Raw genomic sequence first — 144,179 nt, forward strand, 5'->3', positions numbered from 1 at the left:
ATGAAAATGCCGCTACATGCTTTCTATAGATGTATGCAGACGAGATAAAAAACATAGCTATATTACTAACTCATTACTAAGACCTAGCCAAATAAATGTTTTAGGGGCGAAGCTCTTTGTAGCGGCACACGTTCGTCCCTCGTAGTCGTTGTAGTGTGTAACAGGTATAACATTTTGACCTCCAAAGGGGTGCCGGTGAGAAATTTCCTCTGTGCGTTGTTGAACAATAAAAGATAGTGCTCGATGTACATGCCAATGGCCGCTAATGGGGAACGAGAGACAGGAGCATCCGGCTTTTAGTTAACGCGCACGCTGCGATCCCCATTAGCAGTCATTGGCATGTACATTGAGCACCATCTGACAAGAAAGGGTTGCTACGTTATACTCGCTGGGTGTAACATCCTTAGTTTTAAGAAAGGTTTAGTGAGCGTTGAGCCGCAGTGCCACGAATACAATGAACTAGTATATACCATGAACTCAAGGTGGTTAAATGTGGGAAGTAGATACGAAGCGCAAGCCGTAAGAAAGTAAAAGCCGAATTCTCCTGTCTCTCATTTCCCATTAGCAGTCATTGGCATGTACATTGAGCACTGTCTGACAGGAAAAGGTTGCTACGTTATACTCGCTGGGTGTAACCACCTTGGTTTTAGAAAGGTTTAGCGAGCGTTGGGCCGCAGTGCCATGAATACAGTGAACTAGTATATACCATGAACTCGCGAGGTGGTTAAAGGTGGGAAGTAGAGCCGAAGCGCAAGCCGTAAGAAAGTGTGCGTGTGCCACCTCTCCTTCAGTCCTTGGAATGTCCGCTGGATGGCGGCGCTTCTATATGATGAAAAGATGCGAGATGGTGGTACTCGGAGTGTTGAATAGATGGGCGAACGGACACACAGACAGATGCATGGATGGACGCATGAACGGACGCAGGGGCGGATGCATGAACGAATGCAGGGACGGACGCACGAACAGACGCACGCACGGACGGGCGGATGGACGCATGGACGTTAACACAGACGGACGCATGGACGGACGGAAGCAAGAACGAATGGACGGACGAATGCTTCGCCCCACTCTCTATCATTCACCCCGTGGATATGCTGCGATTTATTTTTTCATAGGTGGCGCAATTTCAACATTTTGAAGATTTTGTTGCTGTAATCGTCACAATATTTGTTTCATTTTCATGTTATTTTGGCTTTGAACTATGTGTCATTGACCGTATTTCTCTTTTTGTTAAAGATGTGCCATCACGTTCAACATTTATCGCTGTTAAGAACGACACCATGTCATTAGCGGTGTCGTAATACCGGCCTATATGTATTCCCATTTTCTTCGAATGCAATCAGTTCCTAATAGGCGTTCGTCTATATTTTTTCTTGTGTCCGTCTCGTTCGCACCTTATATCTTCGTAAAACATGCACCAACTAGCCCAACGAAAAGTAGTGTGTAGTTCAGAAAAAGTGGTTAACAATTTAAACTACTTGGTACTCTACTACAGGAGAGCATAAAGCCGTCTCGTGCACCTCCTACTCGATGAGGTTCTGTCGACATAAGTTATTAAGGACCATTGGGCTTATAGCTACGTAGCCATTGGCTAAGAGAAAAACGTATATCAGGCCTCCAAATAAGGCGTTCAACTCGCACATAACGAAAGCCTGTGCTTAGAGTTGCGTTTAGAAAACAAATTGGCAGCTCCCACGTACAGTGGGAATAGATGATATACGAAGCATGAATGAGCAATGTTGATATGTCACTTTAAGATCAGCACAACGTAAAGAGCTGGAGGTAAATGATGCCGTACAATACTTCCGTGTTATGATTATAATGTTTGGATGTGTCGTTTACCCTCGTCATCTATTCACGTCACGTGATACCCAATTTAGTATATGTGGAGATAGCGAAACGGCCGCAAGCACGCTATGAGCGTGTTATGTTGTCGTGTTACTACATAACATGCGTGTCAGGATTATCATGTTTGCACCAGTCATACATTTCGACATCCATTGACGTCACGTGTCACGTAACACCAAATTTGGTATAAGTGGAGCTAGCAAAACAGCTGCGAGTGCATCATGAAGGGCCATATACTCCAATGTATCTTTGACGCGTGCGCACACTGGGCACAGCGACGCTACGTTACCAAAACGCGAGCACTCTATTGTCTGAGGCCAGGCACGACAGACGAGACCAGCGTCCGTCGGCGCGGCCCGACGGCAACTGGCGCGGAATTCGCGCTGATGCGTTACCCAGACAACACAGCGTCTCCCTCATTTCCTGACGGAGGGACGCCAGACGCGCTGAACCACACATGCGTCAAAGGAACGCAGCGAGGTTCGTGCCTGCAAGTTTATGGCAGGACCGGTGCCTGGCGTGGCAACGCCAGCGTGACGCGACGAATTGAACGCTGGCAAGCACGCACAATGCGTCATGTCGAAATGTATTGACGCCTTGACCGTGGCATGTAGTCATCTTCTCACATGACACGCATCTCATGATCATTATTTTTGCACCAGTCACATACCTTCGCATCCATTGGCGTCACGTAATACCAAATTTGGCATATGTGAAGCTAGCGAAACGACTTCGAACGCATCATGCGTGTGGCATGTAGTCATGTTGTTACATCACACGCATGCCATGATTATCATGTTTGGATGTGTCATTTAGCTATGTTGTCCGTTCGCGTCACGTTGTACCGAGTGTGGTACATGTGAAGCTAGCGAAACGGCCGTGAGCACATCCTGAGCGTAGAATGTAGTCACATTGCTAAATGACACGCATCTCATGTTTATCATGTTTACACCAGTAGCATACCTTCGTTATCCATTCACGTACCGCAATACCAAATTTGGTATATGTGACGCTAGCGAAACGGCCGTGAGCGCATCATGAACGTGGCGTGTAATCATGTTGTTACATGGCACGCATGTCATGATTTTCATGTTAGCGTCTGTCGCTTGTGTTCGCCATGCAATCATGCCATACCATACCAGTCTTGAAACATGCCATGTGAACAAAACCGCCGCAAGAGCTGCAGGACCATGAAATGAAAATCATGACATTCATGGCATTCATGTCATGATTTTTATGTTACGACTAATGAAATATGTTCTTCATACAGTCATGTTTTATCATACCAAGTTTCGTATTGATACCATTATCGAAACGGCCAGAAGAGCTAAAAGTCGTAGGTGACGAGATAGATAGATAGATAGATAGATAGATAGATAGATAGATAGATAGATAGATAGATAGATAGATAGATAGATAGATAGATAGATAGATAGATAGATAGATAGATAGATAGATAGATAGACACGCTCAAGGTCGCCGAAGTTTGCTAATAAATGCTTCGCATTTAAAAGCATCTGAAATAGCTCGTCTGGCTCTGATGCATTATTTTAGTACATACGATGTATATGCTGCATAGAAATACGTGATACAGCAGCACAGAGCTCAAGAACAAAAACTAACGGACAGGCAGGAGTTGGAAAGGTGGCCTCTCACGCTTTCGACTTGAGTTTGGGGCTACAAGACCATGTCCTTCAGTGATAACCAACTCGCTCAATAAAAAGGCATTGTGGAGTAAAAGCGCGATAACAAAGCAAGTCAGTCACAAATGAACCAGACTGAAGGAGGCCCCATTTGTTGCTTTGGTCACAACTTCTGACGCAGCACCGGTTCGAAGGATCAGCTCAGTTTGATTCGAACACGTGCGGGATTTCATTCATACTTATTCAAAACTGTTTGTTTAGGTCCTCAGGACGGTTCTCAGCTCTCCCATAGTAGAGTACTAAGTACTCTAAATCGTTAACCACTTTTTCTAAACAGTAAGTGTTGGGTGCCGCGTGAGAGCTCCATTTTATTTAGGGCAAGTAATAGCCAAATTAGCGACGGCTCACAGCTCTCCCATAACTGAGTACCAAGTACTCGAAATCGTTAACCAATGTTTCTTTGCGCAGTGTTGGGTGGGTGTTGCGCAGGCGGCAAACATACCAATAGTAGTATCCGGATAGACACTCATCAAGTGAGAGGCCTACGGGACGGCTTTGTCCTCTCCCATAGTAGAGTACCAAATACTCTAAATCGTTAAACCCTTAAATGCGAAGAATTTTTTAGCGAACTTCGGCGACTCTGAGCGTATCTATCTATCTATCTATCTATCTATCTATCTATCTATCTATCTATCTATCTATCTATCTATCTATCTATCTATCTATCTATTTATCTATATATCTATCTATCTATCTATATATTTATCTATCTATCTATCTATCTATCTATCTATCTATCTATGTATCTATCTATCTATCTATCTATCTATCTATCTATCTATCTATCTATCTATGTCGCCACCTATGACATTTAGCTCTTCTGGCCGTTTCAATGATGAAATCGATACCAAACTTGGTATGGCATAACATGAATGTATGAAGAACATATTTGACTAGTCATAACATGAAAATCATGACATGTATGCCATGAACGTCATGATTTCCATTTCATGGTGCTACAGCTCCTGCGGTGGTTTCGTTCACATGACATGTTGCAAAACTGGAATGGTATGACATGATTACATGGCGAACACAAGCCACAGACCCTAACATGAAAATCATGACATGCATGTGATGTAACAACATGACTACATGACACACTCATGATGCACTCGCGGCCGTTTTGCTAGCGTCACATGTACTAAATTTGGTATTACAGTACGTGAATGGATGACGAAGACTGGTGCAAACAAGATAATCATGGCATGCTTGTTATGTAATAACATGACTACATGCCACGCTCATGATGCGCGCTGGCGGCTGTTTAGCTTCACTTATACCAAATTTGGTATTACGAGGCGTGAATGGATGACGAAGGTATGATACTGGTGAAACATGGTAAACATGACATGCGTGTCATGTGACATGACTACATGCTACGCTCATGATGCGCTCGTGGTCGTTTCGCCAGCTTCACATGTACCAAACTCGGTATTACTTGACGCCAATGACTGACGAAGGTATGTGACTGGTGCAAACATGATAATCATGAAATGCGTGTCATGTGAGAACATGACTACATGCCACAGTCAAGGCATCAATACATTTCAACGTGACGCGGTGCACGGTGCGTGCTCGATGGCATTCATTTCGTCGCGTCACGCCGGCGTTGCCACGCCAGGCGCCGATCCTGCCATGTACTCGCAGGCGCGCGCCGCGCTGCGTTGCTTTGACTCATGCGCGTTTCAGCGCACCCGGCGTCCCTCCGTCACGAAAAGAGGGAGACTCAAGGTTGCCTGGATAAAGCCCAAACTCCATAAGCGCGAAAATGCACGCGACAGCGACGAGCGACGCTATGAGCGACGAAACATGGCGTTCGCGCGACGTGTCGCGGGGTAGTTTTCGCGCGATCGCTCGGTTCTCCAGATTTGGAAACCGTCGCTCATCGCCCGGAAGTGCTCGGCTCAAGCAGCCAATAGCGAAAAACCGGAAAAGACGAAGACTACATAGGTGCACGTGACCCTGCCCGAGTCACGTATGCGCAACAAGAAATAACGCAATGTTTATTACGCATGCGCATATAAAAAAGTGCTGCAAGGCAACAATAAACACTTTCCGTTCCATTACACAACAATATATCTTATTTTTAAATTGGAAACCGCTCGCTACGCGGTTTTCTTGGTGCGAGTTGACGGCCTCATGCCAGCAACAGTGGAATTCGCTCGCCGAAGCCGTCGCGTGAATGAGGTTTGCCTGCGCTAGCGACTGATCGCGCGACGCCGGTCTACGTCGCGTCGCTCGTCGCTGTCGCGTGCATTTTCGCGCTTATGGAGTTTGGGCTTAACGCATCAACTCGAAATGCAGCATGTCACATTTCGCACCGCTTGCTGTCGGGCCACGCCGACTGACGCTGGTCGCGCCTGGCGTCAGATATATAGAGTGTTCGCGTTTTGCTAACGTAGCGTCGCTGTGCCCAGCGTGCGTGCGCGTCAGCGCTACATTGGAGTATATTGAGCCCTTCATGATGCGCTCGGGGCATATACTAAATATACCAAATTTGGTGTTACGTGATGTCAATGGAGGACAAAATATATAACCGGTGCAAACGTTATAATCCTGACACGAGTGTCATGTAAAAACATGACAACATACCCCGCTCATAGCGTGCTCGCGGCCTTTTCGCTAGCTCCACATATACTAAATTTTGTATCACGTGACGCGAATAGATGATGAAGGTAAATGACACATCCAAACATGGTAATCGTGACACGGAAGTCATATACGGCATCATTTACCTCCACCTCGTAACGTTTTGCTGATTTTAACGTGACATATCAACATTGGTTATGTTTGTTTCGCATATCATCAATTCTTACTGTACGTGTGATCTGCCAATTTTTCTCGACGTTCTCTCTGTCAGTAATTACTCAAAGTAAAATTAGACCACCTCATTTGATCTTGCTCTGATTATTTGCGAGATAAATCAAAGATGCAACATCTGCCACGTGACGACATCAGTGCCTTAGGAAATGCGCTACAATCTAACGACAATTTTATTGAGGAATAACAGACAATAACACCAGAGAGAGTGTAGGGGATGTTATGAGAAGTAATTGTAATTCGGACCTGCAATCCGAACCAGCGACCTTCGAACAACGCGTTCGATGCGACCAACTCAGCCCCCACGGCAGCTGTCCCCCAGTCCATCTTCACGGGTATATAAGTCTCTTAAACGTGGGAGCGTCAGTCAGCGCCGCCTGTTGTGATAGTGGCGAGTGTGGAACACTCTTTTTGCCTGTTTGACGCGACGTAGTGCGTGACGTTATTACGTTGTTGCAGCTGACCAATAATTCCTCGGCATGCGGTGTGAGCGAGCACCATAGGCCGGTAGAGATGAGCCAGTGCTCAGTCACGTCGATTGCCTCTTGTAAAGCGTTCTCGATCTCACCCTCACATTCACTGTGGCCCCACGTGGTAATGTCGTCGGCATAGATTGTGTGGTTAAGGTTCGGTCTTTTGTCCAAGGCCCACGACAGGTTGATCATCCAAATATTGAAGAGCGTCGGAGAGATCACCACGCCAGGTTTCCCTTATGACCCAATAGTAGTTACGTGTTAAAAAAACCTATCAATATTGAGTCTGTCAATGGTGAAGAAAAGAGCGCACAAAATTGTACGGCCGTTTCTCGACGTGAAACTCAGCCAAGCTTTTCAGCATAAAGGAGTGCGATACGTTGTCAAAAGCTCTTTCCAAATCCAAGCTGAGAATTGCCTTAATGTCGGTGGGGCTGGAGTCAATAACCTGGAGCTTGATCAGCCTCATGACGTCCTGAGTCGAGAGCCCAAACCGAAAGCCAATCATAATGTGCGAGTATAATTCTTCATACTTGAGGTGTTCAGTGAGGTGGTTGAGCATGACGTGCTCAGCCACCCTCCCGAGGCACGACGTCATTGAGATTGGCCTGAGGTTCTCGATGCATGGTGCCTTACCGGGCTTGGGCATCACTACTATGCAGGTCACCTTCCAGCTCTTGGGAATGAGACCACTGCGCCAGGTTTCGTTGATTTTGTCGGTCCGAATTCGACAAGTCATCGTCGAGCTGCTTGGGCGTTTTGTTTATTATCCATCGGGTCCAGGAGCAGATCTCCCATTAAAGGACGCGAGAACCTGTTTGACCTCAGCCAAGGTGAAGTCCTCCTCCATCGACGGCACGTCGCACCCATCATAGTCTGGAAACTGCGAGGGAACCGGATCGTCTGTGGTGGTGAGATTTTATAAGCTGTTCCGTGATTGTCTCATCTGGGGTCGAGTCAGTGGCTATAAAGGAACAGCTTTCACCAGTTCTCTATGCCTATTAGATTTAATGTTGCCATCATGAAGTAGGCGTTTGAAGAGTTTCCAGCTTTCACCGGTTTCGAGCTGACCCTCCATAGTGTCACAGAGCTAATCCAAGTGCTGCCTGCATAGGACCTAGCAATAAGCCTCTACTGTTTTATTGATTTTTGATATGTTCTTGCGTTGTTTATTTTTATGCTGCTGGATATATTGCAAGAAATGACTGCTTAGCTTCCGAAATATGCGCAATCTCACTGTCCGCTATATCCAACTCCAGATCGGCTGTGACTTCTTAGGTAGAGCTATTCACATCTTTTAACCCGTCACACCAAGAGCCTAGTTCCACGTCTGAGGTGAGGGCGCGCTCAGAGCAGTTGGCTCGGAACAAGTCCCAGTGGACGAACTCAAAGGTTTTCTTCTTGTTACGGGCAACATCAATGACCCCTTCGATGATGCAATGATCACTACCGAGTATATATATATATAGCTATGTCTGTCCATTTGCCATTTTCCAGACTCTTCACAAAGGTGAGATCCGGGCTAGTATCTCGACACACCGAGTTACCAGGAAGTCTTTATTGGATATCAGGGTAAGATCATCTTCCGTAACCGTATGACATAAGTCCCTAGCCTTCTTCGTATTTATGAGGTAGCCCTGCGCCTGATGCTGGTCATTGAAGTGCCCCATGACGACGAGAAGTTGACAGCACGGCCTTTTTGGGAATACCCCCCCCCCCCCTGACTCTGTACACGCTAGGTCTGCAGTAAATATTTAATATGAACATACTGTTCCTTCGTAAGCATGGATTAGGAAGGTCGGCAAACAATTCCGTCATGACGTACTTGAAAGGCGATGAATTGGGGTTTCTGCTTTATACTTTGTAGGTATATTGTCGCACGGTAGCTCGTTTACTGACGAACCCTGCGCAATTTCACTTTCAAGAACAAGAAAACGCTACCGACAGTCGGGAAGGGTGTGCCTTTTGACGGAAGGAACCACTGGCTCTTGAAGTCTAGTCACCGTCATGCTACAAAGGACAGCATGGACTGTAGCACAAGATGTGTCAATTTTGTGGTAAAATATTGCCTCACCGTTCATCCGCTGCCATTTAGACTACTTTTTCCGTAGCTGATTAAAGCCAAAACAAAATGTTAAATGCGTAAAAGCCAAGTCGACGTTTTACGTCTGAGTACCTACCGACGACAGTAAGCTACATAGATTTTAGTCGCAATTCAGGTTTGTTGGTTACCGAAGCCCAAAGAAGTTCGTTTTTTTTACAGTCTCACTGTTTCAAAAAAAAAATAACGCATGTATCATATAGACACTTCTACAACTAATAATAATCGATGTGTTGATTGCATCGTCCAAAAAATGGTAATGCGCCTTTTTTGCTATCTAGTTTTTTTTACTGCCGGAGAACGTCGATTATCTAAGAGCGTCGGTTTCCTGTTATGTTGACAATTTGCCTCAGTACACGGTGTATTTGTCGGGAAACAAGACCGACGATAACGTCGACAAGATGTGCGATAAGGAGACGTCCTTTAAGCGTCAACCTGCTGCGATAATACTGTTTTCCTTTCACTTGTTTGTGCAGTCTTGACAAACAAGTAACCTCTATCTCATATTTCCCTCTATCACGCTTACAGTAAACATCCTCGGAAAAATACCGAGCTTTCGAGTATCAGGCTCACAGTGATCAGCCATGATTGTAGCCAGACAAGGTTGACGCGAGTGATCGACTCGAATTAGGTACCGTAAAAATATTTTTGACGATGTTTCAATTGTTATAAATTTTCTGTTGTTATCCTTGTAACTTTATATACAATTACCAAAGCAGCTATGGATCAATGTTGAGTGTTCCAGTATTTCTCAAGCATAGGAAATTTCACACAATAAAGTTTGATGTGGTGCAGTATGCTGTATTTTTGTTTATTTTTCCCACACATTAGTTTCCTTAGCGAATAGTCAGACTGGTGATACATTTTTTCCGGGAAAAGTTGTACACAGTCGTATTTCACCCCTTTCCACTACGCCAAACTCTGATCATCGACAGCGAAAAAGCAATTACTAGCAGTCATTCCATGAGATTGCGAGCTGATAGTACAGTGCAATACTTATCCCGTATGCATATGTCTTTGATCCGTCGCCAAATTAAACGTCGCGTGCAAGTGCCGTTGCACATGAGGCGTTGTGCCAGACCTCGCCGTCTTGCACGTGCAATCGCCGAAGAACAATTGCGGCCGGATATCCAGGAGCATTGACATGCTAAAAGAATTCACCAAATGGGACTTTGTTGAAATACGACTACCTTAGAGTTTTCAGTTTGACGTTGCCCGCTCACTGCAGTCTCCTAAAACCTCGTCATCTTAATCTCAGTTAATTGCGTAACTGACAACTACAAATATTATATCACACTGTGTACTCCCGGAAATTTAACTTATCTGCGGATATGACGTTCATTCAATTCACATAGCTAAATTTTAGGAAAACCACAATTTCAATCTCATGGTATGCCAGCACTTAAGATAAGAAGCTTGTGCGGGTGTGTTTCCAAAGCATTAAGCTTGGAAACGCACCACACGCACGCACGCACACACGCACACACGCGCACCTACGCTCCCGCAGACACGCAAACACACGCAAAACAAGGAAACAAGAAAAAGAAGAGAGGTTAACCAGATGCATGTCCGGTTCGCTACTCTGTACTGGAGGAGAGAGAGAAAAGGAGGAAAAGGGAGATAGAATAAGAGATAGAAGGAAGGCACACATGATCACGAGCACAATTGGGGCTCGCTAAACCTTTCTAAGCTCAAGGAGGTTACGCCCAGCGAGTGTAACGTAGCAACCCTTTCTTGTGAGATAGTGCTCAATGTACAGGCCAATGGCTGCTAAGGCGGAATGAGAGACAGGAGAATTCGGCTTTTAGTTAACGCGCACGCTGCGAATTGTTTAGAAAAAAAAAATATTGCCACAAACGTCAATAACACTCAACAGAAAATGTCCTTCTTAGACATACTCTAACGATGATGACAAAACAGACGTCATTTACATGAACATGGATATGAGATGACGTTGAAAGAACATGTAAATTCGATGGTTTAGGGGCGAAACTGCTTATAGCGGCACTTGTTCGTCCTTCCTAGCCGTTGTGGTATGTAACAAGTATAACATTTTGACCTCCAAGGTGGTGCCGGTGAGAGACTTCTTCTGTGCGTTGTTGAACAATAAAAAATAGTGCTCAATGTACATGCCAATGACTGCTAAAGAGGAATGAGGTACAGGAGAATTCGGCTGTTAGTTAACGCGCACGCTGCGAATTTTTTATTGTTCCAAAACGCACAGAAGACAAGAAAGGGTTGCTACGTTATACTCACTGGGCGTAACCTCCTTAGATTTAGAAAGGTTTAGCGAGCGTTGAGCCGCAGTGCCATCAATACAATGAACTAGTATATACCATGAACTCGAGGTGGTTAAAGGTGGGAAGTAGACACGAAGCGCAAGCCGTAAGAAAGTGTGCGTGTGCCTCCTCTCGTTCATTCCTCGGAATCTCCGCTGGATAGCGGTGCTTCTATATGAGGAATATATGATGAAAAGATGCGAGATGGTGGTACTTGGAGTGTTGAATAGGTGGACGAACGGACGCACAGACAGATGCATGGACGGACGCACGGATGTCTGCATGGACGAAAGCAGGGACGGACGCACGAACAGACGCACGCACGGACGGGCGGATGGACGCACGGCCGGCCACACAGATGCACGCATGGATGGACGGAAGCAAGAACGAGTGGACAGACGGATGAAAATGGCAGCATATTCACTCCGTGCATGGATATGCTGCCATTTTTTTAGACCTGCAGACTATAAGTAGGTAAGCTTCGGAAGATTACCTTCTTGTAGGAGTTCAAAAGTAAATGCTATTTCTCACCCACTATGTTAGTCTTCAAGCACACACTTTGGCGCATGTTCATACTGGGTTGGGCACTTCTTAAAAGGGATTAAAACATCGTCAACATAGCTAAACTATTTAGGGACATTGTCTTTGTTAGTACAACTATGGTGATGTACAGCGCGATCAAAGGAAGATTAAAAGATATGGCACAACACAGGTGTGATACAAGAACCAATGCAGGTACCTTTGTTTCGAAGATAAATCTGGTCCTCAAGCTTAATGAAAGTGGACTGAGGATAACATTCCAAAGCGCTAGAAGCTTCTCAACTGACATCCCTGCAGAACTTTGAAAAGCTATCACTCCACTGTTTACCTGTAGCAAACAATTCACGATGAGGCGCCGCGTAAAAGAGCTCTTCCACATCTATCGCAGTAAGTGCGGGGGCTTGCTCGATTTTTAACCCATGCTCTAGTGCTGCTTGGCATTGGCCGGTGTGGCTTCTCACGGTGAATCGTGATGGCAGCGAATGCTGCACAGTGATGCGCTGGCGGACCAACTCAGGGCTGTCTGGAGGACCCGTGCGGCGGCAGAGGGGTTTGTCCTCTCAGTCCCGACGTGGGAGCAGCCAGCATCAGTCCTAGATTGATCCTCAGCACCTTAATGAAGTTCTTCGTACCATATCATACCATACCATACCATACCATACCATACCATACTATACCATATCATACGTCTATAAAAAAAAACTATGCCACTGCTGTCTTCAAGGAAACTGATATCAACAGAACACAGCCTGAGAAAAAGTCCTTAGGTGGGCTGAGTTGGTCGTGGAGGCCTATCGCCAGTAGGATTCCTGGCCTTCTGGCAACCCCTTTCCTTAAAATGAGGTACGGTTTCCCTCTCTCTATCTCTCTTTCTCTTCTTGGTGAATCGAAAGAATATGTGTGGCTTTTCATTCATTCATTCATTCATTCATTCATTCATTGCTACCATTTCTTGTTTACCTAGATCCTGCCCCTTGTTTTGGTAAAAATTCGTCGCATACACTAACACGGCGATATTCCAAGTAGTTTCATAAGCTTGTTAACACGTGTTTAAAGGATAAGAGGGAAACATTATTTCTCTCACCAGTACAAATTATTACGCAGAATATAAATAAAACTACATTGAATATGCAGCTTAATCTTAAAGTATAGCCAGACCTAGCACGGAGGCTTTTTGTGATGACTTACGTTAGGTGTCTATATTTTCGGGTTTGACTAGTAGTGTATCTCCATTAAAGCAAGGTTTCTTTTTGGCCCCGTTTTGGCCCAAATGGGACGGCTTTATTCTATCCCATAGTAGAGTATCTAGTACTCTGAATCGTTAACCACTTTTTCAAAACACGCATACATTTAACTTTTCCTTTGACTTGTAACATATGGATACCCAGTGATCAATTAGATTTTGGTGCTCATTTGTAAGATGTATACACTGACTTTACTTGTTTTTGATGTTACGTTTGTGTACTTACAAGTTAAGTGTACAATAAACTTCCCTTGCTCTCCTATAGTAGAGTACCCATTACTCCAATTAGTTAAACAGTTTTTTTATGTGGAGAGCTTAACGCTCTCAAAATTGTTAGAACTCATCAAACACTCTATCGTTTAGCATTTCACAGTCAGAATGCATCGTACACTTAGGCCCGTATTCATAAGTTAACCTTGGCCTGACGTTAAACCCCACATATTGGACTTACCTCATGTCCTGCTCAACTTTCTGAACTCTATACATGCGTTATAAGGGATCGGAAACGGCAACAGGGTAAAAGTTAACAAGAATCGTTCATGAATACTGACCTACTTTTGTTCCAAAAAGCAATAAAGGTTTAAAGGGCCACTCACCAGGCTCCGTAACCAATTTTAGTTAGACCGTGGCAGTTTTGTGTCCGATGACGAGCATTATGCCAAAAAATGTTTTTGAATCGGTTCATTACGAGCTGAGAAAACTGGCATTTTGAAGCTATGCAAAAGGATGATGCGATGAGGTGAACCAACGCCACCTAAATAAACTGGCGTTGCTCTGAGGCGCGCGTGCCTACGTACAGCGGCGTCGCCATTGCCGTCGGTCACGTAATCGATAGGTAGGGAAAAGTGACGGACAGACATGAAAAGAAATTCGGCAGATCCCACGCCTGGTGGGAATCGGTTGCATGCGAAGCAACCGGTGAGTGACTGTCTATGCTGCCTTTTAGGGGCGAAGCTCCGTATGCCGTGAGTCGTGCGTGCGCGATGTATGTAGTAGTAGTAGTAGTAGTAGTAGTAGTAGTAGTAGTAGTAGTAGTAGTAGTAGTAGTAGTAGTAGGTAGCCACCTCTCGTTTAGTCCTTGGAATGGCCGCTGGATGGTGAAACTTCTATATAATGAATATATGAAAAATGCGAGATGGCGATGATTGGAGTGTTCACTAGATGGACGGATGCATGGACGCACGCACAGACAGACAGACAGACAGACAGACAGACAGACAGACAACAAGACGAACGGGTGGACAGACGCCGCAAGAACGGACGGACAGACAGACAGATGCATGGACGGACGGACGGATGCGTGGACGGACGCACCGACGGACGCATGGACGGACGGAAGCAAGAACGAAAGGGCGGACAGAAGCGCGGCCTGACTGACGGACGCTTCGCCCTACTCATCATCATTCAGTCCGTTAAATATGCTGTCACTTTTTAAGGGCGAAGCTCCTTAAGCCATGGGTCGTGTGTCCCTAATGTATGTAGTAGTAGTAGTAGTAGTAGTAGTAGTAGTAGTAGTAGTAGTAGTAGTAGTAGTAGTAGTAGTAGTAGTAGTAGTAGTAGTAGTAGTAGTAGGTAGCCACCTCTCGTTTAGTCCTTGGAATGGCCGCTGGATGGTGAAACTTCTATATAATGAATATATGAAAAATGCGAGATGGCGATGATTGGAGTGTTCACTAGATGGACGGACGTACAGGCGGACAGACAAGCAGACGAAGGGACGCACGGACGGATGGAAGCAAGAACGAGTGGAAGCATGGACGGACTGGTTGACGCTCACCCCACTAATCGTCATGCACTCCGTGGATATGCTGTGATTTTTTTTTCTTGCTTTCAGGAAAGTGGCACACGAGGTCGATCAAAGTTGAGTGCAGTAGATGTGTGCGCTTCGGGGGCTTACCAGGAACGTCCTGCACACCGATGTCTACAGGTGACTACTGGGTAACTTATGGTCTCACATAACGTCAGCATGTACGTTAGAGCACAATGAGCACATACGTCTGTAAGTGCGCATTATGGTGTGACGATGTGAATATCACACGTAATTTAAGTAATCGTATGTCCCAGGGGTCGAGCAACGCTTGAATATAACTTACTTCATTATAGGAGCACAAACATTCATTACATTGTTATAACAATGGAGCTGACATTGGAACCACAGTTGACCTTATCAGACATGACGACTGTGTCGTAGGTTTACATATGTAATGTTCATTACTTCGTTGTACAATTAGTCAGTACTGCAACCACACTTGAAGTAGGACCAGCCTCACGCCTGCAAAGTGTCTTTTTCCAAAGCAGTTTCGAGACCTGGCGTTGCTTTGTAGTTGTGGAATACCTAATTACCACGCAGAACGCTTGGGTTCGATTCATGTTGAGATCCATATTTTTCATATTTCTAGCATCCATTGGGTACACGCTGTCGATGTGAGTTTTACTTGAAGCTCTCACATTTAAGCTACTAATGCCTGTCTTCGCCATTCCAGATCAGATATAATGTTATAAGCTTTTCCACACGTGTATGGAGGAATAGGTTTGACGACGTGCGCGAAAGGATTCTCCCGTTATCGATATCACCAACGGACAGTCAGATACGTCAGTCTCTTTTGCCCTACCACACCAATTTTGGTCTATACCCCACATTAAGGAGGAGATGATGAGAGCACTTGTTCGCATGCGGATAGATAGATAGATAGATAGATAGATAGATAGATAGATAGATAGATAGATAGATAGATAGATAGATAGATAGATAGATAGATAGATAGATAGATAGATAGATAGATAGATAGATAGATAGATAGATAGATAGATAGATAGATAGATAGAAATGCTGAAGTACCTGCAGTCCAAGGCTGAAGTAACTGCAGCCGTCATGTCGGGCGAATAATCTCGTTAACCTATGTAATGCAGTGTGGCAGGAGAGTAAAATAACAACCAGTTATCACACAATGATAATTGCGCAACGAGTGCGTGGTTTATGCTTCCCACTAATCTGCTGAGAAGGCAAGCGGGTTAGGGGGAGACAGAAGCTTAGGTGGGCAGATGAGGTTAAGAAGTTTGCGGGTATAAATTGGCAGCAGCAAGCACAGGACCAGGTTAACTGGCGGAACATGGGAGAGGCCTTTGTCCTGCAGTGGACGTGGTCAGGCTGATGATGATGATGATGATGATGATGATGATGATGATGATGATGATGATGATGATGATGACGACGACGACGACGACGACTCTGCTTAGGGCTCAGCTACAATTATTGATCGTCATTAGCCACATTCAGCATCAACAAAATGCACATAGTATTTTACAGATGTGTAGTGGGTACCTGACTTATCCGCAGAAAGGCTAATAATGACGTAGTGGGTGCTTCCCTACATCACAAAAGTTATTACTTATGACGTAGTCGGTGCCTTGCGGAAAGCCAAAATTTGAAACCCGGTTGACCTTGCCACGCGTCATGAAGCTGTCCTCACAATTCACATTAGGTAATACCATAAGCATCGATGAATCTTTTTAAAGGCACCCTTTTCTTGCCCATATAAGAAAAAATTGGGGGACCTTAGAGCTTGGCCTTTAAGGGTTGAACGCGATAGCCTTGTCCTGTTGCTAGTGCTTACTTGAAACACTTAGAACCTTTTAGTGTGTGCGCCTTTTGTAGTTGGCGACCGGCCAAGAAGTCATTATGATAATTACATGTTCTGACGCCCGCTGGCAATGTATGCGCTTGTACCACGCATTATTACTGCAATATGTCATGCTGTGTTATGAAGCATGCATACATGACGCATGTGTTTGTAAAGCATGAAAGTTGCTTGCACAGCATTTACAAGCAGACGAAGTTTTTTTCACTGTTTTCACGAGCAGAGGCGTGGCCATGTGGTAGAACATCCGCTTGCACGCAAAAGAATCCGGGTTAGGCCGCCCCTCGGACCCACACTACTCGAGTTCATTTCCCGTTCTGCCCCACAATTTTTTTGTCATTTTATTTTGTTTGCATTGTTCTCGATTTTTCGGTCACGCATAAGACGATTTTTCGCTCATATGCAACGACGCCGACACCGACGCTGAAATTTCTGAGAAACGAGCTCTTTACCGCTCTCGCGTTAAAAATCATAAGTCGATTTGATTCTGCATACGCGAACTACCGGCGGCATCACAAGCGTTCGCCGCATGATAGAGTACACAGGGAATAGTTCCCAATATAGTGCACCATTTCATGACCGAACATGTTAGAATAACCTCATCAACGCCAGATGTTGAGACAAAGTTCAAGAGCGCAATTTCATGACCTGACACTGATGGAACTGTCCTGATCTTATATATATATGCCGCTCCCACGTTTAAATTCACATATATACCCAATAAAATGGGTGGGAGGATAGCCGCCATTGGTAGCTCAGTGGTAGATCATCGAACGCGAACGTCCGCAGGGTTGGTTCCTGCCCCCACTTTTAATGTGAAGCATTTCTTAGCGAACTTCGGCGACTTTGAGCGTATCTATCTATCCATCTATCTATCTATCTATCTATCTATCTATCTATCTATCTATCTATCTATCTATCTATCTATCTATCTATCTATCTATCTATCTATCTATCTATCTATCTATCTATCTGTCTGCCTGTCTGTCTGTCTGTCTGTCTGTCTGTCTATCTATCTATCTAGCCGCCTGCCCCGCCGCGGTGGTCTAGTGGCTAAGGTACTTGACTGCAGACCCGCAGGTCGTGGGATCGAATCTCGGCTGTGGCGGCTGCATTTCCGATGGAGGCGGAAATGTTGTAGGCCCGTGTGCTCAGATTTGAGTGCACGTTAAAGAACCCCAGGAGGTCTAAATTTCCGGAGCCTTCCACTACGGCGTATCTCATAATCATGTGGTGGTTTTGGGACGTTAAACCCCAAATATCAATCAAATCAAATCAATAATCTAGCCGCCTGTGACTTTTAGCTCTCCTGGCCGTTTCGATAATGGTATCGATACCAAACATGGTATGACATAACATGACTGTATGAAGAAAATAGTTGACTAGTAATAACATGAAAATAATGATATGTATGTCACGAATGTCATTATTTACAATTCATGGTCCTGCTGCTCTTGCGGTGGTTTCGTTAACATAACATGTTGCAAATCTGGTATGGTATGGCATGATTGCATGGAGAACACAAGCGACAGACCCTAACATAAAGAAAAAAAATTAGCAGATCCCAAGTAAAATGGGAATCGATGATATACGAAGCCCGAATGAGAAATGCTGATGCCACTTTAAAATCAGAACAACGTTACGAAGTGGAGGTAAACGATGCCGTACATGACCTCCATGACACGATTATCATGCTCGGACGTGTCATTTACCTTCGTCATCTATTCACGTCACCTGACACCAAATTTGGTATATGGGGAGCTAGCGAAACGGCCACGAGCACACTATACGCATGGTATGCTGTCATGTTCTTACACCACACGAGTCTCAGGACTATTATGTTTGCACCAGTCATATATTTCATCATCTATTTACGTCACGTAACACGAAATTAGGTTTACGTGGAGCTAGCAAAACGGCCGCGAGAGCATCATGAAGGGCCCAATATACACCCATGTAGCGTTGACGCACGCACACTCTGGGCACAGTGACGCAACGTTAACAAAATGCGAGCACTGTATAGACTGACTCCAGGCGCGACCAGTGCGACCAGCGTCCGTCGGCGCAGCCTGACGACAACCGGTGTGAAATGCGACATGCTGCATTTCGCGCCGATGCGTTACCCAGACAACACTGCGTCTCCCTCTTTATGTGATGGAGGAACGCCGGACGCGCTGAAACGCGCATGCGTCAAAGCAACGCAGCACGGCGCACACCTGCGGTTATATGGTAGGACCGGCGCATGGCGTGGCAACGCCGGCGTGACGCTACGCAATGAACGCCGGAGAGCACGCGCAGCGCTTCACGTTGAAATCTATTGACGCCTTGACTGTGGCATGTAGTGTGTGTGGCACGTGAGATTACGTGGTACATGTAGCATGGAAATGAAATTATGCAAAACACAATTATTTATAAAGCACTTATTAACCATGGATATCAATTTGACGTAATGCTTCACATATATTCTTATATGTGTCGGTTGTATACATTAATTACCTCACCTACAAGGGGAGGGGGAGGTGCCCTTTGTCGAAGGCATAACCTATTTGTTTGTCTAGTTAGTTAGTTAGTTAGTTAGTTAGTTAGTTAGTTAGTTAGTTAGTTAGTTTGTTTGTTTGTTTGTTTGTTTGTTGAACATAATGTACAAGACCGTACACAGTTATAATTTCCTTTTATCGCAATGAATAATGTGCACGCCGCCGTGTGACAGTTGGGTTGGTGTGGTCAGATACATTGAATGCTTTGAGAGACCCTCGTTTGGTTGACGCAATCTCACGCTGCTTTGGCCGTTTCCCTCGTCGTAACAGCTCCAAGTCGGCCGTACCACAACGACATCTGCTCTTTAAAGGACCCTTCAGTGGGTATAGGACATTGCAAACACAGACAAGAGTGGTGCATAGGTCACGTTGCGGCGGCTATCATGCCTGTAGTGCAGCAGGCAGCGTCTCGGAGCGTAAACAGCAGACATTTCAAACAAAAGCACGTGTACGTTCCTTATCCCGCGACTGGGGCCCCAGCTTTCACACACAAGTGATTCTTACATGAAAAGAAGAAAAAAGTGAGCCCTGTAACTGTCTCTCACGGTGAGGACACCTGAACAGTATCTCACGAGGGGTGGGGGTAAGGAGGGATTAAAATGATAGGATTAATAGGTATAGAGATAAAGGGAGCAAAAGAAGAGAGCGAGGTACAGGGATGTCACATACGGAAGTAAGAAGCAGATAGGAAAGATGAACACGGTCGTAGAAGTCCGAGGACGGGGCACCACTCGGCGAGAGTTCCTGTCGGCGTCAGGAGATGGCGTAGGTGAGTCAGTCGGCCAGAGCTGCGCTGTTGTCGGAGATCGCAGGGGCCCAACCGGTCGGCATGAAATCCAGCGAGCGAATCCGCTTTCAACCCAAGAGTCAAGGTCATAATTTAATTAGGTCACAATTTAATCCACGTTTTTTTTTTTTTTCGAAACGCAGCGCTCGTTGTGTAGTGCGGTTTCTGAGCTGCTGTACAGAGGATGACCGGGAGAGAAGCTTGCGGTCGCTATTCGAAGTGAAAAGATACGTTCATGACGCGGTCAGTGAATTTTCCACCTCGTGGCAGTGTGCAAATGCATCGTTATGTATCTTTATTGTCTCTGGCGTACGTTACAATCTGTTAGTATAACTGCTCGCTCTTTCAGTCATCATCATCATCATCATCATCATCACCACCTGTCTGTCTGTCTGTCTGTCTGTCTGTCTGTCTGTCTGTCTGTCATGTCCAGTGCAGAACGAAGTCCTCTCCCCATGACGTCGAGTTCACCCTGTCCTTATTTATTTATTTATTTAGTGATTTATTTTTATTTTGTTTATTTATTTATTTATTTACTTATTTATTTATTTATTTATCGATGCCCTACAGGCAAAAAGGATTTACAGAGGGGAGTGGTCAATAATAATAAATACAGAAAAAAATGAAATCCGTAATACAAGCATTATGTTCCTGGGTTATACAATTATATATAAGGCTATATTATTATATATATAAACCACCAATTGATTATGAGAAATGCCGTGGTGGAGGGCTCCGGAAATTTTGACCTCCTGGGGTTCTTTAACGTGCACCCAAATCTGAGCACACGGGCCTACAACATTTTCGCCTCCATCGTAAATGCAGCCGCCACAGCCGGAATTCAATCGCGCGACCTGCGGATCAGCAGCCGAGCCCCTTAGCCACTAGACCACCGTGGTGGGGCCTGGTGCCCGTTTTTCCGTGAGGAAAGATGGGAACTGAATATAGGCTTTCGGCCGTCTTTATCATAAAAACCTACGTACTCATAACTATGATCTTTGAATAATGACAGGATAGCTCGTATACGGAGAAAAAATCTGAAACAAGCCCCCCCCCCCCCCCCCTAACCTTACCCCGAACCTTGTGCACATGCCCATGCGCCTCACTCTTGACCGTTGATTTCCCAACCCGTGGTATCCATTCCGATGTTCTCACTTACCCCACCTGTTATCTGTCCTTATGTTGTGGCTCTTTCAATATGTACGCTTATTAGGCATGTTACTTTGCTTAAGGTTTCCTGTTATCTTGATTTAATATATATTGGTCACTACACCTCGCCCCCCCCCCTTCCAAGTTATTAGCCAACCCACGTTCGTGTGTACATGCCTTAAAAAATTTATTATCATCAATGCCAAAATATCACCCTTAAGTGACGTGGAGACAATTGTGCCAGTGAATAGCATAAATGACCTATATTTTTTTACATGTGATAAAGAAAAGAAAACAGCGTTTAACGCGAGAGCATTGAAGAGCCCGTGTTACAGAAACAAGATCCATAGGTGGCGTCAAAGCAGGCCAGTAGCCAGCAGGGGGTGCCTTGTGCTCCCCACCTCCAGAATTTTGATCGAGGAAGGGGTTTTGTTTAAATTAAGTAATGAAAATACGTGTTCTTTTAGAACAGCGTAGCTCTTCAGCAAATGGACCCCCTCCGAAAAAAGTTACTGGCTTTGGGCCTGCGTCACAGCATGTCAATTCCGCAAAGGGGAGGGAAGGAGGTGGTTTGAAGTTTCCCGCCTATTATAGGAGATCATTTAGAATTCATAATTATCAACGTTAGCTGAACGAACAAAGCGAACGAGGTTTCAATTCTCGGCCCCCAAGGCCGAATTTCGGGAGGGGGCGAAATGCAAAAAAAAAAACACTTCATTTCGGTGCATGGTATATAACTTCTAAATGTTAATATTTTTTTGCTGTTTCACGTCCCAAAACCGTGATATGAATATGGTGGTGGGCTACGGAAATTTCGGCCACTTGGGGTTCGTTAACGTGCGCCTACACGGGTTCAGACAGCGCCTCCACTCTGGTTCAGAGCTCCACCGAAAGTGCAGCCGCCGCATCCGGGACTCGATCCCGCGATTTCATAAGCACTTGCCCACAAGGGTGGATAAAAAAAACACTGATGGTTGTGCTACGGCCTGCCTCATTGCCATACGGTGGTTCTGGCACGTAAAATCCCGGCAGTTCTTATTCAGGAGAAAACCTTAGATGCCGCCTCAGCAAACGCCGAAATTGACCGCAGACGTGAACGAAGGACGAGAAACCATAATTGCCGCGTGACGTCATGTGGTGATATCACTGTGACGTCACATAAGGTGGCGTGCATAATGACGTCCTCACGTAACCTCATCGTTTGGTCGAAGCTACAGGTGATCCGGTCACGGAGACAATGCAAAACCAGGTGAGATGCACATAAGCTTGCAATGCCCCCGATCTTGGAGGCAGTACAAAAACACTTGAGTTGCAGAAGCCGCAGGAAGGTCAATACATTCACTATGAAGAAAAAAAAAGATGACTTACGCCTTTTAGGCGCATCAGGCGAATTCATGAGGGACCCTGCGAGCTTTTATTATTATCGCTTGAAGAATCCTTGCAGCTACATATGCGTATAAATGCACGCATTCCTTTACATACGCAATAAGGTACATCGCTACCTCGTCAAATGGTGAATCATGGAGTGGCTTATATGTTTCCGCATACCCTGTAAGCTAATTCGGTTATTTCTGATAAAGTCATTTCATTGAACGCATTGTTAAAAAGTTCTGGTAGAATCCACCAGGGGGCACGAGTCTGTACGTGCAAAGTACATCAACAGGCCCAAATGGCATTCCAATTATGCTGATAAAGACATTAGGTCCGAAGTCTAAGCAGGCTTTGAGAGCGGCAGTAAGCAAAATAATAATCGATGTTGAAGTCCCCGATGGATGGAAACACATAAGGATGAGCATGATCTATAAGAGAAAGGGGGACAAAGCTCACATAAACAACTACCATTCCATAACAGTGGCATCAGTGGTCTACAGGCTGGTGATACAGATTATAACGGAAAGACTGCAGGCATAGATAGAGAATGAGGGGCTGCTGGGGGAACTGCATAATGGGTTTCGGAAACACAAAAGGTTGGAAGACAATCTGTTCTCACTGACGCAGTGCATCGAAATAGCAGAAAAGGAACACAGGCCCCTGTGGCTAGCATTTTTGTATATCAAGAGAGCATACGATAGCATGGTTCAAGAGGACTTGTGCGGAATTCCGGACACACTAGGTGTGGAATATGGAGTGACGAATCTTTTAGAGGATATCTATAAAGGTAACAAGACAGTTATATAGTGGGAAAAACTGGTATCCAGGCCTGCAGAGGTAAAACTGGGGCTTAGGCAGGGGTGTCCTCTGTCACCCTTGTAATTCATGATGTACCTACGAGGATTAGAGGCCAAATTAGAGGGAAGTGGACTGGCCTTCAACCTCTCTTTCCTCAAACAAGGAAAACTCATTGAACAGACACTACCAGCATTGATGTACACGGATGATATAGTGCTAATGGCCGATAACAAGGAAGATTTGCAGAGATTGATGGACATCTGAAGTAATGAACAGATAGGTTAGATTTCAGATTCAGTAAGAAAAAAATCAGCAGTCATGATTTTTACTGATAATGAAGGTAGTGAGCTTAGAATGCAGAAGGTCACGCTAGAGATAACAGATAAATACAAATATCTGGGCGTATGGATAAGCAATGGGGCCGAGTACCTAAGGGAACACGAAATATACATGACGACTAAAGGTAACAGGAATGCAGCGGTGATGAAGAACAGGGCGCTGTAGAATTACAGTAGCTATGATGTTGTGAGAGGAATATGGAAAGGGGTCATGGTTCCTGGTCTGACGTTCGGCAGTGCGGTCTTGTGCATGAGATCAGAACTTCAAGCAAGCTTAGAAATTAAGCAACGTGGAATAGGTAGGCTTGTCTTAGGAGCTCACGGGAATACACCAAATCAGTGAGTACAAGGTGACATGGGATGGACGTCATTTGAGGGCAGGGAATTCAGCTAGCAGCAAGATAAAATTTGAGAAGCGATTGAGAGAAATGTGGGAGGAGCGTTGGGCTAGGAAGGTATTCAACTTATACATGAAGAGTGTCGATACGGAATGGAGGAAGCGAACAAGAAAATTGACTGGTAAATACTTAGAAAACAGCAGGGGGCCAAACCAAAAAGAATTATCGGTTAAGAAGAAGGTGAAAAAAGCTGAGACCAATATGTGGAGAATAGGCATGACTGAGAAGTCCGCACTAGAGATTTATTGAACTTTTAAGCAGGAAATTGCTAAGGAGAGGATCTATGATAATACTCGGGGTAGTTCTCTACTGTTTGAAGCCAGGACGGGAGTATTGCGAACCAAGACATATCGGGCCAAATACGAAGGGGTAGACATGGTATGCGGTGCGTGTGGAGAGGAAGAAAAAACTGCCGAACACTTGATAATGTTCTCTAACGGATTCACCCTATAGTTCAGGATGATGGCGCAGAGTTTTTCAAAGCACCAGGGTTTAGGGACAGGGGGCGCAAACTAGACTTTGATTGATGTGTGGGGTTTAACGTCCCAAAACCACCATATGCTTGAGGCGCCGTAGTGGAGGACTCCGGAAATTTTGACCACCTGGGGTTCTTTAACGTCCACCCAAATCTGAGCACACGGGCCTACAACATTTCCACCTCTATCGCAAATGCAGCCGCTGCAGCCGGGATTCGAACCCGTGACCTGCGGGTCAGCAGCCGAGTACCTTAGTCGCTAGACCACCACGGCGGGGCGGGCGAACTTTAAATGGGTGGAATTAACTAGAAGGAGGTTATCTGATTGGTGGCTAAAGTCAAGGCACGAGTGAAAATTAAACGCTTCACTGCAAAGTATGAGTCCTCAACCTCACTAATTAAAGGGGAAAAAAATCTAGTTTTTGGTTCACTAAGTACTACTTGGTGGCGTTAGCCACCGCCCGATCTACAGCCATATCAATCCATCCATACATCCAACCTAGAGTTACTGTATATGCTACCTTTAGGTTCTAAAGGTAGCATATACAGTAATTCTACGTGCACCCGTGTACCGTGCACTTTGCCGCCTTCTAAATTCATGCGGGTGAATGCAACCATGCCTAGTACTTTAAAGGCAGCGCGACTTCAGCGTCGTAATGGGCGACATGCCGACCGGATGGAAGAACAATTTGATGTGAGTTCCACGGCTGTTGAACTTCGACTGACATAAATTATCCCCGGAGACGAGAAAAATATGCTGATCGAAACTGCAATCTGCTGGTGGAAGGTTACGTCAGCGTACGAAAGCTAAAACCCAGATGCAAAAAAGTTCTACAAGCTTAATTATTGAACCTTTCCAGCTGGAAAATTTGCAGTTCAGTCACTCAGTTATATGAAACTATAATTCCAATCCAAATGAATGGATATCCAGCTTGAATATGATCGACTTCCAGCCGGTAACTTTCCAAGTTCCACCTAGATTTTCAAGCTGAATTATGAAATGGTAAATCATTAAACATGGAAATATTGCAGGTTCAACAATTTAGCTGGAAAAGTTCTAAAAGAGCACACAGCAAGACTAGAAGGCCTAGCAAAGCCGTAGGTGGGAGTTATGTGCGTTAGTTTATTTGGTGATTTTCATAATACTGCAGCTTACCGTTCCATTCTCGTCTCACTAGCCTTCTTTGTTACACAACAAAACACGGCACGTCTCAACCATATTTCATGACAGCTTTCTGGCACAATTCACAACGAAACTAAAGTGTTCTAGAAAGGCCATTATTCTAGAACACTATAACGAAACGTCGCGCACTGGCCGTCAATGTTTCTTGCCAGCAGTCACAGGCCGTGTTAGCCGTGTCGCCTGCTATGAGGCCTAAACATGGCGGCTTGTAGTAGTTGGTCATTAGTAGGCGCTCACGGCACTTGCGGCGTCCTTGTGAGGTACTCGTCAGTACTCGCACAGTGAAAACACCATAGGATTGTATGGAACTCTATGGAAAACACAGACACAGCACACTCTTCTTGGTGTTGTTTTGTGTGCTAGTCCGCTTTTCAAGTGTTACGTATAGATTGCCAACATCGCTGAGTAGGATAATCACTGTTCGACTGCATTCATTTTTTTTCCCCTGATAGGAGCAAGCAGAGTGTAAGATGTTACTGGTGCTGGCAAACTAGTCCACAGCTAAATCTGTAGTTAAGTGTAGGCTTAATTAAGTGTGCAACGTTGTCAACTAATATTTCACACGTCTTACTTATGCGTTAAAAACTATTTCCTGCATTCTTCTTGATGATACCTTTAGTGAACTAGAATATATTCTAGTTCACTATAAAAATAACTAAAGCATAACCACTTATAGTGCAGAGAGAATGAGCGAGGAAAACAAAACCTTGTTTATTACACAACTAGTAGGAACTCGACTGAGCCTGCAAGTGTACGGGTAAAATGCAATTTAAGTTTACCACCTATTTATAAATAATAATTGCGAATAATCTTGTTCGTGTACTCTAATAATTGTGTGTTACTTTGTAGTAACAACTTTGCAATATCTTTTGTAAAATGAATTGTTTTGTTATCACAAACGACTGCAGCGCTACATAAAGCGCAACGGAAAACGTGCTCAATAACTTCCTCAGAAGTTGCGCAATGGAATGGATCACTATTTGCAGCGTATTCTCGTTCTCTCGCCAGGAGGCGATTGTGCGTAAAGCGTGTGCGTTTCTGCGGCCGTCATGTTGGTGGTGCGTTGCGTTCTGCTAATACTGCTTGTGAATAATTCTGACTCTTTAAGTCATGCATACGTGAACAGACACTAAAACAAAGTGTAGACTCGCCCCGATTTTGATGAGTGTCTCCGAACGTCCACAGACTTCGAGTGTTGTGCCTTGCGGCGTACTCCTGGCGAGGTGAAGCCACTAGCGTCAAGGGAAAACCACGCATTTTGAGCGAGGTAATGTATGTGTTTGTGAGATATATTCGCCGTGGTGTCGCTCGATTCAGCGTTTTTCACCTCTGACGGCATTTATATCTTAACGAAGCTGTAGTTACAGCTTGATCGCACACAGTGTTACGTGATCCGTGGATCGCTTTACGTTCACGAGAACTCGGTCCTCGGTTATCGCATCTCAACCCTGCGGCAATAATTACATAAATCAGCCTAAACATCAGCGCCCTACGTGCGTTCATACTGTGGACCTTGGTGCCGATGTCATTTCGATATCAGTTGTCTGCGATAAACAGCCCACACACGCTGGAACACACTCGGCGTGACTTGTGATCACGGTGCTTGTGATGCAGGTGTATGACCTGGCGTTGGCGTGCTCTCGGGTACTAGGATGCGTATCATTGAAAGGCGCCGATTCAAACGTCATAGATTTGTGCCCCAGTCCATGCTGCATGCGTAGCTTGTACGCTAGCGACAGCGGCTGTCACGGTTGTGTGATCACCTTTCTGCGTTATTTATTTCGAGCACGCAACATCACTCCAAATGGCTGCATTGATTCTGCGGAAAGAATACCAAGCTTCGCCCACGGCTCGCTGGTTTGACGTTAATTTTTAAATGTCGAATCGTTTAACGCTTGCCGCGCTTCCCGGTGTAGTAATAGTACGAAGTAGTGGTCTTCTATGCGCGGAGGTTTCACTTGCGGTAGTGGTAATAATTTCAGCGTTCATGTTACTGGTAGGCTCGGTAAACCTCCGCAGAAAATGCGCGGTTGCCTGGACGACATGCACATCGCACGCGCCTTCTCTTTCTGCAACACCTACTTCGGTTCCTTTTCGCTTTTTGCTTGCTCCGCCGTGCAGGCGGACGCGATCCGGTAAGGATGTGCCGGTAACGCCGATCCGTTGGAGCGAACCCCTTTGTTCTCGTGGGAGCGAAACCGGCAACCTTCTCAAATCTCACTACGCAATGGGAGACCTGTGCGACAGTGCTGGCAGGACGCTTCTGCCGTTGGTCTAGTGTTGAGGCTGTCTGCGCCGTCGAGCCATCGTTTGTAAGCAGTATGGGTAGTGGTTTATTGCTGCACCCGAAGCCCAAGTCACAGCCACAAGTCAGAGGTGGACAGTTCACTATAGGTATGACTTGAGTGTCGCTGTTAATATTGTGTGCACTTAACTCCTGAATTAATGACCATAAAATTGCCTTGGGCAGTGACATACCAACTCTTTCGCGAGTTGGGGGGGGGGGGGGGGGCACACCTACCTCACTCATCAGCCAATATATATATATATATGTACACACTCACACACACACACACACACACACACACACACACACACACACACACACACACACACACACACACACATATATATATATATATATATATATATATATATATATATATATATATATATATATATATATATATATATTCGCTTTCGCTATGTTGTGACATTGCCTCGTCGTAACAATTTCATTCTTCTGTAAGAACATAATTGAGGGATTACTGTTTAGACGGAAACGTTCGCCTTGTTGGTTTCCCCAGCGTGCAGCCAAGAGTGACCACTGTCAAAAGTTGGGGGGGGGGGGGGGTGCCTGCGCCCCCCCTGCTGATACGCTTATGGCCTTGGGACATTCAGACGCCAGGACGTTTTTACAGGAGACCTGAAGTCTGACGCATACATTGACTGAGTTTAGCTCATGTTGTTACCAATTAACTGTGTTGAGATCATTGTGCATTGCTGTGCCATGGGATAAAAAGTATGATCCAATGAGTGAGTCTACTTCTCTGCATTATAGCTAATAAGCAGTCATCAAAAAAAAACTGTCTAATATCTGTATCATAGAGTTGTGCAATTACCCAGTCAAAACAACGTTGATGATTGTATGGCTGGAGCCCTTTTTGGACTTCTGTAGCAAATGTGAAAATCTAAAGTTGCGGAAATTCAGAGTCGCACAATGACCTTAGTTTTTCTCTCTTCACGAGTGACATGTTTTCTGCGGAATCTTGCTTTCTCATACATTCAATTGTGCGTTTGAAGTCAGTGACACCTTGATATCTAAGACAGCCACTTGTCAGCAGTATCTACAGCTGCTATTCGATATGTGTTAGGCTGACTGCAGAATGGCCAGCTGTATTCTTAAAAAGAAGCCTGAATGTGGTCAAAGACTTTGTCACGTTAGTTTCCTTTCACTCTGTTGACTTTCATAACTTCACGTGCATAGTCTTTTGATAATCAGGTGGCCTTGTTTGCCACATGTTTATGGGATACTGCTTTTCCACCTGCTCTCTGACTGGACTACTAGTCTGATAAATATTTGCATTAATCATTGGTAGTTGCCTGTGATGTGGCATTGATACCACTTTGTGAAGTTTTATACTCCACTGAGGCTCTATCATTCATTGTTGTAGCGAGCCATGGTGGTGTTTGGTGTGGAGGGCTACAGTGAAAAAAAAAATCTCATGGCATGTTATTAAATGTATGACCATGCAACAGAAGATACTGTACCCATAGACACTAGAAAAATGGACTAAAGGACAGCTTTCATTTTAGCTCATCCTTCGAGAGGTTGACATGTTGAGTGAAAAGTGTGAATTTGGTTACCAGAAATGGTACATTGATGCTTGCAGGGGGTTTTCAGAGTCCTAGAATAGAAAAAGTTAAGGATACGAGTTAAGGAAGAGTACCTTAGTAACATGCGCTTCGCTGATGGCATTGCATTGCTGAATAACTCAGGGGGCAAGTTGCAATTCATGATTACTGAATGACACAAGGAGAGCGGAAAGGTAGGATGATATGTAAGGTATAACGTCCCAAAACCACCATATGATTATGAGTGACGCAAAAGCAGAAAGGTAGGTCTTAAAGTTAATCTGCGGAAAACTAAGGTAATGTGCAATAACCTCAGAAGATAACAGTGCTTCGAGATAGGTAGCAGTGCACTTGAAGTTGTAAAAGAGAACGTCTGCTCAGGACAGGTATTAACCGTGGAGTCGAACCACGAAATTGAAGTAACTAGAAAAATAAGAATGGGGCGGAGCACATTCAGCAAGCATTCTTAAATTATGCATAGTAGATTGCCACTATCCCTCAGGAGGAAGGTATATAACAGCTTCATCTTATCGGTATTACCTACGGAGCATAAACCTGGAGGATTACAAAGAGGGTTCAACAAAGTTGACTATGACGTAGCGAGCAATGGAAGGGAAAATTATAGGTGTAACTGTGAGAAGGAGAGAGCACAGGGAACAAACGGGCATTAGGCCATCATAGTTGAAATCAAGAGGAAGAAATGGTCATGGGCAGGACACTTAGCTTCACGCTAAGTGTCCTGCCGATGGCCAAGCAAGACAAACGGTCATTAAGGATCACAGACTGGATTCGAAGAAAAGGCTAGTGGGTGAGGGGGGGACAGAAAATTAAGTGACAGGGTTGACATTTCAACCTCCTTAATGTGATAGATCGCGGTCGACTTGACGAACTTCCCAGTATAAACAGTAATATAACGCGAGTGCACATGGTTCTGTTTTGCAGAAATGCGCTGAGGAAAAAGTTCAGTTTGTCGGTGTGGCGTAGTAGGTTATGCTATCTCAATCATTCGTACAATCTCAAACACTCGTGAAAGCATTCAGTGCATGTTGTGTTCTAGAGAACCTATCAACACTACTGGATTTTTCATTGACACTACTGTCCATTTATTAAATGATGTCCATTTACATAAGTACAATAAAAGTAGCCATATTTGAAGATTTTAGAGGAAAAAATAAAAGTTGGCATGCCTCTTTGAGGCCTTGAGAAACCTGCAACAGGTCCTAGAAAGTCCTCAAATATCCTTGAATTTTTTCCTTTGGAAACCTGTGCAAACCCTGTTGTGCGTTTGTTTCTGCGTGGAACAGCTGCACGTTTCTGCACACCTGATTCTCATGAAATAGGGGAAGATTGTTTTGATGTGGCTTTTGTAGGCATCTGTACATTCAGCTCAATTTGCACTTGATAATCTTTTATTCTCTTTTTTTCTGTATTAACATCAATTCATGCCACGCAACATGCTTACCTTTTTTTTTTTTGGAGCCGCTCTGTGCAGATTCTATTTGAATGAACTGCTCATGTGGAGCAGGTCCATCATTTGTCAGAATTTCTTTTGATTTTTATTTTCACCTCTTTATTACGTTGAATTTATGTCACTCCAGTGGTGCTTGCTTAGCCACCTGGATTCATGCAATTTTTGTATATGCATGCTTGCATCCTGCATCCCTCGTGTACTTTGTAAGGTTCAAGAATAGTAAGCCCTGTTTTTGTCAAGTGGGGTGACTGATTTTTTGGTATGGAAGTAATTACTGCTGATGGCGTTATTCATGTAGATATTGAATGTGTTTATGGGTTTTAGATTTAGCTTGCGATACTGATATCTACAAGACTGGCATTTACAGATAATGGTACTACTATTTGCGAACGGCTCATTCATTTCAGCGATCAGTGACCTCCCTTTTATTTTTTGATAGGCCACAATAATGCCACAGGCAGGCCTGTAGCCAGGGGGGCGGCCCTAGCCCTACACCCTTCTCCTAAATTCGGATAGAGGGGATGTTTTACAGAGAATGAATAATGAAAATATGAAATTTTTTCAAGGCCTTCAACAAATGCTGCCCCCCCAACCCCCCAAAATTTTCTGGCTATGGGACGGGTCATATGGCTTTTGGGCAGTCATCCATTTGATGCCTTCTTTTGTGCACTTCTCATTCTGAGTATTGTTTATGAGCTCTATTTGTCCCATGTACTTCAGAGGACATTACTCACGACAAAAGTTACCGCACAAGCTTATTCAACTAAGTAAAATATGGGTGTTGCTGGCTGTGTTGTTATGGGTTCACGTATTATGCATGACAGGGATCCGGGCATATATATATAAAAGAACACAGCATTTAGCTGTACTTTCTACCATCACTATTCCATAGTTGTTGCCCCCCCCCCACCTTGCCTTTTTTTCCTTCACTTTTAAAATACTTAGTACGGGACACTGCATCCATCTGAAATTTACTGAGAGCTTAGTGCCAAACTGCTCTGAATGAGTTTAGGCCTTTCATTACCCGTTGTTTGTTAATCAATATTTTAATGATGTGTGGCGTTTTCTGGTGATTAAGCTGCGTTATGCAAGAATAGTAAACTAGCCTATTTGCTTGCTTACGCTCGCTGATGTGCTGAGTGAATAGAATGCTTGAGTTATCGCAATTTCAAGCAATACTACGTGTTCTGTTTTATTCAGTCTCCTGTAGTATAGCAGCAGTTTCATTTCTTTTTGATAGATAGGACACTGATGAGTTTACTTGTGAAGCATGCATATTCATGCATCTGATGATGTTGGTCCTTGATAGCATGCTCAATGGTAGTATTTTTTCATTTCTTGAAAACATTTTGGTTACTTCAGCTTTAAATTCTTATGTGCTCCACTCCACTTGCAAATAGCTAATTCATGCATGTGCCATTATCATATAATTTTTCTCCGTATACTCACACACACATGCAGAGAGAAAGATATACATACGTACATGCATACATATATAATAGGGAGGATAAGAATTTGGTTGTGATTGTTGTCTAGCAGTCCATTGTTTGAAATACTTGTGGCAATTTTCATAAACATAGTGCCCTTGTTTTGTAAAGGAGCTTTAAAGAGGTCCTAAAGGTTGCTAACTCTTGAGCCAAACTGTAGGCACTACTGTAGCAGTTCGGCCAAATTCTGCGGTCATGTATCTCGTGTAGAGTTTCTCAATGCGAAGTTTCAGGTTTCTCGAGTCCTTTCTCTTCATTCGGAGGCCTCACTTTGTTTGGGGGAGTGGCATCTAGTGTATGTTGTCAAACGGCATATTGCTGCTATTGGCTGTTATATGACATAAATCAGGAGTGGAATTCGGATCAGATGCACTTTTTTCCACGGGCTGTGGCCGTGTGTCATCACCGTGCTCTGTAGCACACTAAAATTACACAGTAGCAATGCTAGCTTGTGGAGAAATAACAGGCAAAAGAGACATGTTTCATGATTTGTGCTCAAGGTCGTGAAATGTGCTATGTAGCTTCTTTTCACCATGTCATCTCTTGTGTATAGGTTTCGGTGTGATTGCTCATCAAGACAAGAGAAGAGAGGTAGTGCTTAAAGCATGCAACAAATTCATGTAATTTTACTTGTTTTTGACAATCTATTTTTGAGGCTACAAGCTTTACTGCTGAGTTCATGTGATGATTATTTGGAAAAGTGCTTCTGGACCCCTAGAATTTAATCAAGTGAGATGATGCATTGAAATATGTACTGAATAAAAAATTATAAACTTTATTAACAAATAGTTTATACGAATCCTCGTTGGCATGCAGGCATTAATACCCTTAAAAGACATTACATGAGCAAGCTAGCAAAAAGAAGTTTTAAAATCTCTTCGAGTTTTAGAACTCTTCGAGTTTTAAAATCTCTTCTTCAGTTTGCTTTGGAACTTTTTGTTATAGAGAAGAAGCTAAAATGAAAAAGCTAGAGTTCATTAGTTAAAGTGTATGTGGCCATGCTTGAATATATAGTTTTGATGCCTTTTCTCATCTTACAAGACACTAGCCCTTGTTGATGCATGCATCATCGTGTGCTTTTCGAGCACTTCTGTTTCTCATCTTAAATTTTTCAGGCCTTGAATTATTCTCTGCTGTCATAAATTATCACTTGTTCTTGCCATTTGCTCCAATGAGAAAATTTTTTGGGTTGCAGTCAACGGAATCACTGCTTCTTTGGACTGAGCACGATATAGTAAACATCATGTCATTCTCACAGCTTGCCGTTAGCTTTAAATTTTTACCTTAAAAGCATGGCTGTCTGCATGGACATCTTTGAGGCCTTCTTTCTTGAACTGTCTTTTTACATATTTTTTCATCTTGCATAGGTATAGACACTTTTATTCAGAAGCATGATTAAGAGAGAGCGCGATTTACAAACCGGCACATTCTAACTCAGGCACTGTCAGCTGCTGTCAAGTGGTCGAGCCCACTTTCTCTCGAGCCCAGTCGCAGGGTGACCCTGAAATTTGCACAGTATCAGCTGAAGTCTGTCGTCCAGCTTTTCATTCCTGTTCCTCTAGTCTTTGCTATTCTGAGGAAAGTAGCGCAAAGCTTTTGATTACAGCAGAGCATAAGTAACAATGTGATAAGGCAGGCTAGCGGTGGAGAGGAAGATTAGATTTACTACAATGGGCCGCCGGAAAGACGAGTTGTGAGGGGGGGGAGGAGAGACGGGGGGGAAAGCTCGATGCTGCCGTGCCTAAGTTTAGAAGACTTAGTGGGAGTCGCAGCAGGCGGACTGCGTACAGGTAGTACGCGTGGTCGTGCAGGCAGCATGGCTCCCCTATCGTGTTTCTACGCCGTGAGAGACGGACGTATTGGTTTCGTGACGCGCCAACGGCGCATCTCCCTCCCAGCCATGCAGGGTGTCCAGGTGACATCGTCGCCAGCCAAGTCGTACACCATCAAGGACAGGATTGCCCAAATCTACTACAAGCATGGCCTCTACTGTTCCAGCCACCCGCTCACGCTCATCACATTTGCAATCTTCACCTTCGTGGTGGCCTGGTGAGGCATTTATATACCAATTCAACGGAAAATTGCACATTCTAGAAGAAAAAAAAAACCCGTGAGAGTTCAAAGTGCACTATTTGCATTGGAATTTCGCCTGCTGACAGAAGGTTATGGCCATCTGTTGCTGCTGCATTTTGGGTTGAATGATCTTCAGTTACTCAAGGGACAAGCACTGTGGAGTACATTCGGGGATGTATATGAGAAGGATTGAAGGTGCAAGGTATAGGTGCACTTCAGGAAGCTTTTTTCGTAGCACCTTTCACAATAAGCAACTTGTGTTTTGTGGCTCCTCCCTTGTACCTGTTTTCTTTTCTTTGTGCCATAATAATGTGCATGTTAAGAACTTGCAGAAAAGCCAGCAGAAGTGGAAGGTTTGTAAATTGTAATGACACACAAGTGTGTTAAAAATATCACAGAATGGCAGTTCTGAGAATTGTTTTTCTGAGAGGGCCCTGAGAAGGAACTGTCTCAGGCGGACAGTTCTTTAACGCCCCATTAAGCTGCATTAACTGGTCTGTTTTGGTAGATTATGTAGTATAACGTCAGTATACACTGATGCTACTTCACAGAGGTCATGGATGATGGTTGCACTGGTGATTGTGTATACCTGCCAACTCTCCCAATTTGCCGGAGGACTCCCAATTCATTACCTGTTCTCTTGGTTGTACCTGTCTTCTGATCGCCCGATAAACTTTCCAATAAACTGCCTCAACTGCCTGAAAAAAAAAATGCTACAGTGAAACAAAATTTGGTGATTAAAATTGCGCAGACTTATTTATGTGACTCACCAAAGAAAAGGGAACGTGCACACAGATCGACTGGTATGCTTTTGTCACTGTTGTTTCCTGTCATCCGCTGGGCTCCCCTCTTTTCACCAGCACACAAACATGTACCCACCCCAAGCGCTGACATCAGAGGGCGTATCCCTTGTTTTATTGCCCAGTTCAGAAAAGGCACAGTAACAGTAGAGCGGATATAACACTTATGTAGTAGCAGTGTTTCAGTATGCCTGAAAGTCGACTTTGAATGCTCCAAAGCCACAGGCGTGCGGGCCATCGTACGCTGGACACTTTTGTTGACCGATAGCAGGCATTGCACGAAAGGCATTGCCCGAAATTTTAGCTTAATGCCTACATTAACCTATGCCTGGTTCACTGAATTGTAATAGAATTTCTGTGTGACATGGGATTAGACATACCCACAAAGAGAATAGGTTGAGAGCTGTCAGAAGTTGACTGGGAAAAAAAAAAAGCTTACTGTATCACCACGACCTTCCCTTTGGAGTAAAAAGATGAAGAAAAATAAGTTTCAGCTTATCTATTGTTGATTATACTTTAAGAACAAGTGCAAGCTCCACCCACAGGACAGTGGTGCTTGCCACTCATCTCTGCATTGAAGTCATGCCAAGTGGTTTCCACACTAGCCATACATACCTCTTTTGCTGTTAATGTAAATGCTGTATGTATAACGAATTAAAAGTTTTGTACCCCTACTTAAAACATTGTGTTTGACTGAGCAGTGATGTCAGAATCTCTGCTAAAATTGGGAAGTTCTAGATTTAGACTCAAAACCAGCGACGTGAACATGTGTCTATATTGAAGAATGACCTACCTCAATTATATACCGAATATGCTTGATGTCACAGAAATGCTCTAGTGCAATTGGATAGGGCATCCGTGTGAATTCTCCCTTAGTGGGACAGTGAGGACAATGCTTGGAGCTTGCATTTGTTCTTCTATTGTAAGCAACTGTAGGCAGCAGCTGTTGCATCACATTAAACATTTTGAAAACAATTATTGAGCTTTTGATTTGTCAGGCATTTTCAGTGATATCTCATGTTTCTATTAAATGACATTTACTATAACACATTTCTAATGTAACCTTGGTTTTTGTCTTTTGTTATGATGTAATAAAAAAGTGCCTACTATCATTGGAAACCTGAAAATTTTAGAACCATTCTTAATTCTTCAAAATTCAGTTATCAGATATTCATATTTCCACCTTGGTTGCCTTTACTAAAAAAATTGGCATATCATGTTTACAGCAATGCTAATAGTATGCTAAAATGAAGCGAAGTTCTCAACCGAACCCGGGAATTCTACACATTATGCATGTATTTTGCTGGTTTTGCTGGTGTCAGCCTGGCTGTGTTGATGAAATACCACAAAATACATGGCTTATTCGAACCCTTTATACTGTATCCCGCCCGTATCGCAGTATGTCTGTAGTAGATGCTAAAGTTATAGGTGGATGGAACAACGTGCTAATTTCTAAAGCTCATTTTATTCGTGTGTGTGTTCAAACCACTCATGTCGTAGGTTCCAGGGAATTTTCATTAACATGAATCGGAACATGAAAAAAAAAAAAATGGTGTTCTTAAAAATGTGGATAATCTAGATGTATCAGATGATTGACAGATAAATGTGTATAGTCGTAGCAGTTCAACGTAAAAAGCTTGGCTTCTTATTACTATTATGTAATGATGCTCTGAACATTGAGAATTGTACGTATGCAGCGCTTGTACCTATGACTCCGCTATACTTGTTAGGGCTGAAGAGACCAGAATTTGTTCACGTTTATGAATTTTTGAGCCTTTCCAGGAACTTTTACCATTTTATAAAGAAAAGTACATGGTTCAAAGCTGTTCTTTTGAAGGTGAACTTACACAGTTGAAAAGTTGAGTTAATTTCTAAAGAGAAAGTTTTATGCGTCACACAGGGAGTTGTCTCGCTGCGTCACACAGGGAGTTGTCTCGCTGTATTTTTTTGTCATTTTTGTTATCCCCGAATGTTGCACGAAACATTACTCAACAAGCACTCTTTCTTTTTTCTTTTCTTGGGCTTTGTTCCTGTTGGGCAACACTGGAACAAAGGTTTCTTAGTGCGTTTTTTTTTTCTTTGTCCCTGTCTGGCTTTCAGCTACCCGTTGTTACACATCCCACTACTGGGGAGCTCTTCTCAGCAGTTTGCCACTCCGATCTCAGTGTACAGCGCCGAGCTCGACGCCGATTCTCAGAGAATTGGCCCTCGTTGGGTGAGTTGAGACAGGGGCAGGCTGCCCTTTTGTGCTTGTATGTCTCCTTTCAAAAGGTATTTGTCGTAAGTACATGAAACTTGCCAGGCAAGGATGATGACAGCCACTTTGCGCACCAGCCGTATTGTACAATTTCATTTTTAACATATTTCAGTTTTCAGTTCAGTTTTATTCAGTTCAGTTTTATTTCCTTAAAGGCCCCCATTCAGGGGGTGTTACATAAGGGGTGGGATTACAATTCAAAACAGCGGAGATTCAATTAACATTGCAAACAAAAAATTGAATTAACATGGCAGATGATCGGTGAGGCGTTCCAGGAAGGTAGATGATGAGGCAATTGTGACAATGTCGTAGGGCATTGTCACAATTGTACGTATGCAGCGCTTTTTAGTATTCTTCGCCAGTGTCCAAGTGCTCATGTACCATTATGCTTCGCCTTAATGAATCTTGACATTCCTAGGCAGTGATTGGAAGTCAAGATGTTAAGGTGCATATAAAGAGAGAGCCCGGTTCTAGTGGCCTTTTCATTCGTGTAACAAGTGGGTGATGATTGAAAGAGGCACAGGAATGGTTGTTGGGGTCATTGTGTTCTTTCTCACGCATGTTAAGTTCTGCCTAGTTGCTTCATGAGTTCAGTGACATAGCACAATTGCCTATACAGGATTTCTTCTGAGCTATGACCTTGGATTGCAATTCTGGTTTTCATGGCTGGCAAACATGGTGCAGCAGCATTTTCGGACATTATGGCTAATTTTTCATTTCTATTGCCATTGCACTATTGTTTATGTATTGTTCAGTTGAATAAATGTATGCAATGAATTTATTTCGAGAGTTAACCGCATTGTCTTAGCGGCAATAATTTCAAGGAAACTTCTTTATTAAGTTGTGTTTGATTACATGAGCCCTTGACATTAATACAAGAGTTAGCAATAATTGAAGGGAGAGTGCTACACTCTGGCTGTATTAACTCAAAGCAGACAATGAGGATAGTTTTCTTAAAATATCTGCTGGAGGGCTCATATCACGAAAGTGAATAAAAATATTTCTTGTTCCTTGCATTTCACCGAGCTTTGTGCACTTGTAAATTGTTTTTGCCAATGAACCTCTTTTTAGTATGTCTTGCCAAACCATTAAATTAGAAATTAATAATCAGTAACATTTTTGCAGAACGTCTGAGTGAGCTTAGCATGCCAGCAAATTATTCTTGCCAGCACATCTCCTTGTAGTATGTTTTGCCAAACCATTAATTTATGAGTTGAAAAACAACATTTTTGTCAAATGTCGGACTTGAAATTCAGTCAGTGTGCAACTGTTGTTCCTTAGAACCACTGCACTGGCAACAGTGTAGCTCCTCTTGTTTTATTCACTCTAGTTTTTGTACTAATAGTTCTCATGATTAAACTGTTGAGGGTCAGTGTTCACTTAAGTTCTGTTTTTGCTATGTTGTTTCTCGTTTTACATAGCACAGCAATCCTTTGGTTACAAAAATATATCTCATTACCAAACTCCGTGGTATGCGGACTCAGCAATTTGCTCTTCATTTGTTCAATAAAAAGTCAAATGGGTTTACATTCTTCCAAAGGACTGACAAACTGTCTTTTAAGAGGAAATTAATGCTGAATGCTTTGCGGGAGTGGTATGAAAATGGTTTTCTCTCCATATTATTCACAAACACAGCGGTTGTATGGAGTTGGGTGGTGAAAGTGGAGAAATGTGAATTTTCATGTAATCATTATCACTTAGTGAGCATGCTCATTCCTGGCTATAATACGAGTTCTATAAATAGCTTGTATTGTAGCGATATCTTAGTGTTTATTTTTTACAACTGCAGTATTGACTTTTTCTTTTTGTGATGCACCGCCTGTTAGAGCTGCTCATTTCAGAGGACAGTTGCATTGCTTCATTAAATGAGCCCTCTAACATTAAAGAAAATGTTTCCTTTGTCATTAGTTATTTTAAAATGTAGATGCTTCCCGATGATGTTTCTGTGACTGATGCTTGTATGCAGACTAGACTTTTAGAGACTTTTCTGAATGAGGAACTGTATTGACTAGAAATGCAGCAGAAACAAATAAAGAAAAAAAAGTGTGCCTCTTGTTGTGCTTTATGCAGACATAACAGACAGTTGGCATTCATCTATAGAGGACAATAATTGACTAAAATAGCGGGACTCATTCTAGCCAAGTTGTTCTAAACCTATGAATCCATAAACCTTTCAGTGAAGCTGCCTTGTTGCTAGACTTTTCCTGCTTTCTGTCTGTTTTTAGAGTACTACTTGGTAACGAATTTGACAGGAACGCTGGCACTCTGCTTGTGCCTCGGCTATTGTGACGCTCATGTGCAGCCACTGCACACCGATAATCCACCAAAAATACAGCTAACTGTTCAAAAATACCTGAAATAAACTCCATTTGTTTTAACAGTAGTGTTTTCTGAGTGGAATTTCAATGTTTTTATCACATCTCTTAATTTTTCTTTAGTATTCTTTTAAGGATACTTACGAAGTTAGTGCGTAATGCCTCTTAACCTCTAACGAACAAAAGCATTTGCATTCGTCTAGTCCATCTCATTTTCCAGAGAATGTGTAAACAGCACGGTTTCCCTTACTTTTTTTCTTCTTAATTTTTATCCACGAGTTGAAGCAGGAAGATTAGAGTTTTGTTTGGCTTGTGGTATTGCCCGGTCATTGTCTACTGATAAGACATTCGTCTGACCTCATCTGTCATTTCGTTCGAGACACACCCGCTCTTCCTCTCTGTTTGTGTCACTGATAGCGGAGCGGTGGCGTCGGTCACCTCTTGGGAATTTGAACCCGATGCTTGTCAGGGCTGCTAGCTTGTTTGCTCTTTATTTTTCCACAGATCTTTTTATGATGCTGCATGTTGTCTGCTTCAAGTGCGTTCATTTCTTAGTTTTACAATTCTGTTCAGCCGGGTTTGGTGCTACTCAAGCCTGCGAGACTGCGATTGTTTCTCGGAATTTCGTGTATTATCCGGAAGGCAAAACACGTGGGAGATAACGCAAATGCGACTCCTATATATCAGTCATGGCGTCGTCGTAATCGGATCAAATAGTAGTCAGCTTCTATACCAGTGTGTCTGCCCTAAATCCTATTGGGACAGATCAAATGCAGGTGTTGCATAAATATCCCTTGTTTTTTTTTTTTCAATTCATTTTGACCTGAATGTTCTGCTTATTCTTTGTCTGCAGTATGTTGAAAACATTTTTGCTTGTGCTTTTGTTCGGAGGATTTACAGTTGTGTCAGTTGAGGGTTGCTATGCACTTACTTGTAAATGGGTAATGGTTACTACCTGAGCGCCCTCTGCCGAGCACTGCTTTCCTTGTTTTTCTCGAATGCCTTCAAACGCTTGCTGCGCTTCAGATTTCACTAAACCGTGGTCTTTTCATTGCTTCCTGAAAAAGTTTTGTCTTTACCTTTACACTCTTTGTATAGCATCATTAACTTGTCTTCTATTCCAGATTATTATTCAGGGCTGTGAAGTACTACTGCCAGGCCAATTTTTATATTTTCACAATCATAAAATAGGTGGAAGGGGGAGAGGGTAGCCTTGCCAACTAATTGGAAGCTTTCATGGTATTAGCCACATTGTCAGACTGAGAAAAGTTTCGTCATTGCTAAATCAACGAACAGAAAAGATCATTAACTTGGAACTGTTAACTTGAGCTCTTGCAACTATTCATTTAACTAGTAGCAGAGCTGTGCAAATAGTAATTTTTTATAGTGTAGAACAGCAATACGAGTGTATGAAATTGGATACCATAAAGGAGTTTCTCATCATTAATAAATTCGTGTTCAAATTGTAGCAGTCTCATGACAGTTCTTGCCATTTCACGAAAAATGCCACTTTTAAAAATTTTAAATTTATTAGATCACATTTATTAGATCGGGGAAAGTCGTCCATTAAAAGAATGAAGTTCAGAGGTAGTCTTGTATTTCAGTTGGTATCTATTTGTCTCCAACAATAAATTGGAAAGGGGTGTAATCTGTAGCAATGATTAAGCTAAAAATGGGCCTTTTGTTTTTAATGGCTGCTGTTAATGGCTCCACTGTTATTAGGCATTATGTTACAAAGGATCATGTTCAGATCCTAAAGATTTTTAGGTCAAGTTTGTATAGAATGCATGGATACAGTATTCATATATGTAATAATATTTAAGAAAGACTATTCTAGGAGTGGACAGAATAAGGTAGTACTTTATATACAATCGCAACTTTTCGGGTACTTGCAAACGTTTGAGTTGCACTCGTTCATAGTGAAAATGAGCTCAGAAAATGTTCTTGAGCAGAGTATACCATGACAATAAAAATTCTTTAAAGGAGTATATGCTTGGGGGCATGTTGGTAAATCATGTTTCACCATTTAGTTATACATGATTATTTATAGAAAACCTTTGTTTTGAATAGCCTTTACCTGTTGGACATCTGCATTCCAGAAATTTTTATATATAACACTCTAGCATATAGAGTAGATTATTCATTTGACATCCCATTGCAATCTTCAATGGCCTATTTGTTGAAACACATCTTTGTTCAGTTCCAGGGTCCGCCCGTGGCATATGTGCAGCAGATAGTGGTGAAGGCAGCTGTGTCACCGTGGCAATCAGATCTCCTGCTTATGGATGCCTTCCGCTCTCCACTTGCTGAATCTTTTCGGATCACAGAGATCGTGGGAAATCACCAGTTCACGGACAGGCAAGGAAGCTTCTTTAGCAGGAACCTGTCATAGTTGCTCAGTGGCTATGAAATTCTGGGGTTCTTGGTTAAATTTCCAGTTGTGGTGACAGCATTGCAATGAAGAAACGAAAAATAAATTCGAAAACACTTGTGTACTTAGATTTGGTTACATAGTAAGCAGCTCTAGGCAGCCACAATTAGGTCTAACTTACAGCCACTATCTTAGTATTATACCTGTCACTATTACAACTGGTGGCCGTTTGACTAAACCTGACTGATTGCTAGAAGTTTGTCCTATCCCGACAGACTTTTTTTATTGTTAACATTAAATCTGCTTGTGAGAGCGCATTTTAATGGCGTTTCAGATCAATGTTATATGTTTAGTGAGTAACGTAAATGACCAGTTGAAAAAAGAAGTTATTGTAACTATTGGTTATAGTGTAACCTTTTCTACATTATTTTTTTCTTTCCCCTTCACAGACTGGTGTTTTTAATGCTCTTTTCATCACATTGCAGCAATGGAACAAAACATACGCTTCAGGACGTGTGCCTTCAAGTGTCTGAGCCTAAGGACAAGGTGGCCGCGACCTCGCTTCCTCAGTATGGCTGCCTCGTTCTGTCACCCACATATGTCTGGAAGCAAGACTATAATATGTGAGTACCATATTCAAAGGCTATTGTGGCAAGCAAGCGTTTGGGAATCGTGTTTGTACACTGGGCTTCTCAATATGTAGGGTTGAATAAAATGGGGCCTAAATGGTCATGTGATGGTACAGTAGTCTGCTTTTCATCAATTCTACCAAAAGGCAGAGGAAAGGGAGGTGTCTGCCTGTCTTTATTAATACGTAGTACGATAGGACAACAACAGAAAACTTGTGAATTAAGAAAAATTAAAAAAACAGTGTAGTGTATATTTCCCATGTTCTAGTGCTTTCAACCATAGAGTTTCCTAAAATTAACTATAGGGGACCCTGGAGCTGCGATCGTTCAGTGACCATGGGAATGATGGATAGCACATGAATTTGCTTAGTCTTCGTACTTGCTGGGGGCCAATCGTATTTGCGGCTTCGTTTATTGCTGTGTTTCGGTTTCGTTTCGTAGAAAAGAACGAACCCTTTTAAACATTGTGACCCGATTTGAAATGGTAAGCCTTAAAGAGTAAGGTGGCGAAGCGCAACTGCTGAACATTGGTTGATATGTGTTTCGTGAGAAAACAGCTCCAAGCCACACGAACACACGTGGAGCCAGAAGTACGAAGATTAGACAAATTCGTGTACTGCCCATCATTCCCATGCTTGCTAAGGCGCCATGCGTTCCAGCTTCCATAGACACTAGCGCCAGAGTTTCCTCTAGGAAACTCTAGGCTTTCAACAACACTGAAGTTCAGACCTTATGCCAGTGATTCACTGAAATTCAGCTTCACCACATAGAGCACCAGTAGTTCTTTCTGTTATAGCTCATGATCATGCACCACTCTTTTTTGTTGCTTTGTCTTCTCTCGCTCGGTGTGTGTAATGTCGAAGATGAAAATGGTGTACACTGCAGATACATCACAGCATCTAGAGGCACATGCCTGTCTTATCTCTGAGTACCTAGGAATCTGCCATTTTTATCAGTCAACAAAGAGATGGATAGTTGTTGCTTCATCTCGTCTAATCTAGCGCTGCGCATATAGAGCGAACACAAGAGAAAAATTGCACAGTCTGGATGTTTCCATGCATCTATAAGTGTCTGTGCTGAAAGTGCAGCAAATTTCTCTCTTATCGCTTAGTTTATCATTCATTTTTATCTATATTTCATTGAAGAAGATAATCGGTGCCACTAGCATTGTTTTTTGATATTTTTATATTTTTGTTTTAGCTCAGTAAACTTGCTGCCTGGCATGGTCAGTATGTAACAAGAATTGTTTTACTACACATGTTGGCATGAGCAGTGCCCCCATGCTCAGATGCTATCACTCTTTATTTTCTAAGTTCTTACGTTTATTTTCTTACGTTTCATACGTTACGCATATTTTCTTACGTTCTTAACGACACCATAATAAGCAAGGTTGACCAGTATAAGTACTTAGGCGTCACGTTTCATAACAAACTTACTTGGTCAGATAATATATCTCTTACATGCTCTTCGGCCTTGCGCAAATTGTGGTTTTTGAAAAGAAAGCTTAGCAAAGCTCCGGCAAGTACAAAGCTTTTGGCATACAATGCAATTGTGCGTTCAAAACTTGAATATGCAGCGCTTGTATGGGATCCTCACACTAAAAAAGACATGAATTTGGAGCATGTGCAGAGGAAAGCTGTTAGATTTATTTTCGGAAAACACAAAAGAGAACATTCCCCTTCACTTCTAATGCTTACCAATAAAATAAGTTCACTAGAATATTGCCGCAAACTTAGTCGCCTATAGTTCCTGCACAACATAATAAAAGGGAAAAATGGCATTCAGAAGCCTCACTTTTTAGTACCCCTAAACACATGGTTGACTAGACACAGACACAGCTTTTCTCTCATGCCTATATTTGCCAAAACCAAATCTCACATGAACAGTTTTTTTCCGCGCACCATAAAAGAATGAAACTCTTTACCTGTTCAGTTCACGTCATACAATCGGAAAACATTACAAAAGAATTAGAAAACCACTTCTCTTAATATTTAGTATAAATATGATCAGTGTTTAAACATTTCTTACAATTGTGTCGTGAATCCCATGCTGTGTGTAGTGCTCTGTTATTGTCTTAAGATTTTTTTTTCGTTGCTATCACTTGTGTAAATTGTTTTGCAAAGCAAGCGTCTTGCACTGTACGTTTTTCCTCTTGCATTGTTAGTCTTTTTTGTGAATGCCTTGTCATTGTATTATTGTATTTGCCCCTCCTGCATGGACCTGCATATTGGCCTGCAGTATTGATAAATAAATAAATGAATAAATCGATAAATAAATAAATAAATAATCATTTTCATGTACTGGCGACTCGAAGCTTCCACTAGCTGAGCAATATGTGTTGTAACATCAGCATGCTTAATTGCTCTGAATATTTTGCACACATTACGTATACCGTTGGAGCATGTACACTCCACTCCCTCTGCACACACACACACACACACTCTCTCTCTCTCAGCGCACCATTGCACAGTGTGTACTACACTGAAACCTCATTATAACAAAGTTGCATCTCACACGAAAACAAGTTTGTTATATCCGAAAATTTGTTAGAAAGATTTCATCCTAACACTGCATTGTAAGACTACTGTTCATTTACTTCATCATAACCGGTATTTTGTTATATCAGGGTTCGTCATATCGAGGTTTGAGTGTATGCATAAGCAAAGTTCAGCTCCCATCAACGAAAACTATTCTCTCTTGCTTTCATTTGTTATTTCTTAAAAACTTTACATTTTATTTAAATACTATGTGGTCATGTTCTTTGTCTTAATTGCTTAGTGGTTATAATGGGAAATCGCTTTGCAGCTTCCAGCATGACAGCCAGCTTCTTATGAGCATCTTCAATCAGAAGGACGAGACATCCAATTCATACTACTTGAGAGGTGAGGATTTTCGTTGCTTTTTTTAAATTGCTTTGTGCATTATTCCTTTGATAATCTGTTGTTTCATGGTGTGTGGCCAAAGCGGCTTAGTTTCATATTGCACTTCTTTACTGCTTGCAGAGATCCTCTTTGGTGTCCCCTGGAAAGAGACTGGCATAAAGAAGTTCTGTGTGCGGAACAGGCAGAGGGTCATTACTTTTGCCATCACCATCGTCTTGAATAAATGGGAGCCCAGGTAACTAGATTCTACCCTGTCTCTTATTTTCTAGCCTTTTTATGAGAGGACCCTGCAACGAGGAGTCTTCTTGAGGTTGGGGGCTTCAAGCTTTCTAGAACAAATGAATAAAGAAAATTATCAGAGTGAAGCCCCTTGGTTGGTGTTCTACACACGCTTGAGTGTTTTCATAATGGCTATGCTACAGAAATCACTATTGTGCAGTTCATCTCATCAGCTTCATGCATTGTAGCAAAAGCTGTGTGACTAAAAATGAGAATTAGAAATGGTGGGTATGATATTGTTGCGGATGTATTTACTACTAGTCCAGCAGTTGAGATGGCGGCTGTTGCTTTTGAACACCAACACGTCGTCGCCCTCTTCTTTGCACAACCCCGCATAGAGATAGCCGCAACCCTTCAACAACAATGTGTAGGTGTCGACAGCCCCTCGTTGTTTCAAGTGCACGCTGGAAATGCAAAGGAAGAGCCACAGCCTGGTTGGAGCCTGCACTTATTTAAGCCGACCGTCTGGCAGATCTGCGCCCAGCAAACCTTCTGATTCCATTTTAAAACCGTGCATCCATGCTCGGGGGTTGGGCTCTGGCACAAGTTTATACAGTATTTCATTGTATAGATAACTTCATTGTGTATATCACCTAACACTCACATTTACTGCTAGGACATAAGCAATCCTTCACTTTACATGTACAGTAAACTCCAGTTAAATAAAACCTGAAGGGGCCAGAAAAATCTGTTTCGTTTAGCTCTTTCGCTATCATGGGAAGAGGGACCGTTTTTATTAGGTGTAAAAACGTTTTTTTTTTGTGGCTAGATAATGCCTCATACGCATTCTTCGGTATCAAACTGTAGCTAAAAGAATGTTTTATCTAATAGCATAAATATTTCATATATACTTACTACACACATTAAAAAATGTTTATTATGAAAGGTTAATTCAGTGATTATACAAATAATGCTTCAAAAAGGAGAACATAAAAAATAATGAGGTTAAAAATAATTCAAGATATAAAATATACAGCTTCTTATGTTGCAAAAAGGTTGTACAAGTATCAGAAATTACTATTTCTAAAAACTGTTTGTTCCACAAAAAAGAAAGTTAGTGAGGGTGCAGCAGTATATGGGTTATCCTGTACAGCTTGTCATCGCTGACACGGTCTGTCTGCTCAGAGTCCATGACACTTAGAAAAGCAAGGAACGAAAAAAAAAAGGCTTCTGGACATAACCTTCGAAGGAATGATACCTGAAAATAACTCAGGTGTTTCAGTAGAGATGCAGGCGAGGCAACTTAACAATTCCCATGTAGATGAAAATTCAATGCACCTCATCACTTGACCGGAACTGAAGCTCCTCCTCAACTGTCTCTTTCCACTATGTCTGCCTCCCTAAATTTTGCATCCACGCACATTTGTTGGTGTAGTCGCAGATCATGCCGTTCAGCTGCGCAGTGAAAGACAGCTAAGAGAAATGGACCGCCCGGACAAAGCGCCTAGCGTTACTCTAGAGCATGCCTCCGCCTTCCACCACCTGAGTTTTGTCCCAAAAGAAACTGCACATGCTTGATAGATTCCGGCAAGGAATTATGTCCGTAGGACGTTGAGACCCTCAAAATGAGTAAAATTGCTGAATATGTGCGTCACACATACAGCCAACACAAACTCGCTTGATGTTGCAGTTTGGCTTGATGCATCCTCATTATCGGTGCTGAAATTTGATGTGTCAACATCTTCTCCAGGCTCACTCTTGCTAATTTACCGTATTTACTCGATTCTACCGCGCCCTCGATTGTAACGCGCGCCCGGTTTCCACGACCAAAAAAAAAGTAAGACATGGATTTCAACGTGCACCTATTTTTCTCCTTGGCCGCACAATCACGCCACTTGGGAAAACTACTTTTTTCGGGAGCGTCTTCCATTTAAATATGAGGTACGGGGGAAGCTTGTGCGTATCTGACGTGCAACGGAGCATTGCCGTCACTCTAGTTTTACTGTGGCCCAATGTCAGCACGCGAACTTGCTTCGTTCCCTTCTTCTCGACGGTTGTGGTGTCAGGCATGTCGAAGTAAAAAGGCGCCTGATGAGCATTCCCGATTTGACCAAGCAGGTAGCCGTTGTTGTGCCACAAGTTTAGGACGAACCTCTGAAAACTGTGAAGCTTTTCTTTGTACTCCTCCGGCAATTTTTCGCATATGCCCGTTCGCCTTCGGAGGGAAAAGCCTTTCCTCTTCATAAAGTTAGTTAGCCAGCACCTGCTCGCTATAAACTGGCTCCGCATTAGCCCTTTTTCTAAGGCTAACTGCATAGCCCGTACTTGGAGCAGTTCTGTCGTCACAGGCTGCTGTGCCGCTCACTGCTCAATCACATACTCGCCGTGCAGCTCTTCAATTTGCGGAAACCAACCCTGCTGTGGTCCACTGTAGCCTTTGCGTGAATCGTTGCTGTCGACAATCTTCTGCTTTTGTTTTCGCCAGTCCCGCACGCACGTTTCGGGAACTCCGAACGACCGCGATGCGGCCCGATTTCCGTCCGTTTCAGCACACGTGATGACTTTTAAAAGCAGCATCGTGGTGCACTCGTCGAGTTTTTAAAGTCGGCTCTTCCATGCCGTCGATGCTAATGCACTACAAGATGACGAACTCCTCAGCACAAGTACGAAGTGCCGCTCATGGGAAACACATAGTTAGAAATGGCCGACGCGCCATGTCGACGCATGTAGGGGGCGGCCATTTTGGAAATGCCGATGGCAATAGAATGACCGTATTCATTTTTTTTGTACTCGATTCTAACGCGCATGCGATTTATGAACTCGCTCAACTGGAAAAAAGGTGCGCGTTAGATTCGAGTAATTACGGTAATCCTCACAATCTGCTGTTGATGTGCTCAATTAGCGAGAAACGCATTGTCTTTTAGGAATGTCCACATTGGAAAATGAGGCCTTGATCGGCGCGTCGCGCAACAACCCGAAACTTTATGCGGCGAGGGATAACTTCTCTTAAGCAAAAACAACTAAAACATCGCAGATCTCATTGTGCATTTTCTACTTTCTTACCTAGATGGACTTGAACGTCCTCAGACATCTCGAGCGTGCAAAAATTTCAATGAGCCTGGTAGCGAAAGAATTTACAGGAGTTTCGCTTATTGGGAGATGAACGGGGGTGTAGAATTCAAGTACAAAACCAATCATATTAGATGGAATTGTTTTACTCTAGTAGAAATTTTGTTTAAGAGAGTTTTGTTTACTGAGCACCTGTAATTTCATTGTAGAGAGTTTTTTGCTGCAATAGAAAAAAAAAAAAGGAAGGTTTAGAGCAGGGAAAGCACCATTTGTGCAGAATGGGGAGTCGATGAAGGATGGATCCTAACATAATACGTAATGATTGTTCATTAACGTAGTAGCAGCAGCAGGGCAAGCATGCCAATGCTCCGCTCGCACGGTTAGAATAACAATCACAGAACCGAGCTTGACAGCTCGGTTCTGAGGCCACGCAGGTTTGTTCGCAATGGTCGCTGCACTTGTATCATTTTTTGGGGCTTGCATGACCCCAAAGGTTTACAGCTAAACCGAGAAATATGATCAGTAGTTCTAGGCCTTTTTGTTTGCCCTGGTATCTGACACAGGTGCTACATGCATTCTTTCTTGTTTTTTTGCCTAGTCTGGTGCACTCCCTTGAAGACAAGCTTCACCAGGCATATCCAGGACACTCGCACAACTCATCGTCTAAAGACCGGGATCAGCAAGAGATCGTTCATGTCCATTTTCAGTACCAGCACACTCTGGCCGAATTTGTGCCTCTGGGCACGATCTATGTCATCCTGTTTCTCTACATCTATTATTCTGTCCGTAAGTACGCACCGCAGTTATTGTTTTCTTTTACAGCAGAAAGCTAGCAGCTCAGCGAAATCCACTGGTGTGGAACAAAAGTCCCTAAGTTGCTTGGTTGTAGGTTTAAGTAATGCAAAAAATAGCATCTTTAAATCAAAAGAAAATTTTTGCAGCTCTCTGAAAATTAAACCACAGAGGCAATTTCTAAAACATTCGGCAAAAAGAAATTGTGCTCAAGAAGATTGCGCCAAAAGAGTCACAATCTGAAATACTGTATACCTTCAGGAGATGCATCTCCCATCTAGAAAGCCATTGCTGATGATCAATAACCAAGTACTGAGCACGCATATACGTGAAAGTTTTTTTACTATAGCATGTACAGGCCTGGATACCTTCGTGGCATGTCACTCTTTTAACATGTAGGAAATCTAGATAAACAGAAATAGCCTAAATGGAATCTTCGCTTAAGCAGAACGGTCTCTGATTTGATTGGCTTCGTATTACGGTGCTGCACCCTTGTACAGTTGGGGTCAAATGAGATGCAAACGATGAGCATTCAAAGTGGTAGATATGCGCAAGTGGTAGAGTGTATGCCATCCAGTTGTCACCATAGACAGGTGCGAATATACTACACGGTGCTGCCAAACTGGATTAGTGCACCTGTTAATGGTGATGGCTCAAGGGCATACACTGTACCGTTGTGAAAGCTTGCCATTGCTTGGGTTTCATCTGACGCCGGTGCTACATACCTTTTTGTAAACAAATCTAGTGTAAATTGGAATGTGTTCTCCTAGTCACATCAGGTTCATTTAATGAGATTCTAGTGTATCTATAAGCAAAATTTAGTAGATCGTACCTTGCACTATTTGTTGTAACACGCATTGCAAGTCAAGTGAGTGTTATTCAACGACCATTGTGAGCAGTAACACCTATGTTGTTTTAATAGTTCATCAGCACATTTTCGAAACTGGAGCAAGCAAAGTGGAATCAATCCCATTCACTGTGGCCCATACCTCGAGGCAGACTAGCTGCTGCGTTCACTTATTTGTAAATATCTAACTACATGTTAAGGAGTTGCAGAACAGACAGTGCTGTACCTTTGCACATCTTTCCCAGCAACCGAAACTCTTGTTAATCTTTAAAAGGCTCTCGCCAGATATGTCCATTTTGAGCTGATGAGCGCAATGCATACACTGGACGTTCACTATCATGTCTGCCAAAATTTTAAATGCTACACGTCACGAAAATCGGTCAAACTTCAAGCTGAACGTTGCTTTTCCTTCGTCTCGTGGATGTTCTTGTAGAAGGAGGGGATTATGTACAACAAGGCTGTATTTGACATCGCCCACTTGACACTAATAATTATTTGTTCTGATGTGTCATTTGTGTAATTTGTTGCTTGAATAAATGAACTAAATTTGAGAAAAATGATGATACACACAAACTGAATGTATGCCTTCTTTTTTTTTTTCTTTCTTTGCCTAAAACCTAAGCGTGTGGAACTAGGTAACGTGCCTCCGTTTTGCATGGGTTCGTATTCTCACAGTTTGTGCATCGAGCAGACACCAGACGAGACAACAAAAGTAATTTTATGGTGCCGTCATGCACTCATTTATTCTCCCATGCCTAACTAAATGTTTATGCGAAACTAGTTCATGATACAGCTGCTCTTGTGCCCGTAACAAGCAGCAAATAACAAAGAACACTGGCACAGCATGAAAACTCCACTCGCGTGCTCGGGCTTGCTCGAGCAAATCATGCGCACGTGACCTGCCATGCGCACGACATGTTCTTGCATATGCGTCATGTGATCCTCCCTCTGTGATGTCAAAGAGGGCAGGAAAGGGATTTGGCTTTCCAAGACTACTTGAGGTCAGTGGCAAAGGTTTGGAGCTCACCTCCACGCATCATAGTTTCACGCCGCTTCAATGTTGTTGTTCTCAGCTTGTAATGAAATGACTGAAAAAAATTCTTGTGGCGTAATGCTCTTCATTGGGCACGCATCAACTACCAGTGTCTAACTAAAATTCGTTATGCGACTTGCTGAGGGGCTGTTCAATGCATCTTTCCGGTCTCTTGATATTGTGTTTAACAAGGCGACGTCTCTCTGGCGCGACCAGTAACGAATTTCTTTTCCTCCCCTTTCCTTTTTGACAGAGTTCTTTTGTTTCATTTTTAATTAGCTTTACAATATAAATATTTGCTATATCTTGTGCAGAGTAAGATTATCTGCTTTTAATAAATGTAGCTTTCTTGATGAACGTTATAGTTATTTGCGGGGTCCTCGAACATTTTAGAATTGGGAAGTCATGCTGGTTTTGAATGAAATTAATTTTAGTTTAAGGAGGCACCCACAAAGTAGCACAAATTAATAATTCCTCACTGAAATGGGGTATTCACTTAAACTGCCATAAAATATCATTTGCTGATGACAACAATTGAAGGGGCTCTAAGAAAAAGCTTTATGTTATTTAATTACAAAACGTAGTTTGGTGTCAAATACAGCTCATTCTAATAAGCTTGTCAATCTCCTCATATACAACATCTGTGCAAATTTTGTGAGCTTTTTAGAAAACGCCAAATCATGCAATGCTGTTTGTTTCACATTGCTTTAGCTTATCAGTTTTTTTTGTGTGTGTGTGTGTGTGAACATAAAAGCGTATTTTTTTTTTCCTTCTTTTTGTTGTATAGGCAAAATAGAGCTGGTGAAGTCCAAGTGGGCAATATCTGTGAGTGCGGTTCTCACAGTGGTTATGTCGCTGTTTATGTCCGTTGGTCTCTGCCTTTGGTTTGGCCTGAACCCTACATTGAATGGAAGGTAAGTCTGTTCGTATTGTCATGTTCTTGTTTTGTCATTATAAAAAGCTCAGGTGAAATTCAGCAGTTAGAAATTTCGCTCGTAATAATTATTTGTAGGCTAGGTGAGCTTGAATCGACTGCCAATTAAAACTCTCTGAAGGTGAGGCCACATTAGTTTAGCAGCTATTTGAATAGTAGACCAAATTAAGCAGAATACTGTATCAAAGAGACTTGAAACCAGGAGTGTTCATTATCAGGCAAAAGTAACACTGTTGCTGTTTTTTCATTATTTTATTCAATAAAGATATTGAAGAAATCAAGAAAAAAACAATCATCATTGATTGCAACTTGCTTCTTGCAGTGTGCTCGGATAGTGATAGCTTTTGAACTGCCTGATTAAACATTTACGGAATTCCTGAACTTGATTTTCAACTTTGAACATTTTAATAAAATTTGAAATGCAAGTTTATGCATTGAATTATATTTTATTAATTTTCAATGAAAAACTTGAGTGGCTCTGTCTAGTTAAAAAATACCGAGGCAAGTCAACAGTAATATTGTTGCTCGTTCCGTAATACTATATCACTTGCCGAAAGATTTTTTAATTCTCTTGTTTCTGCTAGAATTTTCTTGATTATTGCCTCATGTGTTATATTTATTGGAATACGGCTGTGTTATTATTGCACTTTATCCCAATGTTCTTGTTTACAAACAGCCTTTCCTAGTCTTCCTTAATGCGTACTATATTCACATGGGCTATATGTATGTAATTTCAGACCTTTACAGATGAAGGTATAAGAGCTTCGTAGCTTTTTCTTTCTTTAGTTGTGTGCTGCAATCTTGAAAACTGTAATGCATTAACGAATACCTTTGTCTTTCGACAGCCCTCTTGTGTCACCACGTTCATCTTGCCTTCCTAGTGAGATCTTGCCATACCTAGTTGTTGTGATTGGCCTGGAAAATATGTTGGTACTAACCAAGTCAGTAGTGTCAACTCCAGTGCACGTTGGTGCCAAAGTTCGCCTTGCTCAAGGTGAGTTCACGATAATCAATGGACAATGACCACGTTTAAAAAGTAACTCAGTCTAACCCAACGCGAGGAAACTTTGCTGTATTGTCTATGAATGCAATTAATTTGACTGCAACATCAGACAATGCAGATTGCGAGATGTCACCAAAGAAATCCCAGAACACCCGTCATAAATGGATGACAGACTGCGCTTTGTATTATGCATTGCGGGGTGATTCAACTATAGTACTCTAGAGAACCTTGTTCATATTGCCACCCACACGTAGTGGGTCGACTGCAAGAGCGGCTCTACCATCTGGAGGAAAGGAAGAAGATTTGCGTGTCTCTTCTCGGCTCGAGAGCCAGCCACGACTGACGCATCGTCCTAGAGCTAGCTACCCGGTTGTTCAATATATCTCCCAGTACTTGTGACTCATCGTGACAAACTGGTGGGAGGTGCTGGGTAGTCTCACGGATGCTGCAGACCCCCCCAGGAAGCCGTAATACGAGTCCAGTGCCAGTCAATACTCCCGTGCATCGGACGAGCCGCCGAATCAGGGGATTGCCTCCGGAAGTCAACGATACTACTACCACCACGTCAACAAACATGACCAGCACTTCGGTACAAACCTTGCCAACCGGCACGGGAAGCACGTCGTCGAACCGATATACGTTGGAAAGCCCACGGGCACCGACGACGTTCCATGGTACGGAGAGCGAAGACGTTGAGGACTGGTTGGCGGACTTCGAGCGCGTAGCCAACTTGAATCAGTGGGACAACGCGGCGAAACTGGGTCGTGTCTACTTCTATCTCGAAGACGGGGCTCGCACGTGGTATCAAAATCGAGAGGAGCAGCTGACGACGTGGCCAGAATTCTCTCGTAGACTTCTGCAGACATATGCCAGTGCTGACCGGCAAGAAAGAGCTGAACGAGCTATTCTTGCCCGCGTCCAGTCGCCAAACGAAACTGTGACCGCGTACGTCGAAGACATGACGCGTCTCTTCCGACGGGCAGATTCAAGAATGACGGAGGACAAGAAGTTGCGTCACTTGATGCGTGGTGTCAAGGACCAGCTTTTCGCCGGCCTCGTGCGAAGCCCTCCGAAGACGGTCGCGGAGTTCTTGTCTGAAGCCGTGACAATGGAAAAAATGCTACAGCAGCGATCAAACCAATACGACAGGCAAGTCAGAGGCATGTCCTCTGCTGACATTTTCGCCGCCGCTGGGACCAGCAATGACTCCTTACGTGAACTCATCCGTAATATCGTACGTGAGGAGTTGCAAAAGGCTGGTGTAACACCTAATCCTACGGTTAGCTCTATTGCAACCGTCATCAAAGATGAGCTGCACCAGGCCCTCCGGGACACCTTGCCTCCTGACACAGCTGCGCCAGCTCCTGCTGAATACCACCGTAAGACAACCTACGCGGAAGCCCTGAAACGCCCTGCTGCATCGCCGCCCTTGTTCGTTCATCCTGTCCCTGCAGTTTCACTCGAGTCAGCGCAGCACATGTCATACTACGAAGGCACGTACACGCCACCGCCCCTGCCCTTTGGCCGTGGTGCTTCTGTTGCCCATCGTTCGGTACAACCGGTCCAGTACATCGACGATCGGCACTCGTATCCTCGGAAGTCTGATGTCTGGCGCACACCCGATCACCGGCCTCTATGCTTTCATTGCGGAGAAGCTGATCACTTGTACCGCCAGTGTCCTTATCGCCGTCTTGGGCTGCGCGGCTTCTCTGCGTACTCGCCGCCCCCCCGTTACGGTCAGAGACCACGCGACATCCAAAACTACCTCTCCCAGCAGCATGAACCACCGTCTGCCGGGCGCCAGTCGCGCTCGCCATCACCGAGGCGATTTTCATCAATGCCCCAGCGGTATTCTACCGCACGATCTCCCAGCCCCCGCCGGGAAAACTAGCCGAAGCGACCTCTGGGGGCGGGGTCGCTGAACGTCGAAGCGCTGAAGACCTCCTATTGACGCAGAACCGTACAGAAACTGGTCCGACATCACCTGCTGCTGCAAAGGATAGCCGGCTTTCACTCGACATAGCAGTAACAATTGATGGTTGTGTAGTTAATGCGTTAGTGGACACCGGCGCAGACTATTCCATACTGAGCGGGAAACTGACAACGCAGCTGAAGAAAGTAATCACGCCGTGGCATAACTCGCAGATTCGGACAGCTGGTGGCCATGTCGTAACTCCACTGGGTGCCTGCACAATTAGAGTACAGATTCAAGGGTACACATTCGTAGCAAGCTGCCTTGTTCTACGTGAATGCTCCCGTGACGTCATTCTGGGAGTTGATTTTCTACAGGAAAATGGAGCTATCATTGATCTGCAAGAGCGCCGCGTCACGTTCTCAGCCCAGCGAGCAATCAACGTGCAGGATGACGGAATGCGTGTCGACGTACTCCGTATTTCTGAACAGAGCGTGACGCTTCCTCCCCGAGCCAGTGTTCTAGTCGACGTAAGATGCTGTGGTTTGAGCGATGGCGATGTGGTGGCCGAGACAAATTTAGAACACCTCCTGCAGCAAGGCATATGTGTAGCGAGAAGTGTAATTCACGTTCGCGACGGCCGATCTGAATTGCTCGTTACCAACTTTAGCAACGAGCATCGACACCTTTTCCGTGGCACTTCGATAGCGTTTGCCCACGAAGTAGCAAACGTAACTAACTGTCCCACGTCAGAAATAGTGGATAACGCAGACACATCAATGAGCAACATTGACATCAATCCTGATCTGTCCACCGATAACCAGACTGCGCTGCGAGCGCTCTTGTTCGAGTACAGGTCTTGCTTCGCAAGTTGCTCAAAGATCCGCCAGACGTCCATCACTCAGCACAGGATCATCACGTACGAGGACGCACGCCCAATACACCAGCACCCCTACCGCGTGTCGGCTAAAGAACGTGAAGCGATACGTACGCAAGTTCGCGAGATGCTTGACGATGGCGTTATCGAACCATCCAACAGCCCGTGGTCATCTCCAGTCGTGCTTGTTAAAAAGAAAGACGGATCGCTACGCTTCTGCGTCGATTACCGAAAGCTCAACAACGTGACCAAAAAGGATGTGTACCCGCTACCGCGTATCGACGATTCGCTGGATAGACTTCGTCGTGCCCATTATTTCACTTCTCTCGACCTCAAAAGCGGGTACTGGCAAATCGAGGTGGATCAGCGAGACCGCGAAAAGACAGCCTTCGTGACTCCAGACGGCCTATACCAATTTCGAGTACTCCCTTTCGGCTTGTGTTCAGCGCCGGCAACTTTCCAGCGAATGATGGACACTGTCCTCACAGGGCTCAAGTGGCAGACTTGTCTTGTCTACCTTGATGATGTGGTGGTCTTCTCTGCCACGTTCGAGCAGCACCTACAGCGCCTGCGCAGCGTGCTGGAGGCTATCCGATCGGCGGACCTCACTCTAAAGCCACAGAAGTGCCACTTCGGCTATGAAGAACTGAAATTTCTTGGACATGTAGTTAGCGCTGAAGGAGTCCGGCCCGATCCAGACAAGCTTGCCGCTGTTGCCGAATTACCAGCTCCTGTTGATAAGAAAGCCGTCCAGCGCTTCCTTGGTTTGTGCGCCTACTATCGCCGGTTCATTCATGGCTTTTCACAGATAGCGGAACCTCTGACTCGTCTCACAAGGGACGACACGCCGTTTGTCTGGAAAAACGAGCAACAAGCAGCTTTTGATGAACTGCGACAGCGCATGCAATCAGCACCCGTTCTCGCTCATTTCGACGATGATGCTGACACGGAGGTCCATACTGACGCTAGTAACGTTGGGCTTGGTGCAGTGCTCGTTCAGCGTCAAGACGACATCGAAAGGGTGATAGCCTACGCCAGCCGCTCTCTATCCCGTGCCGAGGCGAATTATTCCACTACGGAGAAAGAGTGCCTCGCAGTCGTGTGGGCAATCACCAAGTTTCGCCCGTACCTTTATGGTCGTCCCTTCAAGGTAGTGACGGACCACCATGCCCTCTGCTGGTTGGCAAGCCTGCGCGACCCTTCAGGACGGCTAGCACGGTGGAGCTTGCGGCTGCAGGAATTTGACGTCACCATCGTCCATAAGTCCGGCCGTAAGCATGAAGACGCTGACACACTGTCACGCGCACCCCTTCATGTCGTCAGTCAGGAAGCAGAGGAAGACGAAGGCTTCCTGGGCGCCATTAGCTCATCAGACTTGAGTAAACTGCAGCGGGATGACGCAGAGATTCGTCCGATCATCGATCATTTAGAGGGCCAGGACACAATCATACCACGTCATTTATCCCGCTCGTTGCCGTCATTCTGCCTTCGAGAGGGTGTGCTGTACAAGAAGAACGCTCGTTCGAACAACCGTACCTACCTCCTGGTGGTTCCTCGAGACATGCGAGACGACGTCCTTTTCGCTTGCCATGACGAACCCACATCCGGTCATCTGGGCTACTCACGGACACTTGCCAGAGTGAGTGAGAGGTACTATTGGCCAGGACTTTCCGCAAGCGTCAAGAAGTACGTCAAGAGCTGTCGGGAATGTCAGCGTCGAAAGCAACCATCTGTTAAGCCAGCTGGTTTGCTTCAGCCCATTGAAGCACCCTGCACGCCGTTCGACCAAGTCGGCATGGACATTCTCGGGCCATTCCCCCTATCTGCGGACAGCAACAAATGGGTGATCGTCGCGACCGACTATCTGACACGCTACGCTGAGACGCAGGCGATCCCACGAGCCACGGCTTCTGAGGTAGCACAATTTTTCATGCGCCACATCGTGTTACGACACGGTGCTCCTTCCACTATAATAACGGACAGAGGGACGGCATTCACGGCGCAGCTTATGGACGAGGTTTTCAAACTGAGCAACACCAGACACCGAAAGACAACTGCGTACCACCCGCAAACCAATGGACTTACCGAGCGACTGAATAAGACCATTGCAGACATGATCTCAATGTACATCGACGTACAGCACAAAACATGGGACCGGATCTTACCTTACGTGACCTTCGCGTATAATACCGCCGTGCAAGAGACCACGCGATTCACGCCATTTCGGCTTCTCTACGGCCGCGAAGTGCAGACCATGCTGGACTCTATGCTACCGTGTCAAGACGAAGACGAGTTGACAACTGACGCCGATGAATTCGCAGAGCGTGCTGAGGAAGCCCGGCAGCTCGCGCGACTACACATCGGCCAGCAACAGCAGGCAGACGCACGGCGCTATAACATCCGCCACAGTGAAGTATTTTACAACCCCGGAGACCAAGTTTGGGTGTGGACGCCCGTCCGCCGCCGTGGCCTTAGTGAAAAGTTACTGAGCCGGTACTTTGGCCCTTATAAAGTGTTACGTCGCGTCAGTGACGTGAACTATGAAGTGGTTCCGGACTCAACATCGCAGGCACGGAGTAGGACACGACCGAGGTCGGATGTCGTTCATGTGTTGCGCATGAAACCATTTATTGCGCGTTGTTCATAACTTTTTTCTTGCCGTATAGCGTTCTTTGTGTTATTTATTTATTTTTGTGAACTTGCTTCTTCGTTCACTGATTTTTCCTATATTGGCACGCTCGTTCATTTCTATTTTTACTTTATCCCAATTTCCAATTTCTTTTTTTTCCACGTGCCTATGTCGTAACATCGTGGTGGTGCTATGTACTTTTCTTTCCCCCTTTTGGGACTTTTTTTTCTTTTCGAAAGGGGGGATAATGCCACCCACACGTAGTGGGTCGACTGCAAGAGCGGCTCTACCATCTGGAGGAAAGGAAGAAGATTTGCGTGTCTCTTCTCGGCTCGAGAGCCAGCCACGACTGACGCATCGTCCTAGAGCTAGCTACCCGGTTGTTCAATATATCTCCCAGTACTTGTGACTCATCGTGACAATATGTTAAGAAAGGGCAAAAAGGAACATATGATCTAGGAGAATGCACAATGCGGATTTTGCAAACGTTATGTTGTGTCACCCCAAAGGCGACCTTCTTTTAAAAAAGGTAGCTTTGTATTGGACTACGCACAAAATAAAGCTTGTACTTTTACTGACAATATAAATTGTACTCATCACCTGTTTACTAACGAAAATGTCAAGTAATGTGCTGGAACACTCGCAGGGACAAAGTTCTTTCTACGACCCTGAACACCTATGATAACAACGCCAGCGTAAAGAGTGCTGCAAGATTAAAGCTTGCATGCTGGTGCCAAAACATACATCGCGCACTTCTGCTTACATAAAAGTTTTACATTCTCTTTTGTGTGCTTTTCATTCAGGCCTCAGCAAGGAAGGCTGGTCCATAACCAAGAACTTGCTCACGGAATTACTTCTGCTGACTTTTGCTTTCCTGACCTTTGTTCCAGCGATCCAGGTATGCATCCTTCTTGCTTCTGTTTATCCTGTTCTAGTTTTTGTATGGACGAGGCTTGTTTTGGAAACAATGAAGTTTGTTTGATATTACAGTACATGCTTGTCTGGTTGCAACATTATATTCACTTTAAAAGGTCTATAACCATAAGCATAACCATTCACTTTAAAAGGTCCATAATTCTTTCATGTCAGAATTTTCATAAACATGTACGCAGCGTGTTAAAAAAATATTCGCTTTAGTCATTGAATTAATCAATTTAATTCACTCATCAAATCAATTTAAGATTGAATTATTGACTCAATCGATGGTTCACAACACCATCGACAGACAAATTAGAGTAGCTGCAGCCTCTGAGCTAGCACCTTAGTAATGTCCTTGACCTAGAAGCATGAGTGCACTGGTTGTGATTTATGTTCATAATGCAAAGGGGGTGGACATACGAAAGGGTAATACCGCAACGCTAACTACAATGCACCAGCATTTCATGTTCCTTTCTTATGTCCTGTCACTTAGCACTGTTTCGTGTCCGGCGGCACTACTTTTTGTACACACTTTTGGGATGGGGGGAACGAGTGTAGGAAGACTCCTTCCAAGAGTCAACATTGTGCTTTGGTATTTTCCAGCATATTTGCAAGATAGCATTGTTAACATGTCTGCAGTGCAGTATGCAATTGGATTAAACAGGGAATATGTAGTATGCAATCAGTTAAATTTGTGGATACGTACTAATTACATGACAAGTACTTTGTTTGGGAAACTGTAGAATAATTCTGTTACTCTTAATTGTATATTATTTTGATTTGTTTTTCAGGAATTCTGCATGTTTGCAGTTGTTGGTCTGTTGTCAGACTTTTTTCTTCAAATGGTTTTCTTTGCTACTGTGCTGTCTATCGACATCCAACGTAAAGAGGTGAGGTATTGCCCAAGATTTGCTTGGACTCATTGTTCTTGTCCTTTCTTTATAACTTCACTTGTACCTCATCATTCTTATACAAGTCGTGATGTGCCATTTAGATTCTAAGGCTAGTAACGTACCTATAGATAATAAAATATGGATTGGGAGTTTCTGAGAAAGGAGTAAAACCGAATTTGAAGTGATATGAATTGACTGTTTTTCTCCTTATAGAAGGCCGACTTGAAAAAAGGGAAGTCGGAAGCTTCAAATGCGTGGACGGATGATGATAAAAACATCACAAACACTGATAACAGGACCTCTGTTGGTGTACTGTACAGATCTCGGTAAGTTCAAACTTCGTGTTTTTGATAACAGATGTAGTTACTCTATATTCTCTCTTAATTGGTCAAATTGTTTGTCATGTCCCGATTTGTTCATTTGCAACAGCAAAGTGAAGGGTAGCTATGAAAATTGGAATCACCTCAAGAGGCTTTTGCAAGCTCCATAAGAATGTGTATACCTTAAACTCACTTTTTATATGTCTCTGTTTGTAAAAAGGCTTTCTGTCTCTTTCTTTTTAATAAACATCTGGCATTCTGTGAATATTGTTACCTGATTAGTTGTTTACAGGGACCCTGCCACACTTTTCTAAGTAGCTATGGAATAGATTCACTAAAAAAAGCTTATTTTTTCGCAAATTCTTTGCTGAAAAAATTTTCAGAATCTGTTCAGTACGACTGAAGTTGCAAAGATTGGTCGCTAGCTACAGGTGCATTCTCTCTACTTTTGTACTGACTTCGAATGTGTGGCTTTTCAGTGTGACCACACGGGCATGCATAGACAAGTCGTGGCCCCCAGGGACGGCCGCAGTAATGACTGAGTGCGTCATGTTGAAATAATCCAGTGGCTGATACTTGGCATGGGATGTAGTGATTTTGAGTCGGTAGCATCATTTTTTGACACAAGAGGAAGCGATTTTTAGTTGACTTTTTGGAGAACTTATTGTAAGCTCCAGGCCGTGTGCTGTGCTCTAATATTTGGCATGTGTGTTTTCGGGAGTGTCGACTACCGATCGGCTGCGTTTTTTGACCATGCTCAAAAAATGTTGCAGCATATAACATGAGACGATACGTAATTTCAGCATGAGTGATGTGAAAAACCTAATGGTTAAAGTGTAAACGTAAGAACGAAAAAAGATGGAAAATGTAACGTAATTTGATAGCAGGCACCAATAATGATGTGAACATGGTGTTTTCGCTTGATGAAATTTGAATCAATGCACGAAGCTTACACAAACATAATGCACCTGTTTGCCATTTACAATAAACCATGGTTTTAAGGCACAGTGAGCCAATGAACTCCTCACATTTGCTTGCATTTTCTGGTGCAGGCGCTCTGATGGCATTCCTGTGATGCCGTATGGTGCGGGCCGAGCCATGTCCAGGGTGTTTGCCACGCCTACATCTCCCATTTTGAAGCTGCCGAAACGGCTTCGTTTGGTGTACTTCTGGGCTCGCACGCGCGTTATTCAGAGAGGACTCATGGCAAGTTACAAATTTTTACGGGGTTTATGGACAGCTAATCTTGTTATAGACTCTGTACATCCCTTCACAACATTTAGCAACAGTCTGGTAGACAGGTGCAAGACGCAAGAGCAATGACGCAAAAAATAGCAGTGGCAGGCACATGAATCAAGTTTATCGTGTCATTGTGTTGTCAGATATGATGACCACATGGACACACCTGGAAAAAAAGTAGCAGCTAATTTCTGTTGTGCACCAATGAGTAGAGTTAACATTCGAAAATATTGCAGATTCTGCAATATCAGAATATTGAATACAAGCCATATTTAGTTTCAATATCACCTTGAAAAACGTCTGTTACTGCTACTGTTAAATGCATCAGTGCCACCAGGTAGGTTGTATAAAGAACAGAACTTTTATGGCTTCATGGCATGTCAGGCTTATTTCACAAACTCGCAACTGATGTTAATAATATTTGCAAAACATGTTAAAAAACACTAAATAGTCGAAATTTCCAGAGTCCTTCTCTACAGTGTCTCTCATGATCATATTGTAGTTTTGCGATAAAAAAAACTCACGATATAAATATTTTTATTAATGACAAAGCATCACCTGCTCGATAAGAAATGAGACTAAGGGGCGACTGATATCACCATGCCAATAGCAAAAGCAAATTTGCATAAAAGAGGTTGACTTGGGTGCTGCTATGCAGTCGCAGTAAGCAGGCGAATTCAATGTACATGCTTTGGTAATAAGTGAAAATTTCTGCGAAAGAAAATCTGGTGATGGGAGGCAACCACATTACACTACTAATTGAAATTTCTCACCCATCACTATCATTTGTGGGAGTCTTGAGTTCTTCGTGTGTGATTGAGCTTGTAGCAATGGGTTATCTGCTACTCTTGAATTTCTTATACACTGTTAAAGAAAGACTCCTGTTGAAGAAAGCCAGAAGGGACTCTGAAAATATTTCGTTTAACAGGAGTTTCATTTACTGAGAGATTAACTGAAGTACAGAATTCAAGTACAAAACCAATCAAATTAAGTAGCAGTCGTTTCACTTAAACAGGAATTGGTTTCGGAGAGATCTGTTCACTGAAAGTCCACGGTACATGTAAATTGCAGATTTTGCAGGTAAACGACACAGAAAACTGTTGAAGATGAAGAGGTGAAGAGAAGATGCACATATTAGCTGTCTCCCTTGTGCCTCTGATTGTTTTTGTTGGTTTTAGGCTCTGTTTTCTCCTATTATGACGAATAACCAACTAGTCCAACTGTATGCGCCCAGATTGTGCATAGTATTTCACAGACTGGTAGATGCAGCTACTTTTCAACATTTAATGCCCTCTTGTTCACGGAAGCATCCCTAAATCTACCCCTTTTTTTTCTGCTTCACCTTATTAAATTCTGTTCTTGTTTCGGTCCAGCTGGGACTTGTTGTCTGGGTTGTGGTGCTCATCAAAAGCACGGGAATAGTCACGAAGCTCACCGACAACACTACCAACTTGGGTCCGAACATCGCTGAGTCAGGTTGGTTTGTATTTTGTGGAACATTTTGTAACGAAAGTGTTTACCCAGCTTTAGTTGGATTTAGATAACAAACAGGAGCTTGTCAGAGTCAGTCCGGAGCCCTTTGTTACATTAACTGCTAATAGCCTCTGCGTCTGTGTTGCCTTTGCTTGTAGAACTGAACCAATGACCTAACGGATGAAAATGTTCTGGTGCAGTGCACCCTTTCATACAGATGATTACTGGCCACAATAACTCTGAAGAAGCCTTGGAGGAAGGCCCGACGTCACAGTCGTCATTCTCGAAGGAGCCCAGCCACCATGAGAACGCCAACCTGCACCATACTAATGCACGTCTCTGGGAGGAACTGCCAACAAAGCACTGGACCACCTTGTTTGGCTACTACAACATTTCTGTGGCTGGCAGGTAGGTGACCGGAGAACAGTGGGCAACAAAGTGGTGCATGGGAAACTTGAAGTGATACACTTATGGTATTTTTTTTCACTTACTGTGTGATCAAGGAAGCATGCTTAGGCAGGCATGTATTGATGAACTATAAAAACAATGAATCAATTTAGACCAATAAAAGTGTGTAACTTAAATACTCTACAATCGTTAATTTCACTATTGTAGGTTTATTAATAAAAGGGAAAGTGAAGGTCAGTTACATTCATCATTATCACATTAGAATTTTTGCATAGTGGAACGTCACAAATTTTAGTGTTTTTTTTCTTATCTTAGCCACAGTGGCCCAACAAAATTTGGTGAAATAAGACACGGCAAACCTCTGGTTGTTTCATTGGACAATCTATTTCATTTTTGCTGATCAGAAACTCTTTAGGCCCTAGTAGACACTGGCCAAATCTGAAATCACGGCAAGTTAGTGTTGAAACTCCAAGGTTGCATCACCACCTGCATAATATTTTTGGGGTGCATTTTTCTTTTACTAAAGGGTCTTTTTGCATCAAGTTTTGTGGTATTGGTGCTGTGAAAACATAATTTACATATACATAAAAGCTTTTTTGGAGTGTTCTTATAAAAATATAAGCTTTTATTTAACAAACTTAAGCCTGCAACTAGTAGGTATAACTCTGCAGTGACAACAGCATTATGTATGAATCAAATGCTGTATTGAAGTGTGGCAGGAATGTAGGAACCATTATTATTAGTATGCACTTCCTGTGAAATGTTGCCTCCGATGAAATTTAGTGAATGTGCTACGTACAACTAGTACCAATGAAATGAATTTATGTGGACTGCATATAGACTGCTGCAGCAGTTTTCAATCTACTTCAGTCTTGTGCATCGAAAAAAAGAAGATAGAGAAAACAAACTCTGAAGCCTCTATGGGAAGGTGTCATTACGTCTAGGCTGTGAGCTCAGAATGTTTGTGCTGAAATGTGAGGCAAAGGTAATGTACAAGATGTACCTTCCAGTACAGCTTCAGTATCATGGTCAGCTGTACAGTGCTACTTTGAATGTTTCTGTGCGTACTGAAAATATATGAAAATTTTGATTGACTGCTCAATAGGTGGAACGTAACTGCATAGTTTACTGTAGTACTTATTAATGGCTGTTTTGAAGCTTAAAAATTCCACAACCATTTTCGTGCTGCGAAGGCCAATATCATGCATTGGTCGGCTCCGCGCCCAGTCGTGCAGCCAGAAACTTGGATTGTTGCTTTAGAGTGTAAATATAACTGATCGTAACGAGCCACCTAGTACATACCTCTTTCAAATAGATAACAGGTTGTTCTTGTGGTTTTTGAAAGCCAGTTAATCTTACTTTCTCAACTTTTGTTCTTCTGGCTGCCTATTGGAGGTCGGCTGGGAGTTTAGAAGCTACAGCAGTGTAAAAATGATTTTGGGTTGCTGCAAGCCCCCTGCAATGTTGCTAGTATGAGAGCTGTCACTAAGAATGGCCAGTAAGCTAGTTACTAGTGCCTATGAGTGCCGTCGTGTGAGCCTTTTATACAACGTATGTGATGCATCTTTTTCACAGATAGGTATACATGTGGAACGTGCGTTTAATACTCAAAAGTTGCATTTGCTTCGCATATCTGCCAATGCTGCGGCTAATCTTTGTACTGAATGTCTTTTGTCCAGGTACATAAGCATTCTGCCACCCATATTCCTGTCCGTGCCAGTACCGCCTAGCAAAGCTGTCGAAATGCGACATCCGGATGACCACAGGACTGTCTTCCATACTAATTGGCGCATCATCCCCAACATTGATGCAGAGCAAGGTTAGCATTGTTTGTCATTACTAGTCTAACTGATGTGTGAAGCATGAATCTGTTCAAGCTAGCTCCGAATGTTACTTAACTTTTAATTACAAAAAGTTTAATTGGAAATGAACTCAGGGTAGAAAAAGCTCACTTATGTGGAGAAGTGGCTTAATTTTGAAATAATACAGTCGATGGAAGAGGCTGTATATAGGTACTACTTTATAGCCTGCAACCTTACTTATAGCACATCCCATGGTTCTTTGCAAGCAACAGGAAATTATTTCGTTTATTTGTTTGTATCTATAATATGGGTGTATAGCAATGAATAACTGCTTGCAGGAAGTTTTTTTTAATTATTGTTGTTGCCAAGATGTAGTTTTTGTATTTGCTCTTCAGTGCTTGAATATATCTTCAGTGTTGTGTTCAAAGGGCTAAAATATTCGGCTAAGGGAAAGCAACAGAAAATATCATCAATGCCCTGTGTGTTGTCAATTGTGAGATTGAAATATTTTAAGGTGAGGCTCCAGTGTTGGCACTTCTTCAAGTATTTGTCTACCTATGAACCTGTTAACATGTACCTAGTCTCGTCATGTACTGCCACGCATTAATAAACCGAGGTCTGTCATCAATTTACCTAAGTTGCTTTAATCACCGTCTTGGTGGACATTATTTTACCCATATTGATGCTAATATTGATGCTATATTAGGAGGGTAACATTCCTGAATTGATAATGCAGTATTTATCTGGCATTAATGCCACTTATTTTCTTCCTTCTGGCTCCTCCCTCAATCTCTTGCAAGCAGAAAATGCTGTCAACGGCCTGATGCATCCGGCAAGCCGTGCCGAGGCTACACTGGTTTTGGCTCTGTCCATTCCAACTGTTCTCTTTATCGTGTACCTGTTTGTGACCCTCTACCGATGCATGTGCTCACGCAACTATGCCGAGTGGAGGTCCAGTTGGTCCAACCTGTACCAGTCCCGAGACCCTGACACATTTCTTGTCATGGATACATACCCCATCGAACTGCAAGGACACAGCCAGGTACTATGCTTTTATTGCTTGATGCTGTAAACTCCCATTATAATGAAGCTACTTCATTCGTATTCCTTTTAGGAAAGTGTGAGTTGTTCGTTACCTAAGTGTGTACTTTTCAACTAAGTGTGTACATTTGAACTCGGTTATTTGAGCCCATGGGCTGTAGGCTTCACTTAAGTAAAAGAATTAGCTAGCCAAAACTTGGATGTAGAGGTGCCTGAAAACGGGTTCGTCACTTGTTAACTGGCAGTCTGCTTTTTGCTGCATGAAAAAACAAATGTCCTTTAAGGTGATGGGCACTAAATTGTGTAGTGGGGTAACTCCCACAGTGGAGTTTATTTATTTATTTTTTAAGTCCTGCGGGTACTTCTGTAAATGCACAAGTGTAAATTCAAATGTGGAACCCACGTTTCTCTAGGAAATTGAGTACATCATTACTGAGGACAACACGATAGTCAGCACTGACCTTGGAGGTGACGTAAGGATCTGGGACTCCAATACTGGAGAGTGCATCAACATCCTGAATAGAAAAAAGTGAGTCTGTCATGCTGCTCCTCTCTTTTTGTACTGCACATTTGCTTCTCCAGGGAAGTTTGAACAGCCCCCGCCGCGGTGGTCTAGTGGCTAAGGTACTCGGCTGCTGACCCGCAGGGCACGGGTTTGAATCTCGGCTGCGGCGGCTGCATTTCCGATGGAGGCGGAAATGTTGTAGGCCCGTTTTCTCAGATTTGGGTGCACGTTAAACAACCCCAGGTGGTCTAAATTTCCGGAGCCCTCCACTACGGCGTCTCTCATAATCATATAGTGGTTTTGGGACGTTAAACCCCACATATCAATCAAATCAATCAATCAGGGAAGTTTGAACAATTTTATAAGCTGAGATACAATACAGTCGAGCCCGCTGTATCCTGAAGTTCTTAGTAAATGAAACGCAGCTTTTAATAAAGTTGCGAGTGAAAACACAAACTTTTTTTTTTCCTAAAAAGTCCCGTGATGCACGTGTTTCGAAAAACAGAAGCGATAAGGGCGGTCTCGAGTTCATAAGGTGCTTGTTCGCCGAGGCCCATGAGAGCCAACAGAACGCGTGGAACAGCTGTAGGCCCGTTTCTAGTCGGAAAACAAAACTATTTCGAGCCAGTGTGGCTGGTGTCGTGGAGCATTGGAGACGTGCGAAGGGGTTGTGATCAAGAGAGGAAAGCAGATTTGGAAGAGAAGGGCAAGGAGTTGCGACAGAGAGGGGAGGATGCAGAAGGAGGGTGACCTTGAAAACCAAAACACATGGGAAGGAAGCAGGTTGGGTAGCTTGCTTGAAAGGTTCGTGAAATGCGCAACTCGCACGTAGAAAAACTTGAAAGAGGTTTTGAACTTGGAACCTGCGCAGGCGAGTTTGCATGGCCTCAAAAACTTTGATATTTCGCAATTCATTCCGCGCAAATTAACAGCCGTTTTCGCGCTTCCGCACGCGTGCGGAGGGCATGCTGAGCCAAGTGCGAAGTGAGCGAGAACAAGTCCTAAACACGAAACGAATCGCAAATTATCAGAGTTGGTGGGGTAGTGTATGCGCGTGCACTAGACGCAGACGATCGGATGCAGTCGGTGGCGGATGATGTTGGCAAATGGTCTGGTCACTCCAGGCTGGTGATGCCAACAACAGTACCAGTGATCAAAAACAGGGTGTACTGCCTACCGGACTTCGAAAGATTGGTGGCAGTGTGAAAACGCGGGCCTCGTCTGGCGATGCGGGGTGCTCGGAGTAGCGAGGGGCCAAAGGACGAAAGGGTGCGTAACAAAAAGCAGTCGGGGAGAGCTGCAGCTAGAGGGGCGCGGAGGCAGGATCAGCATTTAACAAAAAGAATCTATGGGCACCTCGCCGATGCCTGATCCGTGGTCGAAAGCGGTTTCCCGGGAAGTCGGCAGAGCGCCGACTCCGTTCGCTATAACCGATCAGCGGCGCTCGAAGACGTTCGTTGTGTGATTTTGTGCCATTGAACCAATGTATATTTTTGATTTTGTGCCATTGAACCAATGTATATTTTCACGGTCACTTGGATATTGTTCATTTTAAGTGAAAGTTTGTTTTAAGTAGGGCCATTATATGTGGGCTCTACTGTAATCAAAATCAATGTTCATTTGTGTAAACTGCGAAGATACAATGCAAGTTCATATAGCTTTCTTGAAGGGACACTACGGTCAAGCAATGATTTGGTTTGCTTTGATAAACTTTACTGTGAGAACTCTAATGCCGTAAATTTCACCATCATAAATACATTATTGACAGATAAAATCAAGCTTAACGCTCCATTTTTAAATTTTGTGCCGAAATCCCCGCATGTGATGTCTCGAATTTCAAAATCTATCTTTTGTATTTTGAAACATTGGCTCGATGAAGTTTTCTGGAATATTGTACCTTAGGTCTATGGCCCCCGCAGATGACAATGTACTTCAATTTTACCGATTATCAAGGTTAACGCTCCATTTTTAAATTTTGTGCCGAAATCGCCGCATGTGATGTCACGAATTTCAAAATCTATCTTTTGTATTTTTGAAACATTGGCTCGATGAAGTTTTCTGAAATATTGTACCTTAGGTCTATGGCCCCCGCAGATAACAATGTACTTCAATTTTATCGATTAGAAACAACGTAGGACCTAGTAGACGCCATCAATATCTTGTAATCTCAAGGTGGCGCCTCCACCTCCATTTTTTTTCGTGTGTTTGTTCACTTATCAAGCATTGTCTGAAGGTAAGAGTGGTGTTTACGAGATTGTGGCATCATACTTCAATAATACAAAAAAAACATTGTTTTTCTCTAGTGTTTCCTTAAATTTTCATGCACATACTTTATAAACTTCTGCACCCTTGTAAGCTTGTCTTTGCAATCGAACAGTAATTTTCATCTGACTTGCTTCTGTTGCCTCGCTCTAAAGCTATTGCAAGATACTTTCAGGTTATAAAATTCTTCAGCTTATCAGCTTAGCTCAGGTGGTCGAAATTTTCGGAGACCTCCACTACGGCGTCCCTCATAATCATATGGTGGTTTAGGGACGTTGAACCCCACATATATCATCATCATTATCAGCTTAGCATAAAGTTCCTACTAGCAAAGTATTAACCAGGGAGCACTTACGAAAGGATATGCAAGCAAGCTCAGTGACTATATTTATGTGGCAAAAGCATACTCCAAAAGGTGTGGCTATTTTTAAAGGGCATGTGAAGAAGTGCTTGACGATGTAGGGAGGGTGTACTTACACACTCAGCAGATTTTGTAGGAGCTGCAAAATTTTGATAATTTATTTTTGCTGCTGTACACACTCATATCTGCCATGTCTCCTAGATTTTCCGGGAGACCCCCGGTTTTGACCACTCCCGGGTTTTGACCATTCTTTAAGTTTGTGTGGGTGGCTGGAAAATCTCCCGGAAATCGAAATTTCTGTGTGTGATCTGGTCACATTGACAAAAAACCAACCCAATCAGATCCAGACTTTGTTGCAAAACTCTCAGGCTGTCATATTATAATTTGAACGAATGAAGAGGCATTGATGTAAATGTAAGTAGAATCACGGTGATACGAATTCGCTGAATTCCCCAGCCGAATTTCACTGCCTCCTATGGGCCAAAGTTTGGATGTTCTGAACACTTTGGCGTATCACACGGGGTGACATGATCTTCAGTACCAAACCATGAAGCAGTGGCTGAGAACAACTTGCTAGAAGCTCCGAAAGGTCGCGCATGGCTAACGAAATAACCATGGTTGCTTTTGACACGATCATGTATGGCACACACCACGGTGGTGTAGTGGTTATGGTGCTCGACTGCTGACCCGCAGGTCACGGAATAAAATTTCGGTCGTGGCAGCCACATTTCCAATGGAGGCGAAAATGCCCAAGGCCCATGTACTTACACTTAGGTGCACGTTAAAGAGCCCCCAGGTGGTCCGAATTTCCGGAGCCCTCCACTATGGCATCTCTCATAATCATAAGGTAGTTTTAAGACATTCAACTGATAATTATTATTATGATCATATATGCGATGGCATACTGAAAGAACTTGATGACAAAACTGATGAAGTGCTCGCGTGTTTAACGCTCACCGAGTCAAAGGGACACTTCTGTTTGCAAGTGCTGCGGACACGTGTGCAGCCAGCACAAGGGGAATAAAAACCGTACTACAGTTTAGTGTGACCGCTGCGCTTGAAACCGCTGTTGCTGCGACGCGATCATTGATAGTGACTATGAGCTACAATGGTAGATTAAGAACCATAGATTAAAGTCGTAAAAAAAAAAAAAGAACCAAGAATCATTGCAGTGTTCATGTTGATCTCTGCCTATGACTATGGTGGAGAAAGAAGATGTGAAGAGAAAGAAAATGTGGAGAAAGAAATTCGGAGAAAGGTCGACGCTTTTCGACCCCTTTTCTTTGTTCACGTATACATTACAACTGCTTATAATAACATTCTCTGTACTCTCTTTGGCATTATTATCTGTTAGTTCTCAATAATATTATGCCTAGCAATGTCTCAAGACCTTTTTAAGTTAGCTGCAGACATTGCTTTCAAACTTTTGGCAGCTAGAATGTGAAGGCAGTAGTGGCGTTAAGAAAAGTCAGACATTTCATTTAGATGTTCTTATTCACCCTTCACTCTGCCTCTTGCAGAAGCAGGTTGAGAAGACCGAAACAAGATAATTACACGCTGCGTGCGAGTGGCAGCTTCTCTTCAGATTCCACGTATGGCTCATCGCCCACAGATTCTTGCGATTTCGGCCTTAGCAGCCAGGTTAGCAGAGAGCATCCACCTGAATTTTTCGTAGGACAGAGCAGCCCAGCTGGCCTTTCACCTGGTGTTGCATCTGAGGACATTCGCAGCAAGGGATACGACTTCTCAAGGTGAGCACAACAAGGTATCTTAAAGGGATCGTGACACGCTCGCTTTATAACGACAACGCGAAACCACTGGCATCCCCACGCACAAACTAGGTGAGGTCAGCATAAGTAATGCTTTGCTTATTGAGGAATGCGGAAATCTTCGGTACTTGTGAGTGCTGCAATTGGGACACCCATCAGCCTCTTTTCTATACGCAATCGGTGCTAACTTGAACTCTAGAGTGGACGTCATATTAATTAGCGTTCTTGTTAGATGCGAATTGCGAATGGTAGACGTTGATGAGCGCCTCTTGTACGCGCTAGCAGATGCTGTAGATTTCGGCGTTCCTCGATAGGCAAAGCGCGTCTATGCAGGTCCACTCAGGCTGATGACACGTTAACTCGTGTGGCTGCCGATGGTGCCGTATTGTCATTGTAAAGCTTAGTGCTAAATTTGCCTGAATATATCAGTCTCTTCCCTCATTGAAGAGGCCCATATTATTGACATATGGCTAGTGATGACTGGTCATTCAACTGAAGTGTATCATGATTGAACTAAGTAAATGCAACAGTCTACAGTAACAGGAAGGAAGTGGATAACTTTTCTGTTGCCTTCACGGTACTCTCATTCAGGGCAACGAGTGGCCTACATTGTCTGCTAGCAGCATGTCATTCGCAGTTCAATCGCAAGTAATAAACAGCCATAGCTGTTCAGCTACACATTAACATAGGGAAGCATAATGCTTAACGTTGTTTCCCTCTTACAGGATAGTTTAATAGCTATCGTGTTGAGCTGCTACGCCCTTGTGCTTAGCAGCTCAATACTACAGCTGTATTTAATTTTCCTAAGCTGTTTGTTATGGTTGCATACAATCAGACATAAGAATTGGAACCTAGAAATAACCTTGTCAACTGTCTTTGCAATTGCAGGTTTGTTATGCCGTACTTGCAAATGCCTTCATCACCACGAGAAGCTGATGATCGGGAGTCAGCTATGCACCAAGTAATGGAGTCATCGAGTGCTGGTGATGAATCGTCTCTGATGACGACAGGGGGTGGTGATGCACCTGGCAGGGGATCCAGCCACAGTGCAGCAGCCAGTGTAGAGTTCCAGCCTATCTGGTGCATGGGCTGCTACAGCCACTGGCTCGTCATTGGTTGTCAGAATGGTCGCATTGAGGTCAGAGCACATGTCTCACCTTCTTGCCCTATGCACTTGTTAGGCGTAGTTCAGCTGGTGTACAGCATAATTGGTGTGGTTTCCTAAAGTGGCCTTGTGCAATGGGTGGGTTCAGACAAATAGATTGTGCAATAATGAAACATAATAGCGTTGCATCACTTGTGAAGTGTTTGAGTTCAAATTTATTGTACTGCTTATTAAATGGTGCTTGAACACTTGTTATCCAGATAGGAAAATTCAAGTAGGTTAGCTACAAGGTATAATGTGTGAGGTATGTTTAAACTTTGCCCTCACAGTAATGCAAGACATTTTCACTTTGCCCTAATAAAAGTGTGAAAAAAATACAAGCATGTTAAATTGCTGTAAGATTGTACTGTGCTTGCAACGATGCTATCGGTTAGAGTATTGATTAATGAACATACTAATACAAAGTTGTTGCTGTAGTCCCGCTCAGTTACACTTGTTTGAAAGCTTCATTGTTCATCTTGTGCTATTAATGGGGCAGACTCTTCTTCCCGGAAGTTTGTTATTTTCAGAAGGTGAATTAGGTGAATACTACTACAAAAGTGGGGGTTGTGTGCGAAAAATGTAGCCTTAATACTTGAAATGTTGCGGTGGCTGTCTCACAGGTAGAATGTCGTGGCAAACGCATTTTAACTTGAATAGGCGATTGTGCGGTGCCTTGGTCAACATTTGTGGCAATAATTATCGTTCAAGTGGATGCATACTACTGCTATATTGGTACTGAATTCACCCAAATTGCACATTCACTCCAAACGAATTGTTCACCATCTGTCTGCCCCAGTCTAAAATTTTCATAGACCTTTGTGTCTGCATTGTTTCATCTGGATAAATGTTGGTTTTTCTGGTTAAAAAATTCTGATGTGCTTACAAGTCACATTCCCTGTGCTCTTGAGGTTTTTTGTTAAGACAGGCAGCTCATATTTTAGGACATGAAAGGAAAGAGGTGGAAATTTAAGGGCCTACTTTTTTTTGTTAGATACAATATTAATGACAACTAACAGGCAATGATGACAAGGAAAGTGTAGAGCATGTGGTTAACAGTAATTGTAACGAAACATCAAGGAAAAGAAAGAAATGTGCTCACAGAGCATCGGATGCATTAGTATTCAAAAGTAGAAGGTTTGGTCTCTGCTGATGGCCAGTTACAGTAGAATCTCGGTGATACGATTATGGTTGATGTGAATCTCGCGATGATAAAATTTTCAGATTGTTTCAAACAGACTACATTATATAAAATACGTCATGATTCTGTGTAATACGATCGGTTTTCCCAGCCACTGCAGATGATATAAACATGTGACTGACCCCTGCACCTCAACGGCGCAATGCAGCTTGTCTGTGGGAGGAAGTCCCATTCACACTTGGCCTCGAAGGGAGCTAATGCAGGAAAACTCACTGGAATTTTCCTCACTTTGTCACCTAAGTGGCCAGAAAACCACACCGCGAGGCCGACGCGAGAAAATCGGTTTGAGACCACTTTTTCCGCCACAGGGTAGGAGATCGCCTTTTTGCTTCACTGCTTTAGCCACAACGCCGGCATTAGCTCTTAAACCACATGATGTAAACAACCAGCCACCAATTCAACATGTCAGCAAAAGTGTCTTCAGTGGCTTGCGTCAGCGCACTCGCCCACTACTCATGAAGCATGACAAAGCTCACGGCTTTGACAGGGACGCATTTGCCGAGATCCTGATTTGTATTGTGATAGCTGAGAACACCGGAAGTAGAAGAAGGTGCAGCAGCACTTTCTTCTGTTTCTTTTCAGTGCTTTTTATGCATAACTAGAACTCTGTATGAATTTTAAGGCTCAGGAAACGAGTATATTAAAATGAATCCCCAAGTGGTGAAAGCGGTGACGGCTGCGGTGGCACGTACGTACGAGATGCTGAACAAACGTGACCGTTTTTGACGAGCGCAGACATGGTTTTCTGGCCGCTCTGGCGTTCTCGCTTGAATTCTTCCAGTGTGAATTCTTCAGGACTGATGTTTTCGGTGTCGACTTCACTGTGCGTAATAATATTTGCCGCTTTCGCTCCCTTTGATACCAAGGGTGAACGTGCCTTAAAGGGGCCCTGCAACACTCTTTGAGCATCGTCAGAAAATGCTGCCGATGGGTAGCAGAGGCTCCTGACAAGACACGAGCCAAATATTATAGTGCAGCATGCGACCTGGAATTCACAATAAATTATCAAAGTCAGCTAAAAATTGATTTCTCTTCTCTCGACAAATTATAGAAGACGCTCAAAAATCACTCGTAGCAAGCCCTTTTATCAGCCATTGGCTGTTTTGAACATGGCGCGCTCGGTCAATACAAAGATCGCGGTGGGAGGCTACGACAGGCCGCAACTTGTCCAGGCGTGCACGCGCGATCACACTGAAGGAGTCGGGCGTTCAAAGGGGAAAAAAAAAGATAAATGCTCAAGGCCACGAGGCGCAGGTGACGTACTTTTTACGTCCCTGCTATTTCTTCCTGCTTCGCTTCCAGTGCTTTCGTCGGGACGAGAGAATGTAATTGCACCATGCAACAAATCTTTGTAACTCCACTCGCTCTGGACGTATTCTTGAAATTTTTGCGCCGTTGAGTTAGTGAGGCATTAAGCTCTTCTAGTGAATTCTTGCCATGGTTACTTGAAAAAAAAGTCACAGCTTTGCCACAAAGGCGAAGCAGTGAACGCGATAGCAATAAATTGGAAGGTGACGCGCCTAATGGCAAGCATATCGAAACGTGCCCCGCGTTCCTCACGCACAAATAACCCACAAAACGTACTAACAGGAACAGATGAATGCGAATAAGTGTCTCAGTTGTTACTTCGCTGCATCTAAAAAGCACGCTCTTTTCGCAAACAGATACTGTGTAACGATTGCAGTGACCTTTGTGCGCCCGGTAACTACAACAGAATCGTTCCAATGAAAGCTTAAGGACAGCCGAGACATAAGATGCTCCCAACTGTCAAATAAGGGCGCGCGAATGTGTGTTCAGGGGTTTTACGACCACCCACTCGTCACCGCGAGGCAAAGTATGCATGGGAGATGAGGTTGCGCGCCGCCCCACGCCACTGCATGCTTATTGTGCCATCTTGCTGTTAATGATGAAAACACTACAGTTCCTCTTCGAGATGCCCATCCCAACGGTAAGTGGTAGATATAAATAGCTTTCTGTTCCCACGTTGAAGGATGTGCTCTTTGGTGGCTCAGTGGTTAACACGATGCAGAGGTTCGAAGTTAGATTCTACGTACCAGTATTTTTCTAGATTTTTTCTTTCTTGAGTTTTCATAAATATGTATATGTTGACATACACGGGGAGTGACGCTCACGCCGGCGGCAAAGTCCAGTCGAGAGTGACCATATAATTGCTATCGCAATAAAAGTGTTTCAGGGCCTTTTTAAGTGACAGCAGCATGAGCGAGGAAGCCACAGCACTTTGTTGAGAGAGATGGTGAAAGCAGGAATGCTGTACAGGGCATTATGGACTTTCCTTCAGCAAGAAGTAGTTGACCCCAATAAAGTTCTTGTACATCTTCATGATCAGAGTTACCTTGTTTTTAGTTCATACGAATTCAGGATGACACAAATATTCTGCTTGTTCCCCTCAAATTTATATCATTGAAATTCTACTGTATCTTATTGTCCATTTGTCTTTTTTCACGGTTACATTACAACTACTACTAACAACATTCTCTACTTTCCTTGGCATTATTTTCTGTCAGCTCTCATTAATGTATATAGGACATTGTCATATTACATCATGATGTAGGAGAAGGTGCGGCCCCCTTGATGATAAAGTAGCTTGCTAAGATAAAAAAAAATAAGCATTTAGAAGGTCACAGACATTTAAGGCACTTAAATGTCACTCTAGGTGAAAGTTAGGTGTTTCTGTGTTTTGACAAAAGTTTACATTACTGTCTGTTTGTTTATTTTCAATAGCTCTGGCACATGCCTTCAGGTCGCCTTTGTGGTGTGTACACGGACAACACAGATGGAGTAACTGCAGTCACAGTTTCTGGACACAGGTAAGACGATTTCCCAATTTCTTTACCTTTACTCATGTTTTAATCATATTTTAATTAAATTCCCCATGACCATGGGACAACAGTTTGTTCACTTACCTACTTTGGTTATTTTTTCTTATTTCTTCACAAAAAGACTAATATTATTATTGTTAATGGTGTAGTGGGGAATTCACAAGGCACTGACTAGTGGGACCATCTCTGAGTGCGAAGCGCGAGCGTGTGCACGAGCTGTAGACGCTGGGCTGCTGGAGGCAAAGTGAGGAACCAACGCGTTCAGCTCCATATTCGACTTGGTGTCGAAAAAATCGGCAGGCACGATAGTACCTTCATCGATAAGCTGAATGTAGCCGGGCGTCTCGCTGCGGCGCAAACTGAGGGGGCACGAGTGGGGATTGGAAATAAACATTTCGGTAGCGTCTTGACAAAGCGCAAGAACGGCGAATGGCAGCAATGTGTGGTGGCGGCTATTGAAGATGTCAGATGGTGTGAATAGGACGGTAGCGTCAGAAAGTGAAGCTCAGCAGGCAGGGACAAACTGGGCGCTGAAAGGAGGAAGGTCTATGTCCGTCGCGACGACAAGGTTAGCCACACTAGATACGGCCGCATCAACAGAAGGTGCATCACGAAACGGTAACAGCTCCACTACGGCCCGAGCGCAGTCCACGACGGCGTGATGACGTGATAAGAAATCCCACCCTAGGATGACATCGTGAGAACATGAAGCCATCACGTGAAATTCAATGATGTATAACACTGCTTGAATAACCACTTTTGCTGTACATGCCGCGATGGGCTCAATTTGTTGGGCGCTTGCAGTGCTAAGAGAAACCACTGGATAAAGCATTGTCACTTTACGAAGAGAGCGGCAGAATCTTTGACTAATCACAGATATCGCGGCACCGGTATCGATGAGTGCAAGTGTTCGTACACTTTCGACGATTACATCGATAAGATTGGCGTGAGACAGGAGAGGACTTAAATGATTAGACGATGACGCAGCACGTGCCTCTGGAGCTACGGCAGTTAGTTTTTTGTCTCAATGGAGGAGGGTCGTCGACGCATAAGCGATACAGAATGACTTGTTGAAGGGGAAGGCGAGCGGGAAGTAGAATGTCGAGAAGCGGAGGTTTGGGTGCTGGAAGCAGCTTGCGCATCGCGTTCGTGAACTTCAGGTGGCACGTGAGGCGCGTGGTATGGAGGCCGAAACGAGTAGTCAGGGTATCTTGGTGCATTACCGTAACTGCGAAGTGTCGATGACATAGACATGCAACATTACCTGGAATTCCGCAGATGTAACATATGGGCCGGTTGTCAGCAGTGCGTCAAGGATTTCCAGCTTGCTGCTGTGTAGCTGGAAACGGCGCGGTGGAAGGTCGCACAGGTTGTGGCGTATACAATGGCAGACGAGGCGGAGGCATTGCTGCGACGGCCGCATAAGTCAGTGGCACGGCAACAGGTGTTTGTGGAGAGGCAGACGTAGGTAATGGCAACGCCTCGGAGACCTGCTCCTGAATAGCCTGTCTGATTCTCGGCGCTAGGCGGTTCGTTGGTGCTTCGTTGGTCAGCAGATGCGAGAGACACGAAAGCCATCATGCGACCTCTTTGCGTACATATTCTTTTATCTGCTCCAGCAGGGTGCTGTCACCACCGACGGCCAGGGCAGCGAGAGAGTCGTCTGATGTCGTCGACGTCCGAACTGATGCACGTTGTTTGCGAATCTCTTCCAAGCTCTGGCACAAGGTCACAAGTTCGGATACGGTACTTGGGCCCTTTGTCAGCAACATTTGAAAGGCATCATTGCCTATTCCTTTCAAGATATGCCTGATCTTGTCTTGTTCGGTCATCTCAGGGTTAAAGCACCGGCATAAAGCTATAACATCTTCAATATAGCTAGTGAAGTTTTCGCCCTGCTTTTGTGCTCATCCACGTAGGCGCTGTTCAGCATGCAGCTTGCGCACAGCGGGGCGATCTGTAAAGCGGCTTAAGTGGTAAATTCAGTACGGTGGTTTGTGAACCACAGGCTGGCATTGCTGATGCAGTGGGCAGCTTCTGGCTTCGAAGTTCCAGGTTTGCGTACCCAGCACTTCTACTACTTTGCAAGGGAGTTTAATAGCGACGCCAGGTAGTAGGCAGGCAGCCGGTACGGACACAAGTGCTCGAGCAGCCCAGCGGCTACAGCTCCTGCACATGCTCGCGCTTCGCACTCAGAGATGGTCCCACTAGTCAGTGCCTTGCGAATTCCCCACTACAAGGGAATATGTTTACCATCCAGCAATCCACTATGTTATTTTTATCAATGTATCATCACAGCAATCAAGAGAACTTTTGTTTGCTAACATTCTGGTAGGTTTAAGGCTTAGCACAAATGTAATATTTCCCAGAAATGCATGGAGAGCTTCTTTGTTGACAATAGCATAAACGAGACCACCCCTGTTGAAGGCGTGTGCAAATGAAGTTGAATGAAAAATTGATTGGAGAGGTTTCAGATTAATGCGCTGAGTTTGATAGGTTTCACAGATCCCAGAAGAAGGTGTTTAGTTTTCAACGGTTTAATGGAAGGGTTTGATGGTTAGTTTCAACGGTTGGATGGAACCTTGCCTAGAAGTCGCTGGATGGCATCACCATCTATAGTGGTTGATTCTTGTTGGAAAACGTGTTCACTAAAAACATATTTTGCTCCATTCCTTGACTGACTGGGTAGATTCTGGCTTTCATGTGCAGAATCATCACATCAAGGATAAGCGGCATTCTGGAGTGCTGGCACCTTGAAATGTACTGCGAACGGCGAGTATCTGATGTAGGGGGAGGTGAGCATAACCTTATTTCCAGTTCATTTCTTTATGTCGTGTAATGTGGAATGTCATTTTCTTTGTTTCTTCTAGCTTTGGCATCAAAAGCATGCCCTGCTAGAGTTGCTGGTTGTTTGAGTGAACCTACCATGCAACAGTCAGCGAGCAAGCAACAGGTCCACAAGTATAGTCAAACCTCGATGTAATGAACCCGGGTATGACAAAATATTGGTTATAATGAAGTAAACGAAAAGTAGTCTTGCAATCGATGCAGTGTTAAGAATAAACCTTTATAACAAACTTGCTTCATGTAACATGCAAGTTTGTTATAAGGAGCTTTGAGTGTATCGGAAATTTCCAGCACAGCTAGAATTTTTCGGCTTCATGTCAACAAGTATTGAACCAAAGAATTAGTGTTCAAGTTCTTGGAATCTACAGAGCTTTTGGGATGTCACACCACTTTGTATTGTGTATCAACTAAGCTTGTGCGAATAGTGAGTTTTAGATTCAAAGCGAATAGTGATTTTGATTGAATAATCTCGATACGAATTCGAATAGTGTGTATGACATGCAAAAAAAAAGAGGGAATATTCATCATGATCAAACTAACCTGCCCAATATTTCTTTTGAAGTGAAATAGGGGCTGTATGCAAATACCATTTTTTTTTTGTTCAAAGGAAGTCGAAACAACCTTGAGTAGTAGCTTTAGTAGGATGCAAGTGATAATCTGTAAGATACTTAATGTTTTAAAAATAATTTTACTTAGAGCATATAAGTTGTGATAACAAGCTTAATAAAATGAAGAATTGATTTGAGGGTAACATGTTCCTTAAAAGGGGCCTGCAACACTTTTTCAAGTAGCCATGGAGCCAATAAACAAGCTTGTTGCCTCACAAATTTACCACCTTTTTCTAGAATCAGTCCAGTCCGAGCGGAGTTCAAAAAATTTGTCGCACGCTGCGATTGCATTCTTTCTTCTCGTCCCAACAAAATAGAGAAAAGCTAAGCAGGGAGCAATGGCACGGCGAAAGAGAATACATCACACGCACCTTGTGACCTTGAGCACCTCTTTCTTTTTTTTTTTCTTCGAATACGTGGCTTTTCAGTGCGATCGCGCATGTACTCGTCGACAAGCAGCGGCCTCCCGGGGCAGCCCCGGTAACGACGCGCGCGCCATGCTCAAATCAGCCAATGGCTGTGACCAGAGCTGTATATTCCTTCTTGGCTGTGACAAGTGATTTTTGAGCTTGTAGTGTCATTTGCTGAGGACAGAAAGCAATTTTTAGCTTTGAAAATTTATTATGAATTACAGGCCGCATGCTGCGCTATAATATTTGGCTCGCGTGTTCTCAGTAGCCTCGACTATCGATCAGCAGCGTTTTCTGACCATGGTCAGTAGGCGTTGCAGGGCCTTTTTAAAAAATGAAGGGGGGCTTCGCGGCAAAACAAGTTTCTCCAGGGTAGGTACTTTTACGGCTTAGCACTTCTACATTGCAGTGAAACTACTTTTACAGGTAGAGACATGCGGACTAATATACACTTATTCGTTCATTCCGAATACTTCGAAAATATTCAATAATTTAATTTCAAGTCGAGGTGAATTCGAATACTCAACCATTTGTTCGAATATTCAAAGCATTCGAATATTCGCACAAGTCTAATATCAACTCATGAACGAGCATGTTTATAAAAGCTGGGTGGCCTCAAAAGTACTTAAAAGTGTGTTTTGTCATCGCCTTCATGATAAGGCTTATTTACGTCCACTGGAGGATGAAGGCCTCTTCCAAAAATCTGCTATTATGTATCTCTGCTCTGAGCCAGTGTATCTCTCTAAATTTTCAATTCTAATTTCGTCAGGCCAACCAGGTCTTTGCTATTCGCAGGCTGTTATGTAACTCTAATAGACCATCAGCTATTTACCATACCCATTCAGCCATACACATGATCTGCATAATTATTTATTCCTCTCAATAACAGCAAAGGTGTTAGCTACTTTCAAATGCTCTTTAATTCGCATTGCTGTCTTTTAGCATTACACCTATTCCTTCAATCACATTAAAATTTTGTGTGGTCCTCACTTTCTAAGCTTCCATCTTAGTCAATCTCTAAGTTTCTGCTTAATATGTCAGCACAAGCAGAATGCAAAGATTATACGCTTTTCTAAGGGATGTGGCAGACAGCTGGTCGTGAATTTGTGATGCCTACCCTACGTATGCATCCTTACTCCATTCTGCCTGGCGTTATGTATAGGTGGCTTATTTCACACACACTCGAACCTCATTGTAACATAGTTGAATCTTATGCAAAAATAAGTTCGTTATACCTGAAAATTCAACATAAAGACATATTCCTAACATTTTATCTATTGCGAGACTATTTTTCATTTACCTCGTTACACCGAATATTTTATTATATCTGTGTTCATTACATCAAGGTTTGAGTTTAGTATATTGAGTGGTGTTAGGGAGAATGAGAAATTTGCAAACCGTAGGAGCGACATGGATTAAAGAATTTGTCAGCTAATCTTAGTAATAACCTTAAGAATTACATGGGAATCGGGACTCTCTTATTTATGCTTTCAGCCTGGGAGAATGGAGATGTACAAGCCAAGCTGGTGTGGGTGAACAGTGTGCGGGCCCATACTCAGCCCATTTCAGTCATCTGTGTTGAAGGCGGACAGATAGTGACCGGCAGCCTGGATCGCCTGCTTAAGGTTGGCACTTCTTGAGCGTCACCTCGTTTTTGCGGCAGGCCTAGTGATGTGTGCACATTGTCTTTAACATTCTGAGCATGGATACCTTCTTGAAGTACAGCTATGCAGTATCTACTCCTTAAATCTGTTGATTTTGTAATGCATCGAAAAACCTGCAAAAAGCATTTAGCCTATGTTTTCTCTTCTTTGTATGCATACAAACAAATGGGTAACTGTAGTCTATTTTTGGAATATTTTTTTATATTTCAACAGGGTGGCTACTTGGGCTAGTAAGTATTGCATTCTAAAAGGGAAATCGGATAGAACAAAGCCACTAAATACCTTCATATAGTAGTATGTTGGTAAATTATAATAAAAGTTTAAAACGACTTGTCTGTGTAATGTATGTTTTTTTTTTAAATTATTTTATGCGTGGGTCATGCAGGTGTTTCGATGCGACACAGCCATGTGTGTGTATACGCTTCATGGTCATTCAGGAGGCATCTCTGCCATTCACGTTGAAAAAGTAAGCATATTTTATTTTATCCTTGGTGTTTTCTTAGTGTATTCGCACTGTCGAACTGACTGAAACATCTCATCGCGAACATTTTATCGCAGCAATTTAAAACACGCTTGGTTATGGTGATCTGGAGCGTAGTCATACTGTGCTTTCCTTATTGATGACAATTTGGAGCTGTTCCATTTATTTTTAAGCTATGGGATAAACGGAGCCTATGTCTTTTTTTACTTTTTTTTTCTGTCTAAACATTGGGTGCAGCAGTCTGGCTTTTTATCTATCTGAATGCGCTTTAATGTGTGAAGTGATGGAAGTGCTGCTCCAATTGCTCCAAACGGCTCGAAAAGGGAAATGCTGTTCGAAAAATGCAATATATGTTAGTAACTGCTCCGAATCTGCTTTGAAATGGCATTGGGAAAACTAATACTAATGAAATTAAACCATGTTACTATCCAGTGAGCCTACAGTGGACCCTCAGTAAACAGAAATGTGTTAAACAGAACTGCTGCTTAAATGGAACAACTTCCTCTGATATGATTGGTTTCGTGCTTGAATGTTGCAACCCACTTCACCTCTCAGTAAACGGAACTCCTGTTAAATGGAACACATTTTCCCGGTCCCTTCAAGTTCTGTTTAACGAGAGTCTACTGTATATGAAAACAAAAACAAGCTGTTATCTAGTGTAAAGCTTATCTGGTATAGGTAGTTGTATACTTGTGCCTTACAAGCAGACTATTTTGGTGAAATGCATGCAAGACTTATTAGTAATACTAGCCATTGCTGTGATGACTTTGATATGTGCCTGATTAAATTTAGAACTTTCATGAGCTTTGACTTTATTGATATCACAAGAACGAGCATTTTAAATGTTAGTTCATTTAGCTTATGTGATTTTTTAAAAATTTCAATGCTGGATACTTTTGCAAAATATGAAAATAACTCTTACTTGGTTTCAATGACCTTCAGTTTGCCTAATTATGTTTTTTGCAATTTGAAGTGATTGTTGTATGTGCTATATGTCTAATAAGAAATAATAAAATCAAAATATTGTTTCCATCACTGAGTGTGCTAGCAGCCTTATGTACTTAATATTTGGGCATTAGCACTTCTGCTGTTTTCTCTTCCGATTTTCAGCAGCTGTCACCAGGAGAAGGGCCATGATTGTATTTTTTTAATGTTCAACAGTTGTCAGTACTAAAAGGAATTGAGAAACCTTTGCAGGGGGGGGGGGTTCAATTATTGCTAAATCTAGCAACGGTGTGCTTGGGTTTCCTCGCTTAAACTATATTAGTGTAATTGCACTTATAGAGAACATCAACTAACAGAGTATACAACTGGGAAATGAAAAGGTAATATTTGACGTTGTTCATGGATGGTGGGTGGTGGGAACAGAATAAATTTTCTACATAATCCTCGTAGTAAGCAGCAGACTGAGCTTGACTTTATTTACAAAATAAGCATTTTCTTCAACTTTCTATCTTTCTTAGCACTCTCCAGTTGCACAGAGCACTCTTAGGGCAACCATCTCTCTACTCCATTTCATACATCAGGTGCAACACTGTGAAAGCTATGCAAGAAGTTGGGTCAGAATTATGTGTGACTAAGCATATTTTGCGCTCTGTGTTCATGGTTCTAAACGCTTATGTGAGACGAACACAAATGCGCTTGCACAGCGTCGCGATAGGCTACAGATAAAACATAAAGAAATGAGAACAAAGAGACGCTAAGTAATCTAGAACAACTTGATGACATTTGTATAACAGGGCATTTTTATCTCCTATGCACAAAGTATCTTCATTTATTAGTAAGACCAAATTATTGTACTATTTCTTAATGCGAACGCATTCATTGCAACAAGTCTCACTAGCCTCCACAGCGTTACCTCTGATTTATGAAATGGAGTATAGTGTTGTAAATGCTACAGTGTCATTTAACTTTGGCCACATTGCTTTTGAGTGCACTGTCATGACTGTATTTCGTACGAGACCAAGCATATTGCATGCCAATTTTTGTCATCGTAACCATGCATTCAGCGCATTGTCACTGAACGCCGCCGCCGAGCGCATCCTTTGCCGGCTCCGAAAAACCTGTGGCCGAATATTTCGTGGTGAAATAAAGTGATGCGGTTTAGACATGCTCAGAGCCAAGCTTCTTTTGGCTGCAAGCGTATATGAATGTTCTGAAACAATCAAAGCCTATAATTGGCTTCCATTACCGGCCTTCTGGTAATGCAGTTTGCAAGCTAGAGTAAATAAAGACCGTGTATGAAGTGGTGGGGAGGGCGAATTTCATCAGCCCGACTCGCTTCATTCACTAAACTGCCTTCGAAAATTCCTGTGCCACCAGTGTCTTGGCCATAACTGTTCTATATTTTGAATGAAAGCATAGGCTGTCATGGTGTGAGTCATTTTCTGTTACAATAAACCTCTCTCTATACAAATTACTCATTAATTAGTTGTAATTGTAAGTTGTAAGACTATTAGTTATGGTAATGAGGGCATGAAATCAAGATGTGTAGTCATTTCACTGTGTGGCCTTATTAGACTACAGTCTAAGAAGTCAAATATCGCAAGACAAACAAAAATCACTATTTGTAGGTGTTTTTGGTAAAGCATTAAACACAGTTATCTCGGTACTGAAATACGAAAAACCCATCGATGCACATTAAAGCAAGCATCAAATGTCCAAGAGGCCCCACATCACAAAGGACCTCGTGAACTATGATCCTTGTGAATTTTAGATGCATTTTAGCGCATTTTAGATGAGTGGAATTAAGGTGAAACTTCTTGAGCCATTTTCTCAAAAATGTCTTTTCACATGCCTGTCGCATTTGTGCATCGAAAATCTCTGTAACCATTTGGCCTGTCTTGACTCTGTTTTCTTTGTCATGTTCCTTGGACTACAATGTATGTTGTGACATGCTTTCTTTCTTAGTTCAACTCATTGTATAAAATTTTATGATCCCGCTAGTTGTTCACTTTTAAAGTTTGCCTAACATGAGGGTAGTAAATAGAATTGCAATGCAAGAATTTTGTGTTGAAAAAAAAAAAAAATAAAGCAGGATTGTCAGGACATTCAACGTGTATTCAGCTGTGCAGTGAGTTATCAGCTAGCCTGATAGTGCATTTTTCAAACTTTCCAGGCATTGCATGAAACGCTAAAGATTGCAAAAAGGAAGAAAAAATTAATTTGATAGAAAGTTTTAAAGGTATCTCTCTGAAAATATTGTGGAAGCGTCAGGGTGACATGGTGAATGTTTGTATCAGTTTTCGTCAACATCCGATAAGTTTTAAGAAAATTGGCTTTCCAAATCCACATTCCTCCTTCGGGATGCTTTATGCCACTCGAAGTCTCTCACACTGTCGCTCTTGCAGCCAGGTGCTTCAACAGCAGTGAGCGGGTGCCAGGACGGTCTGGTGTGCGTGTGGGACCTGATGACAGGCACGTGTGCTTACAGCCTGACAGCACACCGTGGGGCTGTCCTGTCACTGCGCACAACTGGTCTCTACCTGCTCAGTCTGGGATCGGACTCACGCCTCCGCATATGGGACAAGAGCCAGGGTCATCTGCTGCACACCCTTTACCAGGCAAGATTCACTGCCTTTGTTCGGCTGCTTTATTTTCTCGCCTTTCATGAACAGTACTTGCAAAAGGTTTTACCGAAGGTGATGAGCATCTTCCACCTCCTTTGCGATCTAATCCAGCGAAGTGCTTTAACATTCTTAAATGCTCTTTGTACTAAGAAGTTTCAGCAACCAAACGCTGTGACTGCCATGTCTTTGTGGCCTTTTTGTTGTTTCTACGGTTCTCAATTCTCTGCAATGTAATACCTGCAGTAAAGCCCCTTATGTGTGCCCATCATCATATCTTTTATGTCTACACAATATCATGGCATCATGTTGCTAGTTTTTAAGTCCATAGTATTGGTACATTAGCGTCATTTCCTTCCATCAGGTGACGCCGCTTTTTCACCGATGAAAACACCCATCAGTATATCGCAATGGGCTGCCTTCACAGACCTGTAGTTTTTTAAGCCTGCCATCTTACTGTGACATTTTCACAGGCATTCAAAAACAATTAGGGAAGCAAGAAAATAAAGTAGTAGTGAAGCTGCATGTTGAAGAAAAGGGAAAAAAAAAAGGAACTCAAGAGCAACTGGAGAAAGTGCTTTCTTGGCATTTATTGTTGACTGTCTACTTTTCGCTGATTGTGTACATTTGATTAGATACCAACTAGCCTGAATGCGTGTCCCGCTATTTGTAAAGCATTTCTCATGTCCTGTTTGCATGAGCATTAAGGCTGTTGTATGCATGACGTGATCGTTATCACATTGTGTGACGAGTTTGCAGCTGAAAGAAAACTAGAGGCGTAGCTTGCTCCAATTGTATTTGTCACTGCGTGTAATCTAATAAGTTGCTTCCTTTTTACCTCCCTTAGGCAAATACACTTTGCAACACGATGGCACTTCTCTCAGAGACCATTGTCATCACGGCTAAAGAAGTAAGTTCAGATATCCAGCGCTTCCAGGAACTGTTCTGTATATGCTTTGATGTTCCTAAGCCTGTTATTGTTCAAGGGAAGGATAAAGAAAGATAGAAAGATATATAGCTGTGATGTATTTGCAAATTATGATTCTGCATAAATGAAGTGGCCAATCCTGCCATGCATGTGAGCATGATTATTAGCCCTGGTTTAATTGTGTAAACTTGAGCCACCAGGATGGTTTAATGATCATGGTGCTCGCCTGCTGAGCTACAAACTGCGTGTCCTATTGTAGCCATGGTGCTCACATTTCAGTGGAGGCATAATGGCTGAGGCTTTTGCTCTGCGTGATGTCAGTGCACTTTAAAGAACCCCAGGGGGTCAAAATTATCCAAAGCGTCCACTTTATCATCTTTCATGACTAGTGTCCTTTGAGACATTAAACACCATATAATGCGCTAATTCACTCATATAAGAAGTTATTCGACCTGTTAGTGTTCATGTCAGAAGAGCCATTTACATAATTTCGGCATTCTGGAGACTTGCATATTAAATATTGGGCAAGTTCATTCATGAAGGACACAGTAACGTAAAAGGGACACCAAAGTCAAATAACAATTTACGTCAAAGTGAATGCTCTATGTATGACAACATCTAAAACGACAATATTATCAACAGCAGTGCCCTATTTACCAAGAAATTAAAGTAAATACACAAGAATGCATGTGCCGCAGTAGGGCATTCTGGAAATGATCCCGATGACATCAGACGAACCGCCTACGATTGATTACTAGTAATCGATCTAGCTGCACTAAATAAAAACCTTCCATGCATCAAAAGACGCAATAAAATGTTGCTTGTTTGTTTCTGTTCGATTCATGGAAAAAAGAACCGCCTGACGTTCTATGAGGATTGGTGCGAGGGGTTCAAAATTTCAATTAATTTTCATGTGGTTATATTGGACAAATCGTGACATCTAGCGGGGTTCAGTTGAACCAAAAGGCGTCAGCCATCTCGGAGCTGATGGCAGGAAATTGATCAATAGCCGTTGTTGCTGCTGTGGCTCCCCGCAGTTTTCGTTCTGTCTACTAGTGTGGGCGACCGCGCAGTAAAGCCAGGCAACGTTGTGTACGGCAACAGTTATGCGAGATGGTCCGCTTCTTGAGGCGAGTGATTTGAAGGGCGCCAACCCGATGCAGATTACTAAAACCTGATTTAATTTCAAAGTAAGCCCTTTCTTAGCACAAAAGTAAGACCACGAGGTTTTGAACCCCTATAACACCATGAGGTTCTGAACTCCTATTTCAACAGTCAACGTCGACTTAATAGTTACCCTTAGTTTCTCTTTAACTAGGCATGTTTAACTAGGTAGGGTCACCGGGTAAGTGACAAACATTTTACACAATAAACAACATGAAGGTCAGCATACTGTCATCTGTCTACAGTAGCAAGAGCTGTGATGGCACTGTTGTAAAGTAGTCTCTCAGTAAACGATCTCTTAAGGCCCCCTAGACCACCCTTGATCATTTTATTTTTTACATTGTTAAGCACGTGTGGCTCAAGGTCTTACGTACTGAGCCATGTTAGGCAAATCTGCCACTGAAACAGACTTTTCTGCAGTGGTATGGGAATGGGATGATTGGCTCACTAAATTCTGTGACATAACACTATGAAATGCAAATGCAGGAGTACCCTCCGCCTCATTTCAAGCTAAATTAGGCCCAGTTCATTCAATGTAGGCAGCTACAAACATGCACATACACTAACCCTGTCACCATGCACCACATATACATTGATACCTCGTTGACTCGAAGTTGCAAAACTAGGGGAAATTTCGAGATAAACGGATTTTCTAGATAAGCAAAGTTGCGTTAATCGCTGGGAAAAATGAGTGCTTTTCGGAAAAATCACTACTGCTTGCCGACTCTTCAGCGGCAGTTTGTAATCTTTCTTCTAGAGCTGGTTTTAAAGAGAAGAAAATTTGCATACAAGAAACTTTACCCGCTGGGTTTTGCCGGTTAAATTTGCAAGGCCAGAGCGTCTGCCTTCTCGATCATTATTGCTGTGGTGACGGGACGGTTGGCCGCTCTGGCATTTCGCAGCTATACCATCAACGCTGCTTCAAGGTCGGGGAACTTCGACCCTCGAACCCGCTTCCGCTGGCTGGGGAAGCTCTGCTGAAATCCATCCAGCACCTCCTGCTTGTTTTTCAGCACCGCTGAAGGGTAGACAAAGGGATGCCGAATTCCTGTGCAATGCTTGATTTTGTTCAGCCTCCTTCCTCTATTTCCTTGATTTGGGCAACCTTTTTTTTTTCTAGCGTTAGCAACTTGCACTGCTTTGACGCCATGCTTACCGCACTGACGCTAAGTAGCCGCTCCTCATATTCAGCGAAAAATTTGTACCGCTCGATTTGCGCAGAGCAACGGAAATCACACCTCAGGGAAAATCACAAGCACTGCACTCTCAGTCAGCAAAAAGTCCGTACCGCGTGGTTTGCGCAGATGAACGGAAATCACACAACAGGGAAAATTATGTGCACTGCACAAAGCGAACGAGACCAACTACGCCAAACGTGGGCAAAGGACCTCCCGTCTCAGCTCATGTGTCACATGGCGTGCCTCAGGGTTGCTTGACAAAGTTGATGTGTCGCTGGGCTGAGACTTTGTGCGCTTCGCATTCGCAAAAAGCATCGATGTAGTGGCAGGCATGGCTACATAAGAAGTGATAGATGTAATGATAGATGTTTGGCATAAATAAACATCTATGGGTGAGGGTTTGTTTGGGATTATCCCAAATACTTAGCTGTCCTGTTATGCTTCTCCTGTTTTTACACCACTTCATTGCAGGATCACCTTGTGCTGTGGGACATAAACCAGGGCGAGGCAGTGCAAGTGGTGATGCTGGGACCGGGCGACTCTGGGGTGGCTGTTCACCAGGTGCACTGTACCTCGGACGCAGTGGTGTGTGACTATGGCCACAGCCTGTGTGTGGTTTACTTTCCAGCACTGAGCACAAAATTTGACTGATAGACTGGGAGAAAAACCCCTTCGCCAAAGATCTCGTCATTAGGCTGGAGACAGTCGACAGTGGCCACAAAACACAGACCTGGGTCCACAGGCCACTTTGTAAGCATAAAGAAATCATATTCCACATTTGCACCACAGGCATTGACTTGTGGCTGATGCTGCGGTTGCCTTTTGTTTTTACTGGGCGGAGTCAGTATTGGCAGACATCTGCTGGAAAGCCAAAAGTGACGAACTTGCCAAGAACGGTTGCAAAGTGCGCAGTTCAATTCCCCATCTGCAAGAGAAAAGCATTCACACCGGTGGGGGCACACTGTTGGTGCATGCCACATGGAAAACCGCATGGTGCATGGTGCTGTCTCGTAACTTAGTTGTTATGCTGACAGTGCAGGTTCTGCCTTTCTCACTGCTCCGGTCTCGCCTCGTGCCGACAAACTGGGGCTGACAGAGTCTCATACTCACAGTTATTCGCACTTGTTTGTGAGTGTCTTGGCAACTGTCAACCACACAACGCGTGCCACCACTGCAGGTATCATCGTCATCCTCATGTATGCGACCTTGTGTGACCCCGTGTCATCGTTGTGCCAGTATTTGTTCATCTCTGCCTTCACGCATCTGTGGAAAGCGATGAAATGAAACTGCACTCAATGAACTTCAGCTGCCCTTGAAAGCACATCAGGAGCAAAGCTTTCGTGTCAATTCTTAAATGTCTTGAATAGCTGAAAAAAAAAAAAAACGTGCTTGGTCTCATGAGTGCTGGTCGCTTTTTGAAAGTGATCGGGCATGTAAGATGAACACTGTATTTTGTTTTGGGTTCATTGAAGTGTTGCATAGCACAAAATTGTAGCTCATTGTGTTATACACCGCTGTTGCCATGCCAAGCCACAGTGAGAGTTTAGTAATCGGTGACTTGCGTGATATGAGAACTGTACTACTAATAAGGAGTTCGGGAAATTCAAGCCTATAGCGGAAGTAGCGGAGCTGCTGCTGCGGGCATTCTACAGCTCGATTAGTTTATAATACTTAATTGTATTTCAGCCGTGTCTTTTTTTTTTTTCTTTCCCTCCTGGTGATTCAGTTCCTTTGCAGACACTGTGCGCCGAGTGCTTCTTATGAGAAAACGTGTGTGCTGCAGCTAACATTTACAAGGGACCTTGTTTTTTTTTTTAAGTGCATTTGTGTACTTCTTTAGAATTTAGCGTGCTGGCATGACCAACTTATTTATTATTTGACTTGTAGTAGCTCCTCACTCTCATTGTGTTGTTTTTAGAATGAGTTCAAATTCTCATTTCATTTCATTGAATGGAGAGTGTAGGTACTGTACACATCTCATGACCAGCATTTGTCCAATGTAAATCTCTTGTAGTGTACCTTACTCATGTTGTTCAAGCTGCGATTAAGATCTATAGCTAAAGCTTTTGCTGCAATTATTGTCATATGTGCATGGTGTTCATCTCACTTGGATTTTACGGTGTCCTCAGTAGGTGTATCGTGCCTTTGGAAACTAATGTCCTATTGTCATAATGTTTAATGTACATCTGTATTATGTCTCCCCTTGCCATTAATCCACGGTCGCAGAGTCTTTTGGGGATGTGACCATGTCGAAAGGCCAGCTGCCTCTTCACAAACAATATTGTAGTTTGCCTTTACTGTGCTACAAGATTTCTCTTTGTCATGGCAGTGGGGTTACAGTCGAGCGTTAGGTCGCAGGGTGTGGCTACGGCAGCCACATTTTCAGTGGAGGCGAAAATGCTTGAGACTCAATTAGCCTAGATGTGGGTGCACATTAAAGAACTCCAGGTGGTCAAAATTACCAGAGTCTCCTACTACTGCATCTCTAATAATCATAGTGTGCTTTTGGGACGTTAAACCCTATTATTATTATTGCAGTCGAACGCTGATGTATCGAATGCAGAGGCGATTACAAAATGCTAGTTTTATATATTGGTAATTCGACATACATACAAGATATAACCCATATGCTTCACTGCACTGCGGTGAGTTCCTTGGAGCTGTTTGTTTTGGCACGTTACACGATAACATCGCTCTCAAGCATTTTACAGTGCTTTCGATACCACTGAACCCAAATGAGATCCTTTCTGTACAAGTAGGCCATATTTTTAGATGTAGCTTTCTAAGTTTTCCTCAATGGCATGTAATTTTTTTTGGATTGAAAGCCAGGTTTCATATCTGCTAATGCAGTGCTCTTTTGTTGGCACGAATACATCTAATAAAGCAAGATGTGATTGCCCACTTAAGAAGCACACTTGCAGGATCGCAGTGCAGCATAGCATTTCATATTTTCAAAGTGGTGGTGAAAATTTTTGACATACACATAACAGTATTCATATGCATACATGCATAACTAGTATAGGGCTATGCTTTCACATAAGGTTACCAAGGCGAGATTACAACCATTTGATAGACTCAATAATTTGATTTACCTGGGTTTCACATGTCGTGAATTGACCTTACATATTTTACTTCTTTTTTCTTACCGCAAAAGTAAGAGTCATATGAAAGATGGTGTCTACTAAGCAACCTTCGTGTGTAGAGCACACTAGATGGATCAGTAGTGATCTTATTCTGGCTGCTGGTTAGGTAAGCAAAACTGCATTAATTTTTTAATTACTGGTGGTAAGGGCTATGTTGCAATAAAAGGCTAATGGAGGGAGAGCACGGAAGGCTAATTTAAAATTGCTGTCTGTGAACACCTGTTTAGGCAAAGATTTATACATTTTCTTTTTCCTGATTTTAACCAGTGCACAAAAGTACTGAGATGCTTGAGGCTGTCATGATACAGGGCAGCTCATTGCAATGTGCTGCTGAGACAGCTGATATGTTGAAATTAGACTCTCTCTTGAGGGGCATTCTTTCATCAATAAATGAGCACCATAAGGCAAGGGATAAGCATAAGTGGTGTTGAGACCAATGTTTTTTTGTGTTGGTTTCACCTAATACCTGCAATTGGGTATGATGATGCAGCAATTTGTTAGTGAATTCATCAGCTATTGTTGGTCACTGATAGCTGGCAACTATTGTAAAAAGGTCCGTCTCTTTCGATCTCATTTTGATGAAAATTTTTTAAAAAATTTAGAGTCAAGCAATGCTGCAAGCAGTATATGCTAATTACTTGTAATGCTGTCTGTGTCCTGTCTTATAATTGAAGGTCGAAAAGGGCAATGATTTTTTTAACTTTTAGTTTTTCAAGAAGTATGAAATTTTGTTGTCTTTCTGAATTGATGCCATTTTGATTCAACTCTAACGTTATTAATTTAAAAAGTTGTTTTGTCAAGCTAAATAATGAGTAGACTGGGACGACAGTAGCTCCTTTTATTGCCCATCATCCTTGCGCTGTTATTTTCTGTTTTCTTTTATTTTGTGGTAATTGTGAAGGTTATTTTATCGATAGTCCCAAATTAAGTGAATTCTCTCATTAAACAGCCGGCATAGAATATTATGGAGATGCTTGTATATAGAGCTCACTTTAAATTTGCTAATTCAAATATATACCAAGATTACATGTAGGTTTGGTGTGTATCACTGAGTTTTTATCAAAAATTTCTTTTATATTGTCTTTTCTCTTGCATAAGTAGCCAGTTTTTCACAGGTTAATTTCAAGAGGAAGAGCTAACATGCATCGAGGCCATGAACGAACGCAAAGCAGTGCAATTCACTTACACTAATGTTGCAGCTATAAAATCATCATGAGAAATCTACTTTCGTGCTTATAAGAACCCCAGGTGGTTGAAATTTACAGAGCCCTCCTCTACAGTGTCCTCATAATTCATAATCACATTGTAGTTTAGGGATGTGAAACCTCAATGATTAATATATTATGGGGCACCTTCTAGAATGGCACCACATTACATCAGTATGATTTAATTGAGTGGACTTGTTTAATTACTTAAAACTTTGAATCACTATTTCCAGAAAAAAGTGGAAATCATCGCATAAAAAGCAATGCTGGTTGCAGACACAGCTAATGCAGAAGAACAGAGTACTTGTGGAGGTGGAGCCTGTCTCACGGCAGGCTATCAAATGAATAAATGAATGTTTTCAAACTCCTCCAGTAGATAACCTGTTTGAAAATTATTTTGGTAGAACAGTTCTTGGACAGCGCTTTGCATCCTCTAGTGCACTTATAATCAAATGTTTTAATGAAGCCCACTTTGGGGCTTGTCAAGTACATCATCAGTACAAGCTGTGCAATAATGGGAAAGTATTGTATACACCCAAACCTCATTATAACAAAGTTGCATCTTACACAAAAATAAGTTCAGTATATCTGAAAATTTGTTTTTAAAGTTTATTCCCAACACTATGGCTATTGCAAAACATTTTTTAATTTACTTTGTTATAACTGATATTTTGTTATATCTGAGTTGGTTATATCGAGGTCTGAAAGTATGCCTCATGAAACAAAAATCCTGTTTCTGTCAAGCAAGCAGCATTGCCACTCAATGGCAAGGAGGCTGTCATTACTAAGTGATGAATTAACATTGTGAGAAAACTGGTGATGGTATTACAATTGTCGTGTCATGGCATCACCTGATACTAAGTCAATATAATACAGATATCATTAGTTGTTGTATCGTTACACTAAGCTTCACATTCACTGCAATTGAAAAGACTTGGGTGCCTTTGTCATTATTCGTTATTCGGTATTTTTGTCTTTTGTATTAATATAAGTGAATTGCACTGTAGTGTCAATGATCGTCACATAATATGAACTATGTTCATTGGGGAAAAGGATGTCTGCTTTGTCAACTACATTGGGCTTAACTTAGGCTAACGTAAGTCACCTGTTACAGAGAGTGTATGTATTTGTCAGCTGCATAGAAATTTGCATTGCTTGGATTATAATGCTAAACTTATATGATGTTTAAGTACTGCTAGGATTGCCTGAATGTGTGAAATGTAGGAACAGGTAGTAGCAAAGTATCTGTCACCCATGCAAGCATTGTCGGCATTGTTTTGTTTTACATTTCTCTCTGCGTAATACTGCTGCACTGCTTTTCTTTGTTTGTCGTGTATCAAGTGGGGTGTGCCATGCAGCCATGTCATTTGATTTTTAAAGTGCATGATAACAGATAGGGGTTGAGTGCCAATGGATTGTTTACTGATTGCTGGTTTGATAGAGAAAGTGTCTTCCAAGGAATAACAGCGGAATCATCGCAAGCTTTTGAAAAAAAAAAAAATTAAGGCAAACCAGCCTGTAGTGGGTTAGTGGCTTGGTATTTTATGTCCATTATTGTTATTTTATTGTTTTGATAAATGTCTTTGTATGCTGGATTCTAAGATCCTCACAAGTTTACATACTTCTAGGCCTAGAAGTGTGTAAAGCTGTGAAAATCATAGAATTTTCAAGAAGCAAATCATATGTGCCAGAATACATACAAGTCATTCATTGGAAGAATATAAGGGAATTTTCAGACCTGAAATGTGACCCTCGGTGATGCTGAAGAGACTGTATATAGAGGAAAGCCACACCACTGTGAGCACCATTTTTTCGTATGAATGTTTCTAACGAACATTGTACATACAACAGACAACATTTGATTGTAGTTGCAGCATCATTGAATGTAGGTTTAACTGTAGCATATGTGGGAACATAGCGGAACATAACCTGCAACTGTTACGCTTGCAGTCCACATGAATGCAGGCCATGACAGAGTGCCTTTGCATGCCAGCCACAATCTACTTGCTCGGAAAAGAAGACTTGTTAAATTGCCATCTCAATGATAGTATACATTGCTTTCTGTACATTGTACTTGCAGTCCAAAATCTATTTTCTTGTATGACACTCTTTGCATTTAGGTAGCGGAACTGGATTTGCACTGTACTAAAAAAAGTAGCACTTTTGAAAGGCTGACTGAAGCAACTATCGAGCTACGCAGATGTGTGATTCCTATTTTTTTAAAAGATACATTTAGCATGTTTGATTTGTGTGCATGTGTGCAACTACAGGGCATGGATGCAAAACGTGAATTTCTTGCACGTTACATGGGCATTTTCAGCAGAGGTTACTTCTCATGTTTAGCACTTAGGCTTGTACCATGCAGCAATTCTTAGAAATGCCAGGAGACCTTGGGGCTTTATCTTTAACTTGTTGTCTAAAGCACTATTAATGGGCTAATGTGCACAGAATCGGAACTAAATGTGTGAATAAAAGGCTTAGGCTATGAATGAAAATGGTTGATGAAATGATTTGCAGTACTGCCTTTATGGACTTGTAATTTTTTCTGTCGCATGGGCTTCATTCTTCCCGTTTGAGTGTGTCATGTGAGGTTTGCCATCTGTGGCACACGCTGTGACTGCACCCATTTGGGCAGTTATACTGTGAGCCTGTGTGTATTTTCTATGTGCTGAGTAGGTGGTTGAGCAATTTTGATCATTTATTATATGTCTTGAGGCATTTGAAGTCCTTTATTTAATATATGGTATATAATGTTGCGATGTAGCTAGTACAGCCTGACATTGACCATGAAAGGTGTTTTAGTGGTAGTGAAGAGCAGAAGTGGCCACGTGATAAGGACCCTTGTGCATAGTTTGTTAAGGTTAGTAGGTGGGGCACATTTATTGCTATGAGCCTTTCACCGTCACTTCATTCCCGTTCACAACCTCACGTTCAATCACACCCATCAATCCTGTGTACAAGTTTAATTCAGTGAAATACAGTTTCTTTTTACTGACTTCATTAATTTGATGAGCACATCTTCCTAGCAAACATTTCTGATAATGACCTCTAACATTGTTTGCCTTTGCCCCAAGCAGCTCAACATTGTTTAAGTTGCATGAAATTTGCACTGATAAATTGGTTGCATCGGTAGAGAAAGACATTTTAAGGCAGTGTATTTTTTGCATCTCATCCTGGCAAGATATCAAATTGCATTTGTGCAAACTGTTTTTTTTTACTCATAATAAATTATATATATTATATGCTTCAATGTTTGTGTGATTATGTGGTCCAGCATTGTACAGCAGGTTATAGCCGCTTGGGTGGTAAAGGGTCCAAGGAACACCTTTCTAAGTTGGTGATAGAATGCCCTTGCTATTGGACTTCGTTGCCTCGTGGATCTACAGAATATTTTGGATCCGTCAAGTTTAGCCTCGTAAGACCAGAGTCGTGGTTTTTTTTCTATTTATCAAGAAAACACTTTATTTTCTACAAATAAGACCAACCACCTTATCACAGTGCAAAAGTTGTATTGACCTACAACCAGGGGCTACACTGGGACTCAGTGACAACAAACTCTATATTTAGAGATTAAAAGAAACGAACGTGGATATATTTAAGTCGGATACTAAGAATTTTGGCTCTTCACAAAACTACATGACGTATGAGACGAGTTTCGTGAAGCAGTGATATAGACAAAATTTGAAACGCTGCTGAGATAGTGCTTAGGCTATACAATATTTTGCAGAGGGGTTTAAGTGCCACCACGCTGGTCTTTTGGGATTTGCATCTTTTAGAAGTAAAGGTACAACTTTACGATAGACGTATACGCATGAAAACGGTCGAGCTGGTGCATGTAACGTTTCACAGCCTTTTTCACATAGAAATATACGATAACAAGCACACATCGACCTAAGAGCCGAAGATGTCAGCACCCACATGTCTTGGGTAAAATATTTATACTTTGGCTTCCCTTTTGTCACCACAAGCGCACGCTGCAGGATGCACGGCCGGGGGATGGCAACGGTCTGGTAGCCACTTAATGTTGCCACACTTCCTGGCCATAAATATGTTCTGCCGCTTGAGATGTGCATGGCACTGTAGGGAGCGTAGCCTCAAACTCAAGATCTCAAGACTGTTGGATCCCCCGCCCCCCTCTTGACTACAACCATGCGGCACTGGTGTAACCTGCGGGAATATGAGCAATGCGGGGGCGTGGGCATTTTTACAGCGAAAGCTGTTATGACATCACAACTCGGGTCGCGTGCGGCGCTGTAGTTGTCCCACGCCGCTGGTGTCTGTAACCACATCGCACGAGATTGGAAAAAAAACCTAGTACTAGTGACACCAGGGGCTCGAACCCGGGTCTGCTGGGTGCCAGCCCAGTATTTACCACTCAGCCACGCAAGTGCTTAAGACTCGTTGGCAAACTTTCCTTAAGCAGGCTTTATGTCAGGAAAGCAATCACGTTAATATGACTTATAAAGCATTTTAAAACAGCGATAGAGCAAGTGCAGTCGTTGCACAATGTGAATAGCGTAACAAGTGAGTCGTCCAATGCTCCAACCCATTACAAAAGCTTGTTTTTGTTCACTTATTAACTGTGGTGCATACCCACTTCAAATTCCTCATCGTTGTCAGCCACTGCATGAACAATTGGCACAAAATTCCTTGCAATTGTTTAGTGGATAACATGCTTCTCAAAATAATGAAAAATAGCATAGCAAATGCCGGCTTACTACCAATTTTTTGCTAATAATGCTGTAATGGGTATCAAGCAAGTGTGCTTGCAGCAGTTGCCCAATGAGTGTTTAGAAAAGGCTCTGAAAGGCCCTTCTTCTAGCTTTAGCGGTCATTGTGCTGTGCTTTCCGTGCAGGCCTGCCTTTTTTGTTTATTTTTTTCATTTGTGTGCGTGGGGGGGGGGAGCGGGAGGCACCTATCTGGTCCAAAGTGGTGGCTGGGCAGAGGCAAATGGTCATTTGATGCTCAGTATTTCATGTCGAGAAAAAACTCAAGGTTGGGGGGGGGGGGGGCACGGGCCCCTTATGCCACCCCCAGGCTACGCTGATGGTACAAGAAGTTTTATGTACAAGTACACTGCGGCGCACCATCGTGAGCGGCCGCGGCACCTACACGGCACGTGCGTAGCCTGCAGAATTATTTGCTCACGCCGTTGTACATGACGTAAGCCAACTGTTGCGTCCGCTGTGCCTGGGACAGTCCTTTGATGCATTGATAGACTTTGGTATAACTACAGAACACTAGTATTACTGAGTGGTAATCGTGAGTAAATGATGATGATGATGGTGCCTTAAATATGGATCATACCCACTCGTGGGGATCGGCCAAGAACTGATTATGACATGTCGCCTTAGAAGACGACATTAACGAAGTGCGCGCGGGGCACTGGCGCTGTGGCACGAGCGCGAGCCTGGCGTCGAACGCTGGCCAGGAGTGACTCCAACGCCTGGGCTACGCTTTTGAACTTGTTCACGTTTCCTGTCCTTTAATAAATCGTCTACAGTCACAAGCGGCTGTACAGACGTAACAGTTGGCGACGAGGAAGACTGGATCGACTCATCGGCACTCCACCGACGTCAAGGAAATAACATGGCGACGCCCGACTTCGGTCGGCTACCCGAATTCAGCGGCAGCCCCAGCTCCTGGAGATCCTGGTATGGGAGGCTACAGTTCTTCTTCGAGGCTAACGAGACCACGATCCTGGCTTGTAAAAAGCGACCAAGGAAAGGTTCGGCGTCACCTCAATCACATGAGGAAAACGAGTCAGACCAGACAAACAACCCAATCGCGGACAGATTGGAGCGCAGCTGACGATCTCTCGGACGCAACGCCAGAAGAGACGCCATCGAGCTCAGCTGCTCAACCGCCTGAATCGCCCGAGATGCAAGATCACACTCCCTCGCAACCGTCGACGTCACAGGCAGTGGCCACTCGGCAACTGCGACCACCAGAGGTTAGGCGACCTCCAGACCGCTATGGAGACTTCGTCTAAGGGAGGAAGAGTGACATGTCGCCTTAGAAGACGACATTAACGAAGTGCGCGCGGGGCACTGGCGCTGTGGCACGAGCGCGAGCCTGGCGTCGAACGCTGGCCAGGAGTGACTCCAACGCCTGGGCTACGCTTTTGAACTTGTTCACGTTTCCTGTCCTTTAATAAATCGTCTACAGTCACAAGCGGCTGTACAGACGTAACAGATTACAAGTGTATGGTGGTACGTGTGTGTGGAAGTCTTTAAAAGCTCTCTTTTTGTTCTCACCTTTTTTTCATTTTCATTTTTGTCCCCCTATGTAGGCGCCTCTCAGCCCAGAGAGCCGTTAGAAAATGTCGGGAATCGCGCCCGATTTACCACACTTTAATTACCATTCGGATTTAATTTCATTAGCAGCGTCTCCCTCGTTTATTCGAAAGCTTGTGCACAACTTTCCTGCCCTTCTGTAATTCTTTAGCTTGTAAGTTGAATACGATCATGATGATGATCCTTGGTAAATTGGCACTTACCCACTCTGGGGGATTGGCCAAGAGGCAGGTGGATCATACAGACTGCATTATTATGGCATGACAAATTGCATAGCTTCCTAATGACCAACACACACAAACACACACACACACGCGCGTATATAAGGATGAAACCCAGGATTATAAGCGCTTGATTCAACAAGTAAATCTTGATCTTTGTGTTTGAAACTTATGAATTTTCTGCCGCATGGAGGGCAGTAATAATATTTGCCTCATTTGTTTACAAAAGCTTTGGCTACATACACGTCGAGAACATTTTTTAAGTGCGAAAATTGTTGCATGGCTCCACTAAAGTGAGGAAAAATAATATTTTTCTTGTATTAGTGAATTACTCTTTCACGGTACCAAAACACCTGGTTTGGTGCGAGAAGACGCTTGGCAAGTTAGAAAACGCGCAAAGTAAAAATGCGGGTGGCAACGCCACCTTGGAAGATTCCGCAGCAGTCACCGTGACGTAATAGATTTTGACGGTGTCTACTCGAGCCTATGTAGTTTCTAAGTGGCACACACAAAGTACATTGGCCCTGCGTGGCTGGAAACTACCTGCACGCAGGATCCTGCAAAGTCTTTCTCTTTCTCCGAGTGGGCCAAAGATTTAACACACCATATTCCAGAAAATTTTGTTGGGCCGGTGTCACCGAAATACGACAAATGCACGTCGAAATTGGTGATGTCACGCGTAGAGATTTTGGCGCGAAATTTATCAAGACTCGGGCCTTGATTTTCTTCATTATTATGAAAGCTATGATAGTGAAACTGACGACATTAGAGTTCTCAGAGTATACTTTATGATTCGAAACCGATTGATTGTTTCACTTCAATGTCCTTTTAAGGAGCCACTCTTGCCCACCCACGGGTAGATGGTAAAACTTTATTTCGTCAGAAGGCAACTGCGGAGGATTCCGTGTTAGATGGCCATTAGCCCAAGGTTGACGGTGACCTGTGTGGCCCACTCCACAACCCTAGTCTGGGCGACTGGGTCTGAATTGGTTAACGCACGACCTCCCAAATGAACGGAACTAAACTAAAGTGGCTAACAATAAAATAGCTATGAGGCGAAGAAGACGGGAATCACCCGCTCGTGCTTATTTTGCATTAGTGCGCGCAATGCGCGTGCCCGCCCTGCTCGGGAACCGTCGCGATGGTCGACGGCAGCAGTAGTAGCAGCACAGTGAAACAGCAGAACAGGCACAGTACCGAAGCACTGAATAGTTTGGCAATACAGCAAGGCAGCGTTGTGCAGCCCCGACGCAGCGTCTGGGCTGCCCTCCTCTGGGTACTCACCGTTGCGACCACAACGCTCCTGCTTGTTGCCGTCGTCATCACCGCCTTCGTCATGGCCACGCTGCTCTTGCCTGGCATCGACGTCCGCAGCACGTTCGGTCGAACACCGCCGCCTGTGTCAAAGCCGCCGTCGGTGTCTCTCGGCAGCGCCAAAGCCCCTCCACTCGGTGACGAAGCGTCGTCCGCGGCATCGTACGACAAACGATTTCATGGGGCCAAGTTTCACGAGATCAAGCCCTGCGACTCGACGGCGTGCGTAGAGCAGGCCCGAATGTTGCTGTACCAGATCGACTTCAGCCGAAACCCCTGCGATGACTTCTACGCGTACGTGTGCGACAAGTGGGTGCAGTCGCACCCCTTGACTCCGGGCGCAGAGCGCCTGTCCGTAGACACCGCCATGGTCGAAGGATACGCAGAGCTGTTGGCCTCGGCGTTGCGGGAGAACGTTAGCCGCGCTTTTCCGCAGCTACGTTTTCTTGTCGACCACTGCGTGGATCCCGAACCATTGCTGTTTGACAACCTTATTGCCATGTTCCTTGACGCGACTCACCTGCGACCGTGGATGATGCGCCCGCAGTGGACGTCGTCGCGCCGGCGGCCGTCGGCAGCCGAGGTGTCGCGCAAGTTCGGCCTCGCCTTCCGGCAGCTAGGCGTTGACGCGCTCTTCAGACCGTTCGTCGTCAAGGACATATCGCACGAGAACAAACGATTCGTGGGCCTTGAAGAACCGTCTACTGTGCTGCTGAAAGCGCCGCTTGAGAAAGAAGAGTACGAAGTTGTACGGGCTGGGTTCGCGCCCCTGCTGGCCTTCTTCCAGAACCAAACAGAGGTGGATCCTCTGCGATTCGAAGAACGGCTCTATCGAACGCTGCTGCAACCGCAGCTGGATGCTGCCGTACTTGCCAATGGCAGTACGGTCCGGGTGCGCGACCTGCCCGCGCTGAGGAACTTCGAGTGGGCCAGCTTCCTGCACAGCGTATTTGGCAAAGGGATTAGACCTATAACTGCTCGAACCTATGTCAAGCTGGCGTCACCCGAGCATGTGCTGAGACTGACCCAGGACGACGAATTGATGCGCTCTTCCCGAGACCTTCTGGGTTACTTGCTCTTCCGCATCACCATGGCACTATCACCGCTTCTTGGTAGTACCAAGTTGCGGGACCAGGTCGCTTCAGTTAGCTGCGCTCGACATCCGCAGTACGCGCACGCGCTCACACCTGCGCACTACTGCCTCTGCTTGCTGAACCGATTCGAACCGAATCTTCCTTTGCACGCAACGCGCAACTTTTCCCGGGCGCAATTGGCCAGAGGCGATGGCGACGACGTTGTCGAAGACATGACTTCTACGCTGCGACTCGTTCTCATTGAGCACGTGCTTGTGCGGCTCGCTCGTTATGGCAGTGGTCTGAAGGCGAATCTCTTGGAGAAGCTGAATGGCGTTTTGTGGGAACCTTTGGGGCCACGTATCCTAAACGAAAACGTGAGCACGCTGGCCGCGTTTCTTGACGGCATCTACCTGAACAACGCGCGCACCTCGACGGCTCAGTTTTTCTATACCTGGATCCGAAAGTCGTTCGAAAAGCGGCTCATGGCACACATGACCTCTCGCGCCTCTTTCCAAGGCTGGACGGGTGGATTTCTGAGCGCCGAGGCTCACATCAGGCCACCTTACGATCGACTGGAAATACCGTTGCCGGTATTCGACTTTGCCCTCAAGGACGATGCTGCGCTGCGGCCCCTCCAGATGGCCAGAGCCGCGCCCCGAGTTTACCGGCCTATGTTTCGTGCCATCTACCACTGGGTCTTTAATCTTGAGTTCAGCGCCACAAGTGCAGAACGCAACGCGGCTCGTAGCCTGGTACAATACTTCTCCGACTTGCGACTCTGCCTTGAACACCATTACAGTTCGCTGTCTGGAGTGGGAAAGAATGAGCAGCTTGACGTCTCGAGGACTTCATGGTCAAATTTGTGGGATCTGTTGTCGGTGCGACCCGCTATGGACGCGTTCCTGCTGTACGCCGGTCGTGTTTCACCAGATTACCGACTCAAGCTGCTCGAACGCTGGAACGCCAGCCAGCTGTTTTTCCTATACTATGCGGCCAACTTCTGCGACAACAGCAACCGCAGGTTCTCGAAAGAGAACGCCGCCCGCGGTCCCGACAGTCCCGCTTGGTATCGTGTCAATGGAGCTCTTCGCAATACGCCAGAGTTTGCGATGGCTTTCGGCTGCAAGCTCGAATCGTTCATGAACCCAGCGCAGAAGTGCGTCCTTCCCATCTGAAGAATGTTGACTTTGGGCACCAGCAACAAAGTCGATGGAAGTTTCGATTCGTGGGATCATTTCTACGTGGTCATACGGACCTTACTGCGCGTCTATTCACTTCTATATAGTTTGTATCTTTATGTAGTACGTGTATGTTTTGGTTCCAAACATTAAGATTTCGCATATTCCACTCAAACGACGACGCCGTGAGTTACACACTTCATCAACGTTACTTTCATGACGTAGGGAATGTGTCCTCTATATGCTCAACTGTTCGTTCGTCATAAGTCATCGAATATTTTTTGTACCTAATCTAGCTGTGTTCTATATTTCCGATAAGCTCGGCTTACTGATGCATAGGGCAGCGAAAGCCTCACAAAACACGCCAGAGTATGCCTGTGTGGGCATGTGGGGCATATTGAGTACAGCTAAACATAATTAAGTGTTCAACATAGGTCAATGTCGCCCTGTATCGTATAATGGCCTGAAACCACTCTTAAAAACGAAGTTTGAGCTTTATTAATAGTGCTCATATAGGCGCCGATTTCAAAAATAGTTAATTATAGGAACTTAAGGGCTTATATGCGCGATCGCCAAAAATAGGCATTTATAGGCCCAAGAACACAACTCTTAAAGCTCTCTTTAATTCTTATTTCATGCTTATATATCAGAGTGGCATGATAGGAACGCAAGGAACAAAATATGCATTTGCTTATAATTCGCTCTCAACTCATAATCGTGTGGGTTTTACACGTAGGACCCAAGAATCTAATTTTGGGGAAAATAACGAATTAAATGAGCTATACAGAGAGACCTCAGATGCTACTTTTAATGGTCTGTTATATAAAGTGGCCCATTACATACCTTGAATCAAAGATGGTGATCCTTGTTGATGGTATTTGTAGGTTTCATAAGCGAGGAATTACGAAAGAACTAAATGCTTGTGCCGGCGCTAGGCATCGATAATCCGCTTTCCTATGCCATATTCCTGCAACTAGCTGAATATTTATAGCGTTTCACATGTGCTGTACAGATGAGCGCGCAAATCAGCAAGATTGAAATCGCATTCGAAAGTGCGCACAAAGTCTGAATATCGCAACAATCTTCAAAAGAGGAGACTTAAAACCCTCCTGGAAGGGATTGTCTAATTATCCATGCATAATTAGTTTACTTACTACAATGCTAAATGTATACACGTAATTATGTTGCCTAGATAAGACGACTGTTTCTTGCCACGGATTTGAACTGATGAGCCAACGAGCCGACCAGCGAACTAAAAAAACAGAGCTGACAAAAAAATGCAAATTAACACATTAGGAAAAATATAATCTTCGAATGACGTGAAATTTATATGCGGAGTTCCTGTGGAACAAGTGGACTGTGTTGGTCACAGCGCAAGCCACACCCACCTTTTGCTACTTTTTGTACATACGAGTTTGTCGGTGTAAATGCCTTAGATTACTGACCTAACGCAAAACTGCAACAGCTGCTATGCACCCTTCCTTAGCATCAGGCCGGTTCATGTAAACAATTATTCTATACTGTACCAGTTGCTTAATGGGACACTGGACCACTTTTTATCCGATACTGATGATATACTACCTCAGCCTTCATTTGTTATCAATATCTTTATCTCCATATTATGCCTACTTTAGTAATTTCTATGTTTTTGTCCTGTTATTTTAGCTTCACGGACCACTCCGCAAATCCCTCCCTTCAATACGGCCTATCACTGTCGCTGCTTCAGCCGTGGCTTCACGCTTTGGGTGACACTCGTGTAGCTGTTGTTTGCGCATTTCTAGCTCGAACAATGACGTCTTTTCCCGCAGGTTTACGCCATGCCATTTGCACGGACAGGTATGCTGTCCAGGTATGCTGTCCGCTCGTACACGCCTTAATTCTCACGAATCGATTCCACATACTTCACACACCCTTATATCACTCTTACCTCGCTCATTCATATTTGATTGGCAGCGTACGTGCACGCATAGAGACCTCACTTCCGCAAACACTGGCCGTGCCCGCATGTAAACGATCGTCACCGTTGAGAATTATCCGTGAGCTGTTCCGTTTCAAAACGAAGGTCTTGTTTTAACGGGCTCTCTCGCGACGTCATCGGATGAATAAAGAGAGAAAAAGAGAGAGTGTGCCGATGACGGACGGCCCCGGTGAAACTATATATATCGGCATATGCGCACCACTACCTTTTCAGACCGCGCTCTTCTTCTGTCACTTTTCTCCTCGACTCGATCGAAGTCGCGACCTCGTATGGCGACCCGACCCACATGTCATGCTCGGTGTGTTATGAATTAAAAACGACGACCCGACCCGGGTCATTGCTGGCTATTGTATTTGGGCTGTTAAGCTTAATGTAGACACTCGAATAAGGTTTCTTCTACGTATACGTTTGCTAACGTGCAAACGCGTGTTCCCGTTCTCTCGTGACAAGCAACGACTGGCATATTTGCTTTATAGTATGCATCTCGTTGCGCCCGACATGCGTCTGACAGGTCAAAGCTCTTGTATAGGTAGAACAGTGTGCTTATATCTCAGGGTTTTTCTTTTTTTTTCATATTTCACCTCTGTAACAGGAACCGATTCCACTTTGGTCAGGTTCTCGTTCTTCTTTCTAATGGAAGTGGGTTTGTTACCAATCGAAATATTCCTCTTGTGACGGTTGTCAGACGGCAGGAACTAATCGTGTCCTATTTTATGCCCACACTTGGACTATCGAAAGTCAAAATCAAAGGCCTTTTATCTAAGCTGTATTTTCTAGGCTGCAAAGGACAAGGCGAAGAAATGGAAAGGTTTATGTCTCAAATGGGCGAAAAAAAAAAGAATTGTTTGAAAAACAAACGAGACGTCTTAGGCTTCTCGCAACGAGTATACACTAATGTAGGCGTTGGAAAACTTATGAAAGCCTCTTATGTCGCCCCACTTTTGCCAATTCAATCTCTTGGTCGCGTAAAACGAAGATCTACTTCGTTACGTCGCTTCGGTCTGTTACGTCACCACGCGAGACACAACCCAAACCCGTGCAGGAATAACATGTGCTCTTCTGGCGGGACCGTTTGACGTGTATAGACCGAATAGACTGCAGAGAAGTTTTCAGGGAACGAAATTTGTAAAAAAAAAAAAAAAGCTGTATTTACCAAATATGGAAGGCTGTTGTGCATTGAGGATGGTCACTTGCGAAAGCAACGACTGCATATTTTTAAGGGGGATTCTTTATCTAAGGTTAGCTTTCTAATTGGTGATTGATATATGGGGTTTAACGTCCGAAAACCATAATATGATTATGAGAGGCACCGTAGTGGGGGGCTCCGGAAATTTCGACCGCCTGGGGTTCTTTAACCTGCACCCAATTCTGAGCGCGTGGGCCTCAAGCATTTTCGCCTCCATCGAAAATGCAACCGCCACAGCCGGGGTTCGATCCCGTGACACGCGGGTCAGCATCCGAGTACCGTAGCCACTAGACCACCGCGGTGGGACTGAGGTTAGCTTTCTACGCTTATATGAAGTTTCGTTGTAGCGGATACCTGCCAAAGCGTACTTAAGCGGAAGTGAAGTGTTCCATCTGTACACGTTTTATCCCTGCGTTCTCTCCTTAATCGCACATATGGCTAGGCGGCCCTGTCATAACGTAGAAAACTAAACCAATGGTCTGCGATGTATTGCTGAGCATAGGCGTGCGCACAGAAGGGGGAGGGCGTGCAAAATCAGCCTCAAACATTTATGTTACAGAAAGGGGCGTGCTGCATTTAACAAGCCAACAACTCGGCAAGAACAATAAACGTCGAAGCTGTTATGAGATCACCACACGGGACGCATGCGCTGTAGTTGTCCGCCGCCACCGAAGGTTGTGTTCGTTACCACTATCGTAAGGAAAAAAAAAACCTTGGTAAATAAAAGTCAACAAGGACACAAAGGGATTCGAACCCGGATCCCGTGTGTGCCAGACCTGCACAATACCACGGAGTTACGTCGGTGATTATTGAAACGGCGTTGCGAATTGGCCACAGGCAAGCTTAATGTCGGGAAAGAAATCGCGGTAATATGAGCAATAAAGTGTTTTAGAACAGCAAAGCAACAACCAGGCGTTACGCAATGTGAATTGCGTTACGAGTGGGTTTTCGAATACTCCAACCCTTTAACAAAGGTTTCGTTTGTTTTTTTTTCTTCAAAACAATGACACATACTCGCTCTGGGCGATTGCATGGCCAAAAATGAGTAGTTGAAAATTTGAAAGGTCATAAAAAAATGTTAGATTAAAAAAATCAGACATAATTCTTCGTCATCAGCCACAGCATAAAAAAATTAAAAAAAAATTCTTGAAAGTGTATTGTGGGTACCACGCTTGTTCGAAGAATCACAAAGAATGGCATAGTGAATACCTCCATACAACGCAAAAATTATGAAGATTTATGGGATAGCGGGTAATCTGCAAGTGCGCTTGTAGCAGTAAGCCAAAAAATATTTAAAGAAATCTCTCAAAGGCCGCTCTTTCAAGCTTTCACTGTGAGTGTGCTGCGCATTCCACGCAGCCGGTTTTTTATTGAAGCCATGAACCGAGATTTGCTACAAAGTTGCGATAATATCAGTCCATTTTCAGATAGAGAAATCCGATCGAAGATGGACAGTCCAGCTTGATTTTGTTGCTGATAGCATCTCTGACGTTCCTTTGTTTCAGCATAATATTCTAGCGCCCCCACTGAGCTATATAGATAGAGGGACGCTAGTTGGGTGCTGTTGGGTAATGATCGCGGCTGCATCTGCGCAGAGCTGATAGACGGAGCGGACAAGGTGACAGTGATTTAAGGCAACATTTATGTGCAGTATAAACAGAGGCGTTACATATTCAGCACTGGGGCCGACTGCTTCCATCCATCCGTGCTTCCGTCCGTCCGTCTGTGTGGGCGTGCGTCCGTGCTTCTCTCCGTCTGTGCTTTTGTCCGTCTGCCCATCCATCTGACCATCCGGGCTTCCGTTCATCCATGCGTCCGTCCGTCTATGCTTCCGTTCGCGAGGCCATCTGTCTGTCCGTCTGTCCGTGCGTCCGTCAGTGCATTCGTCAGTTTATCCACACGTCCGTGCATCTGTCTATCCGGACGCACGGACGAATGAACACATGGACAGAAGCGTGGACGTATGGACGCACGGATGGAAGCACGGATGGACAGACGGGCGCACGGACGGACGTACAGAAGCACAGATGCATGGAGGGACGGACTGACTCTTCGCCCCACTCATCATCATTCACTCCGTGCTTATGCTGTGATTTTTCTTCTTTATGAAAGTAAACTGGTGTTAATCTTTCTTGCAAAACCTTGTCCAGCGACCCCCTCCCCCCCTAATGGCAGTATCCGAAGAAAACATACCCTTCAATGTACGCGAAAATCAAAGGAAATTGATTAAATTCTCGCAGTGACCTGCCATTTGTCTCCAGCTTTCCGGGGCCAAATGTGGGAAGTAAACTGTTCCTCGAATGCAACATCACGATTTCAATTGGTGGGCATTATAGTAAATGAATTATGGCTCCAATCCACGCCCGAAGGTGGTTGAACATCGAAGCCGTAAATGACACCCAGAAAGATTAGCCATTGCGACGTCGCTTGAACGCTCTTCCTAATCAGAATCCCGGTGAAGGTCCGACGCCAATCAGATTGGCGTCTGACCTTCACAGGGAGCAATGGCGTGCCATGCATGTTTCATCGTACACAAACCTCTGACGTGATGCGTTCGTAGACATGACGCATCGGTTTGGGTCATCCGCGTCGTCGACCTCTATCAGCCTCTCGTCCTCGTCTGTCTGCCCTTCGTCTGGAAAATGCTCGAATCTGTGCGTTGAGCGAATTTTTCTCTTTTTTGCTCATGGAGACGAAATTGTTGCGGGGTAGATATATAAAGCTTTGCTGTAATGAAGGTGCGTAGCTATAATGCGGTGCATTAAAAAATGACGTCGAAGGTCCGGAAGGTATGGTGCGGAAGTGCCACGTCTCCTTCTCCTTTAGATTGCTATGAAAGTTCCCCTCGCCTCTCATAAGCACGCCTATGCGTGGCAGGACAGCGACCATCGTTGCTATTTCCTTCCGAGTCCTCGTTAAACTAAATGAGCGCTGGTTTACTTTCATAAAGAAGACAAAAAGTAGAAGAAAAATGCGGTGGAGAAACAGGTAGCACAGAGTGGCTGGGCGTTTGAGTCCTTAATTGGGACAAGTTGCCGCGGAGCCGTGTTGCTCCTTCCTTTCGGGAACCGCCCATACGACCACGCGTGGACACGCTAACGACCGCTTTGTTCGAGCTGTTCGCACGGGCACTCGTGGGGCGTGGATACGCCCATTATTACGGACGTGCGTGGTCGGGTTTATAGGAGTGCACGCACTACAGCACGCTATGTAGCAGGCGCTGCGCTGCGGATTCGCGCCGTTCTCTCAACGACCACCGATCGCCCCCGTTACGGCGCCGGGTCACCAGAAGGCGCACAACACTTCCCCATGCTGCGGCGAAGGCGCCGGCCGGTCCCGCACTTCCCTATTGGGACGGCGCTCCCCATCCACGCGTCAGGCGGAGACGGCGCCACGTCGTTCTTCCATTGTTCTCTCTCACCCCCGTTTATTTATTACTAATACTTTTTTATGTGCAATGCCGAGAACAAGAAGGGAAGTGAGAGGGGGACGGTTGACAGCGGCGCCGGATCGAATTCCGTCGCCGTCCGGTCAGAGGAGTCGTTGTGCGGACCGAATGCAATTTGTACGGCCTGCCTTCTTCATAGACCACGATGGGTTGATCTCCCTCCCTAACTTGTTCCCTGTTTCAAACACGCGTGTTCTAGCGGGTGTGACGCCATATGCGTACGCAAAAGCGTGAACGACGTCCGTGTTGTGCTTAATGGAATGTTTCTGGTGCGCAGCTTCAAGGAGAAAGTGATGGGCATTGTGTGTACGGGCATTTCGAAATGCTTTTATTCGTGCTTTTGTTACGACCAATAGTTTGGAATGTATGTCGAAGCTTTTGACATACTTTAGCGTGACAAAGTGGTGTGGAAGATTTGGGGAAAATCTTAAACGACGCAATAAATGTGCGGCTTGCCGAAAGTGACGCAAGGGACGTTAACATTGTAATCCGAGTGCAATTTCGATTGTGTAAGAGTGCGGCTCGTCATTGTGGGTGCCTGTTGAAACATTTCTTTTTCAGTGACTTTTATGAAGCAGTACCAAGAGGTGACAAATAAAATAATATTGAAAAAACACAAGCTGGTTTGGTGAATCTACGCGAGATAAGGTTTGATATATTTATTAACGAGCGTCCCATGAAAGCAACACTTGAGTACGCTTGTAGAATAGTTCTTGAGGAATGTTTCCTTTCGCTTCATAATGCCCCTGAAAACTATGATGCGCCAACAAGCGGATCTTCGGCTCTTATTATGTTTAGAAGGCCTTGTTTACAGTATATAAACACTTCCCATCATGTTCACTGATGACATTCTTATTCGACTCTGGCCGTCACAGTATAGTTGTTTCCTTCTCTCTCGACAACCACCTTTTTCGTATGCACCTATTTTGCGTATTTTGTTTAACTTAACCTTATTTAATGATGTATAAACACCAGTTGTTGGACCCGTAGGTACGAGAGCAGCACGACACCACTTCAGTTTTTTCTGTGGTTGAGAAAACACTTTGCTTTAGTTCTACGAAGCGTTGCATATCCGGGAAGAATGAGAAACCTAAACATAAATAAGCCAGTTGGGACATCGTATAAAAGTAGTCCAACCTGCTTCTCTTTTTCGCTTAAGCGTGATGGTATAGAGACCACAACTGATTCGTAAGGCTAGTGAGACTTGACCTGTTTGAATCCGAGAGTTTCGTGTACGCCGAAATGGCCCTTTTATACAGCCATAAAACAAACCGAAGGACTTGCGGCGGCTCGCATCTCTCTCTCTTAGCCATTTCAGGCTAGTTTATTTTGAAATTAGGTAACTATTCTACCTATTTTGAAGAGGTGTTTTTGCCATCGCGAGCGGCAGCGAATGAAAATTTCATGTGCACGCATCTACATATTGATCGATCGCCCCCGAAAAAGCTGGTGTATTTTCTTTCGTTCATGCACGTTGATGGAAGCCATCTTAGCGATATCAGCGGGGGACGCCAGTAGACTGCCCAGATTTTGCTAAAGTGGAACGCTGATAAGAACGCGGCTTGGAGCACAGGATCAGCTCTTTATCTGTATAGTCACACGGCTGAAGATTAATGAGCCGCTAATATTTCACGCCAGAAAGCAAGCAAAAAAATATAGATATCAGGAAAAGAAAGCAATACGTTGACTACGAGAGACTGTAAGACGACTGTATAGAGCGAAACAATATAAGGCGCTAACTTTTTTGACAACACTGCAAAAAAAGAAAAAAAAAGAAAGAAAAACTAGATCAGCGGAACTTCTTTGGTAGACGCCCTTTTTCAGTCGTGATACGGACGGCGACGACAGCTGATTCTTCCCTGAACGAGCACGACGACACCGAATCAAGGAAGTGGAAATGAAGGAAAGTAAAAGTTACGGTGCACAAATGAGGACACGAAGCCGTAATAGCGGGGCAAGTCACCGGGTCAAGTGCGTGGGGCCGGAAAGCGTTAAGGCATGACGTCTGCACGGTACACGTAACCGGAGGGAAGGCCTGTCGTGACCGGCACCATAAGACGACGGATATTATGATCGCGAGAAAGAGACGGGTACCGTGCGGCGAAGGAAGGTGTACACGCCCACGACACAACACAGAGTAATATATATATGGCACACACAGGCGCGCGTGCCACGAAGGAATGACTGATCGAACGAAGCGTGAACAGAAAAGGGGAGGCGATGGTGACGTATACCCTTTGCGCGACTGATCCTCTCCCTCCAGGTGCCGATGGCGAGCGACAATACGCAAGGAGGAGAAAGTAACGGGCAGGTAATAGGGGCGGCCGTTCGGTCACCGGTGCGAGGCCATCGATCCGTGCCTACGTCACAGCCGACCCCGCGGCAAGCGAGCGCCGGTGGCGGTGAACCAAATTGCTCAATGTCGTTTCAAAGTCAGCTGTGCGGGCTTCGTGTCTGCCGGCGTCCTCTCGCCATCCCTTAGCACGAGAGAAGCTGCCGTCGTAGGTCGCGGCGATTCCTCGCGTCTTGGATACTGTCGGGTCGCGACGGCTTTTGTTGCGTGTGCACTGGGATTCAGCGAAAAGCGATGTTTCCATGTCAGGAGCGCTATGTGGAAAGTGGTCCAGTATGTATGCGCTTGCTGGCGCTCTCATTTAGACAGCTGGAGGTATGCCATTGAAAATGATTCGATGACCTATTTCGGCATTGAGACTGCACCGATGTGTTCCGCAAAATATGTATAACGGAGACCCGTCTGGCCCATTTAACGAAAGAACATTTTTCACACGTCTCCAGAAGGCGTTCTTTTTTAAACTTAGCCATTCTACCGCTAGCTCGGAGCTCGCCCCCGCACGCAACACACCATCGCTAATGAGAGAGAGAGCATGAAAGCTATTCATATTCTGCGGAATATACATATAAAATTCTCCGCCAACCGCCACCGTGCTCACGCATGAGCTCAAGAAAAGAGATTAAGCACTCTGCAGACATTTGCCATTACCAACTGCCATCACCAGGCCCATGCATACAGAGTGAAAGACTACAGTGTTCGTGAGACGGCGTCAACATCTTCATTGCGCAACTGTCGCAGGATTCGAGGAAATCGCCATATAAACGTACGAGCTGGAGCAACTCGACCTTCAAAGCGTTTCTCGTGCGAACAGGACGTACACCCGGCAGCAAAAGTGTACGGACCACGGGAGTGCATGCCACAATCTCCATCTGAGCCAAGCGCTGTCTGAGCAGTGCTTTGAGAACATTACCATGACGGAATTTGAGAAATGCTCTTGAAAGCAGATGGCTTGCCACTAGAGGGTGCCCCGCCATTGTGGTCTATACTCGGCTGCTGATCCGCAGATCGTGGGATCAAATCCCGGCTGTTGCGGCTGCATTTCCAATGGAGGCGAAAATGTTGTAGTCCCGTGTACTCAGATTTGGGTGCACGTTAAAGAACCCCAGGTGGTCGAAATTTCCGGAGCCTTCCACTACGGCGTCTCTCATAATCATATGATGGTTTTGGGACGTTAAACCCCACAAATCAATCAAGCCGGTAGACGGTGCAGAAGGCAAGGGTATACGGACAACTGTGCTTCGTATACTTTGCTGACAGGTGTACATAGCTATACAAGTAGATTTAAAACTATACGTATGCAGTGGTTTTAATTTTGTGTGCGTTATGAGATCTATCTATCTATCTATCTATCTATCTATCTATCTATCTATCTATCTATCTATCTATCTATCTATCTATCTATCTATCTATCTATCTATCTATCTATCTATCTATCTATCTATCTATCTATCTATCTATCTATCTATCTATCTATCTATCTATCTATCTATCTATCTATCTATCTATCTATCTATCTATCTATCTATCTATCTATCTATCTATCTATCTATCTGTCTATCTGTCTGTCTGTCTGTCTGTCTGTCTGTCTGTCTGTCTGTCTGTCTGTCTGTCTGTCTGTCTGTCTGTCTGTCTGTCTGTCTGTCTGTCTGTCTGTCTGTCTGTCTGTCTGTCTGTCTGTCTGTCTGTCTGTCTGTCTGTCTGTCTGTCTGTCTGTCTATCTATCTATCTATCTATCTATCTATCTATCTATCTATCTATCTATCTATCTATCTATCTATCTATCTATCTATCTATCTATCTATCTATCTATCTATCTATCTATCTATCTATCTATCTATCTATCTATCTATCTATCTATCTATCTATCTATCTATCTATCTATCTATCTATCTATCTATCTATCTATCTATCTATCTATCTATCTATCTATCTATCTATCTGCCACTGCTTGAGCCTATAGACAGGAAATGAAAAATACACGTCTTCTGTGGAACTACTTCCCCAGTTCACGCATTACAATAGCCCGGAAATGTCCTCCCATTTCATCGCGAGCATTTTCATAACCTCTGTTCCGCCTTCGCCTTGTCTCAACACGCTCTACACAATGTCAGGTCATCTCGACCCACATGCACGTTCGTCGAAAATTAAATCATCTGGATAAGCCACACAATAGGCCGACTTTGTCTAAAGCCCGTTATTAAAAAGGTCTCGTTTCGCCGTTATCTCGCGTCTACTCTGTTGATATGACGGTTGGCGAGTGTTGACGCGCATGTGCCGTGTAAACAGTGCGATTCGCTTGATAGCCTCTTCATTGTACGTGGCGGGCGGCTTGAATAGTCCTTACGTCGAATCGGTAAACACACTGACAACCACACGTTTCGTCCGCAAGGAGCATTCAAGACTGTTTGCGTCCTCGCATACGCGCGCAGGGCCCGAGCAGGGGCTTACGGGTGGTTCTTGATCCACACGTTCATCAAGCGGCACGTTTTTTGCTGCCCACGACTCGGCTGGCCGGCTGACCTTTCTCCCAAACACGTGGCCGATATTTGCGGAGGCAAAATGAAGTAAATTTTGAGAATATTTTGTCAATAAAGAATGCCTGTACTCGTTTGCATAAGCTAAGTGCTCTGTAACGGTCAAGTGCTTTCCGTTCACTTCGACGCTCGTCTCATTAAACTGTTTATGCGATTACTGCCTTACGCAACGCGGTCAAGTCAGGAGCAGGCGCGTAGCTCCACCCAGGGCCTTGACCTTGCCGGTGGCATTTCAGAACTGCACTTTGCGGTATTACTCCGTCTTTAGTTTTCGATTAGATGTGTTTTTTTTTCCGACTTCTTATTCCGAGAGATGCGGCCACGTGGGTGTTGAGTTTTCGCAGAAGCAATATAAGAGCCCGATCGGCTTTTGCACCGATGCAGAAGCTCTGCTGTTGTATTTCTCCCTGTGGAAATTGCCGTTTGGGCAAGCTATATCTCGCGGCATCCCCTTCTCAAATCCTCGTTGTCGATGTTTATCTGTTCTGGTCATTTTGCCAAATTATTTCTTGTTCTTTCACTCTTTCCTCCGTTCTCTTGTTTTCGCAGCGCCGTTGCCTTGTAACGGGTAATGGCGTTTTAGCGAGATTACGTTTAAGCCTGCGTCTCTAGAAGTTAACCATGTGTGCGCTACAGAGCTGGGCAAGGAAGCCGTGAAACTGCTGAATAGTTTAGTACTCTCGCAGTCAGGACTTGTGATGTCAATACTGCTTTATTTATTTATTTATGTATTTATTTATCTATCTAATTATTTATTTCCGACCTTTCCAAAATGTTTTTTTTTTCAGCAAGTTGGGGATCCCTCAGGCGAAAAGCGGTTACAAAAACCACTTGAGAATGCCTGAGGGCCCACATACATGACAGAAGCTTGGGATTACAAGCCTTTAACAAATATAGTGCATTTATAGCCGAAGAAATGAACAGAAAAGTAGAAGAGTAACGTATAATTAACCTATATTTATGGTACTACATTTAAATATTATATGTAACGTCCCCCGTGCTTACGTTGACTTCATTTATGTTGGCTTCATATGAATGCATCTAACACAGCCGGGATATATGGTTCTTTTTTTCATCTTGCTATCCGATGAGATAGGTGAGGTATAATACAAATACTATACAGAAGTGAATGAAAAAATAAAGGATACGAAAAACGAGATATTATTTATAAATTTACAAATTTTTTCATACGTCAATCAACTAAAGATTGAATATTTTTTCAATAATTTTGAATAATTAAGGCTCCAGTAAAACGAGCTGGCTATGCAGCAGGCAGTTAGCGTGCTGTTGCAAAAGAACGTGACAACTCCATCTTGAAGTAAGGAAGAACACACGCCTTATCAGCATAGAACAGACAACATATCTGGCGGCAACGAGTTCAGGCAATGAGCCAGATATGTGGTGAAGAAAAACTGAAAATTGAGGGCAAGGCATATTCGGTATGCTACGCGAAGAAACTAGGAGCATTAAAAACGACTGTCTTGCGCGCAAAACACAACGAACTTGAACATACAGTTCTAACACAAACCTCAGTATCTTGATTGTGGTGGTGGTGGTGGTGTTGCAGCAGGCGGGGTTAGCCTGGCCTGCATGGCCGGCAATTGTTCCGCCTGAGCATCTCCTGAATTTGGAAAATGTCACCACGTGTCAGACAGCCCAGTGTCTCGCAGGAAGACTAACAAAATTTGTTGCACGTTCATCCTAGTTGCCGCGGGTCCTTCAGTAAAGATGACGTCATCAACTGTCCGGTGCCTATGACAGCCTTTTCGCAAGGTGCGGATCATCGCTGCTCTTTGCACATCAAACTGTGGGCAAAGCCAAATGAAATGTTCAATATCCCCGATGTCACCACAGAAGGCACAGAACGGGGAAGCGTATCTCCCAGTCTTGAATGACCAGGCCGGGGTGTATGCGGAGCCGGTTCTTATGCGGTACAACAGCGTCGCTTCTTCACGAGAAAGTCCATGAATTACACATGCTTGGTGTGTAAACTTGTAGATCGCCTTGAAATGATTGCGTATCACATCTTTGTTGTTCTAATAAATCTTGGGAGTTCTTACTTTTGGAAACGATGTACGTGCTTCGCATGCAAGGGCATGCGAAGCACGCCCTTGCATGCCTTTTTCATTGCTCTCAATGCCAACGTGGGATGGGATCCACTGGAACTTTATATTAAAACTCTTGCATTTTAGGTGTTTGATTAGTGCCAGAAATTGCCTGGTGAACTTTTCTTGAGGTAGGCCACGATGCAGTCTCTGTAGCGCCGATTTGGAGTCCGTCAGCACTACAACATCTCGTGCAGAAAATGATCGCAATTTTCGCAAAGCCGCCATGATTGCAGCGATTTCTACCGTTGTGGACGAAACCACGCGATCCAGGCGGCCCGACCATGACACGGCAGGATATGCAGAAAGCCGCTACGCAGCTATCCGTTTGTGTGCACACTGATCCGTTGGTGTACACTTGTAGGTGGCTGCGGTACATGGTGCTCAAGTGGTCCAGCACAAGAAATTTTGCTTCCGCGGCTGGAATGGTGCGCTTCGCTGGTAGATTGGGTACGCTGAAGTTACACGCAACATCCACAAAAGACCATGGCGGGTCCACAGGGCGCTGTTTAGGCAGTTTCAAGCCTAAATATCGAAATGTTTTTAGTGCCGCGTTGAAATGTGAGCCAGTTCTTGCTCTTAGCCGCCGGAGAAGCGCCGTGCCTGCGAAGGACTCGCCCAGTCTTGACAGCTGCGTCAATAAGGCCAGAGACGCCAAAAGGCGGAGCGGAAGAGACTCGGATTCATTGGTGACCTTCGCGTTTGAAGCCGCCTGAGGGACTCCCATCGCCAAGCGAAGGCCCTTTCTGTGCACTGCCTCTAGGCGTTCGAACTGGCTTGGTGATGGTGATATCAGGGACAGCTGATAAAGAATGCGGCTCGTTATAAGCGCAACATTCAATTTAGGCATGGACGTAGGATTGTTGCCCCAACGGACCCCTGCCATGCGACGAAGAGCGTTGATCCTTTGCACTGATGCAGTGACTATACCATCAACCTCACGTCGCCATAATAGCTTGTTGTCGATGGTAATGCCCAGGAAACGGACACTTGTTGCACAACGAATTGAGTGGCCTCGAATATTCAGCGACAGACGTGTTGACTTCCGTCGCGCTCCCGGGAAGAGCATGAAGGCCGATTTTCCCGCTGATAAAGGTAGGCCAAGTGTCAACAAGTGACGCTCAATGATTGAAATAGCGCTCTGTGCTATCCGGGCCAAACGTTTGTGCTGGTACCCTGAGATCCAAATGCAGATGTCATCGGCGTAGATGAATATTTTAACTGCTTTCAGAGCTAAGTGCAGAGTGTCGGGAAGGCTGGCCATGGCAGCGTTAAAAAGCAAGGGAGATAGAACACTTCCTTGTGGGACGCCGAGGGAAACGCGTCTCTCTTCACTCGTTACATTTCGAAGCTTAACACGGACGCGGCGGTCTCTGAGAAATTCATGTACGAACCGAAGAGCATTTCCCGACACACCCATGGCTTGGAGCCCGTTCACGATGCCTGCCCGAAGCACACAATCATATGCCTTGGCAACGTCCATGAAGACAGCGAGTGTCGAGAGTCCGCTGACGTGGTGGTGCTCGATGTGGCTTAATAGGTCCAAAACACTGTCCTGGGCACTCAGTCGTGGGCGAAATCTGGTCATACACGATGGCCATCGTCTTCCTTGTTCAAGGTACCAAGTTAATCTTGTACATATTAATCTTTCCATCAACTTGGATACGCATGATGTAAGATACCGGTCGATATGACGCGAGGCTCGTAGGATCCTTTCCGGACTTTAGGACTGGCACCACCCATGCTGTCTTCCAAACAAATGGGATCTCTCCCGTGCTCCAGACATGATTAAATATGTCCAAAAAGGCCCTTTTTCGCTCATATGGTAGATTTGTCAGCATTTCATTGCTGATAAAATCGGGACCCACGGCACAGCGTCTTCTTAATTTGCTAAGTGCCATATCCAGCTCTCGAAAGGTGAATGGCGTATCCATCGTGTGAAAAAACCGGGGTGACAGAGGAATCGCCGCTCCTGCTGATCTACCAGATGTGTACACGTCTGCGAAATCCTCCTCTGCAAGGGTTTGCAAATCTATTCCTTGTTTCAAAGCGAGTGCTTCGAATGACCTGTGTGTTCGGATCTTCCCAGAAAGACTATTTATTACTGCCCATATCTTTGTCAAGGGCGTAAACGTTGACAAAATCTCACAGAAAGCGGCCCATTGATTTCGTCCTAATTTTTTTGTATGGCGACGAATCGCAGCGTTTATCCTGTTATATTCGGTTTTCGCAGATGGATTTCCTTTTGTTCTCATTATTTTCCGCTCCGCCCGTCTACGTGCTGTGCAGAGGTTCTTCAATTTCAAATCAGGAGCAGGAAAATGGTCGGGCAGTTTCAGCAACGAAGTTTCTGCTCGCTTGCTTTGCAACATACCTACGAACAGCTCACCAGTGGATTTGTCCAACGCTTCTCTGTAGGTGTCCCAGCGTGTTACATTGCAGAATAGTCGACCAGCAGTTCGAAATCCCAGGATATTGGTGAAGATGGGGAAATGGTCGCTGCCCATTCTGTCTGGAGCCGTAGTCGATGATACCAGAAGGTCCGTGGAGTGAAGTACAAGGTCTATTGCACTCCATGAATCTGGTGGCCTGAAAAATGTAGGTTTGCCATCGTTCGCCACACATAAGTCGGCAGCATCCGCAGCTGCTAGAAGTTTCTTGCCTCGAAAATCTACACTCTTATCTTCCCAGAGTGAATGGTGCGCGTTAAAATGGCCACAGATTATTCGAGGAGTGGGACATCGAGTGCAAAGGTCCTTTAGGAAAGTCTACATGGAGACCTTTTTTCGTGGGCTTATGTACACCGATACCACACTCAGTTTTCGGTTTCCCAGGCACACTTGCACAGCAGCGACTTCCAGTGAGTTGGAACAGAGGTCTTGCACTGGTAAGGCGACGTGAGGTATTTCCCGCCTTATGTATATCATTGCGCTTCCATTTGCAAACGACGTTATGCTCGGGTTGCCGTGTCGGGTGTACCCTGGGAGCGTCCTTGCATTCGGTAGACCGGCTTCGGAGAGGGCTAGAATCGGTATTGTAATGTCGCGCAGGAAAAGTTTGAGTTCGCACAGACGTTTTAGAAGACCGGCGCAGTTCCATTGCATTATTAAGGGCACTTTTGAAGGACGAAATAGACCAGGTGGGCGAGACATTGCCAATATTCTACTGTGTGTTTGTGGAAGCAGAGCAAAGTAACACTGACTCTAGAGCCTGGACTGCTTCCAACATATCCTTCGTTGAACTCGCAGGCATCTTAGCGACGTGTGAACGTAGTGCGGTGAATAGAGCGCGAATAACGTGCTCGAGGTTTTCTTGTTTGCTTCCAGATGGTACTTGAGGTGGGCTCAGTGCATCAGCGTAGGTGCGCTTGGCGGACTCTTTCGTGATACATTTCTCACCAGCGTTGAGCACTTGCGTTGACTCAGTATCAGCTCTTGTCGGATTCAGGCGCGGAAAATTTCCTGCGTACTCGTTTTCCAAACCGCCATGTTGCGGCGCGCCGGACGTCTTCTTTGTGAGCGATGGTTCGTTCACAGTCTTCGGGCCGAGGACAAACGTCTTATTTCTTCGCTGCGCAGCTGTTCGTGCTAGACATCGGCCGTAGCTAGCTGGGTGGTCGCCACCATAGTTAGCACACACAAGTTTTTCTTTACTTGTACACGTCTTAAAGTCACGAGGCCCCCCACAGCACTTACACCTTTGTTCCCCACGACAGTGCTTAGCAACATGTCCAAAACGCTGACATTTAAAACAGCGTGGCGGCGTCTCCACGTAGTCTACCAGCTCGTGTCTGGTGAAGCCAAGGTTGATCTTCTCAGGACGTTCCAAATTGGGAGCGAATGTGAGAACCACAGAGTCAGTGCGCCTTGATTCCCACTCGGAGGATGAGGTATGGACCCGTCGTATGATTCTTCTTGCGTGGTATACTCCCTGAGGTCTCAGGTATGTTAACAGCTCTTCGTCCGAGTACCATCTTGGGACCCCTTTTATAATGCATGTATTTTTTATGTAGCTGTGTGGTACACGGGCAGATATGGCAAGGCCGCAGATAGTGTTGGTCTCTAGAAGCATATTAGCTTGGTGTTCTGTCTCTATATCCTAGAGCAGGGCTCCCTGTGCTGTGAAACGGCTCTTAACTGGGGCTCCACCGAGAATCGTTTCAATTTCCGAGTATAGGTCTATAGGATTCACTTGCCTCAAGTTAGCTCCTTCGGATGTTGGAGCAATTAACACAGGAATGCCCACCGTCCTGTCTTTGCAATGTCGCACAAGGCGGAAACCACCCTCGTCTATGTCTAGATCTCTGAGGTTCGCCCCATTGTGGTCCCCGACGACAGTTGATTCGTCCTCTGATTTAACGCTGTGTTGTCGCTTGCAGTCAGGTATGCTTGCGCAAACCAGCTGGTGCTTCTGACCTGGTGTCACACCTTGGGAGGTCATGGCGGCGCTCTCCCTGATGCTTGTTTCGTTTCTTCTAGCACCTTTCGACGCGGCGGGCTGCGCAGCACCCGTTGGTCGCCGATACGGCAGGTACCTTTTCAAGTCGTCCGACGTCTTGAGCAGTGCTGAGCCGTAATATAAACAAAAATAAACGATAAATGCAGACAGAGCTACTTAGCCAAGTAGCAACAGCTTCGTCGTCTTCCTCCTCCTCCTCCTCCTCTTCTTCCTCCTCCTCCAGTATCTTGAAAGCGCGAATCCACATCAGCAGCTTGGCTGTTATGGCGAATGCTGTTGTGAGATCGCAACAACAGCCGATTTTGGTGGTGTAATTGCCCGCCTTCACCACTGCCGGTGTCCGCTTCCGCTATCGCTCACAGCGAGAAAAAGTATCCAGGTTCTAGCGGGATGTGAATCAATGTCCTCTGAGCGGCAGTTGAGTTTTATACAACACAGCCACGCCGGTACTTGAAAATCATTACTCCCCCCCAATAAAAATCCGGTATACAGGCGTCATTTTTGGTAAGTAATCACTTTAACAGGTGTAATGCAGCGCGTTAAAAAGAGTAAAGTAGCACCAGACATCGCAAAATGCGAAATGCATAACGAAAAGATGGTTCACAGCTTTCTCACAAATCACAAAGGGCTAAATCCCAATTATTCATCGTCATCCTACACACCACCGCAAAAGTACCCATGATGCCTCACACACGTGTAGCAGGTACCTCGCTTCTCCACAGAACAATGAATAATAGCATAGTGGTTAGTTCCCTATTTCGCAAAATTATGATGATTTATGGTGTTATGAGTGCCCTGCAACTGTACTTATAGTCGTCCCGAGAGAGTTTACAAAGGGGCTACTTCGACTTTCACTGTGAATGTGTTATTCTCGCATGCCTGGCATTTTTTTTTCTTTAAAAAAACACTATTCTTTAACACTCGCACTTTCTCAAATGGTGTAAACCACCAGTGCTTGTCTATTAAACATGCTGTTGAATATCCATGAAGCCTTTTTTTAGGTTAATGGTTATCTGAAAGCGACAAATACAACTTTACAAGCGTTCAAATTGGTATTTTGAACGCTCGAATAGCTGATCGTACTATAACACCAAGTCAACTGCATCATAGTCTGAATCACGTGTGTCCAATCGTATCGAAACGTCATCTGAAGGGTTGTGTAATCTTGGAATCATGCTTCTTGGCATGCCAGTAAAAAGTCACAGCTTTGCCGGAAAGGCGAAACAATGAGTGGAATAGCAACAATTTGAAAGGTCACGCGAAGAATGGAAAGCAGATCGAAACGTTCCCCGCATTTCTCGCGCACAAATTACTCACGAAACGTACTCACAGGTACAGATGCACGCGAATGAGCGCCTCATTTGTTATTTCGCTGAGTCTGAAAAGCGCGCGCCTTTCGCGAACGGAGACTGCAATGATTGCAGTGATGCTTGTGCGCCCGGTAACTACAGCAGAATCCTTCCAGGTAAACCCGAGGCCAGCCAAGACGTACGATACTCCCCTCCTAGCCACCGCGAGATAAGCACACGCGAGGGAGCGTCGCTCCCCTTCTCTGCGTAAGAGAATAGAGCGGGCGCCGCTGCGCGATGTGACGACGTGCGCGCATGGCGCCAATTTTTTGTTAATGCTGAAAACACAGCAGCGGTAAGTGGTAGATGTAAACAGCTTGCCGTTTGAGCGGTGAAGAAGGTTCTCCGGTGTGGCTAAGTGGTTGACGCCTTTTTTGGATTTGCTTTTTTGGATTTTTTCTTTCTTGCGATTTCACACACACAGACACACACACACACACACACATATATATATATATATATATATATATATATATTGTCCGTTTGATCTCATTATATATATATATATATATATATATATATATATATATATATATATATATATATATATATATATATTGCCGCCGCCCGAAACAAAGAACGAAGACGATGTGCGCGCCAACAGCCTAGTGAAAAGGTGGACTGAAAAAGACGACGTGCTTTTGTTTTGCTCGCCTGCTCTTGGCTCCTACATAAAAACACACGCCGTTGGTTCACGGACTCAACGTCTCGGTGCACTGCTTACGTTGAACCGCGACACTGGTGGAGGCGCTGGGTAGCAAGCCTGCCGATGCTCAACACCCCATCTGGGAGCCGTTCATCAAGTCCCGACACGCAGCCACCTGTTACGACACCAGTGCACCGCTTCAGTCGGCGGTTGCTAGACCTATCTCCTGAGCTGACCTCCTTCGACGAACATTCTACCAGGCGTTACGTACCTCTACCAATGACCTCCGCTAGCCAGCCACAGTTGGTCCAAGGAATACAAGGCAGCCCCGTTTCCAATCCAGCCCAGGTAACACTTCTTCAGCCGCTTGTGCCTGATCGCTTCAGTGGTGCCCCACATAAAGATGTTGAAGATTGGCTTGAGCACTACGAACGCGTTGCCGACATCAACCAGTGGAATGCTCAACAGAAGCTCGCCCGCACGTACTTCACTCTCGATGACGGCGCTCACACGTGGCTTGAGAATCGAGAAGGCCGTATATCCACATGGGATGAGTTTCGTCAGCAGCTGATTGACACCTTTCCTAGCGTCGACCGTCGAGAGCGGGCTCAGCAGTTGCTCGAGTTAAGGCTTCAAAAACCTAAGGAAACTGTGGCAATGTTTGCTGAAGACGTGACGCGCCTCTGTCGTCGGGCTGATTCCAATATGTCCGAGAAGAAGAAGTTGCGCTACCTTATGCACGGCGTGAAAGAACAACAGTTCGCTGGACTTGTGCGCAATGCCCCAACTACCGTGGCCGTTTTTATAAAAGAAGCCACTGCCATTGAGCGTGCTCTGCACCCAAGATCGAGGCAATATGATCGCTCGTCCACTACCACCCCAATCAACGCCGCTTCAGTGACTCTGGACAATCAGGGCTCCCTACGTGACCTGATCAGAGATATTGTCCGAGAAGAAGTTCAGAAGCTTTGGACTCCTCCAGTGGATACACCTGTGACCGCCGTTGCCGCAGTCGTTCGTGACGAGCTTAGGCACGCTTTTTCAGCAGCTAATCTCGGTCGCGATCAGCGTCAACTGAGTTACGCCGACGCTGTCCGCCGTCCACCACCCGTCCCACCTATTACATCATACTACCAGCCACCTACAGCCGCACCTTCGTCGCAACCATTGCAGGAAGCTTTCAGACGTCGGCCCATGTCTCCGATGTCTCCATGCCACCAGCCACCACTTGCCGCGCCTTACTCACCACCACGAGAGGACATAAGACGCCCACAATTTCGCAGAAAGAACGCTTGGCGCACCGCCGATCGGCGCCCTCTCTGCTTCAACCATGGTGGTGCCGGCCATATAGCTCGCTATTGTTGGTACCGCGACACATTGCTTCGCCCGTCTCGGCCAGGGTACGACGGTCGCCGTGCCAACGACGACTACATTGTTCGCCATGACGACCCTGGTTTTCGGGGACCCTCAACAACGTGGTCTCCCTATCACGAGTCGCTTCTTAATTGCCAGCCCAATTCCGCCCACAGGTCACGCTCTCCATTCCCTGCTCAGACATCGCCACCGAATCGACGTACTTTTGCTGACCTTCGGGGAACAAGGTCGCCCAGCCCTTACCGGGGAAACCAAAAACGGCGACCTTTTGGGGTAAGGTCGCAGCCCGACCACAAGACGATAAAAAGTCCCCAGTACTGCCGCGACAGAACGACTTGACGTCGACGAATATTAACAACGACAAAATGGTGAGTGCCGACCTCAATGTAATTATTGACGGAGAGCAAGTGATGGCCTTAGTCAATACGGGTGCTGATTTTTCCGTAATAAGTCGCAAACTGGCTGATCATCTTAGAAAAGTAAGAACGCCATGGACAGGACCACATATAAGAACAGCGGGTGGTCAATTGCTGCTCCCTACTGAAAGATGCACAGCAAGAATCAGCATAGGAGATTCTTCTTTCGTCGCGACTTTCATTGTTCTCCCAGAGTGCTGCAAAGATTTAATTATAGGAATGGACTTTCTCAGGGAGCATGGCGCAATAATCAACATCCCGGACCGCGTGGTTTCATTTTACGAGAGTGCTCGTCTGACTGATCCTACATCACCAGAGCACAAATCCTTTCGTTTCAAAGACCACAATATAGTCGTGCCGCCTCGATCATGTATCCTCGTTTCAGTAGCATGTGACGTACCGTTCGACGGTGAAGGAGTCGCCGACCAACTAACCTCGCTGCTTTTCACACACGTGATTTCCGTAGCACGAGGAATAGTCAATGTCACCGATGGCCGAACGAACTTGCTGTTGATCAATTTCACCTCCGAGCGACGGCACCTTCCAAAAGGCACAACGTTGGCACATTTCGACGAGATCGCAGATGTTTGTGACTGCTTTTCAGCACTCGAAGCAACACCTGCACAAGACCCATGTGACCTAGCACCTAACCTTGACGTCAGCCCTACTTTAACTCAGCAGCAGCGGGAACGCCTGCTTGTGCTGCTAGACGAGTTCCACGACTGTTTTGCGTCGACCTCGAAAGTTGGCCGGACGTCCATGACCAAGCACCGAATCATCATAGAGGACACGGCTAGACCAATCCATCAAAATCCGTACCGTGTGGCTTCAAAAGAACGAGAAGCGATAGAACAGCAGGTAACAAAATGCTTGAATACGACGTCATTCAATCGTCGAAAAGCCTCTGGGCATCCCCTGTTGTTCTAGTGAAAAAGAAGGACGGCAGCCTGCGTTTCTATGTGGACTATCGAAAGCTAAATCAGGTTACAAAAAAAGGACGTGTGCCCGCTTCCCCGCATATATGATTCGATTGACAGGCTTCGAAAGGCACGTTACTTCTCTTCCATGGACTTAAAGAGCGGATATTGGCAAATTGAAGTAGACCCCAGTGATCGTGAAAAAACCGCTTTCGTGACGCCAGACGGACTGTACGAATTTAAGGTTTTACCATTTGGCTTGTGCTCCGCGCCTGCTACTTTCCAGCGTCTCATGGACACCGTTCTCTCTGGGCTTAAATGGAGAACCAGCCTAGTATACCTTGATGATGTCATTGTGTTTTCTACAACGTTTGACGAACACCTTGAACGATCGTAAATAGCCTTGCAGGCCATACGGGCCGCAGGCCTGACGCTCAAGCCGGAGAAATGTCACTTCTGTTTTGAAGAACTGCAGTTTCTTGGCCATGTCGTCAGTTACGCAGGAGTTCGTCCACACCCCGAAAAAGTTGCCGCCGTCGCACAGTTTCCAAGACCATCAGATGAAAAGGCAGTGAGGCGTTTTCTGGGTCTCTGTGCATATTATCGGTGGTTTATTCCAGATTTTGCGCGCATTGCGTCACCTTTAACTCGTCTCACGAGGGATGACGTTGCATTTGTTTGGGGCGACGAACAGGAAGCTGCTTTCAATGACTTGCGGCAACGTCTACAGACGACCCCCGTGCTTTCCCATTTTGATGACACAGCCCCTACAGTGCTCCATACTGACGCCAGCAATGTTGGCCTCGGAGCTGTGCTTGTGCAGCACCAGGACGACGAGGAAAGAGTGATCGCTTACGCAAGCAGAACTCTGTCACGCACAGAAGCAAATTACTCGACCAATGAAAAGGAATGCCTCGCCGTGGTGTGGGCAGTTATGAAATTTCGCCCATACCTGTACGGCCGCCCATTCAAGGCTGTCAGTGACCACCATTCGTTGTGTTGGTTAACAAGTCTGAAAGATCCTTCCGGGCGATTGGCACGCTGGAGCCTTAGACTACAGGAGTTTGATATAACGAAGGTGTATAAGTCGGGAAAATGACACACGGACGCCGACTGCTTATCTCGATCACCAATAGAGTCGGCTGCTGCTTTTGATGAAGAGACAGCGTTCCTCGGAATCCTCGACACGTCAACCATCGCAGATCACCAGCATGACGATCCTGAGCTACTTTGCTTGATTAATTATTTAGGAGGACGAAGCCAGAATGCACCCAAAGCCTTTACAAGAGGACTATCGTCGTTCTGTCTGCTAAACAATGTCCTTTACAAAATGAACTTCTCGTCAGACGGGTCCACCTACCTGCTTGTCGTCCCTAGCACTCTTCGTTCTGAGGTGTTGCAAGCATGCCACAACGAGGTAACTTCTGGACATTTAGGCTACACGCGCACACTGAGCAGAGTTCGAGGGAGATATTACTGGCCTGGACTCACCGCTGCCGTGAAGCATCATGTTCGGGCCTGCCTCGATTGCCAGCGGCGGAAGTCACCTCCAACGAAACAAGCCGGTTTGCTACACCCTGTCCAGATCCCGACAACGCCATTTGACCAGATCGGAATGGACCTTTTGGGCCCACTTCCCACCTCTAGTGTTGGTAACTACTGGGTTATAGTGGCGACCGACTACCTTACTCCCTACGCCGAGACAAAAGCCATCCAGAGAGGCACAGCAGAGGAGGTAGCCCGGTTCTTCATAGAGAACATTGTGCTGAGACACGGTGCACCATCGATCGTTATAACAGATCACGGAACCGCATTCACGGCCGCACATTTAGATCATGTGTTGGTGCTCAGCGGTACTATTCATCGCAAGTCGACAGCTTACCATTTACAAACCAACGGGTTGACCGAGCGACTTAACAAAACTCTGGAAGACATGCTTTCAATGTATGTGGACATCGAACACAAAAACTGGGACGAGATTCTCCCTTACATAACGTTCGCATACAATACTGCCAAAAAAGAAACCACACGGATGACCCCGTTCAGCCTCTTTCACGGACGAGAAGTAAGAACGATGTTAGACGCAATGCTGCCACACGAATGCGATGACAACGAAACAAGTGCTGACGTGTTCACTCAACGCGCAGAGGAAGCCAGGCAGCTCGCACGTCTGCGAATATACCAACAGAAAGAGCACGACGCAGGCCGCAATAACCAACGTCATACACCTGTAACGTACGAAACCGGGGACAGGGTATGGGTGTGGACGCCTGTACGAAGACGGGGACTATCCGAAAAGTTGCTCAGAAGCTACTTCGGACCTTATCGAGTGCTGCGACGACTAAGTGACGTTACCTATGAAGTCGTCCCGGATAGCCCAAACTGTTCACGGCGTCGCCAGCACCGACATGAGCTTGTGCACGTAGTGCGCATTAAGCCATACGTCAGCGAGTGACTCTGCGAGTGACTTTGCGAGGCACCGTCGCTTCTACAAAGTGACTTCATGCACGAATTACTGTCTCAGCTATAGCATCGGGGCGATGCTCTTTTAAGGGGAGGCAAATGCCTCCACCCGAAACAAAGAACGAAGACGATGTGCGCGCCAACAGCCTCGTGAAAAGGTGGACTGAAGAAGACGACATGCTTTTGTTTTGCTCGCCTGCTCTTGGCTCCTACATAAAAACACACGCCGTCGGTTCTCGGACTCAACGTCTCGGTGCACTGCTTACGTTGAACCGCGACAATATATATGTATGTATATATACTGGCTGTAGGCTGTATTACTACAAGCTCCTCGACGCGGTGCTATAGGAGCAGCACGCCGTGCGCGTGTAGTTCTGCGTCAAGAAAGCGAGACGGGGAGCTGTCGGCGCAAGGAACCAGCCCTGCGCTTCTTCAGAATGTTTGCCCCGAAAGTGGGCGCTGCGGAGCGCCGAAATCACCATGGTCGTAAAGCGTACACTGAAGACAATGCCGTATACCAAACCTCACACCGGGGCCTCCGAGCCTACTGAAAGGTCGTGCTTGGTGTTGCTCTATTGCATCTCACGGTCATCACCGCAATAAAACGCGACCGCATTAGCACAAATTCAAGGCTGTCCTTCGAATGACACCCAAGTGTGATTTTCGTCGAGTTAGAGCATGAGCGACCAGCGGGAGACGTGCGTTAACGATCGTCACTGCGTCCTCATGAAAAAAAATAACTAAGTTTCATCACGCAAGTTTCTTCTATATTCGATTTGCCGATGGTCGCAATAACATGTAATACAACTAGCAGACTAATCGTAATTAAATGCACTCTTTCTAGTAAACTTGAAGAACCCATGTTAAGGAAACCTCCAATTTTCAAGTGGTTATGAAAAAAAAAAAAGACGGAGTATTGTTTACTCTCCTGTGAGATAGCAATAAGCTGTTATTTAATGAACCTCGTTTACTACTAGCAAAATAGAAAACAAATGAGAGTAGAATGTACTCACGTCTGCGAGATCTCGCTGACTATTTCGTAAAGTAATAGACATTGCAAATTAATCTTGACAATGTTTAACTGTATGCGTTTACTCGAGAAATAATAATACATTCACAGCTGTTTCTAATATTGCAATAACTTGCTATATTTAAAGACTTATACTTCTAAGAACAAAAATAACGAAGAACTATAAAGAGTGCCCTCTGTACACCTTCTGGGAACTACGTATAATCAAGTGTTTTGTAACATTCTTGCTGCTGGCATGAGCTTCATATAGCTGGAAAATAATGGAACATCACAAATGATAGGCGGCGATGATTAAAATGTTCCACATGTAATGTGAAGTCGGTGGTTTTTCGGTAACCTATACTAAATTGCTTTTCTATTTATGCCGAATGATTATTGATAATTAGATAAGCAAATTTAAGTCTATCTAAAACTTCGTTTGAGACTCGCGTCCTATGTTGAGCAAAATACACGTAGGTAGTTTCACAACATGGCTAGCCTAATGATCGCACATGCAGAATTACAATACGTGTTTTCTCATCATGAATACTTGTGCTTTATTTGAGACTTACTTATAGCCAAATCATTGCGGATCTGTTGTTTTTTTCTGTGCAAGTCATAACGCGATAGCGTTTGACTGTATTGCATAAATTCTGGTGTCGGCTTCAGCGTCCATGGGGTTTTCTCGAGCGCAAAATTGTATTTGACTCAAGGGATAATGGCCAGGGTCCCAATCCAGAATCGATCCCCGGCATTCTTCAGGGCACTGAAGAGTCATTCTACAGAATTATGCCAGTGCTTTCAAGTGCCTCGGAAAAGAAACTTAGAGAGGGGTCATGTATTGTGAGGAATAGCGTTATGATGCTTAACATTGTCTGGTAGAAGCATAGAGTGGCATAAGAAGTCACACCATGTGAAATGCGATACAGGTTGGTGTATAAGAAGTTTTCGCATCACGAAATTCTCGTCCTTATGTAATCCTTATCACCAGCCGCAGCATCAACAAAGTGCGCGTCTGTATAGGTGCGCGTATGGCATTACGGAAGCGTAGTTGGTACTTCCCCAAAATGAGCAATAATGTCTGGGCGCTTATGGCGTTGTGAAACACGCACGTACACAGAAACGTACGCACGTGCTATTCAGGCTAACCGTTAATGATCACCTAACTACGCTTAGCTGTATGATTCGCCTAGGTTTCTCGTCGTAGTGCATTAGCACAGCTGCGCCATACCGCAACTCGATGGTCACAGATCAATGACGAGCAGTGTAACACTGCACCGTTGGCTGGTTTGAGGGTACTGCTGCTCTTGAGGCCGCGGCCTGCGATTTCATTTGAGATCGGATGCAGAAGTCGAACACATGGTAAAAAGGTCGGAACAATCTTTATTTTTTTATCCAGCTGATATAGGTTTTGTACAAATGAGCAGCACAAGCTTCGCACGCAGTTCTTGGTGTTCTTTCATGAGTCGAAGCTTCGGTGAAGACAAAGAACATACAGGCTTAGTACATCACCACACTTGTCCGTGAACACTTCTACCGGTATTGTAACAGGTGACGACTTATGCGTCGTATTGATGACTATGCAATGACTTGTAGCACTCAAGATAGAGAGAGATGAACTGTGACCTCAGCATTACCGTGTAACTCGTGAACACCACGAGAAAACACTATCAGAGATGGCAACCAGACTCCCCGTAAACGAAAATAACAACTTCATCCTCTTCCTCTACTTCCCAGTTGACGGCGTGATTTTCTTTGCATGAAAGCAACACCTTGCGAAACGCGCTGTGTGAACACTGGCGCCAGCAGATTACACTGCGGCGCTTGTTAGTACAATCAAGTGACCCAGTAACAACTTTTATTACCTGTCACAGGTAAAAAGAAGAAGATGAAACGTGCAGATAAATAAAAAAAACTTATCAACAATACAAAGTTCAGTTACAATGAACGAAATGGTCAAACATGTGGACATAAATGACGTGCGGCAGATCGAGTTGAACAAGAAGCTGCAATGAATAGAAAATGCGCACGCAACTTACATAAGCACTATGTTAAAGGGAACAACAATATACGGGCCGAAGCTTGTACACGGCTTGTGCGTGGTTGTTTCGCCAACTGCCCTCTTGGGAATTATGCCGACAGGCGGTTGCACAAGAAGCGCGTTTTACCGCAATAACAGTATGAACGCGGTGAAGCACGCTTCACGTGCGTGAACAAGAGGTGTGCAGCCAGCACTGAGCGCCCGAAAGCGTCGACGAGGGCGAACGCCTTCGTTTCATGGCGACTCTCGTAGATTAACAGTTCTGTGTCCTAAACACATTCTTTCAGATTACTAACATTCATTGGGAGTGACATTTAAGCTTGCCCTCCATTTGACGATTACTCTCAGCGTTGTATTTCGACGCCAGAGTTCTGCGCGAGACATCACTGAACGCGTCGCAAGCTGCATGCCCGCTCTTTGAATGCCACTTTTGATTTGATTAAATTTACGGAAATGAATATAAGCTTCCCTTATTAGCTCAGGTAATAAGCACCGCTGTTTTCGGCTCTCTGTCTCTTTTCATGCGCATTTTTGAAGAAAAGATATGCGAAGTAACATCACGTCGTTCATATTATGCGCTTGGTAAAATTATAGGCATGTACTATATTTCTCCTCTCTAAACGTATCATTCGGAATCGCCTGACGAACTTTACGCAGCGGACAACATCGCACGCAGTGCTGGCTCGCAAAATGGCCCGCAATGTCAGGCCGTGCCTTCCTCGTTCACACCGCATTGAAAGACGAGCGTCGAACAACAGATCATAAAAGATCAAATGCTGCAAAGAAAACAAGTTTTTAAAAACAAGTAAGTATAGCGTCGTTTTGGGAGGAGACGCCACCTACACCGGTTTCGGTGAGTAATGCGCGGCAGGCTGCCACCGTGCTACGCATGCGCGATACTCGTGGTGAGGACGCGACGTCGGGAGTCGACGCGATCGATAGGCGCCCCTTTATTAAATTTTTTTTCTCCGGTTCTTGTGGGGAAGCTGGCTACTTGCGTGCAAGATGGCGGCCGAGTCTCCGCGGCACCCCAGCCCTGCCGCAACGTTTTCTTTGAGCGCTGCCATTCACGTCGTATGAAGCAGCGGACAAAGTGAAACCACCTCGCCGCGTCCTTATTGAACAGTTTTATTTACACCTAAAGAAACAAGGATCGTATGAAAGATATTCAGCTCATTTCATTCCCTGCTTCGTACGCGCTAAATACAGCGTAGCTTTTTACTAAAAAATAATGCGTCGTAACTGCGAAATGAAGAACTGCGACTTCGAAGTGGACGTATTTCTTTTCTTCTTGTTATCACAAGAAACCTATATAACAACAATTTGTTGCCATTGTTTTTCTATCGATTGATTATTGTTTATTTAGCTCACCGAGCGTGTTTCTCTAGCCAGGAAAAAAGAGAAGACAACATTGAAACGACGATGCTTAAATTGTGCTCACCCTAAAAAACAGCGAAACAGCGATCACATAAAATAGATATTATGTCATGGTTGTTTGGTAATATACCGTCAATTGAGCGTCTTTAGTTATTCTTCCAGCAAAATTCCTCCGCTGGATAGCATTTGGAGCGTAATACACGTGCAAAAGCGTACGTTTCACAAGCATCGTTTACAATCTAAATGTGTCTCCTGAGACTTTTTTTTTCTCTGCCGTTTCTACATGTGATCGGCTAAGTTATTACAACGTTGGCACAGCGTGTTTTTATCACTTCACTGAAGCTTTCCTTGAAGTTCTGCAGTATCGTATCACTCCACTTCCATTCCGCATTCAGAATTTACAGGAGGTAACTCGAAATTGAACGTAAGCGAAAAAGGAAACGCATCTATACGGCTACACTGCCTAACTTATCGAGATTCATACAATTTTTTGTTGCCGTTTATATCTTAACAATATTTGTACTGGTTATTCTTCTCTTTTCGTTTTTTTTGCGTCACTACAGAAGAAAGAATGCAGTGAACGGGTCATAAAAAATGTAGTAAAAGCACGGATGCAACTGCTGGGCAGCCGCAAAGACGCCCGATACACAGACGTGTCCTATGCTGAAATTTCGTTCTGGTTGCAACCAAAAAGCGAACGAACAGGTTCGATAATCTCACCCTCGCTCCACCTATGTATAGGTGCTCCTTCAAATATGGGCAATCTGCGACACGTACTCAGTGTAGAGATGAAACAGCATACGAACGAAAGTAATCGTCTACTCACCTGTACTATTTTGTGTGGTTTCTTCTGGGACAGTGCTAGGTAAAACATAAAAACAAGCCATAGAGGGCGAAAATAAGCGAAAGAAAAAAGTATTGCAGCATAGTCCCATAACAATAAGTCAGTCGTAACAAGGGTGGCAGAGGGGTGGAGAGAACCGGGTGTCTCATGGAGAAGAGAGCTGGGTGCTCGGACAGATTCCTCCAAGTTGCCCGTCGCTAGGCGATGTCGAAACAGTCTCACAGGCTGTCGCAGTCTGTCACACAGTCGAACGCCTTGGCGGCCTTGAACACACGTAGCATTGTGCCATGTTCAAGCTTTCCTCCCGTCAGATGTCACACACTCAGGAAACGGACACTGCACAAGCTAGCGCCACGGTCGAGGATGTCTTCATTGATGCTCTTCGTACACTTTTCCTCCCAGTACGCGCGTTTTCTTTTGGCAGTTATGGCGGACGCTGCTCCGTAGACGTCATTCATGAGTCCTCGAATGAGCACCGTCCCATGTTCTGTGTCCTCCAGTGTGCCGCAAGTGGTGCATTCTTTCCACGGAATAAGTAAGTAGGGCCAATGGGGACCGCATAGCTCAAAGATAGGCTCTTGCCTCAATGAAACTGTGTGCAGGAAGTAAACAAATGGCATTATCATCTGTGGAATGCAAGATGCTCGTTATTTGCTTAAGCGATGCCCCACGACGACACTTGCTCCACGATGTCTTCTCGTGCTCCCTATCAGCGATCAAATCAAAAGCGTGAGCTTGTGTCAAGGCTTATCGCTCTTAAGCTGTATTTGCCTTCAAAGCGGAAGATAGGAAGGTGACGGAAAAAGCAGTAGCAACACGGATAAAGAGTTTTTGATCAGCGTGCGTCGAAAAACGAAGGGCAACACCACGTTGACACAGCGGACACTGGAGTCATCACGGCGCTGAGGTGACGGCTTGGACAGAAGGACGGGGGCCGGTCTCTCACTCTGCCACTCGGAGCGTACCTTATTTGGCAAAACCTTTATACTAGAGTGAAGAAGCCCCGTCGATAGCGGGGCCGTGGGCGGTCTTCAACAGACGCGCGCCGTGGCTGCCGTCGAAGTTACTGGCTGTGGTGCACACGCCTTGAGCTCACTGAATACTTCGGTGAAGAAGCCCGGCTCGCTGTTAATGCGCAGCATGCTGGAGCTCAGACTCTCAATGATCTGGAGACAGCGGTCCCAGAATTTGTCGCGGTTCTCGTCAACCAGGAAGGGCTTGAGTGGATACGATATCTCGTTGCCCATATACGCGTACGACAGGTACAGGCACGTCAGCACGACGGCCTGCAGCTCGCGTTCGCTGGTCACATCCTCGTCGACGAGCTCGCGCACAAGCATGTACAGGAAGACCACATTTGCAGGGTTGATGAAGGCGATGTCCTGCCAGCCCTGCAGCAGCAGTGACCTGTCCACGGTTCGAAGCCAGAGTACCGCGTCGCCTGGCTGGAAGTCGCGCAGCCGCTTGCAGCGCTGCCCAAGGAACTCGCCCAGGCAGCGGAGCAGCTCGGATGTTGAGGCTTGAATGACGGTCTTGCGCTGAGGGCTGCCGCCGGCCGTTAGCTGCTGAGATCCGGCCGGTTTTGGGGGAGCCGGCCTCACTACGGCTGGCTTCGGTGGCAGGGGAGGTGGGGCCGGCTTGGTACCAGTTGGCGGCCGGTCGACGAGTCCGCGACCCGAGCCCACAATATCAAGACCAAGGTTGTAGCAGGAAAGAGACTTGTGCACGTTCTTGTTTGGATCAACGGGTTCCAAAGGTGGTCGCTGCGCGGCTGCTGACTTAGTCTTTTCTGCCTTCTTCTTGGTCGAGACGTTAAAGTGCTTCCAGCTCAGGGCGTTGATGAACAGAGTGTGCTTCTTCAAGTGGTTGCCGCCATGATGGTTCTGGTTGTTGTTGTTATTGTTATTATTGTTGTTGTGATTGTTGCCGTGGTGGTGACCGTTGTGGTAATGGTGGTGGTTGTGGCCTCCGCCAGCGATCGGCGGCTGCGTTTGAGACGCCGGCGGCACCGCCATCCTGTCCTGGTGGTGGCCCATCTTGGCGGAGTGCTGGCTGTTCTTGGCGTTGTTGAGCTGCTCGTAGCTGTACAGGTTGTACTCGCTGTAGCTCTGCGGCTTGCGGTCTCTCGGAGAGAAGCTCAGCACGGTGCCCATGGTGGTCTCGTGGCCGAAGCTGCTGCAACCTCGTCCAGGTGTCCTCTCTGTTGTCGAAAAGATGGTACTCGTCTCGTTTTGCGAGCAGCTATTGCTCAGCTAGCCCGGTAGCGGCGGAGGCAACCGTCGTCCAACATGTCGCCCGCGCGCATTCTGGGTCCGATCGAAGCGGGGCCGATTTGTACGGGCAGCGTTGCCCGGGCGACGATCGCAGTGCGCGTGCGCACAGCCCGTTCCTTCTCCACCGCTGGACGTTGCGCCGAAGCGAAGCTATGGCATCACCCTCGCCGCTGTATCGCAACGCCACTGCTACTCGTCTCCGCCGAAGGCGCCGGATCGATACGGGTGTGATAAGCGCTGAGGGGATGGGAGTGAAGGGAAAAGAGGGAAAAGGGAAGGGTAAAGCAGCGACTCCCCTTGGGATGCTGTTGCTCCTGTGGATGGCTGGGTTGCGAAGCAGACAGGGAGGAAGATGCGGAGTGTGCCGAGTTTTTCTCCCGACTCCCGATGCCCCCCGCGACGTTCTTAAAGTAAAACAGACGCCTGCTGTAGCCCGCTAAATCGTATGCTGGGAAACAGGGGTTGTGAGCATGCAGCGTGGTGAGCCGAGACTGATGCTACTCTTTCACTCAGTGAGGGGGACTTTTGGATCGTTGAACCTTAATTCCACAATTATTTTCATGTATTTTACGGGTGATGGGCGCATTTTCTGGTCAATGTTGTCGAACGAGCTTTTCTTTATTCGCTTTTATTTTCTTATTTCATCCTCGTATTTAATCGCCTCCTGCGACATGTCCTCTTGCAATTTATTCAGGCAAAATATTTTCAAGGTGATTCGGCCCGAACTAGGGAACTGAAAGTGAATTGCCTAATCGCTCTTGCACGCTTGTTTTGAAGAGCTGTGAACGTACATGGTGAAAAACTGGAGCAAACGTTGACAATAAGTCAAAGAGGTGCCGCTTCGTTCATGAAAAATTTTATAAATAAAGAAAGTAAGGAAAGAAAATAAGAAAGAAAGCGAGAAAGAAAGGACAGTGAAAAAACTCGGAACTGAACTTAGAGTATAGTAAAAATGACCACGACAATAAATTGTGCGTTAGCAAACGCAGAGCCGTAAACCATAACTTGGATTAACCTGATGCGCGTCAGCGAGAGCGCGGACACAGAAAATGGCAATTCGCAAATGTTTCCTGCTCTTTCACTGATGCTTTACCTTTATCGGCTTATATAAAAAACAAAGCAAAACAGAAAACAGTATAAAACGAAAAAAACCAGACCATTAACATGAATATTTCAGCGCATGACCATCGGTCAGCATTGGCAAAATGATTAATGTCCGAGAGGTAATAAACTACATTCTTTCCGACAGATCAGGCACCGCCCTATAGGATCCAGTAAAAAAAAAAGTTGACTATGAAGTAGCGACCTATGTGGTGTTGGTTGGCATAACTCGTAACGTCGTAAAATAAGCATCACAGAGGGAAAAAAAAGCTAATACTGGGCGACCTCGTGCAGAGTATTTACGAAGGGTGATGCGAAAAAGCGCTGCTACTTCTACTGGGAATATTCAAATGCTTCAAGTTCATTGCTCAGCTCCAAGCGTTTGCGCGCATGAAGCTAATCTATTTGCGAGTTCGTGGATTTGGTGAAGAGAGCCGATTCGAGTGTATTCAATATACGGAGGCTCTTGCGGCTAGAAAGAATAATCGAACTTCATTTCTCGCATAGCACGTCAGTCGCGTGCCGCTTTGTTCGGAAAATTTCGCTCTTGGTTCCCATGAATCATGACATTCAATTCGCGCCGACTCTTCTCACCGGCTCGTTTTTTTTTTTTTTTGCAGCCATGCGTGTGAAAACAAGCAGCCGGTGAACCGACGCTATAATTTAAAGGAAGGTCTTCGAGTTTTAAATGTGATAGCTGAGCCCGTTTTCGGGCTTTTGTGTTTTTGGTTCGTTTTCCATTACGACACGCTGTATTAATGGTTGCTCCCGAAGCGATCCAGCGTGAATGAAGAGCTTAACATAAATTGAAGCTGCTCGTTTATCCTTATCAAAGTTGCTCCTGCGACAATAGCGGTGCACATAACTAATGCGTATTAGTCGGCGATGAACTACGTTTTTATGAATAGCGTTTATGTGTATTTCTTTTAAACGTAAAATACATTTGTGTCCAAGTTTAATAGATTTATTGCGGTGTTTTTAGCCTCTATCAGTATTCAAATCCTTACCAATTGTTAGATTCAACTAAACTATATTTCCTCCTACAATATGTAGTTAATACGAATACAGCTGCACTGCCTTTTATTTATTTATTTTTCGTACTATATTAAGCTTTTTATTTCTCTCTCTCTCTCTTAGACAGTGCCTTACCGGCTCTTTCTTTGAATTTCTCTGTCTCTATGCACCAGCGGAACCAACAATATCTGCAAATATTATTAGGCAGGGCTGATTGCAAGACTGTCATTTCCTGAGTTACTTGTATGTAAAGCATAGCGGGATAATCATGGGATGAACAGGTGAAGTGCCTAAGACTGGCTGGCCGACGTTTCTATAGGAGGACCTATTTTAAAAAGATAGGTCTTCCTATTGAAATGTCGGCCAGCCAGCCTGAGGCACTTCACCTGTTCATCCTATGATTAAGTCTGAGACACTTCACCTGTTCATCTTATGATTATCCCACTACGTTGTTTCCATCTGTCGGCTCCCATCAAGATTTCGGATTTGTATGTAAATCAGTATGTTGTGTTACGTCTCGTATTCCGCGTGCCAAGCCCAGAATTGTTGGTGAACCAAGCCGATTTCATTGTTAGTTTGAAACCTTCCGTATAAATATATATGGGCCATCGTAGGCTTCATACCTGCCATACGTCTCTATACGTGCAGCACTGCCTCTATACTGCCCGAAAGCACTGGCTTAAATTACACAGGTGTGTTGACAGGGTATTCAACGAGTTATTTGTTTTCCCCGTCAAGCCTACGTGCCACATCTCAATATTCCAAGTAATAAAGCCAAGCCTTAGAGCCTTAGAATTTTCTACAGTAGCTTAAATTCTTCACACCAGGAATGAGAGGAGGATGATGATGAGGCGTTTTTTTTATTGCAACAGCCATGAGTGAGCATCAAAATTTTATATAAAATTTGTAATCATTATTCTAAAGTTTCAAGAGATTTTATGAGACCACTCATTTCTGAAATTTTATGAGACAACGGTGAGCCACAGTTGAAGAAAAACAAGAAAAAAATATAGCCTATAGTCACGCTTCCCACGAATAACACCACCTGTCAGTCTTGGATATTTAGGAGAGAGCTGTGCTGCGAGCACCCCTAAAGGTTTTTAGAAGATATTGTGTCGTTGTGCGCTGGAGAATCGCGTGGATCGACGTAGGTTGGACAGGTCCAGTTGTTGCTGTAGTTGCGAACAACTTTGATCGTGAGATGTCAACTGCCGTCACTGTAAATCTACGACATGTTTGTTTGCTCCTTGCGAAAGTGTGCCTCTATCTGAGTAATAGCTAGCGCTAGCCCTGCTTTTAGAGAACACGGATGTGGAGGATGGGCTATGCAGAAGTGCGAGTCACGCGTATCGTACATTAACACTGCCAAGCAAGGCAGCTGTTGTCATGACGAAGTTGTTCAAAGGTTTGCTCCCGCGGCGTGCCCTGGTAATGCGCTTTCACGTATGCTTAAATTCGCGAAAGTAATGCGCATCGAAATTGAATTCTCCCGCCACGAGACTTTGAAAGACAATGATGAACATTTATTTAAGGTATTTCATAGTTACGCTTTGATACTATCTCTTCAAAAGCTCCTTTTACGACGTTTCATCTTGCGCGACTGCTTCATGAACACCGTGAACACAACTCAAGTACGACAGGAACACAAAAAATAAAAAACATCCCGCAATGTTGTTTTCAAACTGAACGTTCATTGAAAACACGTCGTAATTAAGTTAAATAATAAGGATCCGACTCAAATATAACCACAAGAAAAGCTTCGAGGACGCTTAAGGTACACCATCAAAAGTAGAAAGCGTTGGCATAACCAGAACCTGTTTGCATCATGATCTCAATTCTAAGTCCGAATTCACTCCAATTTATTACGTCGCCATATCGTCATGGACCAAATGAACAAGTAGCTGACATAACATCGCTTCATCATCAAGCTCTAGAGCAGAAGAACAACATAGCCTATCAATGGATACTGAGCCGTTGAAGTATCTACGGAAATGACCGATCTGCTCATGATGCTCTCCACTGACAAGCTATAGCGTTGTAAAGAGTGGAAGCAACTACAGGGCTTTGTTCACTGCACGTGAATAGAAACTAGCGCTGAAACTCGACAGAATTTACCAACGCCCGTCTTCTCAACTTGAAGCCAACTCAACTACAGATCTGTCTTCCTTCGGGAATAGCTAGGGCTGATTAGGCACTCCTGTGCCACCCGCGGGGCTTGGGATGACCCTCACAAATGCTTATAGTCATTCCGTATCGAAACTACCAGCAGCCCGACATGTGATAACTGTATCGCTGCGAGCAGACAATCACCCATCTTCTCTGCGGGTGTCCTCGCTTCAGTACGCCAACAAAACAACTGTCAAAAGTGTTTGCATAACCACACATTTCATCAAGATTTCACGCGATAAAACGAACCCATAACACTACCCGGATAGGTTTTGCTCGACTTCGGACGAAGACAGGAGACTCACAGAACACAGACGAGCACTGTGTTCCCCTGTCCTCGTCGCGCTAAACCTATCCGAGTATGTAACAACTCGCCTAAGTGAAAGAGCTATTGGACTAGAACACTAGATAAGGCGAAAAAAAAAAAAGGAAGGGAGGCTACACGTGTTGCACTAATTGTAGATATCAGACAGAGTTTTCAAATTATGGCCCCACCGTGGTGGTCTAGTGGCTAAGGTACTCAGCTGCTGACCCACAGATTGCGGGTTCGAATCCCGGTAGCGGCGGCTTCATTTCCGATGGAGGCGGAAATGTTGTAGGCCCGTGTACTCAAATTTGGGTGCACTTAAAGAACCCCAGGTGGTCGAAATTTCCGGAGCCCTCCACTACGGCATCTCTCATAATGATATAGTGGTTTTGGGACGCTACACCACACATATCAATCAATCAGTTCCCATATCATGAACAAACGGTCGAACCCTGAACGGCACAGTATGGAATGGGGAAAGAAAATAGACGTGCTATTTTCGTTTCCAAAAAAAAGGGAGAAAAAAGTAAGGTAAAGTGTATGCGGTATCATATCGAGTGAGTAGTGTTATTTTGTTCTATTAACAGCGACCCACAATTCCGTTCGTCACTTCGCTCTTGCGGCTTTGTTTGCTTACATTGAGCAGTTCCATGGGATTTGCGCCACCGCTTGTACACTCGCTTCAGAGCATGCAATGTCTCTACATCGTAAATGCAGCGACTATAGGTATTAACGACCGATTTCGTTGTCGTCCTTGCTGGGCGCAAGGGAGGTTCACGAAACAGAGCAATAAATTCTTATTTGTACAGAGCGGTTGTCCCTGGCACTTGCGCATCCTGTAGCTCGTTCCTCTGTATTAGAGATCGATGTGCCACTAACTCTATAGACAAGAAGAGCCGTCTAACGGCTCCACTCAAGGGCACGGTAAAGCCCCCGCGCTTAAAAGGGCTGTTGACACGAAACTTCGAAGCCAAGTTTAATTCTCCATGCATACGGATATCCTGTTAGATGACTCTCTAAGCAAGTGTGAAGGTCCGAAAATGGCTATAAGACTTTATTTTGACATAAAAGGTGAAGTTTCGTTAGGCGCACCGACTGATCGAAATCGACAGTTGCTTTACATCCCGCAACAGCATCTCTTTTGTCGACTTCACACTTTAGGGGTGCTACGCAGGATGAGCTGAGCTTCTCAGGCAGACGAGTTTTCTCCGAGCTCGCTCTATGGAGGCCGTGGTAAGAAGACAGTGCGGAGGCCGTGATAGCAGCGTTGATAAAAATGGCCACAAGAACGCGCGTGGCATGGGAAACGCGTGCGGGACATTTGCGGCGGTTATCAAAGAAACACCAGGAGCAAACACATCAGCGCCGCCACTCGGTCAACATTTAAACTGTGCAGCGACGTTGTGGTGGCTAGCGACGTCAGCGTGATTGTCGCGCTTCTTCCCGACTCAACACGCGCCTCCCACTGGCTTGTTCGTGGGTGTTTGTCTTCTTTGGGGCAGGTTCTTTTGTTCCACTTACAGCACGGAAACTACCACTCTCGACGGCAGCAAGGGTGAAGACGCAGCACTCTTGTGCTGCTCCTTCCCCCTTCTAACTAAGATTGCAGATTAAAATAAGGGCAGGTGGTCACAAGGGGTGCTCGCATCATGGCGGCCATGCGGCTGTGAGTGCGTACGTCGTGAGCACGGTGAAATGAAATGCGATATATCATAGTCACGTATTGATATAGCTTTTACTACTGCGTGCGTGTGTGCATAGTGTGCGCGATAAAGCTGATAGATTAATCGTGCCGCTCCGTGAGCACTACTCCTTGTCAAGAGCAAACGTAGCGGGCGTACCCGATCTTCGCCGCGGGAGTCTGTCAATCAAACTGATTGACGCGTGAACTCGAATACAAACTGGTTGATTCTGGGAAGGCCCCAGTTCAACTCGTGGCTGTCACGGTGCCGCTGTGACTGTCAAGTGCTTCATGCGGTGGACGCTAAGCAGCAGCTTCTTTGCATACAAAATAAATTGGTCAGCTTGCATTGCTTGTGGAAGGCTGAAGCCATATAGGAGCTTGTGATAACCTATAGCTTTTTTTCCGATATTTAAGTCGGTCGTCTACTCATCAGCTTGCTCGGCTTCGATGTGAAGACAGCATCAGCTCTGTTTTACTTTTGATTATACGAATTGACTAAGGCCTAATGGCCATTACACTGAGCTGTTTCGTCTTCATTGATACG

At 44.5% G+C, this 144,179-nt stretch overlaps 3 protein-coding genes across 4 annotated transcripts; 2 read left to right on the forward strand and 1 right to left on the reverse strand.

Annotated features, from left to right (window-relative positions):
- The first annotated feature begins 26,652 nt into the window (after positions 1-26,652).
- SCAP (SREBP cleavage activating protein) lies at positions 26,653-97,756 on the forward strand. 2 transcript variants are annotated; one of them, XM_075891179.1, is made up of 29 exons: positions 26,653-26,948; positions 27,803-28,075; positions 34,393-34,543; positions 37,468-37,582; positions 42,140-42,297; positions 42,796-42,933; positions 45,745-45,821; positions 45,942-46,056; positions 49,708-49,895; positions 52,569-52,695; positions 53,561-53,709; positions 59,940-60,034; positions 60,846-60,944; positions 61,161-61,273; positions 62,320-62,473; positions 63,880-63,982; positions 64,180-64,387; positions 66,067-66,206; positions 66,993-67,231; positions 67,644-67,759; positions 71,879-72,109; positions 73,016-73,265; positions 77,215-77,300; positions 80,022-80,107; positions 82,672-82,802; positions 83,227-83,307; positions 86,673-86,885; positions 87,736-87,798; positions 90,630-97,756. In XM_075891179.1, the coding sequence occupies exons 2-29, from the start codon at positions 28,003-28,005 to the stop codon at positions 90,807-90,809; spliced, it is 3,879 nt and encodes a 1,292-aa protein (XP_075747294.1). In that variant the 5' UTR covers positions 26,653-26,948; positions 27,803-28,002; the 3' UTR covers positions 90,810-97,756. The 2 variants fall into 2 exon arrangements, with proteins under 2 accessions (XP_075747294.1, XP_075747295.1); XM_075891180.1 differs by lacking the exon at positions 27,803-28,075.
- Positions 97,757-102,165: 4,409 nt separating this feature from the next.
- On the forward strand, positions 102,166-104,589 carry LOC142766859 (neprilysin-1-like). The gene has a single exon (XM_075868075.1). It carries the CDS (start codon positions 102,166-102,168, stop codon positions 104,587-104,589), a length of 2,424 nt encoding a protein of 807 aa, XP_075724190.1.
- A 27,602-nt stretch (positions 104,590-132,191) lies between these two features.
- On the reverse strand, positions 132,192-137,382 carry Cdk5alpha (Cdk5 activator-like protein). The gene has a single exon (XM_075891181.1). It carries the CDS (start codon positions 137,241-137,243, stop codon positions 136,122-136,124), a length of 1,122 nt encoding a protein of 373 aa, XP_075747296.1. The 5' UTR covers positions 137,244-137,382; the 3' UTR covers positions 132,192-136,121.
- Between the last annotated feature and the right edge of the window lie 6,797 nt (positions 137,383-144,179).

The sequence above is a fragment of the Rhipicephalus microplus genome, chromosome 1 (genome assembly GCF_043290135.1).
Source record: "Rhipicephalus microplus isolate Deutch F79 chromosome 1, USDA_Rmic, whole genome shotgun sequence".
NCBI classification, from domain to species: Eukaryota; Metazoa; Arthropoda; class Arachnida; order Ixodida; family Ixodidae; genus Rhipicephalus; species Rhipicephalus microplus.

Coding starts and splice junctions, on each gene's coding strand:
- SCAP (XM_075891179.1), top strand. CDS start 28,003: ATGGGTAGTGGTTTATTGCTGCACCCGAAGCCCAAGTCACAGCCACAA. Junction 61,274..62,319: donor GGTGTACTGTACAGATCTCG/GTAAGTTCAAAC, acceptor TTTCTGGTGCAG/GCGCTCTGATGGCATTCCTG. Junction 72,110..73,015: donor AAGGGATACGACTTCTCAAG/GTGAGCACAACA, acceptor TTGCAATTGCAG/GTTTGTTATGCCGTACTTGC.
- LOC142766859 (XM_075868075.1), top strand. CDS start 102,166: ATGGTCGACGGCAGCAGTAGTAGCAGCACAGTGAAACAGCAGAACAGG.
- Cdk5alpha (XM_075891181.1), bottom strand. CDS start 137,243: ATGGGCACCGTGCTGAGCTTCTCTCCGAGAGACCGCAAGCCGCAGAGC.